At 45.1% G+C, this 142,584-nt stretch overlaps 2 protein-coding genes across 7 annotated transcripts; both read left to right on the plus strand.

The window, feature by feature from the left end:
- Window positions 1-3,499: 3,499 nt before the first annotated feature.
- Window positions 3,500-71,630, plus strand: ACAP2 (ArfGAP with coiled-coil, ankyrin repeat and PH domains 2). Of its 6 annotated transcripts, XM_062603379.1 has the most exons (26): window positions 3,500-3,825; window positions 6,018-6,104; window positions 21,884-21,941; window positions 24,612-24,731; window positions 25,921-25,974; window positions 29,581-29,639; window positions 30,138-30,321; window positions 32,595-32,639; window positions 33,395-33,490; window positions 38,494-38,568; window positions 45,217-45,329; window positions 48,711-48,731; window positions 51,926-51,977; window positions 53,295-53,395; window positions 54,321-54,426; window positions 54,825-55,033; window positions 55,250-55,319; window positions 56,296-56,390; window positions 57,770-57,954; window positions 58,287-58,391; window positions 58,768-58,860; window positions 60,148-60,335; window positions 60,618-60,727; window positions 61,727-61,837; window positions 62,077-62,138; window positions 66,987-71,630. In XM_062603379.1, exons 2-26 carry the CDS (start codon window positions 6,097-6,099, stop codon window positions 67,088-67,090), a joined length of 2,424 nt encoding a protein of 807 aa, XP_062459363.1. In that variant the 5' UTR covers window positions 3,500-3,825; window positions 6,018-6,096; the 3' UTR covers window positions 67,091-71,630. The 6 variants fall into 6 exon arrangements, with proteins under 6 accessions (XP_062459363.1, XP_062459361.1, XP_062459362.1 ...); XM_062603377.1 differs by lacking the exon at window positions 6,018-6,104; XM_062603382.1 differs by lacking the exons at window positions 3,500-3,825; window positions 6,018-6,104 and adding an exon at window positions 8,611-8,682.
- An 85-nt stretch (window positions 71,631-71,715) lies between these two features.
- XXYLT1 (xyloside xylosyltransferase 1) lies at window positions 71,716-107,136 on the plus strand. The gene is made up of 4 exons (XM_062603389.1): window positions 71,716-72,131; window positions 79,452-79,599; window positions 92,342-92,474; window positions 106,005-107,136. Exons 1-4 carry the CDS (start codon window positions 71,721-71,723, stop codon window positions 106,399-106,401), a joined length of 1,089 nt encoding a protein of 362 aa, XP_062459373.1. The 5' UTR covers window positions 71,716-71,720; the 3' UTR covers window positions 106,402-107,136.
- Window positions 107,137-142,584: the final 35,448 nt, after the last annotated feature.

Below are 142,584 nucleotides of genomic sequence, written 5' to 3' on the forward strand. Positions count from 1 at the left end.
AAGAAAGATTTGAACACTGTTTGGTCTAGTGTAGTGATGCCAGTTTGTCAATATAGAGAATTTGACCAATGTGTATGGGTAATGCAGATGTCTTCTGCAAGGCTGTAAAACAGATGACTTGTACTTTGTGGTAAGTACAATTGGGTACTTTGCACCCGCAATTAAAGCTGAACCCATCAGAAGCAGCTTTTATATAAGTTTATGTCTTGCCCTCCTGTCACCCACATGCTGGTCTTTCAAGACCTCATTTTCATTCTGGTGCTCAGCTTTCTAGGCTACAATGCCGACAAAGCATTTTGTTTAATAAACAAAAAAGGCTCTGCTAATTTCCAGTGAAAACTTTCTTGTAATGGCTTCCAAAATCCTGGCTGAAATGGTTATGTAGCATTGAGGGAGGTACAGTATACATAAATGCAGCAAGATGGTTTTGAATGAACCTAAGAACATCCCTTCATCAGTCAGCTATTTTGTGCTATCTGGGTGATCTCCCTTTTTTGGTGCTTCCAATTTAAATGCCATTTTGGAACTTGTGCTGGTTTAAGTTATGGGTGTTATTAAAGGCTTTGTACTCTTCATTCTCTTCAGCAAAAATTGTGCTCCTTGTCTTGCTCACCTAGAGTCCAACCCAATGCACCTGACACCACTTTTAACTGAAAGCCTGGTTTACTTGATTTCATTCAGGTTTATACCTTCATGCATTTTAAAAGCTAAAATAGGCAAGCTTACTTTGCAGTAACTACATATACTCGATATAGCTTCTTTTACAAAGGGATATCTGATTTCCTTCTATTCTGGAAATACAAAGTGTAGTCCCCTGGTAAATGGGGACAAGAAAGGAAATGCCTTTTATATTTTTACATTAGATGGGGACTCAGGTTGCATGCATATCTTCATCTGGGGAAACCTATGGTAAAATCTCATTCATACAGTAAAGAGGAAGGACAACACATGCATGCCTTACTAATATGGAGACTGAGTTCCACAGCATCGTAATTGTAAAGCTTCATGCACAGGGGTAAGTCCCCACGCTGCACCCTGTTTGGAGGAAGTAATTTCAATATGCTTCCAGTAGCAAGACAACTTGCAATAAGAGCTTTAACTCTGCCTTTTAAAGTTTTTCTTCCCTGTCCTTAAAGTTTCTTTCACACACTTGTGTGAAAAGTTGCAGTTCATAGAAACTGCAAATACTTTTTTCCACAGCTTGCTCTCATGTTAAACCTGTGTATCTTACTAGAATTTTCTTTCTGTAACATGCTTTTTGTGGCGTTTATCATGATACCACCTCACCAATGTAATTGTCCTGTTTGAAACCAGTGTTAAATGTCACAGTGTAAATAAAACCATTGTTTTCATTGCTGCTTTATGGCACTAACACTAGGTGTATTGGTTTGACTTCTTGGAGCTTTTCAGAAGAAACTGGCAGCCTCTGTGAGGTCTTCAGGTGTGTTCATGGGCAAATACTTAAACCAATATTGCGGTTTCCTCATCACTACAAAGAAGGAAGTATTCTTTAGTGTAACTGATGTGCATCAGTTTGTACATGCTTGGCTACAGCGTGTAGTGTAGATCTGGGGCCTGAATCATGAATTTAAGGCAGCAGCACCACAGAATAGGTTGCATTTTCCAAGGTAGTTTTCTTTGTGTGTTGTAGGATTTAAAGCAAGACTGATCTGTCTTCATGGTCAGCATTGAGTAATCGCTTGCTGGCATTGAGTAATGGAAAATGACTAACACCAACTACTCCTCAGGAAGTAAAACTGTTCCTAAAAGGAAAAGAAGAGCTGGGCTCTCTTTCCAATGTCATACTTTATTTGAAAAGTGGATTTCACAACACTTGCAGCCCAAGTGATAAAAGCATTTCTTAACTTGCTGCTTTTCCTCTGTGGGTATGATAGAGGTACTCAACTCCTAACCTAAAGGAGTGGTAGTTTGGTTAGTTTCGGTGAGGGGCAGCTCACAATAATATACAATCATTACACCTGTGTAACTCAGTTTACATCTGATGTTTCATCAGTCTTGGGGGGGGGGAACACAGCAACAAAACCCAACACCCTAAACCACAACTGACTGAACTGAAACATTTCCCTTTGCTTCTCTGAAAGGACACTGTAACTGAGGGAAGGACAGTAAGGGTGTAGCAGGCATTCAACCTCGAGGAGAGAGGAGTCTTAAATTTCCCTCCATCCTTCCATGTTCATTCTTTCTCTTGTGCTACCAAAAGGACATCAGGGGAGCCAGAAAGGGTGGGATGAGAAAAAAGGTTGAGAAAAAAGGTTGAAAAAAAGGTTAAAAAAAAAACAGGCGAAGCCTGGTGCAGATGACGGGGCACTGGAGGGATGGAGCCTGAACACCGCAGGGAGTGAGCAGGCTCTATGAGAGCAGGTACAGAGGCTCCAGGTTCCTGAAGGAGCTGAGAATGACTGCCATCAGCTCGTATCTGCTTCCCAGCACCACATCCTGCTGGATGGAGCCCGTGACTTGGTGTGACATTGCTTCATTTTTTCTAAGTTGTACAGTAAGTTGTCCTCCTCGGTCACTGTCTTTGAGGATGAGTGTGGATGGCTGATGTGCCTTTGTCATTTTTACAGCTGGGAACACTAAGCCGTGCCAGAGCCGATCTTTCTCCTTTTTTTTCTTAAGGGATCAGTGATCTACAATGTTCTGCTGTCCTTCCGTATGAAGAAGGAGAGGACCAACACGATCCTTTCCACTCTATGATACAGCCCCTTTGCTGCCCGAAAATCCTTCAGTAAGTATTCCCAGGCAAACGTTCCGTGCAAAACCCATGTACGCACACGTGGCATTCCTAGTACAGAAAGCCCTGCTGTTCGCCTCCCTCCTACAGAGCAACACAGATCTCCGGCCACCGCCAGGATCGGGACCTGCAACACCCCGGAGAACATCCGAACTGCCGCTTCTCCTCCGTGGCTCACCACTTGCTGCTGCACCCCCGGCAGCGACACGGGCTCCCCGCCGGAGCGAGGGGGAGCTCCCAGCGCAGGGCCTGCCCGCCCGCGCCGCGGCCCTTGCGGGACCAGCTGCTCCCTACAACCGGCCCGGCTTCCACAGGCGGGCGGCCGAATGCCAGGGGTTCACCTTCTCACGGTTAACCCGGAGGAGCCGAACGGCCCGGCCCGCACCACCGGCACCAACCACCGCGCCGCAACCCCCCTTGGGCAACGAGTGACAAGGGGCAGCCTGTCGCAGCGGTGGGATTGGCCTTCAGGACAGCCGTAGCAGTGGGACTTGCCAATTGGTGGGAGGCCAAAGGCTGTTTTCCCGTCGGCTCACCAGGCTGTTACTCCCAGGGACGCCCTGTGCGGGAGTGATCTCTGCGGCCCCCGGCTGCCTCCTCTGGGTGGCGCTCAAGAGGAGGGCTGTCGTCCTGTTATGCCCGCCCCTCTCGCTTTGTAGTTGGCCATAGCGCTTCCCTGCTGTTGCGACTGGGTGGGCAGGCTGCCCTTCCGAGGCCCCACGGTGATTTGGAGGAAGCCCCGCCTGCGCCGGCGTCTCGTTGGCTGTTTCTGCTGCTTGCTGCCGCCCATTGGCTGCCCGGGCCGTCAGTCGAGGTTGGACGTGCGCGGCGGGCAGAGGGGTGCTCGGCGGGGCGTTCCCGCCGCGGCCGTCCCGCTGCCGTCCCTCACCGCCTCTCCATGAGCGCCGCCTCCGCCTAGTCCCGCCCCGCCCGGCGGCCGGCCTCGGCTCGGGCTCTCCCTGCCACCACCACAGCCGCCACCAGCGGAGGCAGCGGCGCGCCCCGCGGCAGGAGAGGATGAAGGTGACCGTGGACTTCGAGGAGTGCCTGAAGGACTCGCCGCGCTTCAGGTGCCGCCGGGAAGCGGCCGGGCCGGGGGGACAGGTCGCGGAGGAGCGGCGGGGGCCGTGCAGGGAGGGCAGGAAGCGGGGCGGGTGTGTCAGGGTGACAAGGCCGCGCAGCGGGGCGGGGAGGGGGCTGCGGGGCGGGCCGGGAGTTTGGGGACCCTGGGGGTGACAGGTGGCGGCGAGCTGTGGGCGCCCGGCTCCTTGGAGAGTGGCAGGATGAGGCCGGGGCTGTGTTGGGCGGTATTATCTGGGACCGGTGAGGGGCAGGGTTTGGGGAGCGTAGAGTGGAAGGACAGGGGCAGCGGGTGTGGAGGGGTGGCTGCGAGGAGCGATGTGAGGCGGTCAGGAGGGATCTGTTGTGGGACTCTGTAGGTCGAGGTCGTTGCTGGAGTGTGAGGGCGCTCTGAGGAGGGTGATGCGGGAGCTGGGAAGTTCAAGGAGAGAGGCAGCATCTGTAGTACGTGGGACTGGGGTTGGTGCGGCGGTGGCACAGTCTACAGTGAGCGCTGCTGGGGTCACCCGCCTTTGAGCAGATGGAGGGTGGTAGGCAGCTGGTGCGGGAAATGATCAGTAGCTGAAGCAATGCCTGATCCAGCTCAAGAGCGTGAACTCCTGTTGGTCCGTCTCTAGTTCTTCATGGTTGTGCTTACACTTCAGCTCCCAGTGCCTCCTGCCTGCGTCCACTACATCTGACCATGCTCAGTCTGCCCACTATTGAGGTGCCAGTACTAAACAAGCTCGGTATAATCTTACTTCCTGTTGTCAGACCAAGGCATGTGCTCTTTTGTTTTTCCCCACTCAAGTGACTGTCGGTCCTGTAGGTTTACTTCTGCTTGTGTTAGGCAACTTTCCCTTTTACCTGTCCCTGTGCTTTTAGCCGTTCTCTCTCTGTGTTTTGCGCCATTGTGTCTACTCAATGTAATTCTGTTGAATGTGTGGCTGCTCTGTATGCACAGACCCACTGTCCGTGCCTGGTATCACCTTTCTAGCTGATGGAGAGGCAAACAGCTCCTTGACTTGATGAGATCTGTCACTGCTATGCCCTGCTGTCCCATACTGAGCCCATGTTTGGAGTGGCTGTGGCTCTGTGGTTTGCACAGGCTGGGTGAGCTCTGGTTGTTGAAGGAAATAGTTTTGTGCTTCCTCTGGTGTCTGTGTGTTCACGCCTCCTCTTTGTGTCAGCTTTAGCAATCGTGTGGTTCTAGGATGTGGAGGAAGTTGAAGAAGGTTTGAATGGCTTACCCCTGGCAGAAGGTGGACTTCCTGTTCTTCCCTCTTTTTCTTCTCTGTGCCAGCTTGTCCCTTGCTGCTTCTGCCACATGGTTCTCTGGTGACTTGTATTGTTGGACCTTTCTGTGAGCTTGCCGCCCTGGCAGAAGAGACTGGATGGTTATCTGCTAGGCTAGTGAGTTGAGTCAGCATTGTGAAGGGTGTGAGACCTACTAAAGCTTACTGGGAGGAGGAGGAGGAAACTTCACTGCCAGAAGCAAGACTAGTGAAGGCAGTGGGGAGTGAGACCTCCCCTGAGGCAGCAGGCAGCTTTTATATTGGTTTAGTGGATCCACAAAATTTTGCCCTGAGCTGGACATGCTCACTAGTTTATGTACTTTCTGTCATGAGTATGTTTAATTTGGGTCCATTGTGGTGACCATGCAATCTTAGGTTGGCTTAGCTTAACCATAGAGCTGTACCATTAAGTATAATTTCTTTAAATTATCAATACCTGCTGAAGTGTAGAATACATGTTTGAAAGCAAGAAATAGTGACTAAAACTTGTGAGCAGAAGCATGCTGCTGTCTTTTCAAGTTAAGACATACTAGTTACTTTGAATTCACTTTGTATCATTCTCCTTTTGCCCCTCTTGATTCTTTTACTGCAAGGACAGAAGCTAAGGAAAACCTTTTGTTGGGGTTGTATAGTGCATTATGGTCTTTCTGACAGTCTCTGAAACTATTGCCTTTGAATAAATTGCAGAAAACATTGTGGTGTAATTAATTGATGCCACCAAAATATCCTTCCAACCTTTAACTAACAGGAAGTGGCTAAAACTGTGAAGTAAACATCCTGTAGTGTTTTTCATGTACCTAAACCAAGTACTAGAAACCTTCCAAATGAATTTTACTGCAGTGTTTTTGTTAAGGGATGATAGAGACACTAATGTAGAACAAGGTCATTATGTCCTGGCGTTCTTACAGGGAGTAGTGTGGACATAAAGCACCTTCCTGTGCTGTGTTCCTCATAACAAAGCAGAGCTGCAGCTTCCTCCTGATCTTGATGAGTAGGTGGGTGTAGTCTTCATCCTTCCCATCAGCATACCTGTTGGAGCAGTTAAATAAACCTGTTGGGAGGCATAGAGTGTATAGAAATGTCATGGTCTAGTTTCTTATGGTTGTGGAGACAACTGGGAGGACATGGGTGAGTTGGAGTTCATGAGTCACCAAATCCCTATTTTCACAGGGAATGATTGAAATCTTTTAAAACATACCACTGTGTACACCTTCAGACACATGGCCTACTTGCTTATCTGCTTCCTGTGAAGTTCATGTTGGTGTGTTTTGGCTTTGAGATGTAATTGGGAATATCATAGTTACTTGAATCAAAGAAATAAAGGTTCGTTTGCTTGCTTGAAGTGCATATAGAGGGAGCATGGGTTGTTGCTGTTGAGTTGCTGATATGTGATTAGATAATAATGGCTGTAAAGATTCATGTCAGAAGTATGGAGGGCTATTTAATAGTAAGGCATGCTCCCCTCCCCCAGTAGATAAAGAAATCTCTGAATTATAAAACCTGAAGCAATGATGGCCTATTGCATCACTAGGTTTATACCAGATCAGTTTGGGATTGGAAACTTGATATTTAGAAATTGCTTTTGAAAAGGGTATGAATTCAGGCACACTGTTGCAAGTTTGCAATCATGGTTTTTTTAAACCCACTTTGAAATATAATCTCATTGAAATCACATGCTTTTCCCTCATGACTCCCTTCTTAAAGTACGGACAGACCAAAGATCTAGTAAGGAAATGTGCTTGCAGTTCTAATACAGTGTGTCCATAACTTCCCATCAAATGAAGAAGTTGCCTGGCAGGGGCCTTAGAGCAGTCTTTGAGTACTAAGAACTGAGCTGTGCTGGCAGGTTCTATGTATATAACTAGGAATTCCTGGAGTGTTTGTTGTTTGTTTTTTTTGTTTGTTTTTTTTTTTTTGTTATACAAATAGCATTGTGAAAGTATACTTTCTCCTTATCTTTAAACCATGAGAATTTAAGCTTCAGTGCTTAATGGAGCAGGATTTTGTATTGGTGTTTCATTTTCATTTTTAATTCTTGTACCAAAAGAACGTGTTTTCTCCTAATGAGGTATGCGCTGTAGCAGCCACATGAATCACTCTGAACCTAAATTTTTGGAAAGGAGAAGCAAGTTTAAGTGCTGTGGAAATACATCAGCTTCCGGGCAACAGTGAACAATCTTGATAAACAGCAAACAATAGAAAAGCGAAATTCTGTTGCTTGAGATGTGTGCAATTGTAAGAACTCTACAGAAGAACCTTCAGTCTGTTCCAGCCTTTAAATAAGCATCAGTAAAAAGCTGTGCATTTTTGAGATCATTTCTTTGTCCTTATCTGTTACTGTTGCTGAAGTTTAAGTTATTTTCATTTGATTTTGTGTTCGCTTCCTGAAACCCCAGCTGCAGAGCAGATGATGGAGGAACGAGGTAGGTGAAAGAATGTAACATGAAATTGGTGCAAATTGCCATTCTTAGTAAAAGTATATTATGGATTGCTTATGTGTGGAACTTGTGGTTCTAGTGTATTCCTTCAGGGGGACTTGTCTGAGGAGTCTTCCGTTTATATTGAACTGAAGTACTGATTTCTGTAGGCAGGCCTCCACTGGCTTGTTACTGAAGTTCCCTGGTGTGTGTGTTGGTTTTCTGTGGCTTTGATTCTGGCCTACCTAAATGGGGCCAGCTGAGATGTACCTCAGGGTTATGTAGGGGATGCAGGCTGAATAGCTCACTCATGCTACTTTATAGCTTTCTAGATTTATGATTTTTTTTCTTTTTTTTTTTTTCCTCTCCAGTACTGTGTAACCAAAGTGTAGTCATTAAGCATCTGTTTCCCAGGTAACAGGAAGTGTTTTTCACTTTAAAACCTGAATAATATAAAAAAGTGATTTATTTAGCCTATTTGGAATAGAGCTTGTCCAGTAGTCAGAGAACTTATCATATGTGCATAACCCATATACTTTGGTCTGCTTATTTCTTTCTGAAGAAAACATAGGAATTGGAATATCGGTAATCTTGTCCCTTCTGCAATGACTTCCAGTGGGTCCAGTGCTGCAGTGCAGGCTGCCTCTGAGCCTGCTTCATTGCAGTACTGCAAGTAGCAAATAAACCCCTCTTATTCAGCATGGGTTACAACACCCATAATCTGTGTGTGGTGATGGTGCTGCTGAAATCACTGAGGCTGCTCACATGGGTAAACTCAGCATTTAAGGTGTTAAGAGGTATGTGACCAAGAACTGTGTCTGCATGCAAAATCTGTTTTCCTGAGGCTTACCTAGCTGTTTTAGGAGGACTTTTCAAAGAAATGATTGGTCTGGGCTTTCTGCCCTTGGTGTTTGGGACTGAAAAGCAAGTTTGTAACTTACTTGGCAAAGCAGGGTGGAAAGTATTGCTGAAGAAGAGGAAAAGAAAGATACAGTAAGTTCAAAGGGAAAGCTGCCAAGCATTTGCTTGTAAGTTTGCATTTACCATTTTTCATACTTAATGTGGTTATGTTTATAATTCTCAGTAGGTGATTGTAGAGCAGAACTTTTCATAGCTGAAGTGTAGTGACATGGAGGACTATTTTGGCAGGATGCTGGTGAGTTACACGTGTACCATGTCAGTCCACACTGCTAGGAGTCTGATGAAGTTAGTTAAACAGAGTGCTTCTAGAATTCCAATTTTTCACTTCTGTGGAGATTGCAGTGAATGTGCTGTTCTACTCTTATTTTAAATCTGTGACTACCTCTTTCATAAGTTCATTAAGAAAATAATTGATCTAGGAAAGGGGGGTGTATTGGAAGGTAAACCCCAATGTTAGAATGTTTTCTTTTACACCAATTGTACTAAAGAAGTTTCATCATAATCTATCATACTGAAACCTTTTAAAGACTTTTCACATTAACATGAAGTTGTTACAGTCCTTTCAAATGGAAGTTGGATAAATGTGTCCTGAAATCAGGTCGTCTTGAGCACCTACATTTTTTATTTAATTATAACAAAGTTAGCTGTTATAAATTACAAAGATTGGGGTTTTTAATGGCGAATCTGATTCTATTTCTTTGTTGTTTGATATGAGTTACCTAAAGTAGCAGCAAACTAAAAAAATCTTAACTATATCTCAGATTGCTAATAGGAACTTAAAATGTTCATTTCCTTGGGTTTGGTCTTTTTAAGTTTTTCTCTAGGCATGTTTGAAAAAAAAACCACAGTGAGAAGGGTACTTACAGTGGAAGCAGTAACAAAATCTGCCAGCTTTCATAATGTTGCTGTAGCACAGGATCAGTAGCTGAAGAGCTGATATTAATTAAGCATATGCAACTGATCTTTAATGAGCACTTGCAGTATTAGAAGGACAGCTTATTTGTATGTGTACAATATAACTGTAATTATACAAGCTCCTACAGTCATACAGGTTTTAAATATAGTTTTTTAAGAGGTTTGGTTCTTTAGCCTGGGGTGTCTCATTTATGTCAGCTAAGCTCATCCCATGTAATTACATTATGAACTAAAGTTATGGAGATGACAGTCTTATGTTTTGGGGGGGAATATCAATATTAAAATATCTGGAAAGCAGGGTTACTGAATAGAGTATTGATTAAGGAGGAGGCAACTATAAAATAGTCTATCTTCGCCTAGATGGGGCTGGGGTAGCTTTGTTTTTTTCCTGAACATATCTGTGGAATCATTGGCCACTGAATAGCAAATGTGCTGGTTTGGCTCTGTTAGCAGTATCCTGTGATCTTCTTTCAGACTTAGCTTCTTGACAACCTTGTACTCAGAACTGGTTTATGTGGAGTCAGCATTTTTTCCTGTTCTTACTTCATGCAGTGAACAATATGACTCAAGTTATTGGTAATTTTTTACTATAGAAAATTATTCTGAAAAGTCTCCAAAGTGAAATCTATCCTGATCTGGGAGAAAATCAAACCTACTTTGGGACAAAAAAGAAAGGAAAATATCTAATTTTCATTGACTACAGAAATGTTCCCACTGAAGTTACAGCTTAGAGAGCCAAGAACCCTTTACCTGGGTCTTCATGTGGGCCTTTCTGACTAAATCAGTTAGTTTAGTATTTCAAGGAGATGCAAATGCGGAAGTGTCATGAGGGAGTGCAAAAAAAACCCACCAAAACCCTCACCTGGTTACTTAATGTTATGTCTTGCATCGCCTTAGGTTTACGTGGGTAGGAAATAAAGGAATAAATTCTGACTGATTTAGTTACTTGGGTTTTTTTCTGTCTCTCACTTGTAATGCAGAATTCAGTTTAAAAACATGTATAGAAGCTTAAACTGTGTAAGTGCATGTGACCTTTTTGAGCAGAAACTGTGCTGTTTGTTTGAGGTTTAGGTGATGAATGACGTGGTTTGCTTTTTGATAGTGGCAGATTTGTAACAAAAACAACAGCTAAAATAGCTGTATGCAATGGAAGACCATTATGAGGAAATACAGATGAGCATATGGACTGTGACGATTTTTAGTATATGCAGGAGTTTTTGCTACTTATCTGTGTGACAAGTAGAGTCCTGGTTTTGTTGCCACTCTTTTATATGACTAAAAGATTAGATCAAGAACATGAGAAACAGTAGACGCTATCATTATGATCATAAACTAAACAATTTTAAGCAGTCCAGTAAAATAGATTAAAACATCACTTTTTCCATCCTGCTCATCCCTTCAAGAGGAGTCATTGCATGTGTGGCAGAATAGTTACTTTATGGATAATATTTGCTTTGTGAATATTAAAAGTAGCCAGGCCTCAGACCTAGGGTAAATCCTAGAATAGTTAGGGTTAGAAAAGACCTTAAGATCATCTAGTTCCAACCCCCCTGCCATGGGCAGGGACACCTCACACTAAACCATGTCGCCCAAGGCTTTGTCCAACCTGGCCTTGGACACCGCCAGGGATGGAGCATTCACAACTTCCCTGGGCAACCCATTCCAGTGCCTCACCACCCTAACAGGAAAGAATTTCTTCCTTATGTCCAATCTAAACTTCCCCTGTTTAAGTTTTAACCCATTACCCCTTGTCCTATCACTACAGTCCCTAATGAAGAGTCCCTCTACAGCATCCTTATAGGCCCCCTTCAGATACTGGAAAGCTGCTATGAGGTCTCCGTGCAGCCTTCTCTTCTACAGGCTTTCTCAGCCTGTCTTCATACGGGAGGTGCTCCAGTCCCCTGACCATCCTCGTGGCCCTCCTCTGGACTTGTTCCAACAGTTCCATGTCCTTTTTATGTTGAGGACACCAGAACTGCACACAATACTCCAGGTGAGGTCTCACAAGCACAGAGTAGAGGGGCAGGATCACCTCCTTCAACCTGCTGGTCATGCTCCTTTTGATGCAGCCCAGGATACAGTTGGCTTTCTGGGCTGCAAGCGCACACTGCTGGCTCATGTTCATTTTCTCATCGACCAACACCCCCAAGTCCTTCTCCGCAGGGCTGCTCTGAATCTCTTCTTTGCCCAGCCTGTAGGTGTGCCTGGGATTGCTCTGACCCAGGTGTAGGACCTTGCACTTGTCATGGTTAAACTTCATAAGGTTGGCATCAGCCCACCTTACAAGTGTGTCAAGGTCCCTCTGGATGGCATTCCTTCCCTCCAGCATATCAGCTGAACCACACAGCAAACTGTTGTTTTGATGCACTGTAAATAACGGCAAACAGTTGTTTTGATCCACTGTAAATAACTAATTTATGGGATGAAGTCCTGTATACATTTTGAAACTGACAAGATGCAAGAATAGACTAAAAAAAAGGTCGTTGGCAGACTGATGTGTGCAGCAAGAATCTTTCTGTGAATCACGCTTTCTGTTTGATACTTGTAAGTTTTATGTTTGAAATTCTAAGACTCTACAATATGCAGACATGATGCTCTTCACTAATTTTTAGAGTTCCTATGTCAGTATTAATGGAGATGTAAATAGTCATATTGTGGCTTTGCACAAGCAGCAGTCAGTACACATGCACAAACTACCTTTACTCTTTTCACGAATTTTTGATATAACTTCCATAACAGTCATTCAGGGAAGACCGCTGTTGGCAATTTTGCATGAATAAACATAAAGCAGAGCTAGTGATTAGTTTGCACATTGTGATTTTTAAGTTTCTAAACTTCCAAAATGTTTTTTATTTTATTTTAAGCTTGATAAAGAGGAAATTGGATAAGCCATATGTAGTGAAATATATTCTGTCAAAATTGGGGAGGGAGGGGTTTTGTGCAAGAGTTTCAGATTTCTATCTTTCTGGGTGCCAGATGTTAATTTAAGTAGGAAAACAGGTATCGAACACACTCAGTGTTTCTATGCATTTAAAATAACCTAGTCTTCAGTTGTTAGTGATCTTGTAATTATTTTTAAAAAGATGCATAACTTAAGTAATGCTGTATATCATGTAGCAGATTTTTGTGTACTGATGTTTAAAATGACATTTTGTGGATTGATGTTTGAATTGAATTCACTCCTTTAGTACAAAGGGAAGGCCTGTTGCATTCAGAATCTGACTTTTGGCCATGAATGTCATCCCTTCTGCCTGGCAAATCAGAGGTGTAGAATTTAAGCTGTGAGATATGCATCTGTGTATGCACCTAATAGCTAAACAAAAAAATCATATCCAGAATTTGTCTATTGCAACAAAGCCTGCAACTTCCCCTCTGACTGTCAAATAGAGCATTCTGATTTTGTGAAAGTGTATTACCAAAATACTCAGCTTCTGAAATGGACAAAAAAGGTTAATACTTGCTGAGGACTGTCTTCATAGCAAATCTGAAACTCTCCTCTGGTTTTGGTAGAGAAGACCCACCTGATGTAATTGTAGAGAGCTATTGAACTTTAGGTCTTCTGAAACATGGTGATCAGTATTAAAGGCTTTGCTGTCTTACGGTGGTTTGGGCACAACAGTACTTTTCTAACTGTAGTAGGTATAAATTATGACATGGTTTAGTGTGAGATGTCCCTGCCCATGTTAGGGGGTTGGAACTAGATGATCTTGAGGTCCTTTCCAACCCTAACTATTCTATGAAATGACAAAAGGAAAGGGACAGATATTGCCTTATTTTTCTGAAATCAAACACAGGGCTCATTTTAAGATTATATGATACCTGTAAAGTATGCTCTTAGATAATTAGAGGGTACTCTGATCTTCAGTTTCCTCTGCTTTATAGGAGTTTTTCTCTACAGGTGGTTAAGTCTTGCTGTATCAGTTCTGAACATACTGATACTGAGAACCATGTACTGGGGGAATCACTCTCCGAGTTTCCAGGTACTGCTACCCTGTCTTTTATATTGCTTGCATTTGAGATAAATAAGAGGTATCTTTCCCTATCAGGGATTAATTTTGTCATTCTTCCACAGATTTTGTCTCTCGTAGCTTTTAAAAGAAGGGTTGCCTCCTTAGCATCTTATTAGTTAACTCCAGTTGTTGAGGCCAATAGTTAGGGTGTAGCATTTAGATGGAAGGATGTCCTACCTTGTATCTTTTGCAATTGGGTTGTTTGATGGTTATATTTGTGGTTCCACTTCCTGACCTTACTACGTATTTGAGTTTTCAAATATTGAAATCCTTCATTCCTTCTGCTGCTTCTGTGTTCAAGCTCCTGGGTGGTTGCTGAGCTTTAAGATTAAAGGAGCCCTGTGATGTTCACAAGTTTTCAGCAACAAGAAGTTTCTGCACAGCACTATTAGTTTCTTCAGCTTGTTTCTGCTGCTCTTTTTTTATTGCAGCATCTTGATACTGTAGTCCTACTTCCTTATCTGATAGTAAGGCCTCCTTTTGACTCATTCTTGAGATGTTGGAATTACTATTCAAAGTTGTTCAGGACAGGCATTGTGATGTGTTGCATTCTTATCTGAGTTTACATTTAGCAATTTTAATCAACCTTTTGTCTTTGAAGCTTTCATGGTCAGCATTGTGTCCTCATCTTGTTAGCAACTGTCCCACCATGAGCAAAACGTTTAAGTTGAAAGATGAAGAAAATCCTGCTTATCGGAATCTTTGTGGAAGGCTTGCTGGTTTCCTAGATAGGTTTACTGTCAGGCTCTCATAAGGTAAAGAAGTTTAGTGGAAAAATATTAGGCAAAACTAGTAGGGGGAAAAAAATACTGTTGGGCATTTCTGGTAATTTACTGCAAAAGAGTAATGAGGAAAAAAAAGCTTGACAATTCAGAGCTAGCAGGTAGCACAGATGTCCTGGCAGGCTGTGTATGATCATAAAATTCTGCTGCAAGTTTAGTGGTAATCACTTTGACTTTCAGCCATGTATATTAAATGCAATAGAACTTCTTCCTTTTCGAAGACTGATTTGTTTATAATGTTCATTATCTTTTGAGCCATGTGTAGTCTTGCAGTAAAGAATGAATCAAGTGAAGCATGCATCTTAAAGGGATTTGTCCTATTTCTTGGTTTGTTACAGCAGAGACTGTGATTTAGGATCAGTTAAATTTTGTAGGTGAAGAAGCCCTTAAGGACTGGTATCTACAAGCAGACTTTTGCTTTAATGATTAGGTGAATTCAATAAATACCCTTGTCTTATTTAATTTGATTATTTTATAAAAGAAGCCTGACTTGGGAGGAGTGAAGAATGGCTCTGAGGTCTTGATTCTTATTTCTTTTCTCTTGGGAAATTTGAAATGTGGTTAGTGCTTGCTACAGGCCCAGGAACACTTGTCTTATTCATCAGCATGATAATCTTCGGTTCAGGAAATGCATTTCTGTACTTCAGTCCACCAAGCTCATAGAAAGTGTCTAGGATTTCATAGTAAGGATGAAGCAAATGTCACATATTTGATTGGAAGTCCTACTCTTCATGTTATGAGTTTTTTTCAAGCTATTGATGAAATGCTTTGTGGCAATGACTGAAGAATTAATAATGTAAGGAGTACTAACATGAATGAGGAAGTTTATCTCGGCATGTCAGGGAGCATTCATCATCTTCTCCTCAGTGTTGAGGGGCTCTGTGCCAGCAGGGAAAAATCTTTGTGGTGCCAAACCAGGGCTTCAATGAGTTCTGTGACAGGCTGCAATAGTGTATGTTCTTCAGACCATATGACACATCTCATGAGTTATAAAGCTCTCCTTGTATGTGCTGTTATCCAAGGTTACTACGTCTTATTTATCAGTGTGTGACTTTTCTGTCCTTCAATAGTCATGTGACTTTTTTGTCCTTCAATATGTCATGTTTCTTTTTTGATCTGTGGTTGTCTGATGCTATTATACATGTACCAAATGTAATCCTTGTCAGCATGTTGGTTAAGATGCCTCTAGATACCTTTTTATATCTGACTATAGATGAAGAAAATCAAATAAAGCACACAGTGACTGGAGGGAGCATTTGATATGCTGGAGGGTGGGTCTGTCATTCATAAGGACCTCAGCAGGGTAGAAGAAAGTAAAAGTAGAAAGCTCCTGAAGTTTAACCAAGGCAAATGTGAAGACTTCCTCTGAAAAGGAAAGAACCCATGCAGCTGTGCTGGCAGATAGGGACCTTTACATCCTGCTGAACAGCAAATGGACCATCTGTCATCAGCATGTCTGTGCAGCTGTGAAAACTGGCAGTATATTGGGCTGCATTAGCAAGGGCATAGCTGGCAAGTTGGGGGAAGAGATGATTACACAGTATTTAGCTGTCACAAGGCTAAGTCTGGAGTGTTGTGACCAATCTGGGGCCCTGCTAGTAAAAGAAAGATATTACCAAAATGAAGGAAAGCGCTCACAACTTATTTTGGGTTTAATAATGTAATCAAAGTATACCACAAAAAAGTGCTTTTGTCATAGCAGCATTATGTTACAATCTCTTGTAGGTGAAGTGTGTGTTATTCCTTGGGTGTTTTAATAGAGGGCACATGAGGTAGAGAGGCTTGAAACATGTCTCAAGTAAAGCTGTTTACTTGTTTGGTATGGTATTGCTATTTTATCTTTTCCATGACATTCACAATAGATTTCTGTTTAGAGGACTTTGCTATCAGTGTTGTCTTTCTCTGTACAGTGGCATTAGTCATTGTATGTGTTTTGCCCTGGCCCTTTACTCACAGCAGTTAGCCTGTGGCTGTTTCTAAACAAATCTGTAACTAGTTGCTTAGCATCTGAAGTGTGATACCAAGGTACAGCTGCTATGTAAGTGTGGAGAAAGAGTGAGCAAGTGAGCAGAACAGTAGGTGAGCCAGTGCAATACCTCGTGTGGTATACCCGCATGTTAATTTGCCTTTGCATCATACTTACACCTTGTAGTCCTCCTCTGATTAATGTCTACTAGCCTTTTAGCTGTCTGTTCCCTGATAGGCTCTGGCATAGAGGAGACATTGCTATATATCATCAGGTGCATATTTTTATCTTGCATTTCTGTATTTTATCTTATATCCAGTTTTTCACATTCAGTAGTACTCCGCCCCCCCCCCCCCTTCCCAAGCTGTCTTTAAGGTGTTCTGAAGTTAGCTTGCTTTGAAGTCTCTTGTATCACTAAGAAACTTAGTGACTGATTTACTCCTATTGCCCTCTGTTACTGAGAATGCTGACTACAGTCACTGTCAGGAGTGGTTTGTAAGCAACTCCATTGCTGATTTCATTTCACTCTGATAATTGGGATCAAGAGGATTAGAAGTCACTATCTTGCTGTCCTTTTTGTCTGAATTTGGGCAGCACAGGTTGAAACCTAAGTCTGATATCACATAAAGCTGTAGCATGAGTGCTTGGTAATTTTGATCGTTTGGTTTTCCTTTTTTTTTTTTCATCTTAATCTGTGATACCACTGTGGGACGCACAGATAGCTTGCAGCTAATCTCTACTAGTGTCTGTATGGGGTTTGTGTTTAACATGAGAGTTAGAATGATCAATTGCTTTTCCTTCAGCTAGTTACATACCAGCTTTATCCAGCTATGACCTTTGCAATTCGGAAGTTGTACATATCTTTGTAACTGCTTTTCAGTTTTCCTACTGTCCCTAAAGTTTAAAATTAAATGCAATTGAAGAGAACAAAGGGAAGTTAATCACAGTACCATTTGCTTCTTGGTTCGTGCTTAGTGTTCTCTGCCCCTCCAAGGCTGGATTGTTCTCCACTGGCATGGTAATGCTTCTTTATGCACTCTTCTGATACACAGCTGGTCTCGTGAAAAGATATGGCAGTAAATGAGAGAAAAAGTGAATGTAGTCATACTTGAATATGACTACTCAGATACTTTGATTTAGCTTTTGATAGTGTATGGCTAGTCTTGAATGTGAGCTTCATGCTGTTGAACTGCAGTAGATGATAACTGAAGGGATGTGTCACCTGCAGTGTAATCCAAGTCGTGCATCAAGGGGCTATTCTGCATAGAATACATGCAAATAGGGGAGCTTTGTCTTTCCAAGTTGAAGTCAAGACTTTAACGTTATTAAAACTGTGATGGTGAGAATCTGTTACTCCCATTTTATGAGTCCAATGCATGAATGTATTCAGAAGTCCCAGTTTGAAAGCATTTGATTTTGTGTACTTTTTCCTGTTCTTCTGAAAGTATATTCAAGAGGTGGATTGAAGATTTAGGCTTGAAAAGTTCCTCAATTAAAATAAAAAATAAAAATATTAAAGTAATGACAACAATAAAAAACACAACAAAAAAAACTGTGGGAAAATACTTCATTAATGGACTTCTTTTAGTTTGAATATGTTTTTTAATAGAGAGATGTGTTAATTCGAGAATTAACAATAACTAATTGATAATTATCCATATCAACTTTGACTTCTCCAATTGGTTGCTTGTCAGCATCTAATTTATAATGACTACTGATTCCAGGAACACATTCTAAACATGATGAATGAGTGAAAGACTAAAGCCAGGAGGTGGCTTCAATGGCAGTTAGGTAACAGTTGAAGAACAGCTGACTTTAAAAGCATTCACCGTTGCCCCCTTTTATGCAGACACTGGCCAGTGGCCACAGTATGCTTGGCATTATGGTCAGCAGTATATAGCGGCTTAGTCCAGACTAAGTTATTTCCTTAGCACGTGTCCACAACTTGTGGCCTAAGAGGGACCAATTCTCTTTCTAGATGAGAGTTTAGCTGTCACCTTTCCCTTTGGTTCCTGGGATACTTAAAGCCCCCGCGCACCTTAAGCTGGAGGAAGGACTTTCACTGGGCAGTTGAGGGGAGTGATGTGATGGACACTAGAGTTCAGCTTTCCTTCGTCATTATGCTGGACTAGCTAACTGTCCAGCTGATATTATCCTCCTTTAAAAAGACTGTTGAATCTTGAGTTTTCTTGCATCATATTCTGTATTCCTACTGTGCTGCAGCTGTGGTTCTGCAGGAAGCTGTATCTAGCAAACTTAACTGTGTTTTAGGAGGGAACATGCAGGAGAGGAGGAGCAGCAGAGGGGAGAAACACATTCCTGAGAGTCCACATTAAGGAGTGTGAAGAGTACGGGAGCCTGGTCATTTATAAAAGTTGTCCGCCACCTTTAAGCAGCTGTTCTGATTCTGTGAGTTTCCATGCAGTGTTTGAAAATCTTGGGAAGCCACAGACGTTTGATTCACGTACTGAGGCAGATTTTATTTTGTACCCAGTGCCAGAGCCTTCTGGCTAAGATTACTCTGATGCAAGCCCTGCTCCCAGCTCTCACTTCACTAAGGAGCAACATTTTTGGTACATGTCAGGTCTGGACTTAGTCCTCAACTGTTTTATGACCACTTCCTGTGTTTGTAGCTGGACATTGGGTCTTGGCCGTGAAAGTGAGATTTACTTGGGATTATGACAATTTTCTGTGAGCTTTAAGTAATTCCCGACACAGATGTTTTGGAGAAAGAAATGCACTTTTGTATTCTGTGGCTTCAAAACGTACTAGGAAAAAAAAGGGTAATGTTAACGTAGCCCAGCTCAAATCAGCTGTTCCTAATGTGTTCCCTAACCCACTATGAAAACAATCTTTGTGACTAGTTGGTGTTAATAAATTATTAGCTATAGGTATCTAACTGTATTCCGATAGTCTGAGGGCAATCTCTCCATTGTTCATATGCTTGTAATCCAGTATTGGTCTAACACTGTGTATATGTTTGCATGAGAATAACTTTTCTTCTAGTTTATAATGGAAATAGTGAAAGTAGAGAGTTCTGTGAAAAGGAACAATGAGCTTAAACAGGATTTGGCTGGAACCTAACAGCCGTTTGATCCATATCCAGCTGTAAGGGCCAGCCAGATGTGTCTTCCTTCCATGTGACAGCGGTGGGAAATAACTTGGAGAGCCAGCCTGGTGCTTCAGGGGCCTGTGGTAGTTCAGACACGATCTGCAATGAATCTGGTGGTGGAGGGGCTGTGTGTCTCCCTTCTCGCATGATATCTCTTTCTGCTTTGCTTTATCCTTCTTTCTTGGCCTGCCCCATATCTTTTCAGTCTTTTGATGTTCTGTTGTTACTTCTGTTTTGGTTGAGCTTATTCTCTCTTAAAATTTTCCCCTTGTAACAGAGCTTTAATTACTGAGCAGATGTGTCATTCTGCCTTCTCTAACTGCCTCTCTCTCATCTTCATCATGAATCTGACTTTTTAGCTCATTAATTCCTGTGGAGCTGGAACTCTTTGCTAGTTAAAGACACTAAAAAAACAATTCTTATCAGATCTTGCTGCAGTTCTGTAAACAAACTACTTAATCATGCTTTTATGTTAACACTAAAGAAACAAACAAAACCTTGTTGCACTGTGATCAAAAACAAATAAATAAAAACTGCAGTCTGAATATTGAGATACTTTTCCTTCCTTTGTGTGTGTTGGATTGTTTTTTTTTTATTCTCTGTAATGCTCTCTGGAAAAATAGGATTTAACTTTAGAGACTTAGAATCATAGAATAGTTAGGGTTAGAAAGGACCTTAAGATCATCTAGTTCCAACCCCCCTGCCATGGGCAGGGATACCTCACCCTAAACCATGTCACCCAAGGCTCTGTCCAACCTGGCCTTGAACACTGCCAGGGATGGAGCGTTCACAACTTCCCTGGGCAATCCATTCCAGTGCCTCACCACCCTTACAGTAAAGAACTTCTTCCTTATGTCCAATCTAAACTTCCCCTGTTTAAGTTTTAACCCATTACCCCTTGTCCTATCACTACAGTCCCTAATGAAGAGTCCCTCTTCAGCATCCCTACAGGCCCCCTTCAGATACTGGAAAGCTGCTATGAGGTCTCCATGCAGCCTTCTCTTCTACGGGCTTTCTCAGCCTGTCTTCATACGGGAGGTGCTCCAGTCCCCTGACCATCCTCGTGGCCTTCCTCTGGACTTGTTCCAACAGTTCCATGTCCTTTTTATGTTGAGGACACCAGAACTGTACACAATACTCCAATTTAATTAAATGGAAATTAATCGAATATGGAAGAAAACAAAGTAAATAAAAGAGAAATTGATGTCGCCTGAATTCCTTCATACTTCATGGTCTGAAGCTAGAGAAGAGGCAGAAGCCAAAATGCAACTGCACAGGAATGTGCTTAGATACAAAACCTAGGATGTAACTGTGGGAATGCCTTTAGATACAAAAGCTGGAATGCAACTATGTGTAATGAAGTCTGCAAAAGCTGGGAATGTCATGCCTGTCATTTGAGAACTGCGGGCAATTGGCAGTGTTTTTCAGAACTATTCTTGTAAAAACTGCTTTTCCTGAGTCTGGGGCCTGATCCAGTCTTTTTTTTTTTTTTTTTTTTTATTTTTTGTTCTTGGCTTGAACTCATGTGAGCTAGAAAAGAATTAGCAAGAGACAGTCGGTAAAGCTGTGGTCTGTGTACTCTCTCCTCAGCAGTAAAGCTGGCTTAAGAAATTCCTGGTCCAAATCGTACTTCCCTGCTTGTCTCACTTTTTCCAGGAAGAGTTTTTTGTAGGACTGAAATGCATCTGATCCAATTTTCCAGAAAGCATAACAGAAAACCTCCTGTTAGTTTTTTTTACAAGGTGGACCGACTACTGGTGAACAGTGTGGCTCCATGAACAGTTATGCTGGAATGACTGAAAGAACGAGGTACCCTCTGATAGGAGCAAGGGCATTCGTTGCCAGAAATTAGTACATTCAAGCTCTTAAGGCAGCGGCCTGATGGAACAACAGTGTTCATAAATTCCCTGAACAAAGTGTCATCCTTTCTTAGTCTTTCCCTATTTTTTTCAGATAGCCAAAAGCAAGGAAGGAGGTGTCAAAGGAAACATCAACTCTCAAGCAAAGTTATGTTTTAGAAATGCTTCAGGAAAGCAACTTTTATAGTGGCAAGTAAAATGTGGCCTAAAAGTTGCAACCAATCTAGACTAGAGGCAAATGATATAATCAAGTGTGGCATCTGAAGTTACTGCTAAGTAACTGAAGTTACTACAGTTGACTCATGGCAAATGCTATGTTTTTTCATAATCTAATGACAAGGTCATTTTTCAAATACCTGTAGGCTTTTAGGTTTGCAGTTTTGAGCCAGGAGAGTCACCAAAGTAATTATTTAAGAAAATTCACTCAGACTTTTAATTTCTTTCCTTTTTTTTATTACCTTCAAACATACAGACTGTCAGCTATGCAAGAACAAAGTAAAACTATTTCAGTGTGACAAACACTAGGATTAATAAAATTTCATCTGAAAGCTTTATTACTAAGCTATTTGTTTTATCAGTGATGTAGTTTTTCCTTCTTTTTACCATCAAATTTTCTGCAGTTCTTGTGGTTCTCTAAAATCTGTGCTGTCTTATAGCTGAAATTTAAGTGAAACTATGATGGCACTATATGTGTTAAATTAATTAAATTAATGCTCCTTCTGTCCAGTCCCAGACTATTTTTGTGTAAAGTTTTAAGGGAAAATTTTAACGAAAAATTTTTCATCCATGCAGGGCAGCTTTAGAAGAAGTAGAAGGAGATGTGACAGAACTGGAACTGAAACTTGACAAGGTAAGAGTAATTCAACAATGTCTGTTCTGAAAAATATACAAAGATGTGTTTAGGTTTTGTTTTAAAGTTCACAGCTGGGAAGTGGCAGCAGCCAACCAAACATTCAGATCTTGGAGAGGAAATAGATCTGGGTCCAGTGCACAGCTGGGCCTCAGAGGGTCAAGCTTTCCTAAGAGCAGCAAGATCCAGTGTGAATTCCCTTTCTCCACCAGCTGAGGATTGGGATTGTGCAATACCCTTCTGAATTCGTGGCCCCTTTGCAGTCATGCGATTCAGTCTCACAGTGGGAGCTGTATGCAGACTAATTCAGTTTTCATGTGAGTTAAAAGCCAAGGGTTGGCCATCTCTGCAGTGAGAGCTTATATTGTATGATGACAGCAGCATACTGCAAGCACATCTGGATACTCTGTGTTTTAGAGATTTAAAGTCAGTGCTTTCTGTCTTTGGTAGTTTGCAGCGCAGTTACAGCCGGATAGGGGTGTGTATATATATATACACACATGCTTTTGTCTGGAGGACTGACCTCCTGTAAAATTCATCAAACTTTGTGTCATGCTTTGTACATGTATATAAAAGGTTTTTTGTAGCATCTTTTTAATGCATTACAATCCATTTACTGGTTCCTGAACCAGTAGTGTTTGGAGGCTTTAGTTCTTTCTTTGCTAGTATCTTGAAGGTGGCATTTTTTTGTTTTACATCTGTAGAAAGTGTCCTTTCCTTAGCATTTTATGCTAAATGTTTAAAATTATTTTTGCTTGTGTGTTAATGTGGGAGGCAGATGTCATTTGTTTACCTTCTTAGCTACTTTTTGAATACAAGCTTTTGTTCCTGCAGCTGTGAGTTGGCTGCAGAAAGAGACAAAGTCAGTGTCCAATGAAGCATTAAGTCTGAAGACTTTGTTACTGCTTCTAATAATATTTCTAGCTTTTGTACTTAATAATATAACAATATGCTCTTTAAAAATAAATTTAAGGTTCTTTGATTTGGTGTGAATTTTGGTGAAACTGATGGGTTTAAGACACATTTTTACAGTAAGTGTGATGAATGTGTTTGGTAGATTAAACCATGGAAGTATTTAAAGGATCTGAAAAGTCTGTCTTGGAAGTTTGTGTTTTCCACCAGTCTAAAAGGGTTATTCTGGGGGAAAAGAATTCTCAGATTCCTTAAGGGGTGTTATTCAGTGCCTTGCCCCCAGCATCTTACAGCAGGCCTATACCAAATATACCATTTTAGCATGTAAAAGCTACAACTGTAGTATTACCCTTTGCCCTGAGAGACTGTCCTAGTACTCCTCAAAAGAAAATCGCCCAAACACATTTGCTCCCTTGACAAGAAAGCAAATGCACAAGGTAAGTATTTAAGTAGTTTAATTGTAATGTGATGTATAAGTGATCTAGTTTAATGCTTAAGTTGAAAGCCAGGCTTTTTGTGTGAGCTGAAGTAACTATGGCCTGAGGGTAATGATTTGTCTAGACTTGGTTGGTACCTTTTTCTGCGCAGTTATTCATACTAAATTCTGTTTTATTATCCCACAATTGTGCCTTGGGGCTATATTATCTGCTTTTTTTTTTTTTTCCACTCTGGAGGAAAGGACACTGGATTCAGGATTGTGAACTGTAAGCAAAAGTGAAGGAAAAAGGGTCACATTGTCAGTGATTTTTCTGTCCATTGTTCAATCATCTTGGCCATTTGTCAGAATGTGGGAAATGTTCAGATTTCGTCTTATGTTGACTCAGATTCTCTTAGGAAAAATTACTGGGTAAATAAGGCACAATGGTCACTTGGGTGGTTTCTTTGTCCCAACGTAGGATCAAGCACTTCGGTGTTGTTATTCATGAAAGTTTGTCTACATCCTTGAAAAATCCTTCAGAGAGAGTGGTTCAATCTTCTGATTTTATTCTCAGTTTGGTTTAGGGTTGGGGAGCTTGATAATAATATGCCCTCTCTTAAGAAAGCATGTAAGTGTTTGCACTAATCATTCTTTCATTAATGGCCCAGTGCAGAAGTGGTTCAAAAAGTGGGAAAACATCCATTACAAAAGACTGATGGCTAAAGTCTGATGTGCCAAGGTACTGACCGAAGCAATGAGTGGTAATGATAGAAACCCATCACAGAAAGTCTAGTCTGTTGTATGAGTGAAAACATGATTATTTCACCCTCTGAGATGTAACCGTATCTCTTCAGCTGTGCTTTGTGCACAGTGTTTCGCTTTCCTGTGCCTGTGTTCTGAATGAAACAAGTGGTATGGGCTTATTTTGTTTGGTTTTTTGGTTTATTTTTTTTTTTTTTGTTCAGAAGCCACGAACGACTTGTAATTTGCTTGGGTTCTAACCAACTATGTTTTAGTTGCTGTGCTCTTTGCCCTCATGGAGTACTGTCTTGAAATATGTGCTATATGTTAACAATAAAACAAATAAAACGTAATGAAAAAATATAAAAAGTAGTAACCTCCTCAGTGGCATAGCAGTTGACCTGGAATAGTATTTTATAGCTATCTTTGTACAGTATAAAGCTTTTCATAAATGTGGGGCTCTGTAATTCTAGAATTTAACTTTTGAAATCTTTGTTTCTTAGAGTTAACTAAGCTCAATGTATCTCATGTTTGTATGGTGGTGTATAAAACAAAACTAACAAACTTCCACTTTGTCTTTTTTTTTTTCCTCTTTTTAGCTGGTGAAGCTGTGTATTGCAATGATTGATACCGGGAAAGCATTCTGTACAGCCAACAAGCAGTTCATGAATGGAATTCGAGACCTTGCACAATATTCCTGTAAAGATGCATTGGTTGAGGTAAGTTCTTTAAGAGGTGAAAATGGAAGGAGAAAAATGTAACTTAAAAGGTATGAAATATAGTAGTTAGCAAGAGAAGCATTTGAAGTTTATACTGTTACTTGCCTTTTTATTCCTTTTTTCTTTGCAATGTCTTTTGATTGTGGTGCACTGCAAGTGTCTTATTTATTGATATTAAAGTTTAATTTCAGCTTTGACCTGTGATGGCAGGGGTTCTCCAAATTCCAGAAAATGTGGTTTAGGTTAGGATTAGTCATCCTGGGAAGAGTGGAGAAAGGCTGAAGCTATGAACTCCTGCCCCTATTTTGCTAAAGTTCTAGTCATGGTTCTCTGCAATAAAATTTCCTGAGTTGATCTCTTGGGTCCTGGCACTTTCTAATAAATTGAAATCAAATTTTTAAATGTACAGAGCCCACTTTGATTGTGTAACCTCAGACTGATGTTGTTAGGCTAATTTGGAACACCTAGTATTATGTCTATTACTTTAAATGAAAAATGAAATTGTGTAATATGCAGGTGCAATTATGTGCAAGCTTCGGTGTATATAATCTAATGCATGTTCTGCAATAGAACATCAATTACATGTATGCATCTTCACATGTTAGTTGGAAGAGATGTGGTGCAAACTTCAATATAGTCTGTGTGCAACTGAAACTGTTTTTGTCTGGAAATTTACTTGCTAGGAATGCAGCTTAATCAGTTTTCTGGACATATTAGGGATCATTGTTTTCTAATGGTGTTTAAGACATTGATTCTACAGATTGATGTTGCTAAGCACATCAGCTGTGGGGCAGTAGTTCCTACAGTAAATATGTGTGTACTGATGATTACAACATGTTAACCAGGTTTTTGGAGTTAGAGTATTAAACATTAATGAATAATAAGTACTGTAATATTGAATATTTTAAATTAATATGTTAAATTATGTGAATTTCCTGTAGTTTAGTCAACTTAATGTGAATTTTTCCTGTTGTGCTTCTCCTTAGCCCTTTATTTAAGGTAGGTTAAAGCTTATAGCTTTAACGGATTTACTTGATATTACCCCCATGTTCTCCTTCTAGCACAATGGTTTTAGTTTACAATCATGCTAAGGAAAATCATTTCCCAGGTTTTTTTCATTAAATCTGTTGCTCTTGTGCTGTGTGTTTGGTAGGGTTTAACTTTAACCACTTTGGTTTTCTCTTTACAGACCAGCTTGACAAAGTTCTCTGATACCTTACAGGAAATGATCAATTATCACAATGTAAGTATTTCTAGTTGAAATATGACACTGACTTCCAGTTATATTTGATAAGAGAATAATGCCAAAATCAATGTTGATAGTTTTTACAACTTACACTTATGGTTTAAGTGGTTTTGAGTATCTCTCATTTTATACTTGTAAATATTTTATTTATATTTTTATTACGAAGTATTTATAAATATCTCCTTTTCTGCAGGTTTTTTTTTTTTTTGCTTGGAGTTTATAAGCTTTGCTAAAACCCAGTGCTGTAAGGCAGGGTAAATACTGGGTTGGTTTATCAGTTTTAATCAAACTGATGGGCAGCAGTGACAAACTATGAGCATATTTTTTTGCTGGACTGAAATAATGATTATCTTTTCCATGATTTCTACTTTTATCTCATCCTTTATGATGCACAAAATGAAGCACCTCTGATCTATGTGTAGTTTTCTCTTTGGAAATGTGACAGATTTAGACAAGTGTAGAGAAAAAGGAGAAAATGATGAGGTTTAAAACTAATATTGGTTTCCAGCATGTCAGACATCATCAGAAAGCTCAGTTTTGCCTGGATGGAAAATAACTTTTATTTTTATTTTTTTGGATTTATTTCCTGCTCTGAAGACTTCAGTCTTGTATCCTGAGAGCCAAAGGGATGTGTTTGTCATTCTATTTTATTCCTTTTCTTTTTGCCCCTACTGCTTTTCTTCTATTTTCCAGCAAATTGCTAGAAACCAACTGAAATGTCTTCAAAGTGCTGAGAATATGCAGGGCACTTAACTTTGTTGTTTGTTTGTTTAATATATTGCTAGGAGTTCAAAATGTAATGAGATTCAGAGAATGCAGTTCAAGCAGTTCTTGCTGATGATTATCCTCTTAACCATGTCTTTGCTATATGGTGTTCTCTTTGACACATCTGACCAAGGTTCTGCATTCTTGCTGCTGCCGTTGTCCTATGTGATTGTGGCTTGCAGTAAAATCTGGCACAGCACAGCTCTCCCTCTAGGGCAGTTTGAAGGCAGAAAGCAAAGAATAAACCATATTAAAAGAAGATTTCTTTGCAGATCTACGTAGGATCATTTGTGGGGTTTTTTGTTTGCTTGGGAGGCTTTTTGGTTTATTTTCTTCCCTGTACTTCCTTGCTCTGTGCATAGCAAGTAGAACAGTGGCCTTTACGAAAAAGCACAATTCTGAGAAGTGAGGCATGCTACAGTATTCTGATGTAGAGCTTTGCCAGACACATTGCGGTCCTGTGTTGCTTTTGTGAGTCTGTTTAGTTCAGCAGGACTTTACTAGCTCAGAATGTCAGCTCTGTTGTTGATCAAGTTGGCAGGAGAGCCATCATGAGAAAAAATTAGAGGAAAAAAGAGGAGTAATAGGTTTCCTCCAGAGAAAGGTGGGAAGAGGGAGGAGATGGTCCCCCTGAGGTTTGGATGACTGTCAGCTTTCTCATAGAAGGCTTTGCTGTAAATAAAAGAAGGTAGATTTACATTAGGTAGTAGGAAAAAAAATCTTCACTGTGAGGGTGGTGAGGCAGTGGCACAGGTTGCTCAGAGGTTGTGGCTGCCCCATCCCTGGAAGTGTCCAAGGCCAGATTGGACAGGGCTTTGAGCAACGTGGTGGAAATTGTCCCTGCTCATGGCAGAGGGCTTGGAACTATATGATCCCTTCCAACCCAAACCATTCTGTGATTCTATGAAATAAGGCTAGAAACCAGACTAATGCAGCATCTTCACTGATTCAGCAGTGGGGGAGTAGCTTTGACAACTTATGTCAAATAGCAACTTTCTTAGACTAGGTTTGGAGTACATGAAAGGTGATGTGTTGGAAAGGCTGTAAATCTAGTCAGATCGTGGTCTGGGTACTTTTTTCTGTTCTCTTGGGAAAACTCTGTATGTATTTTTCTGCCTAGCACTTCTTTCTTCATCATTACTGTAAGCAGAATTGCAAGGCTTGTATTTCTGGGAGTCCACTAATCATCTGCCATCTGGTTGTACACTTTCGGTATTGATCTTGATTGGTGTACTCCTCAGGCACTGGTAAGCTTAAATGTCAGCAGTGGGAGTAGTCCCGGCATGACGTCCAGCTTGTCAAGAAGTTCTTTACCTATCCTAGTTGTCTGTTTTTCTGTTTTCCCAAAGTGGGAATACAAATAGGGTCTTCCATGTGTTTCTATTAGATATGGGATGTCTCAGGTTGGAATGGAACTGTCTGCCTATATCAGGGTCACCTCTGAGGCTGGAGCAGATTGCTTAGAGTTTTATTCCGTTTCGTCTTGAAAACCTCTGAAAATGGAGACTGGATGGAGGTTACAGTACCACTATTAATGACTGACTTAAGCTCATCATGTTTTCCTTCATTTAGTATTTCTAGAAAAGAGAAACAAGCTGGTAAGGGCTTTGCTGTCAGTGCTTGGCATTGAATGGCTTGTCATTCCCAATTATTTTATTAAAAAAACCCAGACTGAATGTTTAAATAAACCATTGACCTGAAACTTTAGGTTCTTGACTTGCTCTTCGAATAAAATTATTTAACACTTAAATATCATCTTTACCTTTTGGAAGAGCTTCTGGAGAGTTGGGCCAACTGCTACTTACATATATTCTTTCACCTCTTCATATGTTCTTTGTGATCATGCCTTGCATATTTCAACAATGCAGAATGGGAGGTGTAGAGGAGCTGGAAATTAAGGCGTTATTTGTAGTCTGCACAATGGGAAGTGCAAAGGATTTGTCTCATGGTCCTTGACCTTTTCCATTCTATCCTGTAACTCAGAGGACAGACATGAAGCTGAAGGAATGTGCATTTTCATTCCTCTATTAGAATTTCTGGGGTCATAAGAGAAAATAGAAGTTGTCTAACATTCAGGTGTGCTTTGGCCTTGGAAGTGTAACAAATTTCTCATGCTTTATGATTTGAGTTAGTAGATTATATTCTGTGCTGCCTCCCACCCCCAGGCCTCACCAAATCATAAGAAATTTGACAAGCATGGTTTAGAACACTTAATCTTAGCAAAAGACGCATCCATTCTTCTTAGCTCAACAGTGGGTGGTTTGGGGTTTTTTTACAAACGTATTATGTAAAGGAGCTAGTACTAATTACTCATGTATGTTACATTTTCAGGATTAATTTTGGTCTGGACTTTTTTTGCCGAGACTTAAAGGCATATTCTTTCTGTGGTTTCATTTGTCTTTTAGTAGTTGGTTAAACTGTGGAAGCCTGTAAGAATAAGAAAAGTGGTTACTTAACATTCAAAGTTGTTGCTTCAAGGCTGTTAGTACAGCAATATTCTTGACTGTTTAATAATAATAATAAACATGTTCTATGAGAATGGGCATGTCCTGCATTGTCAGGATTAAAGAATAAGATGCCAGAAGCTATTTTCTCTCCTTATAACCACAGTCTTTTAAAAGAGACCAGAAAAACTTGCTGGGTTTGTGTTATTTTCCCTATTTTATTCGTTATTTATTTATTTAAAACTACATTGAAGGGCTTTATCTTTTAATATAAGACATACATTGGTTTAATTCTAATTCCTATCTAATATTGCATAGTAACTGTATATATCTAAAGTTGAAAGTTATGAATACCCCAAAGTTATTGACCTACATGGTAATGCTTTTCTTTCAGATCCTGTTTGACCAAACCCAAAGGTCAATTAAAGCACAGCTTCAGACTTTCGTTAAAGAGTAAGTTAATTTGCACTTATAGTGGGAAAATTATAGGTAAAATAGAATTTTAAAACATCTGATTTGTGGGAATTGGTGAAACATCATTCCTGAGAATGGCTAGCCATAAATTGAAAAGTGCATATTAAGGCTTGTCAAAAACCATCCCAAATCAGTGAGGCTTTAGTTCCAGCTACAGAGATGTTGAAATAGTATGAATTACTGATCTTAATTACACGTTGTCGTTGTCTAAGCTTAGCAAAAAAGTGCTTACCTGAGCTTTTCCACAGTACGCATGAGATGCATTTATTTAAATTTTAATTTTGTCCTTTACTCAGAAGAGAAAGACGGCAAAACTTCCATCATACTTTGTGTGATTTCCATTTGATCCAAGCCTTTGTTGAAGGGTATGAAAACAAAAGAAATAGCTATAACAGTCATGAGCATGGTTTATCTAGTTCATCTTTAAACACTTTTTTCATGCTTTGGAATTAATTTGTTATACGTCTTTCTCTTTAGAGATATTAGGAAATTTAAAGATGCTAAGAAACAGTTTGAAAAAGTTAGTGAAGAAAAAGAGAATGCTCTAGTGAAAAATGCACAAGTTCAAAGGAATAAGCAACATGAAGTAGAGGAAGCAACCAATATTTTGACTGCAACACGGAAATGTTTTCGACACATAGCTCTGGATTATGTTCTTCAGGTAAGTGCAGCAATAAAAGTTATATTCTTCAAAACTATCTGTTGCATATAGTTAAAAGATCTGTCATTTAGAAGTTCTTGCTGTAAGCTTCTTGGAAGCTGTGGGGATTTAAGTGAAAAAGGAGTAACTTTGCAAGTAATTTCTCTTTTGAATAAAATCTAAGCAAAATTAATTTACATGATGCATTCTTATTCTTTAGTGCTTTGTTATTCATTGCTGTAATGACAATTTATTTTTCAACTTGAACATTATTTGTGAAAAAGCAGGTTTTGCTTGATACTTACCTAAAGTATTTATGATTGGCTATGCTGTAGTTCCTTATATCTTTGAATTTAAAAATATAACCTAGCCTAGGAAATATGAATTACCTGAATAATTCTGATTTAGGGTGTTGGCTACTACTACATTTTCAGCTGCTTGCATTGGGTTTTATTTAACAAATCCTACTTTCTAGAAGCCTCGGGGTCTGACACTGTGCCATAGGTGAAATCAAGAATGTAGCTACTCCTTTGCTTTTTAGTGCACATCTCCTAGGGTGTTGAAGGTGTTCTTTGTCCTACTACTTTGAATCCTGTGAAATACTAACATATTTTCTGTTGATAGTTATCATTCATCTCTTTCACAGTTTCCCACAACTACAGCAAAACAGGGTTATTGCAACTCGGATGGTATGAGGAGTTGGGGGCTCCTGAAAGGGTCTTGGCTTCTCCTATGATCAAGCACAGAACAACCCTTTAAAATTATGTTGGTTTTATATTGGACTTTATCATCTTGATTTGTGACAGTCAGTTACTTAACGCTTAGTTAACTGTTCTTTAAATTACATGTATTACATGTAAAGTGAAGCAGAATTGATTGGATCAGCCCAGGCAAGTGCACAGATATGGTGGTCAGTGGTCAACACTGCACTCCTGCCTTTTGTGCACTAAGGACAAAGTTCATTCTGATGTTTAAAAAGTCATGGGAATTATGTACCACTTAATTATTTGTGCTAACATCAAATAGTAGGGGGGGGAAAGCTGTTAGTCATTACTTTGGGACAGTTCCTTGTGTATGCATTGGACTGCAAATTGTTTGCCTCCTAGAATTCGTATATTAAAGTATGAGCAGTTCCTGTGATAAAGATGCATTTAAAATAACAAGGAAAAGTTTCATCATCTCTTAATTAATGCAGGCTAAAATGAATTCAGCTTTAGGAATTCTTTCTGCTTGGGTGACTCTTCTCAAACAGTGGTTTCACAGCTCTGGTTTCTTTGTAGTTATATTGGCTTTAAACTGTATTTCAGAACCTTTGCATTAACTTTATTTCAACGTTTTTTTTGCCTTGCAAGTTGAAGGCTTGTTCTATGCAAACAGATCTTAATTATTTTTGCTGCAGAGGGTTTTCCAAAATTACTGACCATTTTGAAATACAATCTGGTTTTGATTAGAGCTTCAGCAAGTTTACTTCTTTCGCTGGAATTTTAAATTGATACAGAGGTGTTAAATTACAACACCATGCATGTTTCTGCTAAATGGGGCTTTAAAGTGAAATCTGTAGTTCTGGATGGCAGCCTTAAAGATTAGGGACCAAAAAGGATAGAGGGACTAGCTGAATGTAAAATATCACTATATCACTTTTTTTCTATAGAATGTGAAATTCTTCAAGTTCTAAGGCAAAACTATTGATCAGTGACTTCAGTTAGCTTAAAAGTGCAAGTATATATGAAAAGTTATTTATTGAAGCTAGCATGTTCTTGCTTGTTTCAGAGGTTGGGGTTATATCCCAGTTCTGGGACACTTTAGACAATGTCAGCATAGGGAAAAATAAACATGGCCCTGTCCTTTTTTCTCCCTTGTCAGGAGACTGCAGTGTGTGGAGTGCAGCTTCTTTAAGAAGTTGGGGGCTGGGTTAGCTCATACTGTCAGAAAGGATATTTCAAACATGTTGAATTCAATCTCTTGAAAGGTGTGTTATATTACTTCTAGCTAGCATGTGGTGTCTTTTATTTTCCCTTCTAATATATGAAAGTTGTGACTACTGCTGTGAAATTCTAGCTTTGCAAGTTTTTTCTGATTGCATCAATTTAATATCATGACAAAACTAGCATGCATCTTCTAAACATGTTTTGTGAAGTCTGATGTGGAGGTATGCTCTTTCAGTGTTCTAAGCTTTGATATGATTATTTGGAAGTAATTTGAAGTTTACTTTCTATGGGGAAAGTAGAATGAAGTAAGTTGCTTGTTTGCTTTTTTTTCTTTTTGAAATTTTGTTTTGTTGTTTTTTTTCCCAGATCAATGTTCTTCAGTCTAAAAGGAGAGCAGAAATCTTGAAATCGGTAAGATAAAGTTTATTTTCTGTATAGAAAATATTTAAATACATCTGAAACGAAAAATGTGGTTTAAAGCAGTATATTAAAAAGCTAGTTCTTTGACCTGTCAAAACATCAATACGTTTGGCCCTTTGGTGACTATCAGTTTAGCCTTTACTGTAAGTGGGCATTCATGCTTAATTGTTCTTAGCAATCCTTTTGGTTCAAATTTGAACACTTTAAGGTTTTCACTGCTGTGGACTCTTTGGTATGTGTTCCATGGTTAAAATCAAACTTTGCCAAGAATTCTGCAGTTTAGGTCTGCTATATTCATTTATAAACAGTAAGTAATACTTAGAATCTATTTGAATATGGATTCAGCCCTTTCTACAAGAAGGGTATTTCTTTATGTTCATAAGGGCTTTGGCTTTGGATCATTAGTAAATACATTCTGTAGCCCTTCTCTAGTTAAACAGGAGATGATTACAGTTTCAGGGGACCCAAATTAGAAGTAATTTTCTGCCCTTAAGTAGATTTGTTTTGATAATGGGGTTAATCCTGTTAACTAACTTTTGAGATTTTTGGCTTGGTTCCTTGCATGTTTATTTACATCATTAGAAGCTCTGTGAGATGTTGATATAAAATTGCCAGGATAGAAGAAAGCAGAAATTAAGCTTGGAACTGTATTTTAAGTTTGTTCATGTGGACTAGTTAAGCGATATATTTATGTGATAGTTTATAAACATTTATCCTTTTAAAAAACATACCTTTTTTCTTTCTAGATGTTATCATTTATGTATGCCCATCTGGCTTTTTTCCATCAAGGCTACGATCTTTTTAGTGAACTTGAGCCTTACATGAAAGATCTTGGTGCACAGGTAACAAACTACTTTAAAATCCATAATTGTAAGCTGGACTGGATGAAAATTTGATATATTAGTATATATCAGGTACATTGTAGATCTGTTCAACAAAAAGGGGCCTGTGGTGTAATAAAGGCAAAGCATTAAAAATACATTGTGGTTTAAATGAATGTAGTTATAAACTGAAAGTTGTTTCCTAAAATACTGTGTTTAGGTAGTACATATTTAACATAGCCATGTAGTGCGATTTTGAGGAACTCTATTCAGGACATTGGATTATTTTATTTTAAAAAGTTTTGTATATGACATGTTGTAAATATATTTAATGATAAGAAGCAGATTAGGTTTTTTCCTTCTAACTGTATACATTATTTACTGTATAAATTAGGCAATATGACAAAAAAAAATTGATGTTAGCAGCTTAGACCATAAAGCAGAAATCTGATTTTAATAACTAGTGCAGAGTCCTTCTTGCCCAGTTTTGTTGTTTTAAGAACACACAGTTTCAGCTTTTGGGTGTTCAGTGACAGACTCATAAAAAGGTTGGACCACAGCCAACTGCACACGGGAGACATGGAAAATGGTTATGCAAAATAGAATAAGAGCTTGCAGTATTCAACTGAAGATCTGTCTGTGGTGTAGGAAGAAGACTTAGTGGTGTCTTGACTTGTTTTCACTGCAAGTTGAATAGACCTGGAAATACTGTGCAACATCCCCCCCCCCCCCCCCTTTTGCCTCTGTCCAAGGGCTTGCAACAGCTGCACTGATGCAAAGCCCTCTTTTTGCCTCTTCTGAACCTGATGCACAAAACAAAGCCAACCCAAATTCTGTCTCCAGAAACAAAAGGAAATAAATGACAGCAACTGTTTATTTGCATTCATCTAAAGTAGATGTGTCGTTGAATGTCTAAGAAATGACATTGTTCTGAGCTGGTTATTCCTGCCACAGTGCTGTTGTCATCTGTGCCCCTCAATCTTCTACTGTGTCTGTGCAGTGAAGCAGATCGGGAATTGTAGGAAATAACTCCAACAATCAAATGTTTAAATAGTTATTTTTCTGCTAGACTAGTCCCCAGTCAAGTTACTGTGGGTCTTAATTAGTTGTACAAATACATGTCAGGGAGGTGTGTGCTTGTGTGTGTGTATGCATGTGGCAAGTGTTTGAGTTGAGAAGAGAGATAGGCTGCTTGAGCTGGCACTGCCATCAAGAAGGGAAGTGACTGTACAGCTACAGACCTCTGTGTTTGGTGTAATAGTGGCACTAGAAAGGTTCAGGTGCTCACGACTGTCCTTAGTTATGCCTTTTGTTCATTCACATCCTTCCCTTTTGGGTTGTAATTCTTGAACTGTAGTGTTTTGATGGTAGAGAACGTGTGTCCTGTACCTCTGCAGAGGAGGGGATGGGGAAAGCAGACAAAACCTATGGAGCTGGTAGTGGTTTATGCTACCAGCTACACTTTAATGTTTTCATTTAATTGAAATTATTTAAGCAAGGAACAAAAGGTTATTTTCAAGTGGCTGGGCATCCTTTTCCTTGATCTGGTAAGGAGCATTCTGTAACACATCTTGGTGCTGGTATCATAGCAACTGAAGGAGTTGAATTTAGAAAATCCAGAACTGAGAATGTTTAAAATATATTACAATTGGAACAAAGGTAGACTGAAGACCCTGGAGTTGTACACCTTGCTGAAGTACTCTTTTGTGGCAGACCTTGACATTTAAGGATTGGATTTTTTTCATGACAGAAACAGACTTGTAAATAGCTTATGGAAGTTTAACAGTTAATGAATGGCTTTGCAGTTTGCACTGGTTGAAACTTCTGTCTTTTAACTGGTCAGAGAGAAGGTATGTTGTGATATAAAACAGGGATTTGCTAGATTTTTCTGAAAATTCGGTTATATTGTTTCTTCTGGTGAGTTTTCATTCACAGGTAAATTTTGTGGGTGATCTTAATTACAAGGTTTAACAGCACCCAAGACATTAAAATTGAAGTGATTTTAAAGAGGATAGTTATTTTGTAGCTCTTCTGGTTTGCATTTTCAAAGTAACTGGTTTATATGATGAAATAGGATTGAGCAATTTCTGCTTTCTGGGTATTTTAGGTCAGGGTAGGATTACTTGTGAATCAGATCATTGTAGGGGAATGTTCAATGGTGCACAAATGTAATACAAGCTTTTGCATGGAAACTACAGTATTTGGTATTTTTCATGTGAAATGTGTTAGTTTAAAAAGAAAACTTACTTGAATCTTCATTCCAAGATGTCTATTCAAAAAGCTAAACATTTGCTAAACAGACAAACTATGTGTGATTTAGTTCTTTACAGAATACCACTTACAGCACTATATGTTTATAAAAGATATTACATTTACAAGAGCATGTAGTGATAGGACAAGGAGAAATGGCTTTAAACTGAGAGATGGAAGATTTAGATTAGACATTAGGAAGAAATTCCTTACCGTGAGAGTGTTGAGGCACTGGCACAGGTTGCCCAGAGAAGTTGTGGCTGCCCCATCCCTGGCAGTGTTCAAGGCCAGGTTGGATGGGGCTTGGTGCAGCCTGATCTAGTGTAAGGTGTCCCTGCCTGTGGAAGGGTCTAGAACTGGATGAACCCAAACCATTCCATGAATCTATGATATATCAGTAAATGCAGTATTGTGAAAAAAAAACCCTGGTTTTTGGAGACGATTAAGTAGTGGTATAATGACAGGGATTTTGACTGCTCAGTTATCTGATTGGCCAAAGCTCTTGACAGCTGCATGCTGTTGTTCATTTTTGTTTAAGGCAGTTGATGTGCTGGTCACTTCAGAAGAGGAAATTCTGGTCTGAGCTTGAAAACTGGGATGATACAATGTTGTCTTGATAGCAAAAGTAAATGATGAAGTGAACTGCTGTTAAGAACATTATTTTGGCACTTATGCTGTGGTATATGTACCCTCAAATGCTTTTGTTTAAGATAACTTAGAAGTCATTACCCTAATCTGAACTTGGCAGTCTTGTTTGATCTAGCAAGGTAGGGGAAAGAATTTCTTGGAGGCCATGTGCAGATTCCTGACTCTGAGGTTTTAGTAAGAAACTTGATTCCTATAAAGTCTTGAGCAGTCCTCAGGCTAGTTCTCACCTTTATCACAAAAGAGTGGGTTTCCCAGGGTTCTTGGTGCAAAACTGTCTTTGATTACAGTGGTAGCACAGCCTGTTTTAGAGGCTCATCTATAATTTTGGAGTCATGTAGCTGCATAAATATGATGCCTGGACACTTCAGTCTTTAACATGTCTGTGTTCACAAATATTTGTAAGGTGTAAAAGTGCTGGTAATGGCCATTTTAGTGGAGAAGAAATCAGAGAGAGAAGAGTTAAGAAAAATGACAGAATATGGAATTAGATCCAGTTATCCTGGCTGTCTGATGGCTCCATAATTGTTAGAGACTGTCTAGCACAAGGGTGTAAGAGTCAGTCATTGTCCCTTTTTAGTCTCATAGATATCATTGCCCATTAGAGTTCATGGAGTGTATTTACAATGCTCTTAGTCACATGGTTTAGTTTTAGGTAGTCCTGTGAGGAGCAGGGATTTGGACTCGATGATTCATATGGGTCCCTTCCAACTCAAGATATTCTGTGCTTCTGTTCTATGATTTCAAGCAGGAGAAGTTCAACACAGGAAAATGACCAGAGTTGGCAGGGGTTCTCACTTGTGGTTATGAGAGTGGGTGGAGGCGGTGCTATTTGTGTGCGTGAATTAGAGGTTCTGTTAGTCATACTGTGCCCTCTGCCACGTGACTCACTTCAGCTGGAAAGCTGCTGTTGTGCTGTTCCTCGTTTACTTGTCCTAGGCCTGGAGTGGGGCAAGGTCTGTCCCACAGGTGTAAAGCTTCAGGCGGTACTGCTGTGTTAAGGATTGCATCTACATTGTTAATTCAGTAAGATGCAGTGACTGGAGTTAATGGCAGTCTTGTATTACAGGCTGGATAAGGAGGAGTTAATCTGATGTCGCAGCATGTCACATAAGTACAAGGATTGCTGGTCATTTGAGCAGCATCTGCTCCTTCACTTCACCATATTTCTGATTTAAACATCAAAGTCTGAAAAAAAACCCAAAACCCAACCAACCAGAAACAATAATACCTACAAAATCAACCAAACAAAAAACATCCCCTCCCCCCAAAAAACCAAACCAAAATACAAACCACACCAAAATGAAACAAACCAACCCTAAACAGAACAACCACAAAAAAATCCAAATGCAACTTTCTTATGGGATATCTTAAATTTCCTGCTGGGTTTTTGTTTTTCCCTTCTGGTATTAAAAGGAAAAAGTTTATATGGTAGTGCTATAGACAAGCTCACAGCAAGTTTTTGGTAGTGGGATGGGGTTTTCCTCAGTCATCACAGACTTTGTAAGGATGCTAACTGAAACCCTCTTTGTGGTGACAGTCTCCTGTGCAAAATCATATTACAGTTTCTTCTGAAATTAGAAACAGTTTGAATGGCTGTACCTAAGTTTTCAAGGAGACTTACTCAAGTGCTGCTGGTGACCTGATCAAAACTATTAGTACAAAAGGCTGGTTGGGGCCGTCCCTCCACTTTGTGGAGGAGAAAAATCACTAGCATTTGCTCCCTCTAGTTTTTGCTGCTAATGCCAGCGCTGCTGCATAGGCCAGCCAGCCAGAGCAGCTAAAGCATGAGTCATTCTCCTCAGAGTCTGAGCACCAATGCGGTATAGAGTCGCATATGCTTGGCACCATGCTGTTCTTTGAAACATTTCTTCTAAGGCTTACAAGAAATGTATACCTTTCATAGAGTTTAATTCAGGATGGTAGTACAGTGCGTTGTTAAACAAGGCTTCAGTGGTTATTCAAGGTAAACACTTTCTGACCAGAGAAGTAATTATACTATGCAAATAAAATAAAAGTCATGCAGTGTCTAGACATAATGTGTTCTTTTTTTTTGTCAGTGTTATGAAATCTACTGAGCCAAATTTCTCTTCATATCTAAAGATACAATTTTCTGTTTCTCTTTACAGCTGGATCAGTTGGCTGTAGATGCTGCAAAGGAGAAGAGAGATATGGAGCAAAAGCACTCCACTATTCAACAAAAGGTACTTGAGAGAATGTAAAAGGCAGACTGCACACACATTTTTGTCTCTAGCATTTCTTCCCAGCAGTGCATCTTTGCATCAGTACTCTGAGGGATGGTATCTTTAGTGCAGAGAAAGAGACTTATGCATCATTAAGCTTAGGATTGGATTGCAGATACTAATTTTGTATTACAGAAGATTGTTTAGTTATGAAGCATATATACAACAGTGTATTTGAATGCTGGGACTCTAACATTTCAATAGAACTCTTTATTCAATCTAAGCTGTAATAGGAATTTAGTTATAAAAGTTGCTGGTTTTCCCTCCAGTGTGTCTGTAGAAGAGATGTTTATACTGCACAGTCCTTCAGTCATGTATTGCTTTCTGGACTGTGCCAAATAAGAATGCAGCACTTTGAGGTAGTGTGGCAGCTGTTGTTGCATAGAAAGAGCAAAAGTAAACTTTCATAAAGGCTGTCTAATGTACGGTGTTCAATTGTGTACAAAAAAGTGATAACAATAAATTGCTGTTTTGAGAAGATTTGTATGTGCAATATTTTTGCTTGTTGAGAACAATTTAGGTAATCCATACTGGGATGCGGGGGAATGATTTCTGTTGTTTGGATGTTTCAGAAGCTCTAGGTTAGTATTGGTTTTGCAGGTATAATGCTAGAAGTTAAAAATATTTCCACTGAACTCTCTGGTAGTGAGATAATACTGCAGGTAGTTTTGAAAGGGATTAGATACCAGTTTAAAGGTAATGCAACACTTCTTACTGTCAATCAAATACATTCTGTATCCATTCAGGTGGCATAAAAAAAAAAGCCTAATGTAAATTAAATCTGATGAGTAAATTCAGGAATGAGAACCTGTTAAGACTATAATTTAGGTAGCTTTAGTAAGAATCAATATTAATACTGATGGGAAAAGGTAATGCTTTTGGTTGCTAAAAATGGGTTTGTTGCTTCATCCCATCATGCCTCCTGGAGTTGGTGGGAAGCATTAGGATTGCTGTGAAATTGAGCAGCCATGATGATGGATTTTAGGGCAGTGCTGATGTGCTCTGTTTGGGGGCAGACAGAAAGTAACTACAGGTGAGGAATGGGAAGAAAGAAGGAAAATAGGAAAGAGATGGAACTGGAGAATTAACACTGATGTTCAAATTTTAATTTGTTTGGGTTGAATAGGCCGTGTTTCAGGGGTGGGCAGTAGTTGAGGATTTTACTGTTAACAGAACAACAGTGCTTGGTGAAGGGTGTAAGTTATGCTCAATTTTCTTTCAATTGCCCATAGAAATAATGACATATTACTGTGAATTATGGTAATTGCTGTTGCCAGTGCTGTTTACAGTCTTTGTTTTTTCTTCAAATGCTGCTTAAGGCTGCTTTACAGGTAAAATATTCCTAATAGTATCAATGGTTATTGAAACTTTTAAGCTTCATGAAACTAATTAAATTCTATCTTTTGCATAGTACAAATATTCTTGCTTTCTAGTACAAGTTGTAGTCACAGAGGTTATTTCTATTTTGTTCCTTATTTTAAGTGAATGACAATTTTACACTCTCTAAAATATAATCAGGGCAGTCAAATTGTATTATATGTTGTCCTCTAAAGTTCTGTGTTTCAAGTTATATATGTTGTCTCCTGTCCTTATCAGTGAAGTCACTGATGCGTTTTTGTGATGACAGTGCCTAGATGAATGTATCTGGGCTTTGGAGGGCATGGTTTACTGCAGGTTCCTCTTACATCTTGTCAAATAATTTTCTTTGTTTCTTATTCAGATCATGTTGTCTGTTTTTTTGTCTCTTCCTACCTGCTTTTCCCAACCTTACCACCAAGTTTGCTTCCAGCTCATCAGGATTTCAGAATCTTGAACTGCTTTAGACCTTGGATCTTGTTCTCTATTTGTCATCTGGTCAACCTGACCAGGATAGCAACCTTGTTCTCATGGCTTGTCATGTTGCTTTCCACTGGGCTGCCTCTTAGGCATATATTCCCAAATCTCCCAGTGCCAAATCCTTTTATGTTTTATAACTACTGAAACTTCTGCTTCTTGTCTTAAATATTCCGTGAGGTATATATGCATTTAATATACTGAAGTTTTAATCTAATGCTTCAGAATGATGCCTTTTCTTCATTGTGTGGATAAAGAACAGTTCCTTTTCTGAAATGTTTAGGTAAGTGCACATGTGCACACACCTACCCACACACTACCTGTGTTTGCATATATGTGCATATGCATGCAGAATAGTTGCACTAATTAACTCATCTCACTTTTCTTTATAATCATCATCCTGTTTAATTAGGTTGTTGTCTGAGAAGCTAATGCAAAAGCCGTGGAAGGGCTTGGTCACCACTATAGTCTGATTTCAATTTTCAGAGAATTGATGTCTCATTTTTTTGTTTAACTTTTGTGGTCTTATTTACTCAGAAAATATGCAGGAGACTTTTTATTGTAAGAAATTATATTTTTCTGTATTAATCTGGAGCAACACATACTATGAATTAATCTAGAAATGTCATGATCATTCCGGGAATGTTTTGCCATATATTTTCATAGGGAAAGATTTGTATCTAGATTGGTGTCACAGTGGTCAGAGTGTCAATATCACTTAAGACTTTTGTTTTCTGAGCAGTTTGCACCCCATTGCTGTAGTAACATGTTGAATTAAGAAATAATTTAAAAATCAGTTGGACGTGTAAACAGCATTATGGCTTTTGGTTTGGGGACAAAGCTGATCTTTCTAAAATGAGGGAAATGAAACAGGAAAAATGTTTGCATTGAACTTGAAATAGTTTTTGTTGTATTCAAATCCCTTTGTCATTAAAAGAAAAATATTCTACTTCCAAAGAGCTGCTCAGGAAACAGCTGGAGTGAGAGTGATGTGAAAATTTTTAACATCTTGAATAAGCAAGGTGATAGGAAACCAGATGCTACTGCAGTCAGCAAGCAGGCATAAATCAGAGCTGCTGTTGAGAAGTAATGCAAACTAAATCCTGTCTCAAAAAGCAAGGATGTGCCAGTATTTCAAGTGGCATGTATACTCCGTCACTATCTCGCTTTCTTTCACTTCATCTTGGAATGTAAGTGTTGTTACTTGTGTGTGTTGTTGTTTTAAGCCCTTTCTCAAGGGACTTTTGACTTAAGCATGACATTCTTTTGCTGATGGGAAGGGAATGGAAGCAACTTTCTAAATGAGAGAATCACACAGTGTCTTCTATTTAGTATGTGCTGGAGTAACTTTTCAGAGTAGTGGTTTATATGGTACTTATGCACCCCCATTTACTACCTTTTAAAAACTTAAAACAATCTGTTTCTCTAAAATAAAACCCATATTGAATATATTTTCAATATTAAAATGCTGATACAGTCCCTAAGATTTACTGGAAAAATGGCTTGAATAGCTTTCATGACTTTCTAGCAACCCTCATATTGAAAGTAAATTGAAAACTGCTGCTGCTGAAAAAGTACTAGGGCTTATGTTTTGGTAACAAGAAAATTATATGTAGAGAAGCAGAAAACGTGCAAGCTATGAAATTAATCCAATATATGTGATAAATTGATAAGTTTCTGTGAAAATGCATTCACTAAAAGACCATCAAGACTCGTAAGTATTCTGTGACCCATCAGATTAGTATTAACTGTGGAAGTGAAAGTTGTTTTTCCATTGCCAGCTAGTTTGCTATGCCTCATGGACATTCAAAGAAGAAAACACCAGGCATGAAAGCATGCTGTCTGCTTCGCTTACATAGCCCACTTCTACATGTTTCTTTTCCAGTAGCTGGGCAACCAACTGTCAGAACAGAAGCCATAGATATTCCTTCCTTCAGATCTGAATGAAATGTGCAGTATAGCATTTCAGTGTAACTTTAATAATACTGGCTTAATTTTCTTAGTTCTGATTAGGTGAAATGTACTTTACTCCTAACTGACATCTAATTAGTAAATAAATGTTTAAAATTCGGTCTTTATCATGAGTTTTTGCTTAAGGAATATGAATTTCTGAATCACATAAAGTGACTGGGTTTATTAACATGTGATTCTCTTATGCAGGATACTGGAAAGATATGGATGTATTTTCTCCACCCCCTGATTATTTTTCACGATTCACTAAACTATTCCATGTGCCGAGATAAAAATAAACTATAATATGACTGGTTTTCTCCTACTCTTTAATTATAAAATAGCAGAGACTGCTTATCTAGTTCCTTTTTCTAGTTTTATCCTTTTAACTGAAATTAAGTGTGGGGTTGTTTGTTTCTTTTTTTAGTTTGTCTTTTTCCTGACCACCACTTTATCAATATATGGAGGTTTTATCACCCCCACCCCCATTTGGCAGTCTGCTGTGTATAGTTAGGAAAATATTAAACATCTGTCTGTATACTCTTGTGTCTTTATCTGCTGTATAAAGGTGGAAGTCAATTAGGGGAGCCATTAAAAATGACACTGAGTGTACTTCATGAGAAAGACTCAGTATTTTAGACAATTTGGACTGAGAGCGTAGTGTGATAAATGATCCAAAGGAGTTTTTCTGTCATCATTGTGTATGTCTTCAACGTGTGAATCTGGATACACTGGAAAAACACAGGTTTTCTGCAGCAGTTCTCCAAACCAGAAGGAAAATGTGATTACATGGTAGTTTGGGCAGAAAAGGCTGAGGGAATGTAAGGTGTCTTCACTAGACAAGGAGTTGCAGGCATCACTGAGGCAGGAAGATGCAAATCTTTAGCAGGTTTCATTATGTTTGGGAGCTGGTAAGTTAGAGTAATTTACCAGGTTTTGGGGGAGGGAGGGAATGTGACATCGGCATGTCCAAGTCTGTGCTTATAGGGGTTCCCCCCTTCTTTTTTTGAGAGGGGAAGAAAAAAACCAGGACTTTTAACACTTTCATGTTTGTGAAATACTTAAGTTAAAATTGCACTGTAATATATGGCTGTTTGTGCTTACATGAAGTCTTTAATGTTCAGCATGTTCTGATCTAGAAAACAGGCAGAAAATCAAAGTTATTAAATACTGAATAGTAAATCCACAAATCTGTGTTTTTTGAGAAGCTTTTATTTGCAGCCTGTATGTTCATTCAGATCACTACATGGCAGTGATACTGTAGTATGTTTTGTTTTGGAACTCTTACTTTTGCATTGATCTTCAGCCTCTGAATTAATAAAAATCTAGGTTTAACATTTCAAGTTTAGTTAGTCTGTTCAGATATTGGTAATGGCTGAAAACGCTGTAGATTCCTGGAGTTTGGTGCGGTGCTGGCCTGGGAGTGTAAAAGGCTGTTTTGATATTTGTAACCACTTCGCTGTCTTGTTTAATTAACCTTGGACAGGACCAAGCTGTCTGCATGTATAAGAGTATATGCCATGTGTAGAAGAAAAGTTGGGGGGGGGGGTGTTGGACTATTACATAGGGTTAATGGCATTGGTTTTGAAACTTTTATTTTTTTTAGTATAGCTTTTTTTCCTCTACTGTAGACAAATTTCTAAAAAGCAAGGTACAAAACACAGATTTACTTTTCATGCAAAGCTAATATTTCAATTTACAAAAAAACACCTGAGTGTGACACAGTAACATTGTGAAGTGTCCTGTATTTAACCTGGTGGGGTTTGGGGTTGGTGGTTGTTTTGTTTTGTCTTTTTTGGTTTTTTTGTTCTGAAACTTAATTTTCAGTGATTTGTCTATTCTGCCCTAATTAATGGGAAGAAGCCACATATTGTTAGTTTGCCTTAAGGGTATATTTTACTAGCAGTGAAATTAAATAATAACATATTTATTATAATACTATATAATATAATTATGTAATATAAAATAAAATATTTGTTATAATATTATTTTGATCTCTGGACATAGCTTATGATAAATGATATCCATGTGGATTTTGCATGCACCCCTAGTAGGTGTTAGCCTCCCTCTCGCTGAATACCTGAGCTCTGTAGCAACCCAGGAAGAGTCCATGCTGTTTCAGACAATAGGAAAGCAAATAATCACCACATACATTATTAACTGTTATTAGATGTTATTGTTACTAGATTGATGGATGCGTGTATTCCCTTGCCTTACTTCTAGGTTCATATTTTTATCAAAGATCATTAAAAAAAAATTACTGCTAAGTTCTTGTTGTCATTGTCAACACCCTGACCACTTTAATTTAGAGATAACTGATAGCATCGTCTTTATTTGATTACTTATCTTCTAAGTTCCAATCTGGCTCACTTCTCAAGATCACAGAACTGAAGAAAATGCTAAAGCATGACTGGTTCTATACAGTTGTCTGCAATTGCTTTTCAGTTTTGACTCCTAACTCCCATTGCTTGCTTTCCTCTACCTTACTTTTCCCTTTCTTTGGAATATATGTGAGACCATTTGAGCAGACAGTTGAAGCATCAGGGGCTCTGTCAGTAATATTTGCCCTCTACTTGGCTATAGAGGTCACCATACCTGAGCAAGAAATTCCCCTTGTGTGCAGGTAAAGTAAAAATCTTCACCATTCTGATCTCCTAAAAATGCTTTAAAAACAAATGCTGGGGCTTAGAACCATAGCTTGACTAATGAGTGTTGCAAGCAAAACATTGTTCCTAGGTGTTTACTGTTTTTGACACTAATACTGTCCATAGTTGGAATTTTCATTTGAAACTGCAATGTCTTTCTTGTCTTGTTCCTTTGTACTAGGATTATTCCAGTGATGATACTAAACTAGAATACAATGTAGATGCAGCCAATGGTATTGTTATGGAAGGCTATCTATTTAAGCGAGCCAGCAATGCCTTCAAGACTTGGAACAGGTAATTATTCAGAACCTCTATTTACTAGTTTGTTAAGATACTGCTTGTTAAGTTAAGTTCTGGTCTGACTATGACCTATGCCACTCACTGATTTCGCAGTTTTGACAGAACACTTGGATGACTCTGTTAATTAATGTAGAGATTATACTTCAAAAATGTTTTTCCCTTCTTCTATGTCCTAGTTGTTTGCAAGCATTTTTAAGTGTTATCTTTAATCTGGAGAAGTCCTATGTGTAGAAACCATGTCGTCTTGTGTACAGTCCGGCTCTGTAATTGCATTTTGGCCTTACTTTGAGATTAAAACAGAGCAATCCTTATGATTGTATGCAAATTTCTGTGCTTGGAAAATAAGCATTAGAGGACAAAGTAAAATGGAAGTTAGATAGCCATTGGAAGCAGGGAAACCTGGTGAAAGACTCAAATTATTTCTCCTGAAAGATAAGCACATAATTGTTATCCTTTACAATTCCTGTCCTGTGAGGTGAATTCTGCTTAGTAGTTTTGAATCTCCAGTTGGCAATTCAAAATACATTGCTAGTCATGTCCCTTTAACAATGTATATTTTATGATTATTTACATCTTTTTCTCCCTGAACAGGATTTCATTTGTACTTCCAAGGGTATAAGCTTTTTTTCAAGGAAATATATATATGCTGAAGCATTTACAGTATAGTTGGATACAGTTCTTGCATTTCAGAGTTAATTTATTGTGATAATAGAGGTCTTTTTACTATCTTATTCTCTCTAATTTTTAGAGCAGTGCTTCTGTTAAACTACTTGCTGTGTTTCAAAGGCCAGAATATGCATTTGGGTATGTGGTCCCTTCCAATCTTAATTATTCTATAATTCATTGAGCATCTCAGAACACCACAAGTCTATGACAGACTGGGATTGCTTCAGTTAAACCCGTAGACTGATACAAGGGCCACTGGTGTCAATAAGACTGTATCTGTATTACCAAGTCATGTGCAACTAGTATAAGGGATTTTGCTTTGGACTACTTCTAGTCTGGTCCTGTGGTCTGATTATCCATCTGTAATGTACTTTCTAGGTTAGTTTCATCCAAGCAGAATTCAGAGTTCCCAAAAACAAATCTGCCAGGCATTAAGGGACAGTGAAAGGAAAAAAACTGGGAGATATGCTTCCTAGGTTCCTGGTGTGAATGGACACAAAATGAATATGGGAAAGTCATAATTAAGATATGCAGTGGCATTCTTTCAGGTTAAGTTATGGGTTTGAACATATATAAAAACAGTATTTAAGAGAGCCAAGATAAACAGCTCGGTAATGAGTCAAGGTTACCTACTTTTACTATATAATTTTTATTTGCTTATAGTTTTTTCTTCTGCTTGTTGCAGGAGTATTCAGTCGAGCTAAACCTTTAATTTTTTTTAAATGTAAAATCTTGATAATTTATCTAACTGCAGTAGGCTAGTGGGATGCTTCAGAATTAGGCAGAGAATAGCTATCTATCACACAGTTTAGAAACTGAATTAGTCATTTTAATTTTGTATTTCACATTCACAAACCATTTCCAATTCTTATGACATTACTATTATAATACATAAAATACATGTTTGAGATCTTCTTAATGAAGACAACTTATATTAGTTTCTGAATCTAGCCCCATTTTACTAAAAATAAAGATGTGGTTTTATCTTAGTTGTATTTCTGGATACATTTGTAGTTGCTTGCTACATGGTAGGCACTGAAGTGGTCATTGCCACATTCCACTGCCTCTTTCCACTGATGGAATGCTTTGCTTAGGTACAATTGCAGTTTCAGCTGCTGGGAGATAATACCGATTAAAGTTTACCATCTATTAGAGGTGAGTGTTTTTCCCATCACAAGGCAGAGCAGAAGAAAGGACAGTGTCATTGCATTAAACTGTTTTGTGCTTAAAAATTTATAATGACATACCAAAGGAGGAAACATTTAGAGAATTACATACTTTATGTGAGAGAATTCAGAGCTGAAGTGAAAAGCCCCAAGCCAGACAAGATATTTTCAGTGTTCTTATTGGATAGGTAGTTTGCTGCTTCATTTTATGCCCTGTCTTTTTGGGAAGTGGGTGGAAAATCAACCACCTGAAACAAAACCGGCCTAGAAAGAAATACTGGAATTTCCTGATGTTCTGGACCAAAGATGATGGCACTGATCTTCCTTGCTAACTGCTTATTGCACTGTCAGTAGTAACCTGTGTTGGAAATGATAGCTTGTCTTTTTCCTCTGTTGGTATCAGTTGGTATTTTGATGGTTCTAGGCCTTTTCAGGTACTCTTAAGACAGAATTAAGGATACCAAAATTCATTGCAAGTACCACTATTAGTATATAATTGCCAGCATTAAAAACATAAGATAAAAGGAAATGTTACAATGACTTTTGTCTGGGTTTGACGCACATCAGTACGGTTCTAGCTAACAAATTAGAAAATTGTGATGCTTTCCAGCCCTAACCATTCTATGATTCTTGGTCCATGTCTTGGTCAATGAATCTATGGACACCATAGTGGATTATTTTGGGAGAAGTCTGGTTGCTGGGGGAGAAATTAAAAACAAAAACATGTAATGCAGCCCATTGAAGTGGGGCAAATCTGTTCTAATAAATGAAGACCTGGTTTGTTTTCAATCCAAGCTAATTTCTTTCTAGGATGATGTAGTTTCTTCCTGGATCAGCTGGCATCTTGGGTTTCATTGTCTCAAGACTTGATACTTATTTGGGCTATTGCATCAAATTTCGTGTTCTTGGAATAGTTCTGCATGACACTGGCTCGAGAAACAAATAGTGTTTGAACAGGTTACAAAGTAAACCACAAGCTGTTTGCATTTCAATGTTGTTGTGTTTTGAAAGAGCTGAAGATTTTGCAGCCTCATTTTGTTGTGACTAAATGGATAGCATATAATGTTTGTGAGTATTTCAGATAATACACTTTAGTGGAATCAAAATCATATCTTTATACTGGAAGGCCTTACAGCAACAGGAATGGAGACCTGGTTTTTGGAAGTATGTCTGTTTGTAAATAGTATCTCTTATTGTATACCATTTTTCTTAAGGCATCAGGAGATGAAATCAGGTGCATTTATTATTGTGGAGCAGCAGGTGGAAAGCTGTTTTAGTTCCTAGAAATTAAAATGAAGAACGAGTCTGTATCATGAACAAAGATATATACATAAATAAATGTGTGTAGGGAGAAACACATTTATTATGCACTGCTATAATCTGCATAGGTTTTAGGTTGGATGTTTTAAATGTTTTCCTTTTTAATTCTGCTGTATTTTCAGATCATGCTAATTCTTTGCTTATTTTGCTCATTTTGCATTTTTCATTTCCTTCTCCTTCTTTCCCTTATGTTTTAATCCTACCCCATTTTTTCACATGACAGGAAAAAGCCAGATCACATCAGGTACCAACCAGCTTCTTTTTTACCTTCCCAATGTTTCTTTGGCACGCAAACAGCTCTTCATTAACCCTGCATTTAATTTTGATTACTTGCAATGGATGTATAAACGGCTTAGCCTAAGAAAATAACAGAAGGATTCTGCCTGGGATGCCCCAGTATACCTGCTGCTCAACAACTTTAAAAGAATAAGAAAGATAGAGCTAGATATAGCTGAGAAGGAATTAAAGCTTCTGCACTCAAACTTGTGAGCGTTATATGATCGGTGTTTTGACTTTTTCCAGTTGAAATTGGTGAGATTTTTTCTTATCAACTGCATTGGAAATAAAGATGTGACTTTTAAATGTTGTGCATTCTTAAATCACTCTGGTTTATTTGCATGCTGATAGCAACTAGTGAAGAAAAAGATTTCCTTTTGAGAATCAATAAGCATGATTCATTTTTTTAATTGTAAAAATTTAAGGTTTTGGATTTTTTTTTAATTACTCAGTTCTCAAAAATTTGCAATGTTTTTCAATGAATTTTGTATTGTTTCTGATTTACTTTAGATTTTTAATTGTGTGGGTATAAATGTTGGAAAACATTCAGTTTCTAAACCCAAACAGCTATATCTAAGCACCACTGAGGCAGTGCAAATTACTCAAAGATTCCCCAAGTATGTTTTCTCCTTCACCATGCTCCGCTCCTGTTACTGACAGAATGACGCATTTAAAGAAACTTTGACAATGGTCAGTACTTAATACACACATGTTGCCTAAAGGTTTATGAACAATAAATCTTACAACAGGATAGAGGTTGCATACCATATAATAGCACCTTCTGTACATTTATTGTACCTGAAAGCCTCTTGGCTGTTACTGCTGTAGACCCCCAGCAGTTTCTCTCTTTACAGTAATTAATGGAATTTATTGATGGTACATAGTTAATATGAAATAACTCAAATATTTTGGCCTGAATAAAACTGCTGTGGTGCTCATGTGTTGGAGGGCAGTCTGACACTTCTGTTTTTTCAAGCATACAATAAAATGTATTAACTTTTTTTTTCTTTTGACATCTACTTCAGAAGTGTGATCTTCAAGTTATACTACATTCTAAATTGTTGATCTTGCTCAATATATTTCCTTAAAACAAATAAATACCAACTCCCTCCCCCTTTTTTGGTTGGACTTGAAAGTTCTCTTAAACAGATTTAATTTCTCTACTAGGAAAAAAAGGGTCTGAAATACTTTGAAAATTTTTAGACTAGGGTTTAAAGATGACACAAATTTGTTTTACAGTTTGTGTGCTCACCTATATCCAGTGAATCAGATTGGAACTTTCTTACTTTAGTAACTCACTAAATATTTAGCTGTAGAATAAATGAAGCATTACATTCATGAAGTTAATTACACCACCTAAGGCTATTGTTAAGGGTTTGCTCTGTTGCATGTTATCTTGGGGCAAGGCTTAATTTTTATTTTTTTTTTCCTTATCACTTAAGCACTGCTTTCCGTGCTTTTCTATTTGCTGTTCTGTTTGACAAAAGCACATAAAAAAGCTGGAATTTATTTTCTAGTCTACTTTTTAAGTTACCTATTTAAATATTAGCAATAACCTAACTTATGCTCATATTTGAGGCTTAGTTACTGCATCTGTAGGGTTTGGGGTTTTTTTTTTTAATAGATGGTAAAGGTGATACCTTTTAAATAGCAGTGACCAAAACTACTACTGTTAATAAATTGAAGAAGTAATTAACTTTTTCATTATTCTGTTTAGTTAACTTCAGGCAGAAAGATGTCTGTTATTATGTTTGAAACCCAGTATTAAAAGAAGATCCTGTTGTTCCTTTTAAAATTACTTTTAAAATTAAATATATCTGCACAACATTTGAAAATATTCTTAAAAGGTAGAATCTCATCTGTCTATGAAATACTAACTTTTCTAACAGATATTAGAATTTCTGATTTGAATCTAACTTTATCTTAATTTTTCATAATCTTCGCTTCTTTTCATGAATGGCTTGTGGTGGTTGAAAAACTACATGGACCCTTCTTGTTACTAATTGTAGTAACCTGTAGCTACAAGTTCAACAGCCTGTGGAGAATAACAAGATATGTTGCATTCAGTATTTTATATCGTGTTGCCATTCAAACTATTTGCAGTGCAGGGGGAAGTGAAATGTGGTATAAGTGGAGTATTTGAGGCACTGGGGAATTATGCTGTGATAAACACAGGTTCACATTATAAACCTGAACAAAACCAAGAAGTGTACATTTCTCTGCAGGGCTCAGTTATGTTTTACATTCCCTTCATTTTTTGTCAGTTCAAAACCAGTGATGATTGGTTAGCTTTTATTTTGTTCATCCCCAGAAGAGCTAGACATGTATGGTTATATTTGCCGCTTTTTTATATTTAGCGGTCTGATAAAATGCCTTGTTAGAGATCTGAAGGACTTACAATTTTTTCCAAAACATGAATGATATTTCCGTTCTCTGTGAACAGTATCCTATCTGCACAGTGAGTTTGACAAGGAAGGATAGAGTTCAGAGGAGTTTGTAAGTGTTACATTATCTTTTGGATTTTATAGGCTGCCTTCATTAAATCTTTTGTTTGATATTTTTCTACAAAGCTGAGGCTTAAGTTGGGATCTTACTTAAAAGGTTTTCTTGGTTTTGCTTTGGTTTTGTATGCAATCTTTTTATTTCAGCATCTAAAATTTTAAGAAATACTAACTATAGATAGATGTAAAACCTGCATGGAGAGAGCAACGGTAGGAATTTTAGTGCCTTAGTAAGCTATTTATTAGTTATACTCAAAAATAGTTCAGGAGTGAGTAGCTCACATAGTTCAAGGATTTTTGTTATTCAAACTGTCTGAATTTGTCTTATCAAAAAATCACTTTAAAATGTAATTTACTGCTGAAATACAGAAGTACATGTTCTTTGAAATGAAAATGTTTTGTGTGGTATCTTAACTAATGTCATAACATGAATGTATTCGTTTATGACTCAAATTATCTGAACCTTGCTCTCTTTTCTGTTTTGTCTCTGCTTTACCTTTTTTTCATTGTTCTCTCAAAATACTTGGCAAAACTGACTACGGCATTAATTTTGTGAATTCTTTTAGGCAGTCTCTCTGTAGACTGTGTATTAGCACATTTCAGTCAAATAAGCACTGTAAAATTAGTTATGTATTCTCTGGATGTCTCTTCATTTGAATAGGCGCTGGTTCTCAATACAAAATAACCAACTTGTGTACCAGAAGAAATTTAAGGTAGGTATCAAAAGCTGGGATAGTCTGGGGCCTGGGTGATGGTTTTCCTGATTGATTGGGGGAGGAGAAACAGTGCTGATGCTGGCATCCTGTGTGGTCTTCAACAACCTACTGCTGTTTCTAAATTAGTTTCTCCTTTGTAAAATTAGATTAATAGCTGTGCTTACAGATTTTGGGATTCCTGTGTAGTGACTTGTAAGCACATAATTATTGGCTTGGGGTTTGTTACCTTGTTGCAGAAAAGGTTTCTGAAGAGCTTTAAAAGTTGTTGGTCCCAAAAGGCTTGTACTCACTTGCTGACTGGGAAATGCTCCATCCTGTTCTTCGAGCAGTTGTGTTTAACTGTTTCAGGACCTGTTCCCTCCTGTTGCTTACTGGGTTCACATACCCAATTTAGCAGCTGGAGAGAGAGCAGAGGATTAAAAATGGCATGAAATCATTTCTCAGGAAACAGTCAGGAATACCATATACGTGTATTTAATACTGAAAATGTAGGGTGGTTCAGCAGTATCTCTTTTTCTGCTGGTGAGAAAGTACAGTTGTATATTACAGCAGCAAGCATAGCACTGCCTCAAGCTGTAAAGCCAGCCTTTTCAAGCAACATTTGGGCCTATGCTCCTTTGTTCACTGTTCTAGAATCTGCTTTTGTGCCACATAGCTGTAGCTGTTTTCCATTCTGGAAAAAAGCAGAGAACTGTATGGGTGGGGTGGGGGTGTGGGGTGTAGAGAAGGAAGAGTTTATGAGTTCATTTCTCTTCAGTCTTAACAGACCAGGTTCAGAGCATGTCCCTTGTTACCTGGTGGTAACAAATCAAAGATCTTAATTTTTGTAGTGGGAAAAGAAACAGTTGAGTTTGTATGAACACATTTGAGTTGGGCGTTCTGCATTTGTGAATTCCAATTACTTTTTCAATACAGCTTTGAAGAGCTGTTAGCTTAGAACAGGATTTGTATGAATTGAATCAAATTTTCAAAATGAAAATTTTCAAAATTTCAAAATAATATTTGTTATTTATTTGTGAGTTAATTGTATTTCTTAGAAAGTATCTTTGAACTCTTTTTAATACTGTTGTTTTGAATAAGGTGTTGATTATTTAGTGAAGTGGATTGTAGGCAAAAACGAATTTACAACGTTTGTGATAAATATTCATTAAATATAACTAAGCATTAAAATGCATCTAAATATTTCCTGCAAAGTACCTCTGATTCCACCTAATAAATATGTAAACAAGCAAATAGAATTAAATTCTAGATAATATGGAACTCTTGGCAACTTTAGCTTTCCTCTGACTTTTTTTGTTAATTTTTGTCTCTTAGGATAATCCCACAGTAGTTGTTGAAGACTTGAGGCTTTGCACAGTTAAGCACTGTGAAGACATAGAAAGACGTTTCTGTTTTGAGGTGGTTTCTCCAACAAAGTAAGAAGAGATGGAGCATGTTTATTTAAAAATATAAAAAGTAGTTACATTCAGTTGTCTTCACATGGGAGATTAACATTTCTCTTGGGACAGATCTAAACAGGAAAGGTATCTGAACAATTCTGTTCCCTGAAATTTTGGCTAACAGTAAGTGATGCTGTGAGAAGTGTTCCTAGTGTTTAGTTCACTTTTGGCATTAAAATAAACATGCATTCTTGTGAGGAGCTGTTGTAACTTAGTAGTTACTGATACTAGTGAGCTACTCAGTAATGTAAAAACAGATCTCGGTTTCTCCAGATTTGATTGGTGTATTGAAAGAGAAGCATATTAATAAGTTGTTGTCTCAATAGTGTTAAATTACATTTCATAATGCAATAAATGAAACCACCAAATAAAAATATCTTTCAGCTTTAGCAGGGCAGTTTATCAGTTGTATTTGGAGAAGTATGGCAGTCCTGCTGCATACAGCAAGGGCAGGATGTGGATTTCTCATTAATGATTTTGAGATGTGACCATATTTACATTAATTAAATTGTAAATTAATTAGGTTTACATTAATTAAACTGTATATGTAAGACTGATACCTCTGTCTTGTGTAATTAGTCACAGAGGTAAAATGCATGTGAGCATATAAAAATGGCAAAATTGGAAGAAGAAAGGGAATAGGAAGCTAACTTATTCTCTGGGTTATTTGAAGAGTTGTATCTGTGTTTTAGCACTACCTGCAAATAGTTTTGAAAAGTTTGTCATTTATAAAAGGTTAGCTGTTTTGTTCTCTCAAAATAAATGGGTATATTAGATGATGCCTGCTAAACAATATACTTGTGATAAAAGAGACTTTCTCTATTTTATTGAACAATTTGTTGTTTGATGTTAGCTGCTTGGTCAGTCTCTGAATCTTGAGTACACATGTAATTTGTCACAGAAGCTGCATGCTTCAGGCGGACTCAGAAAAGCTGCGGCAGGCATGGATTAAAGCTGTTCAGACCAGTATTGCTACAGCATATAGAGAGAAAGGGGATGAATCTGAGGTAAGTTTAAAAATCAACCAAACAATAACCACCCCTTTAGATCCTGGAAATTAAAAATAGAGAAAACATCTTTTTGCAAGTGGAGAGGAACAAAAAGAATCCACTGTCTTCCAGTGGAAATGCAGTGAAACTTTGAAGGCTGTGTTTACTAATCTTAATAATGTTACTTTGGCCTGTATGTTTTGATGAGATTTTTCTGTAGTGTGATTAAAATTCATAAGCTACCCCTATATTTGGTTCTATATTTCTTCTAAAATAGCTTTTTCAGTCCTCCGGCCCTCCTTGGCCTTAAATGCAGAAGTTACTTTTCTAAGATCCTAGTGCCCAGTCAGTATCCATAGGACTTTTATTTCTTTAATTTGGTGTGTGTTTCTGGTTTTGTTTGTTTCCTTTTTTAGAAACAGGAAAAGAAATCATCCCCTTCTGCTGGAAGCCTAGAATCTGGGAGTGAGACAAAAGAGAAGTTGTTAAAGGGGGAAAGTGCTCTGCAGCGAGTTCAGTGTATTCCTGGTAATGCTGCCTGCTGTGATTGTGGTTTGGCAGATCCTCGCTGGGCCAGTATCAACTTAGGAATCACGCTGTGCATTGAGTGCTCCGGGATACACAGGTTGGGGAACATTTCAGAACTGTATTTGATGTATGCATTGACTTGATTAGGAAGGGTGGTGTTTGCCTCTTCAAATGTATATTGAAGCATGATTGGAGACCCCTGTTTGTAAACAGAATTAAGGTAACTGCTTTATTTGCATAAATTAATGGTAAAGCTGTGTGAGGTAAGAGATAGCATGTAGTTACAGATTAGTATTTTTTTCATGCTGTTTAGGAGCTTGGGAGTCCACTTTTCAAAAGTAAGATCTTTAACACTGGATTCATGGGAACCTGAACTTCTAAAGGTATGATAGTTTTGAAATGAGTTTCTATTTGGTACTTAAATTGTTGTTCTAAAGCCTCTGCATCACAAAGTTCAATGGGGGAAGCACATTTTTTCCTAGTGCATGTTTCTGCCTTTGAGTAGAAAATGTTCGTAGTTGGGTTTTTTTGTTCATACTTTCTTATAATACATGCGGTAGCAGTAGTCATTCCTGGTACAGATTTGCAAGTCAGAGGAACTTGTGACACCTTCAGGTTTGCAAATGCACTTTGAGTAGTAAGTTTCATCTGGTACTTCAATATATAAAAAGGGAAATCTGTTTACAGACCAATAATGTAGTGGGCTTAAAAATTTTGGAAGTGTTACATCAGCCTAAAGCATGGTCATAGTTGAAAATTCAAATACCAGCTCTTACAGTGAAATCTTGATTCCGTACTGTCCTGGCTTGTAGGGGGACACCTGTGCAACTGCTCGTGTGCCAAAATTCTAGCTTGAAATACATGGTTATGCAAATTGGGTAACTTTGAAATACCGAAATAGGAACTCATGCATGGGATGCTTGTGTGCAATTGGCTAACTAATGCAAAGCATTTGTTTCTAGCTGTGACGTTCTGGTAGTTAGGTATTGCTTCTCCCTTCTGAATAATCAAAAGACACAATATAAGTAGGGGTGTTTGTCCTGTGGTTTAACCTTAAATAATTTTAGTATCAATGTGTTCATGCTGAGGACACAACAACAACAACAACAAAAAACAAAACAAAACAACACCCCTTGTCCTGTTCATGTAAATACCAGAGCAGAATGTTCTACCTGGTATTGGAAACTGGTCGTTTCATTATCATGATATAAATGTTTCATGATACCATGTTTAGTTTTGCAAGTGTACTTTTACCAATAAAAATACTAAGTTGTAAAAATAGGCTGAGTGAGGTTAAAAACAACTAAGTAGATGAAGCCTTTTGTAGCTGTATTTGAATTTACTTATTTTGCTTCATAGCTTATGTGTGAATTGGGAAATGATGTTATAAATAGAATTTATGAAGCCAAGTTGGAAAAAGTGGGAGTAAAGAAGCCACAACATGGAAGCCAAAGGTAGGAGTTTACTAGCAGTGCCTCTTCCTTTTCATGTTGCTTCATTCAGCCTCCAGCTTTAAAAGACACTGTCAGTTAACTGTGTTTAACTGTTAACTGTGATTTACTCTGTTTCCCCCTATCATCAGTATGTTTTGTGTTCCCCTTTATCTCACTTTCTGTCTTTACTGGGAATTCCTTCTGTTGGTCCCTTTGTGCTTCATGTTCTGTTTACGTTTCTGTTCATGTGGATTGGTTGGTTGTTTATTTTTTCTGATCTTGCTCTCTCCTTTTGATGACAACTCTATAGTATCCTGTTCTGTCTCACCAGTGTGGGCATGTTGCTTTTGTTTCCCGTCTGCTTTGTACCATCTCAGCCAGCTTTACTTGGTCTGTGAGCACTCCTGGAAGGAACCTGTAGCTGTGCCTTGTGTTTACAGTGACTTTGAGTTCAACTTTTGTTCCCTGATCCCGAGAATGCTCTCTTTGTTTACATTGTACATGAGTGCTGCTGCTTTACGGCAACCTTCTTATGATTGTGCTGTTGTCTTCCCTTTCTCTCTGGCACTAATTTGTGTTTGAAGGTGGTTTCCTAATGTTTTGTTCTGCTGCATAAGATTTCTTTTTAAAGTTTGTTTTTTTTACCAGCTTTCCCGTTTTGTACTTCTTTCTATCAGGCAGTTTTGTGGTAAAGAAAACAGCAGTTTATAAAGTGTTGGCAATTAGGAGACAACGATAACATAAATAGTGTAGGAGATCTGCTACATTTTCCTTCTAGGGATTCTAGGGATAACTACTTATCAGGAGTTTCTATAGTAATACTTGTATAGGCCATTTCATCAGTTTGTCACAAGTAGAGTGTGTGTTTTAAGGTGATAACCTCAGGTTACAAGAAAAACTATTTCCGTATAGGTTAAGGAACTGGTGGCTGTGCCTACCTGAGGCTAATTATTGTTATTGTTTTCTTGTGCAATCTTGATGTTCTTTAACAAATGTTGCAGTTTATATTTTCCTAAGAAACTAAATGTATGCTGTGTTAATTGGTTATTAACAATGTAAAACATGTATAAAGGATTAATGCTGAGAAGTAACATACAGTAATTAATGCTTATTTCTTCCACATACTACTTTATGAGTCCTCTGCCTGAAAAAAAAAAACATAAGAAAACCAACATATACGAACGTAACAAGATTACCTTCTTTTGAGCTTTATGCAAAATTTAATCAAGAATCCAGAAGGAGTTATACAACGTGCTTTTTGTATTTCTGAAAATGTACTGAAAATATGTCTTATATGCAACGCCAAACTACAGTTTTGGATACTGGCTTTAGTATGAAGTGGACATTGTTTTAATACTAAAATATTAGCTTATGAACTATAGTGTTTTTCTATATGACAGGCAGGAGAAGGAGGCATACATCAGAGCAAAATATGTGGAAAGAAAGTTTGTAGAGAAGCAGCCTGCATCAGTATCTCTGCCTCAATCTGGAACAAAAGGTTTGCCTCAAAGTAAGGAAGAGAAAAGGCACAGTGGCCCTGAAAAATCCCTTTTGGCAGGGGAACAGGGTGTGGCAGCCCATAAAGGTATTTACACACTTCTCTCCTTAGCTATGTTACCCACATTCTTTTTTAAGTAACATATTTTTTGTATTAATTGATTTCCTGCCTCCTGCAGAGAAACCAAAATCTGATTTTTAAATAGGTCATAGCCTAGTTCAAAAGTATGGGGGAGAAAAGGCTTATTCAGACGTGCATTTTTAGGTGGGGAAGAGTTTGGAGTGGGGATGCTTATTCAGAAACATATTAACCACCTTCTTTCCTCCATATTTTCATTCTTATTTTTTCCAATAACGTTCTTTCCTGCCCTATCCCCTCCTTACTGCCTGCTTTGTGCTTTGCTAACTTGCATGTCCCAGCGGTTGCTGTAAGTAGCGACGAGGCGAGGCGGGAGTCTCTGTTCTGTCCCGATGAACTAGATTCACTCTTCTCCTACTTTGATACCTCTTCAAAACTACGTAGTAGTAAGTACTACAGCTATGGCGTGTTCAGTATTTGCACTAGTGATCCATTGTGTGTTGTGGCCATCTCCCTGCCTTGAATCTGTTTCCTCCAGGCTACTGCATTGCTTAGTGTTTTCTTGAAATAATTTAAGCTTTTTTACTTATCCTGATCTTTTCCTTTCTAATAATCTTTGACATTTATTATTATTACAGATGTTATGGTTGCAATATGTGACTTCATATTTTTCTGTGGATGCACTATCGAATAATTGCTAGTCATTAAAAAAAACCCTATGTGTTTGGGACCAAGTATAAGAGTTTGCTTTATTATCATGGTATCTGTGAAGAGCAGGTAACTTGAAGTCTGCATAATAATCACAGTTTCTCTCCAAAACAGTGCAAAGCAGTGACAGTGGGATCCAGCAGAGTGTTAATGACAGCAGAGAACACCTTGCCTCTACTATATCAGCCAACAGCTTGTATGAACCAGGTGTGTTCAGCTTTCTATTGTAAAATGAAAATTTAATCACTTCTTGGTAGCATGTTCTTGTAAAAGAGATACGATTCATGTCTTTTCTACCTGGTGGGCTGAAACATTTTTAACAATAGTGGTAATTGCTTGAGTGACCTTTCTGTCCTCTGGGCTTGGTAGCAACAATGACTTTGAATCCTTCTAAATGAGTTCAAAGAGTAATTTTTTTTTTTCCAGTCAGATGATACTAAGCCAGAACTGCATTTTTTCACAGACAGAACAATGCTTCATTTTTATAGACAAGCCTCCACAGAAATGCATAATCCTTTTATAAATAGTTAAATCTTTGGTGATGGAATTGCTATTAAGTCACAGATAACAGGCTTTTACATGTTGTTTGAGTATTCTTGCTTAATTATTCTGTTTTCTGCTTATGTGGAATCGACCATGTCTTTAAGTATTACTCCCTCTTTACTGAATGTTTTATAAACTTATTGATGAAATTATTTGCTATTTAATATTAGCATTCTTGTCTGACAGAGGTATTGAGTATGGTCTGTCAAAATATTCAGAACATTATTTGTAAAGCAAACTTACTCTTCTACATCAAAGCACTCTTCTGAGGTATGTTTTAAATCCAGTAGTTCACAGCTGTGGTTTGTAGGCAAGCAGTATGAGGCTTCGATGCTTTTTTTGACTGCGTTGTCGAAACACTTAGGATGCTGTAGCTCATGAAAGCTTATATATGACAAAGTCTTTATCTCTCAGACTTCATTCCGTATAACTTATCAAGATGATAAGAGAGATTATGCTTTAGTCCAAAAGATTATAGCAGCACAAGTAATCAGTAAATAACAATGCTATCTTTTAACGAAAATCAGGTCAGAACAGTATTAGTCTCATATTCAAGTCTATCCAGCTGTTGCAGATGAAGGTATATTTGTATGACTATATGCAGGAAATTAGTGCTATTCATATCTTGCTGTATAGGGTAAACCACACTGCTAACCTGAAATAATTTCTTAAAAATTATATGGAATTTGTAAGTTGAAGGCTATGCACACATGCCAGTACTGGGGGAGATAATGTTTTCTAGGCAATAATAATTCTGTGAAGTGGGCATGCCTGAATGCTGGAACAAGCTAAAAGCATCTGTGACTTGTCCTGGCAGAATGAGACAACAATGCATAGTGTTCTGCAAAACTGGAGCTACCTTACACCAGAGAAATTACATTTTTGCTCAGAATTCCAGGAGGTACCTAATAAAAAGAGGTTGGATAAGCTTTTTTTTTTTTTTCCCTCCAGAAGGAGACAAGCACGAGTCTTCTGTGTTCTGCAACTCTAAGCAGCATAGTCCAGGATTGCAGCTGTATCAAGCTGCCTTTGAGAAGAATCTTCCTGATATGGCGGAAGCATTGGCTCATGGAGCTGAAGTAAACTGGGTCAACCTAGAAGAAAACAAAGCAACACCACTCATTCAGGCAGTGCGAGGGGTATGTGATGTACAGCACTAACTGATGTGGGAGGAAGGGAAGTGGAATAACAGGGATATTTCTGTGTCACTGTTTTTTTTTTTAACAACAAAGTTGTTTCTGAACTATTTTTTTCCTGTTAATGCTTTGTTTGGAATTGTATAACGTAGCAGTGTTTAAATTTGATATGGAAGCAAATTCTTTTTGTTCCCTTTGCCACATGACTCAGTGAGAAGGCAGAGCAGGTTTGGCTCTTATTCTAGAGATCTGGTGCTGAATTGTTTCTTTGCTTTTATTCCATAGGGTTCATTGGTTACTTGTGAGTTTTTGCTGCAGAATGGGGCCAATGTGAACATCAGGGACATGAAGGGAAGGGGACCTCTGCACCACGCCACAGTTCTAGGACACACTGGGTAACTCACTGCTCCAGGATGTGTACATGACCATCCTTTACTATAGTTGTTAATGTGAAGCTTCTTCATTTCACCAAATATTCTGGCATTTTAGTACGTTTCATGATCTAGGTTTTTCTTAACTTTTGTGAAGAGAAAGGAAACAACACTTTGAATTAGCAGTCCCATCACTAGCAAAGCACACCTTTAAACACACTCTAGTCTAATTTTTAACATGTATTTAATAATGCTTTGAAATAGTGTGAACTTCTGGTGAAGACTCATGAGATTTTTCTTAGTTTCTCAGAAAATATGATACAAATAGGAGAAATGGTGTGCGACAGCCAAGGCTTTTGCTCACTCATGCCTCTTGTGTGTTGCACTGGGAGTATATCTCATTTCAAAATGTACTGCATTACATCTTGAGTTTTGGAATCATGGCTTTTAACTGAAACCCTGTAACAGTTCAGCTCAGATGAGGACACAACAATCTGATTGTAGTGCTCAAACTGCATTCATAAATTCTAAGTACAGTACAACAGCTTGGGAGAGTTCAAGGTGTAATCTTGGTCAGTTTGCCCATTTATAAAGATGGAAAATTGTAATAGCAGAATAAAAATCAAATCAGTTCCTATTGGGTAAATCAGGCATGTGTGAGCTGTATTCTTTCCTGTATTGATTTATCCTGCTCAGTGCTTCTTGTCTGTCGTGGTGAAAGGGATGAGATTTTTGGTTCTACAACCTGAGGGTAATACAGGAGGGTAGAGGCTTGCTTCTGAAGGGTTCAACTTCTTGCTGCGCTAGCGTGATTTGAGTTAGGCTCTTTGTAATGTGGATTAAATAAGTAAGGTTTTGCTTACTAGTGTGTTAACATCTTAGTTGTTCTAGATGAGCAGTGCTGTTTTGATCTGTTCAAGAGACTTGGGTGATTTAAGCCAAATACATTGCATCCAGTTTGAATTTATTTGCCTTCTTCCTTTATTGTTGTAGAAATGATTTTTAAATGCTTTTTCTAAACAGACAAGTGTGTTTATTCCTAAAACGAGGAGCAAACCAGCATGCCACTGATGAAGATGGGAAGGATCCATTGAGTATAGCAGTAGAAGCTGCAAATGCAGATATTGTAACATTGTAAGTTGTACCTCCTGTTTTTGCCCGGGTAACTAAAGTTTTCTGTTTCAACTTTAAAAATAAAAGAAATGTCAGAATTCCTTTACATAAAAACAGGCAGAGCAAAAGAAAAATCAAAGAGGGTGCAGTATCCATAGATGCCCCCTCTGGTGTGAGGTTCAGAAGTGCATTGTAGGTCTTGAATTGCAGTCTCTTAGTGCTTCAAATATGACACTGTTCTCTCGTCTTCTAAATCACAGGTTGCGTTTAGCAAGGATGAATGAAGAAATGCGTGAATCAGAAGGACTCTATGGACAGCCAGGTCAATACTCTACTAATAACCATACTGAAATGCAGTATAAGAAATGTATTCAGGAATTTATCAGTTTACAATTAGATTCTTAGGATCTGAGGGAAATTTAAAATAGCTTCATAGAGTAATGTTTTTTATCAACAACTGACACATGTTAAAGCTTCATTGAAATTTGCTGGTGTGACTTTGTCAGAGTATTTAGGGGACCTAAAAGGAGAGTGTTTAAAGTACATTATTATAGTTGTGTAGGTTACTACAGCCATTACCAACCTCTTTGCTGCTAGTTGTCTATACAGTTTTCTCCTATTGATGTTCCATTGAAACTCATGTCACGTTAGGATTTACCTGACATTATTCAATAGCAGCCTTCTGACCCAGGTTGCTCAGAGGCAGTTGAGTTCATCTTATGACAGGATATCATTTTCCTTCCTGTGGAATGCTCCTGTTTTTTCTTTATTTTAAGAAAAAAAATGTTTGCACACCAATATAAGAATGTACATCAAACATTTCAAAATTACTTCAAACAGAAATAGGAAAGTATTTTTTCCTCAGATTTTTATTTTTAAATACTTTTTGTTAAGATACAAATAAGAAACAAAACAGTCATTCTTATGTATTTTTGTACGCATAGTATTTTACCATTTGATTAAAATAATAAAAATTGGCAGACATTCGAGCCAACAGTTACAAGAAAGTAACAAACTATTTAATTAAACAAACTGTAGTCTCAGGCACTCAGTCCCAATTTACACTATGTTCTGATGCGATATTTATGCAAACCATTTCTTCTGTTATGGTATGCTTCCATAGGAATGTAATTTCATCTCCTACAAATGTCAGTAATGAAAGCACACTTTTTGTTAAGTTAGACAGCTAAAAACACGCTGCTGTACCTGGCAGTAGCGAAAGGAAAGCCTTATTTTTAAGGTTGAATGCTCAGTACTCTTGGCTCACCCCTATAAAGCCCTTATATATTTCCCATCGATTCACAAGGACTGTGTGTGCTTATGCCTGTTATCAGATTGGGGCTGGAATATACTCAAGGGGCAACGCTGAGTGTCATGTTGATATTCCAGATTAACTCTGTTAAATAAACCAAATTTATTTAGTTTCTCCTTAAGAATAGATGTTTATCAAATTTAAACAGATCTTCTAGGAAATTCAGGTTAAAACAGTAAAAGTTCTATAGACAGACATCCAAATGCTTTCTTTGACAAAGCAACAGATAACTTAAAAGTATACCCTTGATTATGAGCCTAAATGAGTAAAAATTCCACACTCAAAAAATGCAGCAGGCTACGTATATGAAAGAGGCTTTTGCCAGTTTGGCCATTTTCAATGTAGAGCTATTTTCTGATACAATGCATACTACTTCACTGACAGGCTGAACATAACAAATACTGAAGTATTTTAGAGTCTCCTCATTTTTATTTTAAGAGGTAGAACTAGTAACTATCAGTTTCAAATAGTAAGATGCCACTGTTTTAAGGGAGATAGGTATTTTGGTTCAAAAGCTCTGTGCTAAATTATAAATTAAAATTTTAGATCACTTAATTGACCTGTTACAAATCCAAAATTATTATAAACCAGAAAATGTGTTACTGTAGTCTGTACAAAAAGCCTTAGTTGGTCATTAAACATTACAAATATTTAGTAAAATGTTTCATTCATAACAAATATAGGCAGTACTTACATGGAAATATGAACGTGTTTAAACTGGAGGTGGTGGAGACTATTTTCCCTGACATCTTGATTAAATTGTTTTTTTAGACAAATTCTTCAATTAGGTAGGGGAAATAGAAACCTGGGTAAGTCTGTCACTCAAAACGTTGTGACTTTTGCATCAGTTTGTATTACAGTAGAACCTAGAGACTGCAGCTGATACAATCTTATCCAGGTATTTTACAGTTGGTATCTGATCCTTGTAAACAGGCGAGATTGACGAAGGCTAGTAGAGCTGCCACAATGGGTGAAGCTTGCCCAAAATGTTGGGAAGGGTAGCATTAGAATTATTGTTAAATTCAGGCCACAGGCTGTAGCACAGTGTCCCAGCAGGAGATCTTGCTGTATCTTTGAACAGCATAGCTCTTCCTCTGCTTGATTCTTTACTTGCTGCTGAAGTCTCTTCTGAAAGTTGAAGCAAATATTTGAGCATCCTAAATGTTAATGCCTGCTAGCCTGCTGTTGAACGGTTGTGTCAGCGTGTAAGTGTACACACAAAACCTGTCTCTGCTCTTGTGAGGTATGATACCTTTATGTAGTCATAGAGGAGGCTGGTCTGTTTCACTGCAGATGCTTGTTAAGTTATCTGCACCACCCTTATTTTAGAACCCCTCTTTTCCAAAATTATGATTCTAAATGAAAATAATGAATTTTCAAGACAATTGTATGTTTGCTGGAAGCTACATGAGGGTAAATATCAATGTGTGAGTTTGCCTATTTCTCCAGTTTAAATATCAATGTGTGAGTTTGCCTATTTCTCCAGTTTAGTAATGCAGTTGAGGAACAATTACTAATGTAGGTAATGGCATCAACATATCTAATTTAAATATACCCATCTGGTAGGAGCTACTGAGAGAATGTTTATATATTGCTTTGCAAGGTACAGTTGGTCTTCCAAAATATTCCTAGAATGGGAGCTAGCTGAAACTAGCTTGTTCCACAAAAAAGCTCATTTTTGGTGGTAGAAGCCATATGCACCATTGTACTGTTTCTTGTATAATACTGGAGTGCTCATCTTCTGGTGCTACAGTATGTCTGCTAACTATCTGATACTAGTAATGCTACTTTTTCTTCCTATCTTTTCTTGAATGTATGATGTGTGCCTTTTGAGTTACTCTGGTGTTACACAGTAAAGTGGTGTTATAGTGTATTTGTACATAAAATCTGCACTTTAGAAAAAACATTGCTTAGAAAGGGAATTTCCAGATTTCAATTTTAAAGTAGGATTTTAAAATAATTATAATAAGGTTTACAGTATTAAGTATTTTAATGCAGCATACAAACTAAAGGGGCACTTTATTTTAGTCTATTTTTGTATGTAATATTTTTGTTATGTAATAGAGCTAAAACCAGAGCCTCAGTGTATCTTGCAGAAATAGCTTTTGTTTTTTCTTTCAACTTAATTTTAAAGAACCAAATATGGCAACCTGACCTACAGTACTAGTTCACCAGTGGAACCCACTGCTGTATTAAAAGCATTATTGGTTTTATCATACAAGCTTAACTATGATTTGTGCTCATCATAGCTGTTCTCTTGGTGAATGTTACAACTCCATTCTGCGTTTATCTCCCAGTGCAAGTATTAACCAGAAACCGTTACGGTAAAACGTGTCCTGTGCCTGCTTCATCTCTAGAACATACGTGAAACTAAATCTGAAAACCAAAAGGGAATGTCACTAGAACTGACTTATCCTAGTAAAGCAGAATGGAATGAATTTTATCTATACAAGTCTGGGAAGAATTGTATCATTACAGTTTGATATAAACCCGCATGCCATGCACATTAAATATATCTGAAAGGCCAGTTATCATTTCTGAAAGTGTTTTCAGATGAATGAATCTCATCTCTGAAAGAATAATAGTTCTGTTGTTGGAAATGTGCATTAAAAGATGGACAAATCCAGACAATACAGATTTTCACTGTAGTGCAAACTTTTAAACACAAAAATATCATTTTTAAAATGGCCATTTGGGGAAAATAGTTCTGGAATAATACTTCTGCAGTCATGGGGGGGGGCGCAGATACAATCTTCATGTTCAAATACATGGTGAGAAAGATTTTTGGGTTGATTTCTTTGTTATGCTATTAATCAAGCTGTCAGCAAGAAACCATAGTGCTGGGATCTTGTGTCCTCTGTGGTTATCTGCATTGGGAAGACAGTAAAATTTGGATAGCTGCATAGTTCCTGACCAGACTAAATGTTTTATGCATTTAATTTCCTTTGAAGGGCAATAGGGTATGGTTAATGTTTTAAAATGAAACCTGAACTCAAGGCCCAGAATGCTGCAGCAGATGAATGTAAAAACGTCCATTTTAAAGTGGCAAAAGAATGAGTTGGCAAGGGGTCAAGAAGTAATCATTCCTGAACGTGTTTTCCTGTGTAGACAGGAAGGGGGAGGGAGACAGGCCTGGTGGAAATTGCTGCTATCCCTCATTTTGGGATACGCCCTGGTAGTCGAGTTGTGTTTAAGCACAAAGGGTAAAGATGTTTAAGGAAAATATCATCACTCTTTTAGATAAAACTAAAAGATGTAATGGATGTTGAGTAATACATGTAAAAATATATATCCGCTGAAGTAATAGACCAAAGGGAGATATGAACAATAATTTCTATGCTTAGGATTGCTTTTTTTTATATACTGTTGCTTGCTGATTTGTTTCTTTCATAGAAAGTTCTGTCTGTAAGATTTCTGACCTATGTTTCCAAGTAAACCTTATTTACATTACAAATTATGCTATAATTCAACTTTTCTGAAGAGAATCTTGGTTAGCACCTCCTTGCAAAAGCAAGGATTTTATTCTTTAATAGCTAATAAACATTTTTCTTTTTACATTGCTTTAAAATGCTTTCATTTTTTTCCTTTCTAACTCTGAACTTTCCTCTGTGTGGCTGCCTGTGAGGTACACACTTTCAGGTATAGTTTGGCTTTGTTTAATTTGCTTCTACAGAACATGCATGCAAGTAAACAGTCCCAAAGAGTTCACATCAGCATCATTCCATCTTTAAGCAATCTTTAGACATGAATAAGTGTTATACAGTAATTGGTAGCACAATAGGGCATTTGTGTAATGGTGGGTGATGTTAACTAACACAAATGTATTTAAAACTCTTTTCCTTTTCTTTTTCTACCTAGGAGATGAAATTTATCAGGACATTTTCCGTGACTTTTCTCAAATGGCATCAAATAATCCAGAGAAGCTAAACCGTTTCCAGCAGTCAGATTCCCAGAAGTCTTAAGTGTCAAGAAGAAAAATAACCTGATCCTTGTAGTGCAAGTCATTTTTTACTTTAACAGAATGAATTATACATGTTTTGTTAGATAGTTTGGGTAAAATGACCATTCCAGTGTAGCTTTAGATTGTGGTAGCTGGGGGAAAGTATGAGTTGTTTTATGTTCTACAGTATGTATACCTCAGCAGCTGAAGAAAATGTTTATAAAAAGGAATACCTGCTAGCTCAGTATAAAAACAGTACCTGTTAGCAAAGTGCAAACCTTGTCTGTGGTTCGTACCATAAGGTAGCAGAGCAAAGCTGCGTGCATTGCAGACTCTGGATGGCAGGATGATCAGACCAGCTTTGCTATTTAGTGTCTGCCTACTGTCATCTGTCTCCCTGTTGCTGTAAAGAATGTGCCTCTGACAAGAAGGTCTGGATTGCATTTTCTGGGACTGTTTGGAAGGGAAATCAGGTAACGACTGACTTGGTTGTCCTTCTGTTTGTGGGTCTGTAACTTAGCAGATTCTCTTGTTCCTATGCTGACCCTGGTTAGAGGTAGGCTATTAATAACAAGATGTGGTAATTCCTGTTCTTTTGCAAGCTCTTTCACAGTGGAAGCTTTTACACCAGGCTGGCCTTTATGCTAGTGGCTGCGGGTCAGTCACAATAGGTATATATCCTGGAGGACCAAACTTTTAAGAGCAGTCTATTTACCTTTTGTCTCTTAAATGAAGCTTCCTGTGCAGCAAGTATACTTTTAAGTAAGTATGTGGAACCTTTAATGAAAAATAAACTTAATCCTCTGGACATGATATGAGATTTGTAGTATTTTGACATCAAGACTTGAAATTTGAGACATGAAAGTAAATATTGAGCTAATGGAGTTTGTGTAGAACAAACCTAGAAAGGCTATGTGTTACTTTTTGATGTCTTCACTACTAGCCCTAGGCTGAATATATAAAATCTCTCATGTAATGCAGCCACCCTATATTTAGGGCAATGAGTCATTTATGTTGGGAAGCAGTATCCTTTATATAATCTGCAAAGATGTGTATGTATATCTGTCTAAACTAAAATATGCACAAGATGACCTAGGAGTTTCACTGCACGTTTCGTAAAGTAATGATGAACATAGTCTCCAGCTGTGTTCCGAGGACAGCGACACAACTTGCTTGATTCAGGAGTGAGCTCCACTCTGAAAATGTGCATGCATAAATGGTGTCTCTAGATACATGCTTGTGTCAGGTTATTTAATACCTGGATAGCAATCACCTGAAGCCCAAAACTAGCAAATGCAATTCTTTATGCTCTGTCTACCTTGTGGACAACTCAAAGAGAATTTTTAGGCAGCATAGCATCAATGTGAGGTTTTAATAATCCTAACAGCCATGGCATTATGCTAACCTGCTATTTAAATATAGTCTGGAAATGATTTTTTTTTTTTTTCCTCCAAGCTGGCTAAGATCAGCAAAATTGGGTACAAAAATTCTGTAACCTATGGTAAAATTAAACTTTCTGACATGTTAAATTTTAACAAGACACTTCAAATATTTATAATTTTGCATCAAACATATAATAACGCATCACATCTGGATTATTATTGCTGCAAAGTTAATAGCATTTTAGAATTGTCCAATAGATTCTTTCTCCAAGCAGAAGAATATTACAAGCCATTTGTTACTTCATGTGTGGTCTTATTGTGCTAGGAAAAGCAGAATCTGCCCATTTAAAGAGTCCATATAGTCTGAATAATAAGAAATTTAGGAATATCACCTGTAAGTAGTAATTTCAAGTAAGTTAAATAGCTATCTGAAATGATGATATACTTCCTAATCTGCAGTATTTAGCAGCAGTGGATGTTTTAGTAGACCTTAGAGAAAGTAAAATTCCCAGTGTACAGATGGGACAATGTAACTATGTATAGTATACACTTTAGACATAGTTTTTTCTACAGATTTGTCTTTTGAAGCCTACATGACAGGCATGCCATATGTAGTGCGATTGGCTGTAATGTAAAGCTACATAAAACTTAATGGCATAATCACTGTCTCAATCGATACTGCTGGAAAATGTTTGAGACACTTCCACTAGTATTTTCCTTCTCAGCTGCAAAAATCTGTGACAAATTTTGCAGGATGACTTCCTGTAGACAAAGAAGTTTCTTTCCTGTAGCTCTGCAGATCAGTGTGCTTCATTCCCAAATCCCATCTGTCTGAGAAGCAGTTTCAGTCTATTTATGCCAAAGGACTACTAACATACCTGACCCACAGGTTGTATTACTTCTTGTCAGGAGCTCCGGAGTTTTAATGGTTCAGGGAGTATGTGTGTCACTTCTGATCCTGCAGCCTTGTTCCCCAATCCTTACAGGAACGCTAGGATGTCCTACTTACATTTAGTTAAAGCTTTTTATTTTTTTTTTCCCAGATCAGGTTCAATACATGTTAGTATGTTGCTCATCAGCGAAAATGCTATTAAGTTACATGAAATGTATTGAGGGCTTAGTCCTACGAGACATGGGACAGCTCAGTGCTCTGAAGCCTCTCTAACTCACAGGACTTAACCCCCAATAATAGTACAAAGTGTGATTATCACCAGGGCGCTGAAGATCTGGATTCCATATCAGGTTCTCAAGTGTTAATCTTTTACTCAGTAACATTAGGAAACTTCCATTTTTATTACAATATAAATCTGAGTATAACTAGAATAGTAGACAGGCTCTTTTGTGGGTTATCATCTGCTCTGTACCTGATATTAAAAAGCTTCAATTCCAGTTCATTTTTCTATGTAGGTATGAAATACAGTAGGTTATAATTGGTGAGATACAGAGCAGTTTAAAATCAGCTTTCACATGGATTTTTAGTGATTTACTAGATAGTCCATTGAAAGATGATTTATTTTTCTTTATATATTTTTTCCAGCCAGTGTTATATTATGTGTCCCAAAAGTCTCCTGGAAAGACAGAAGTCCATGAGCTCAACATACATTCTAATGCCCCTTGATTTCAGAGGTGTAATTTACTTTTGTTGCATGTTGATGTCTGTGGCATCTCCTTAGTGGTCTGCATTCTTTTCATTGTTCATAAGGTTTCATATTTTATGTTAATGCCGGTACAGTACACTTATTGTACTGAATTACGCCACTGAAGTATATTAGACATGGAATTTGTTCCTATAAAGTTGGGTGAAGGTGTTAAATTGTAGAAGTCTGTCTTTGCTTCCACAAGCTACAGCTATCGCAGTCCGAACACCTGTTTTGGTTGTTCATTAGCACATTGTGGACTTCCATCTCCTTAGCAATTGGGACCTAATCCAAGAAGTCACTGAAATCAGTGGCAGTCTTCCCCCTGGTTTCAGCAGCATTGTACCTTCTGTGGCTTTTACTGTCGGTGCATTAAAGGACCTGTATGAATACTGCATTTTTCACTTTGGGGTTTTATGTTTTACCTGTTTTTATACTGAGCTGAAACAGTCCCAGAAAATGCATCCAGACCTTTCAATCACTGTCAGCAAACCCCCATACAAGAGGAAGTTTCTCCTGTTTTGCAGTATGCTGTCAGTACGCAAATGTTGTCCAAATTATGAGAGTTCTCCTGGATGGAGCAAAAACTTTGTAGCACTGAAGAAAAAAGGAGGAGAACTAGACTTAAGGGTAGGGTTGGCTATGATGTTTCCCACGACTTTGGTGCTTTTCTGCAGCCATCTGTTTTGAAGCGTGGATGTTAACTCTGCTGCTTCATCATGAAAATCTCAAGTGACACAATATCTGCAAAAGGACCATTTGAAAGTTACAAATGATGTGCAAGTTCTAAGGATGTCATATTTTTACACTGTCAAAAGGACTGAGTGCATTATTCTGATTACTTAATACACTGAAAGTACTTTGAGAGTCAGTTCTGCAAACTGCCCTCTGCCCATTCACAGGTGGATGCCTTTTCCCAAATTAGAGTTCATGCCACTTGTTTGTGCAGCCTGAGACCCGTTAAGGTCTTGCTCACACAGAAACACATTTTTAAAACAGGGACAGCTCCAGCAAGGCAATACTGGGGAAAAGGATGAATAAACCACTGCGTGTTAGCCCCTTTCCTGTGCTTGCTTTACCTTTCTGCATACAGTATTTTCTTGTTTCTCTTCCCATGGAAGGAGATGACAGAGGAGGAAAAAAAAAAACCCCACTCCCTTTTCTGTTACAATGTCAGATTTTCCATGTTTTGATAGAAATCATTGAGAAATCGTTTCCTTTAGTGGAGAGGTTGCTCTGTGTGAAAGAATGATTTTTATTTTTTTCCCTTTTATCCACGTGTCCCTCTGTACTTGGTTTTTAAGCATTCCAGCAGGAAAATGCTTGTGGTCTCCTATGCACTCCTCCCCTTTAAGGCGCAGCTGTAAAGAACTTACAACCATTCAGTCAGGCTGTAGACTTTGTATTTAAAACTTGAATGTAGTTTTCTGTAGCCGGTCGTTGTAAATGAGAGCAGACGCATTTATTACCTTTGTAGCCACTCGACTGTACATCCCGTAACGACTGTAAATACCGGACTTGATTAAACCTTTGTATGCTGTGACCGGCCTCTGACCGGGGTGGCGGTGTCGGACCAGAGGGGCGGGATCGGACCGGGAGGGGCCGTGTCCCGCCGCCGCGGCCCCGCCCCGTGATGGCGGCGCTGTCCGGCGCTGCGCGCGGCTGGGCCCGCTGGCAGCCGTGCGCGCTGGCGGCTGCGGCCGCTCTGGCCGTCTGCGCCTTCTACTACCTGGGCGGCGGCGGCGAGACCTTCTCCAGCGCCACCCGCCGCCTGCGCGCCACGCCGCCCGCACCGGCGCACCGGCACCCGCAGCGCAGCGGCGAGGCTGCGGCCCGCGAGCTGCACCTCCTCATGATGTTCACCAAGGCGGAGCGGAGCCCCGCGCTGCGCGCCAAGGGGCAGGCGGCGCTGCGGTCGCTGCTGCGGCACGGCCGGCTGGGCGGCGGGGACGCGCTGCACATTCACCTCGTCACCGACGGCCCCAGCCGCGACATCGGCCTCGGGCTGCTGCGGGACCTGCGCGGCGCCGCCTTCCGGCACCAGGTGCGGGGCGAAGGCGGACGGGGGGGGCGCGGTCGCGGACCGCTGGGATGCCTCAATGTGGAGCGTCCTCTGGGCTTTGGCTGAGCCGCCTTTCCGCTAGAAGTCATCGTGAGGGGGCTCCCAGCAGCGCTGGTGCTCCTGTTAGGCGAAGGGAGCAGCACTCTAGCAGCTCTCCACAGAGAAACTTTCTCACTGACAGTGCTTGCTCCAGCTCCCACAGCGGGTGTTTGCTTCCCGTCTGTACTGGGGACGGCTGCGGCTCTCCCCAGTGCCCTCCCCAGGGAAGCCTTTGGAGGGCTTGTTGTTCTGTGTGAGCGGAGACCTTGCACTCGCTGCCGCTCCTCGCACAGAGGTGTCCTGGTGCGGGGATTCTCCCCTGTCCGGGGTTCTCTTACCCAGGACCGGCTAGCTGCACGACCTGGGAGCATCTCTAGTAAGCTACTTGTGCTGAAGGACAGCAGTGGCTATGAGGAACGCAGTTTCTCTTTCAGAGACCCTGTCTTCAGCCCCTCGGGAGAAACACCACATAGGCTTGTGTGTATGGCTTCCCAAGTGGTTCTGTGGGACTGTGTTCAGAAAAGGCCTCGCCCCGCTCCTAGAGGCTCTCAATAAAAGGAATGGAGAGCCTGCAAAGGCTGGAGGATTTCCATCCTGCTACCTGCCAGAGATACGGTTCTACCTCCCAAAAATGTAGTCGGTGCAGTCCATGCAGAGTGAAGTTTTCTTTCACATTAAACAAGTGTCTGAAAGCTGGAGAAGCATTAAGTTCAGAGACTCGGGTAACTTGACTCGTGTCCTGAGGTGCTGCTGTGGAGTATTGCTTGGAAGTGCCCTCTACTTCTGCTGTAACTTTTAATTTCTCATCTCTCAGGTATTTAATATTAGCCGAACTCTCCTGAGATGTAACTGGAGATGTAAACTGTGTTGTTCATATTAGATTGTTTGTCGTTGGTAAACAATCCCACCTCTGCTTTTACTTGAAACAGTACTTTAGCAGTGCTGGTGCCTGGTCAGGTCCCATATTGTAGTCGGTGACCTGCACGGTGCCGGCTGTGCTCAGTGGTCTGCAAGGGAGGGGATGTGCACAGTGGCGAGTATTAGAGAGGATCAGATCCTGGTGCAGAACGTGCTGAACACCCACCTGCATGAAGTGCAGAGAGGAGTCTGCTCTGCTGTGATCTGGCCTTGTAGCTGAGTTGGTGAGGTTTGTATAGTGGGAGAAGCAAAAAGAGGCAGAGGCAGAAGTACACAGAGTGGGGAAGGGAGTATATGCAATAGATAGCACGTGATTAATCCTCATTATGGGAGGAGAGCTGGAAACAGGCTCTGCAGTGCATACATGTGGCTGTTGTACAAAAACGGGACAATATTGATTTAAACACTGTTGAACATGAGGGGAGGGCCATGAGGGGCAAAGGGCAGTCATGAGAGGAGGTCATGAGGGGAGATGAGGGGTGGCCATCAGGGGTGAGGGGAGATCATGAGTGGGGAGAAGGAGGGCAGTCATGACGGGAGATTATGAAGGGAAAGGAGGGCTGGCCATGAGGGGAGATCGTGAGGGGAAAGGAGGGGCAGCCATGAGGAAAGGTGGTGAGGGAGAGAAGGGGCAGTCATGAGGAGAGATCATGAGGGGAAACAAGGAGTGGCCATGAGAGATGAGGGGTCGTGTGAGGGGAAGTAGTGCGGGGAGAGGAAGGGCAGCCAGGAGGGAAGAACGTGAGGGGTGAGGAAGGGAAGTTTTGAGGGGAGATTGTGAGGGAAGAGGAGGGATGGCCATCAGGGGAGATTGTGAGGGGAAATGAGGGGTAGCCATGAGAAGTGAAGGGCAGTTGTGAGGGGAGATCATGAGAGGAAGAGGGAGGGCAGCCGTAACAGAAGATCGTGAAGGGAAAGGAGGGCTGGCCATGAGGGGAAAGGAGGGGTGGCTTTGAGGGAAGAGCATAAGGGGGAGAGGAAGGGAATTTGTGAGGGGAGAGGAGGGATGGCCGTTAGGGGAGAGTGTGAGGAAAGATGAGGGTTGGCCATGAAGAGTGAGGGTTTGTCGTGGGGGTTGATCATGTGGGGAGAGGAAGGGTGGCGATGAGGGAAGATGGTGAGGGGAGAGGAGGGGCAGTCATGATGGGAAATACTGAGGGGAGATGAGGGATGGCCATGAGGAGTGAAGGGCAGTCGTGGGGGAGATCATGAAGGGAAAGGAAGGGCGGCCATAAGGAAAGATCATGAGGAAGAGAAAGGGCAGTCATGAGGGGAGATCATGAAGGGAGAGCAAGGGCAGCCATGGGATGTGAGGGGTGGCCATGAGGGGTGAGCGACAGTCAGGAGATCGTGAGGGAAGGTTATAGGGGGGAGCAAGGGCAGCTGTGGGGTGTGAGGGATGGCCATGGTGGGGGTAGTGGCAGCAGCTATGCAGTGTGGGCCACTATGGGGGGCAGATGAGGGGTGGCTATGAGTGGAGATCATGCGGGGCAGCCATAAGGGTTGATCTTGAGGGGAGATCAGTTTGCCCTTAGTGACATGGTTTAGTGGTGGGTTTGGCAGTGCTGGGGTAACGGTTGGACTTGGTGGTCTTGAAGGTCTTTTCCAACCAGGCTGATTCTGTGATTCTGTGTGCCTGTCACAGCGGGGTGGACTCATGCTGCCTCATGGCAGTGCAGTGCAAATGCGGGATGTGGCACCCTCTCTCACGGTTGTGATACTGTATCCCCATGGAGTAGGACATGGTGTGCAGATCCCTCCCAGACATGGTGCACGTGGTGCACTGCTGTCTGCTCTTCTCAGAAACCTAATTACTCCCCTGCAGGCAGTCTTGCCAGCATGTCTCCAGGGGGACACAGGCCTCTGAGCTGAATATGCATGGGGTGGGGCTTGCAGCAGTGTGCCTGTTCCAGGGTGGGCATCTTTGGTGCTGTGGTCTCAAAGCAAAGCCTAGCTGACAGCTTGGTGATTAGGTCTTGGGCCAGAGCTGGGTGTAAGCAAGCAGTATGGTCTGCAGGGCTCAGGTGAGATCTCATGGGGATGTACTCGTGGGACACCTTCTTTCCTCTCTCTGCCCTGGTTTCATTACCTAGCCTGTGACTGGCAGGCAGTTCATTCACTTAACCTGTTTGTGGGTAGAGTTCCTAGTGCAGAGCAGACACTGTTCCCTGATGCTCAAGCGTACAGCCTTGCCCCTAGCTCTGCATAGTTTCTGGTGGGCAAGTGGGTGACAGTGGTCTTTATTTTTGGTGTAGCCTACCCCATTACTCCTCTTTATCAGCAGGAAACATCACCCTAGCTTGGACCTTTGGTGCCACTAAAATGTTGAATGCTCAGGTAGAATCATAGCTCCAGTAGCAACCCATTTCCATCCTAAGACTTCTTTCCTGGTTCACCTGGTGTCCCTAGGACGCTTTACTAGTTCTTATGTTGTTTTCTTACAGCAGGCCCAGAGACAAAGCTTGATAAAACACAGGACTGATAAAATCCCTCAACTTTTTCCTCATGAGGTTGTGATTTGGGTTTTCCCTTTGGAGCTGTCCTTGTCCCACCTCTCAACAGAGCTGGGATTAATTGGGTCCTCTGTTGGAGTGAAGCCCAGGAATCAGACCTGAATCCCAACCCTTGGATAAGGTCACGAGCCAGCTCTTCTCTTTCCCTAAGGTAGTTCAGGAACCTTCAAAATCACCTGGAGATGGAAGGAGCCGGCTGCCGCCTGCCAGGAAGAGAGCAGAGGGGCTTTGGGGTGCACGGCAGTAGGGTGTGTGAAGCAGCTTGGGCCCTAGGACAGGGCAGAGCTGGGGCAATCATGACGTGGCGTTACCGGTCCCACAGTGTCTGTACAGTTGTGTCCCAGATGCGGAGCGGAGAGCGCAGCGTGACAGCGGTGAGCGGCAGATGGAGCTCCTGCTCTGCAATGTGGTGCTCGCGCCGCTGCTCGGTGTGGAGTGGAGAGCGGTGCGGCCTGAGGAAGTTGGCCGGAAAGCACTGCGAGCAGCGGTGCCTGAAGAAGGATTTGCCGCACGCCGGAGCCCAGCGCGGACCTGGCCTTCCTGCCCGTGCCTTGTCCTCAGACAGCCTGGACTTTTACCAGAGCTTCTCCACTGGCAGTTGCAGAGGGCATGTCCTGTCCCGTGGGTTGCGGGTGATCCTGCAGCCTTTCCTGCTTCCCAGCGAGTGGGAAACGCCCGGAGCTAGCGTGGACATGTCCCAGTGACCGATACTGTGCTTACAAAGAGCCCCGACTCGCCCCGTTTCCTGCAGCTCTGGGCTGCGTGCTCCTGACTCCTTGTGCTGATTCATATCGCTTATTTATTCCGTTCCCATGCGAGAATAAAATTAACTGCTCTGCTCACTTCTCTTGCTATTGGCCTATGTAGATCAGCCCTGTGCAGGATGCTGCCAAATGCTGACTCCTCTGTGAGTCTGGTGCTGTGAGAAGAGATGCTAAGGTGAATGTAACTGAGCTTGCTGTGGTTCTCCTCTTACAAGAGAGCTGAAGAGATACCTGGTGTGAGAAGGAGAGAAAGTTGAAGAGAAACAAAATGTGGATTGTTTTTTCCTAGTGAATGAATTGAAAAGGTCTTTTCTCTGTGTGGGACGTGTGTTTATAAAACTGCTTGCAGAGGAAACCCCTAGAACTTACTTTCGTTAATGCCCTCAGCAAACGTGGTCAGATTTAGCCACAGGGATTTACTGAAAGCTGCTACACAAATAAATAACAAAGTACAAAATTAGCAGCAGATCAACAAGCTGTGCTAAAGTCAGCAGCAGGGAGAGGAGAAGCCCTCACAGTCTTGGAGAGGCTGGCCTGTGGCTGCGGAAAGAAAATTCAGCTGCTCAGGAGTTTGCTTTGCAGAAGTGCCTAACCAAAGGGTGGGCAAAAGGCACAAATTTTCCTGTTTTCATTGGCAGGGGATGGGAGGCAGATTGATGCTGTGTCTGGAGTTTCAGGAGTATTTTTCCCATGATTTTTATCCGCTGGTGCTTGGCACTGCTTATTTCAGAGATGACTAGTATTAGTTTGACTTTGTTTTCCCCCTGCTCAGCTGTTTCCTGTGTGCTGTGCAGACCTCAGGTTGCCTTTCCTGAGTGCAGGAGGGTGGTTGCGGGTCTGTGTTTCTCCTCCATGCTTCTCTTCAGTCTGGCCAGGCCCCGAAGCTGTCTCTGCTGATCTGGGCTGGGAGCAGAGCATTGTGCATCCCAGTGGTGGAGGTGCTGGCGGTGCTCAGCTCCGTGCATAGGCAAGTGCCTCTGCCCCTGGGCAGTGGTGGTGTTTTGCTGTATTTGGTCACCTGGGATCGCTGCTGGCAGCAGTGCTTGATGCTGCTGAGCTGCTCTGCCGCCTGTTCCTGCAGTGCTGCTGGTGCTAACTGTAATGGTGATGCTGGCGCACAGCTTGTCACGGCTGCTGTAATGTTACTGGTAACAGTGTTTCTTCTCCTGTGGTGTCTTGGGGAATATACTGTGCTGTCCAAAGCCAGGTGTGGCTGCTGACGAGCTCTCCGATGCATTTTCCTGGTACATGGTGTTCTGTGTTTTTCCTCCTGCAGGCGCTTGGCCCCAGGCCCAGCAGCCAGGATGCCGGCAGCATGGCCATCCCACTGAGGGACGCCCTGGCCACGGAGCCTGCGCAAGTGCCCAGGTGGTGATGGGTGTTTGGGGTGCTCTCCCCAGGGCAGGGGCCATGAGGGCTGTATGTACCCCACCATGAACTTTGTCATTGTGCAGATGGTCAGGACGGGTCCACCACCTTGCCATGTTCGACATACTGCGGGTCCCATGAGCGGCTTCCTGCCTCCAGTGAGTGAGCTCTGCTCTAATGTGAAAGTGCTTTTGTCTGGGTAACATTTTCCGCAAGAAGGGCAGGGGGGCAAGAAGGTAGAGACTTTTCGCTGCCTCCATCTCTGTGCAAGCCTTGCTGAACATCACAGCAGCCCCTGGTGCATCCCATAAAGAGGATGGTCATTGCCTCAGCTCAGAACTATCTTTTCCTCTGAAGCACTTGATTTGGTTCAATTGTTGGTTTGATTGGTTTTTTTAAGGCAAATGCCTTACATGCATTACAGACCTGCGTGTTTAAGTGTATAATGCAGGGCTCCTTTCTCTTGAGGAGTTAAAGTTTTAGTAGGGAAAAGGAGTGAAACCATAGAATCATTGAATAGTTTAGTTTGGAAGTGACCTATGGAGATCATGGCCCCTGAAGGCAGGGCCAGCTTGGGGCAGTGCCTCGATATCCCTCAGACAGGAGGTATAGGCTCCCCTTTCTGAAATTCAAGTACTGCTTCAAAGTTGCGTCCTTGCTGGCCTTCAGTTCCTGCAGGACTCTTCCTGCTTTCCCTGGCCTGGAGAAGGCAGCGCAACCTCCGTATTTGAGTTCCTGCACTCCCCCTTATCCGCCCTGGGGTCGTGTCCCTCTTAATTACCCTGACAATCCCTCTGGTTGTCTTATGTGATTCAGTGACCTGTGTCCTTCTGTGTGCATAACGAGCATCAGCCTGCATCAGAGTTCCTGTTCATTGGACTTTGACCAAAATTAATTCTAAGCTTGTAACATTTCAGTAGCTGACAAGGGTACATTTGCAATTGCTCCTGTTTGTGGCCCATATCCACAGCCTGCACAGGCATGCCAGGGCTGGTGCTGGTCCATGGGCTCCAGCAGGGCTGAGCAAAAGCCCCAGCACAAGTGGGCTGAGATCCAATTAGAGAAGTTTCTCAGCTCTGCTGTAACTCCTGGTGCTTGGATTTTTCTTGGCGTGCTGTGTCCCATCCTTCCTTTCCCCCTCCAGCTGCAGCGGGACGTGCTGCAAAGCTTGCCTCCATGCTGGGGTGAGGCTCAGGAAATCCGGGCTACATCCCTGTCACAGCCTGCCTCTGGAGCAGGGAGCAAGTCTTGGTCCTCAGGGTAAGTGACATGGTCTGGCTTGCTTCAGAACAGCAGGATGCCAGAGCCTGGAGCAAACTGCCGCCTCTTCTGATAGACTCCATATGGAAGACCAGATATGTGGCTGCAGTAGGCAGTGGGAACAGACCAGAAAAAACCACAAGACATTGAACACGCTTAATTGTGTCAGTGGATTCAAGCCTCTACCCACCTCACAGTTATGAAATGGCTGTAAAAATCCTTCCCTCTTTCCCCTCTTGCACTTGGCTGGCTGTCGTGGTAGGGGAACATGCAGGGACGGGGGCAGTCAGACCCCTTTGTGCAGCTGCAGTGCCACCAGCTGTATTTGTGCTTTAACAGCCTGCCCCCTTGCCCGTGCTGGTGCAGGCTGAGCAAAGGCTGCAGAGCTGGGCCCATCCCTAGAAGCAGCAGCTCAGTGGTGTTTCTGGTGTCTTTCCCAGGTAATTGTCCATGATGTGAATGAACTGACAGAAAAGCTGTTTCCAATCGTTGAAGCCATGCAGAAACACTTCAGCGCTGGATCAGGGACCTACTACAGTGACTCCATCTTCTTCTTGTCGGTGGCAATGCATCGCATCATGCCCAAAGGTAAGGCACTTCTGAGATGCAGCAGCAGCTGCTTCTGGAAACAAGCCTCTCCTTTTGTTCTGCATGGAGATGTTATCCAGTGCTATTTGAAATGCAAGGAAAGTTAATAAACTTTGGGGATGGGCTCCTGGGGTTCTGCTCCTTTCTTGCAGAGTAACAGGCCCTTCAGTCCAAGACTGCCCACATCCAGGACTCCATTGGTGTGAGTAGCAGGAGGTTATCTGTGCCACACGGCAGCTAGCCCTGGTGTTGCAGCCTGAGATGGTAGGGGAGGTGAGACAGGAGCAAGCATGCTTGCTCTTGTGTGTTTACAGCCCCATTTCCCCTTGGGGTGTCAGCAGAAAGAGGTGCCACATGCCTGTTGTGTGACATCAGCAGAGAGTGGTTGTTGAGCCTTTCCCCTTGGCTTTGGTGAGCTCTTGGAAAGCTTTGCTGATTAGCAGCCTCTGATCGCTTAAGTTTCCTTATTGTGCCTGTTTTTGAGTGTGGAAACTACAATAAATCACAGGAAAACAAGGCAGCTGGCAGCAGAGGCTTGGCTCAGTTGATGCCATATTTTTCTTTCCCAGCTGTACCGCTGGTGCTTCTTCTGGGACCAGCATAGTCTCTAGCCTTGTACCAGTCACACAAAGAGGGTGTTTCATTCCTGGACTTCACACCATTCCCTGAGCTCCCCCAGACCTGCCTGTTGCTTCCTGGCACTGGTCCCTGTTTTCTCGCAGCTGGCTGCCTTGCTGGCCTGACACACCAGTGATGGTAGCATCTCCTCCTAGGCTAGCCAGGTGCCCTTCCTGTGCTGCAGCAGGGCGCAGGTGGCAGTGGCAGCAAGGGAGCCCTGGGGTCCTGCCTGGCCATGCGCCCACCCCAGGAGGTGACCAGCCTCTCAAAGCTGTTTGTGGATGGTACATGGTGGTGGCTCATTTCCACATGTGTGTCGCTGAAATAGGTGTTCCCATGGCTAGCACCACTGGCATCAGCAGCTTCCTCTGCATCTGTAGCCTCTGCCCAGCCATAATATTCCCTGCAGAAGTCCTACCATGGATCTCAGGCACAGTCTTGCTTTTGCTGAGATACGAGTGGAGTGTGTGACTCCCTTGTGCCCCTGCTGAGCTGTGTCTGTCTCAGTTTGGCTCTGCCCAGTAGCTCCTGCCTCTGCACTGGTTTGTGAGGCTTCCTCTGGACTTACCCTTGTCCTCCTGGTACAACCATCCCATGCTAGCTTATGAAACCATGGGGCAGTGGTGTTTAAGTTGTGCAGGCAGGCATTAAGGAAGAGCAGGCAGGGAGGTAGCCTGTGCAGCGAGGTGGCCCTGAGAGTCCAGTCCAGCCCCTACTGATGATAGCTCAGTGGGCTCCAGCAAATGTGCTGTACTTTACTCTCCGTTAGACTTGGGTAGGTTATTTTGTGTCTGATGATGTCTGCATTTTGGGTGCCTTGAAGTAGGCTGAATATAAATGATGGCATTAATGCCGACTAATTCACTCCTCACTGTTCCCTGCCCTGTCTTTACTATGTGCTAAAGATATCCGTGTCGTGCTGCCTGCCAGCAAGAACCAGCTCAGTCTGAAGTGCTTTTTCTCGGTTTGTCAATCTGCAAGTTGCCTCATCTTTTGGAAAGCCTGTTGCTCTCCCTTGGCCTGATGGGGCTTTCAATGGCCTGTTCGGGGCACACAATGTTTAAAGAGGCATTTTTATAGTCAAAGGAGCTTAGGTTTTGTTTCAGAAGCTGCTAGTAAAGCTGATTTATATTTCCTTTGCAAGGGCAGTCAGGTTTGCTGCACTGGGTGCCTGGTGATTTATGGAGCTGGTGGGGCTCCCTGGCCTCTTCCCTGCGTAGCCAGCCCCAGATGGGAGGCAGCAGGACAAGCTGCAGCTCTGCTGCCCGCTTGCAGGCTGCAGGCAGCGTGGGAAGGGCACTGAGCTCCTGCCACTCTCCTGGCCCTGAACAGCCTCTGCTGGCATAAAGAAGCCACTTTGCTGAGTTGGAAGAGAAAGAACCAAACCCTCCTTTTCAGGCAGTTTCCTGGTACGTTTCTGTGCCATTTCTCCTGCCCTGAATGCTGCATCTTCTTGTGCACTTCTGCAGGTATATCTGGCTCCATGCTGTTAGCACCATTCCTTTGTGGGAGCCAGATTTGATTGGAAGCTTAATCATCCTCCATCAGAAATGAAGGCTCTGATTTGAATATTAAACTGTCTTGTGTGTTTGTTTGCATTTGTATTAATCAGTCTATAGCTGGCAACCTTTGCATTAAAGTTGCCTGGCTTTAGTGTCCCAGATTTATCATTTTTTAAAGAGAGCCATTTCCGTGGTATCATGACTTAGGGATTTGTGCGGAGCCTTGGGGTTGTGACAGGCACTGACTTTGCAGACCAGAAACGGAACACCAGGGTTAGTTTTCTTTTTTTTTTCTAAGGACTTTTGTGGAACACGTGCTGGCTGCGAGCATATTGCACTGAGGATAAATGGGTTTTGCCACTCAGCTGCTGTCTTTCACTGTTGTTTGGGATCCTCGCCCGAAAAATTTCAGATCTAAAACCTGCAGCTGCCAAACTATAATGTAACAGCTTCTTGGCTGGTGTAAATCATGGAATGCTCTTGCCTTAAATGTCTTACATTAGTGGAGTTAATCTGATTTAAACCAGCTGGGGACTTGGTATGCAGCGTGCAGAAATGCAGACTGCATAACTCTTGTCTGCTTGAGGCTCATAAATCCTGTTTTAATGTGGTGTGGCCAGGCCTGAGGAGCTGGAGGAGAAGGCTTCATGCATCACAATGGTTCTGCAAGGGAGAAGTGATGGGAAATTTACACAGGGAGAGGGACGAGCAGGGTTCAAGCTTTGGAGGAGCTGCCAGGATGAGGATGATGCCAGCATGAAATGGTCTGGGGACTTTCAGAGCCGTGCTAGGAGAAGGAAGGAGGACAAGAACTCAAACCTTTTCACTTTCCTTTCCAGTATGCCCATCCAGAAGTGAACTCTCACTTCCAAACTGGCTTCGATCCCTCTAATTACTTGTCTTTTTAGTCATGTAACTTTAGAGGACCTGGCAAGCTTTTTATCACCCTCCTTATGGACATGTCAAGGAGAGAGAGTGCCAGCAGGAGTGACCCCCTGCTTGGGCTAATGTGGCTCAGCCTAATGCCTTCACATGGGCAGTGGAGGGAAGAGTGCAGAGCAGGAGGGATGTGACTGCAATGTTTAATTCTGCTAATGGGATCTCTTACAAGCATATGTATAAAGTTAGTTCTGGAGATCTCCAGGAAAGGAGCTCAACAGGATGATTCCACCTCGTGCCCAGCCTCTCTTGTGCTTTGATGTCTATTTCATCCCAGAGATGACTTGTGTGCTTGAAGGGTCTGAGAGCACATGGTGAGAGCCATCAGAAGGTGTCTAGCTAACATCCAGGGAGAGAGGCAAATGCTGTTTCACACTCAGCCTGTTTTAAATACTTTGAAAGCATGGGACCGAGATGGGGAAGAGAGACAATTCCTCATCTGGTTTATTCTGTTGTTAGGAATCTGGGTGAGAAAGCGGATGTATTGAAAAATATTTGGGAGAAAACATTTGGTGAGGAAATACTGGACTAATTATCACTATTGACATTGGTGAGGTGACATATGACTAAATTATTAGGACCACTGGTTGCAGTGCTCATGAGAGGTGATGGATAAGAGCAGTAGGAGCTGGGTGGAAGAAGTGGCTATGTTTCCGTTTGACTAAATGAAGATGAGGAGCGACTGATAATTATGTGTTGCTGAAATTTATGGCTGCCAGCAGGGAGCTGTGCCTTTGGCTTCACAGTGGGTGTCCAGACTTACCATCTGTGACACAGCAGGATCAAATGGGATGTCCAGCGGTCTCCCTGGGCTCAGGCTCTGAATGGGGCAATTCCTGCAGCTCATTATCAATGTCTGCACTGATTATGAAGCATAGACCAGATTATAAGGATGTTTGTCACAGCTGCCTGTTAATGACCAAGCCTCAGGCTGCTTGGGGTTTGGTGCTGCTTGCAGCAGACTCCAGCTGCTGGCTCTGGCTTGATCTCTCACAAAACTGCTATCAGCCTTTGCCTACTCTGGAGTCCTGGCCTGGAGACAGCGGCCTCTGTGAGCATCAGTTTACGCCTTTCTCACGGAGCGGAGCTGGAGGAAGGGCAAAGGCCAGGGAAGGGACATGTTAGAGCAAGTGCTGAGCTGAGCTCTGCCTTCTCAGGGGCTGGGCACCTGGAGCACTTCTGCTGCTGGCCATAGAGGTGGAGAGCCTGGGAGCTAGGGGAATGGGTTAAACAGAAAGGTGTCCGGAAAATAGTCTGTTTGCTGGTACAATGCCTTGGCAAATAACCGTCTTCTGCTAGTACCCTCTGTGAAAGCAGGCATGCAGCATCCTGAAAACATTGCTGCATTTGTAAGTGCTTGCCTGTGAGGGTTTGCTATTGCAGCTGAAACATTTGGATCTGTAATATAGGATTGCCTATGCTGGGCTCTGTTTGCCCACAGGGTACCAGGTGACTACATGTGATGTTTCCCCTCAACAGCACCTGTGTGCAGTGGGTTATGGTGCACTAATCCTGTGTCACACAGTGAACAAGGAAATGTGCATCAGAGGTCTGTAAAGTGGAGCCTGGCAGAGGGAGATGGGGAAGCATCACCTCTTTTTCTTCCTCCTGTCCACTGTAGAGCAATTACTGGTGCATGGTGTAGCTACCCACAAAACTCAGTGACTTACACTATAATAAATGAGCGTTTTGAGTGCATCACTCCTAATCCTTTCCTGCTGGCTGAACATTGCTGTCACTGCTGAGCCCCACCATGTTGGGGGTATGCGGAAATGCAGCAGGTTGGAAGAGTGCTAGGAGGAGAGTGCCTGTGTCCCAGGTGCTCCAGGCCTGATCATACATCATCAAAGTGGAGATGTTGTGAAGAGACACAGAAAATGGGAGTCTGTGGTAGAGCCATGGGAGTTGGCACCAGAGCCACATCCTTGCAAGCCGCAGTTCCCACAGGATGCTGCAGTAGCTGAAGGGCTTATTTTCTGGCAAAAATGTTCCCATCGTTATGGAGATGGAGGAGGTGTTAATGGTTTCTGCTGTGCTCTCATAACCTCCCTGCCTGCTTCGCACCGCAGCCAGAGCTGCCAGATTCCTTCCCCAGTGTGTCTCTGGGCTGCTCGCACTCACGTCAGATCCTGTGATGAGAAGAGGCTGGAGTGATGGATTTGCGAGCAACAGGGAGGGTGGTGCCAGCCATTGTTCCTTGCTGGGGCAAGCCTGTTGTGCCAGGGGAGTTATTTTCGTGGTTCTTTTGGGAGCAGGCAACAGCAAACCTCTAAATAAGTTCACCCCAGGTAAAGGCCCCGGAGGCTGTTGCCTTGTATGGGGGTTCTCACCTGCCAAACTGAGACGATAACCCCATTCAGCTGCCCTCAGGACAGGTCTCTCCTGGCAGGAGAGCCCCTCAGGAAGGGCTGCAGATGCTGCTCGGCAGGTGCCTGGCAGCCCCCTGGGTGCTTCACCATGGCAGAAGCCCCTTCCCTGCAGCACTGTTGCTGCTAGGGGCCAGTGCAACCCGCAGCCCGTGGGGGTGGTGTCACTTCTCATCGTTCCACCCCTCGCTGCAGTGTCACCATCGGTTACTTTTTGGATGCCCTAGATCTGTCAGATGGGGGCAGGCGCGTGTGGCTGCTCCCCCCTCCATGTGGAGAGTCAGGGTCTTGGGACCTGGTGCTTCGGTGGGTACTGTGCCCCTCCCTCCTCAGCCAGCCCCACTCCCCTAGCACTAAAGGGTGAAGCTGCTGGGGGTCACCCAGCATTGATTCTTGGGGCCGCGCTCCCCATGGCCTTGCTCCCTGCTGCCGTAGCTCATTAATGCTTAGCAGGAAAAGGCAAGGAAAAATCTGCCTGCAGCCCCTTCCACCACCACGTGCAGTTAATCGGGATGTGAGCTCATCTACCTTAATACATTTATTTTGCTGTATCTCTTTTTGGTTTCCCTTTCAGTCTCATCCATCCGATACTTCACAGCTTTCCATCCACATTGCCTTGTAATTTATGGCAATCTGGAATTAAACTTTATTTTTTCTGATTAGAAGGTTTCCTGCTGCTCTTCCTGCAGCTCCAAAAAGTGTCTTCACACTCTCCCCCCAGCAGCAGTGTATATTAAATACATATCAAGCAACACCTTCAGCTCCATCCCGAAAGCTGTCCCATGCTCAGTGGTGTCGCTGCCTTGGAGTCTGGTTAAGAACTGAGGTGTTGAGCACTGTTAAATATTAGTCCCTCAAACCTTGATGGATTGCAAGGAGACACTAGGATGCACAGGAAAAATTAATTTTCTGGAACAAAGTACATCCATCTCCTGCCGATTCTTTCCCGTCCCTCTGGAGACGGCTACGGGGTGTGGAGCAAGGCAAGCAGGGCGATGCTGCTGTTGGTACCCAGGACCATTGCTGCTGCACCAGACCCCGAGTTCAGCTGGGTGCTGCCCATTGTGGGTGGCAGTGATGATTTGTCATCTGTCTCTGGCAGGCAGCCTAAATTTGTAATTAGCGAATAGGCTGGGATTGCTGTGCAGCAGCACTTCTCTGCTCTGCTGGGTGCCTCATCACTGCTGCAGAAACCTGGTTAGTGACTGGGGTGCTTGGGCACATCCCCCCTCACTGCATGCCCTCCCCTGGTGCCCTGCTTGCAGGGAAGGGAGGTTGCCAGGCTGCCCCAACGAACAGAGGGGACCCTTGGCCACCCAGCAGAGGCAAGGACCTGTGTTTAAGCTGGCACCTGGAAGGCAAGCTGTCTGCCCTGCCAGTGCAGGGCTCTGTAGGATCATCTTCTCTTGGGAGGGTGGGCTCTGGAGCAGCACCAGGCCCTGGGATGGGGACTGCAGTCCCCCCACCCCCAGTCACCAGCATGCTGGAAGCAAGCTCTGTGGAGCGTGAATTGTGCTTGCAGACATGTGCATGCGCCTACCTTGGCTGCCTTCCTCTGGGTGAGACTCTCTGGTGCTGTCAGGGCAGCAGTGATTAATCTTGGAAGTAGAGAGGGAGACTGTGGAGAAAATAAGACCTTGCAGGGGGAGCACATGGCCAGAGAGGAAGCTGCTCACAGCCCTGCTGACAGCAGGAGGGAGAACGGCCAGGGGCAGCTGGCATCGCTGGGGTTGGTGAGGCAAGCACAGGGAGCCTCTAAGGAAGGGCAGTATGGAGAACCCAGCCTGTTTGTGTAAATAAGATGTGTGTATCCACAGTAGGCTGCTTGGGGTGCAGGCATATCCGCCCAGGACTGCATCTCCACTCATGCTCCGCTCCCCGCTACACCAGGGGCTTTTCAGGGTGGCTGGCTGCTGCTGCTGCTGAGCAGCACCACCTTGGTTGCACAGGGACCCTCCAGACCCTGTCACCCACCCCCACCCCCCGCACCCATGCCCAGTCCTGGTGCTGGCCGTGGGAGCGGTGTTTTTCTTGGCCACGCGTCTCTCTTGCGGGCAGAGGATCCTGGTTTCGCAGCCAGCTTTTTAGTGCCCTGAGTTGCTGCTGGTCTGTACGCTGCCCGCTGGAGCAGGGGCTGCTGCCACCCTGATCCGAGAGCTTTATCGCCCAAGGCAGTGATCCAAAAGTGGCTACTAGGCCTTCACACCTCCTGCTTTCCTTGGAATCTAGCCCTGTTGTGATGGGGACAGCTACAAAACCTGGCCAAAGTCAGGTAGTCAGGGATAAACACAAAGCAATGGAGGGGAAGCTGTGCAGGTATGCCCAGCATTTGCAGACCACTGGACCTGAGCTCACCAATCCTGCTGACCCCAGCTTGGAGAGCCTGGGCCACCCAGCCGTCTTCCTTCCAACAGTTCAAATCAAGTGGCAAAATGCACAGCCACCCCCTGGCCCCTCCAAGACCCCTGCAGCAGCCCCACGACACCCAGAGCTGCAGCCAGCAGGGGACACTCCTGTCCCTTCACTGTGCCGTGTCACGCAGCCGTCTCACCTACTGCTGTCCCTGCAGAAGAGTCTCTGAGCCCCTCCACATCGGCAGCTGTCTGTACCTACCCATCGAGGTCATTGCCCCTTGTGCCATCTCCAGAAGGGTGGAGGGGCTCCTGCCTCCTTGTGCTGCAGAGCTCACTGCTGTGGTTCTGCAGGGGGAGGTCCACAGTACGCGAGGCTGGCAGTCCCAGCGGTGTCCCCCTTGATCTCACCTCTTCTGCTCTTATGGGCACAGGGTGCCAGGCTCTGGCCCCAGATGTCGCTGCTGTGATGCAGGGAAAGCACAAGATACATGCCAAGTGCCAGGTTAACGTTTTGACTCGATCTTAAAGGTCTTTTTCAACCTAAATAATTCTATGTTCACGGAGTGTGTCCTCATTACCATGGTGTATCAGGGTGCTTAGGTCCTCAAAACCAGGTTTGTTGAAATAGATGGAGACACTGGTGAAGAGGATGGTGGAAGCAGGGCAAAATCACTACCAGCACTGGTGACAAGCAGTTGCCTCAGGAGTGTGTGTGAGATTTGGGGCACAGAACAGGCTGGCAGGGTGGTGGCCTGTCCCCTCCTGCCATTCCACTGTCACCTGCAGTGTGTCTGCTGCCAGACCAGCTGCTGGCAGATTTTGTACTCTGAGGAGGGAACAGAACTTGTCAATGGGCTGGAGGGCTACACCACCTCTAGGAGATTCCAATTCTTGCTGCTTCTACTCTGAAGCTGTTAAACCACTGCTCAATCAACAGTGATTAAGACCACACCATTTGCTGGACAGCTTCTGCCCTTTGTGTTGTGATGGCAGCTCTCAAATGTTCTATTTGTTCCCTGACACAAGTTATTTTCACTCCTTTCCCTTTTCCACAGCGCAATGGTGGCTGCCAGTGGTGGCATGCCTCTGCCCCAGATCTGGCATGGTTTGTATGGAAGAAGCTGAGGCCAGCACTTTCCCAGCCTTGAGAAGAACAATTTGTTCCTAAGGGTCACAGCACATGTTGGTGGGGTGGGCCTGCCCCCGTACTGCCTTGTCCCCACTGTGCCTCCTGGGAAGGGCCATCAGACTTGCTGCAGAAGCTGTCCCCTGCAGAGGGGCTCCTGAGTTCCACTCAGAGCATCCATACAACCTGATGGGCCTCTCAGCACGCAGCTGGGGAGCCTGCTCACTCTGCTGGGTCCTGGCACAGGATGCTGGGCAGCAGGCACAGGGAAGTGACCTCTGCCTGCCTGTGCCCCTTGCTGGGCTGAGGCTCCTGCAGGAAGGAGGGAGCACCTACACAAATGGGGTCTGCAACTGGCAGCTGTCTCTTTGGGATAACCTTGGTTCTCTCTCTCTTTGGCAGCAGTGCCCAGGGTGGCTTAGGCACTGGTGGTGCCTTTCTCTCCTGGTTTTCAGCACCGCAGACACTGCTGCAGGATTGCACATCCCTGAAGCTGGTCTTTCTCCTGTGGACATGGCTGGAGGGAGGGTTTGAGGCAAGCCTGGAGAGCAGCCCTGCTGTGGCTACTGGTATGAGGCTGCAGTAAAACATTATGAGCTTTAAATGGGGCCAGCCTGTGCCATAAAGCTGTCACTGCTAATGGAGATCATCTCCGCTTTGAGTGGCATAACTCCACTTTATGCACTATGGCTGAAAGAGCCGGAGTTGAAAGGAGTAGAGGAGCAAAGGGTAATATGCAGCATGGCAAAGTCAGAAAAATCCTTTGCCGAGAAGAACACTCTCAGCCTTTCCCACATTTCCAGCTGGACTCCTCCAAGCAGTTTGTGCCTAAGAGAGCACACGATTCCTCCATCCCCACATGGCAGCCAGGACAAAGTGTTTGGTGGAAGGGCAAAAAAGAATGATGCATCATAAATATTAGTGCCTGGCCTCTTGCCAGTCCCAGGCAGAGAAATAATCTTTGCCATTAATCTATCCGTGCAAGCTGCATCTCGCAAAGTGGTGCTTAATGTCACCCATGCTTGTTTTTTGTCTCAGTGTTGCAGTTCGTGCTTGAAGGAAAAAGTACTTTGTGTTATGTGGGTCTAATTTGTCATGAGTTTTTCCTGGGGGGCTCTGCCAGCACAGCAGGGGCCAGCTCACAGGGAGCGTGAGCCAAGCACAGGGAGCCTCTAATGAAGGGCAGGATGGAGAACCCAGCATCTTTGTTTTAAAAGCCATGTTTATCCACACTGGACTTGCTGTGGTGCTGACATCTCTGCCCAGCACTGCAGCTGCACCCATGCTCTGCTCCCCGCTGCACCCAAGGCTCTCAGCAGCTGCACTGGGACTCTCCGGAGCCTTTTGCCCACTGGGGCGCTGAGGCAGGGGTGGGGCAGCGTCCCCCAAGCTCAGCTTTCATTCTCCACTGTGATTAATTGCAGTTTGCACTCATCTGTAATGTTAGAGAACAATCGGATGACGTGTCGTGGGTGATTTAATTCAAACCCGATGAGGCATCAGGGGGCTGCTGTGCACTGGGGTGAGCATGCTGGGAACCTCCTGGGAGCTCCATCCCCTCTCCCCATCCTTGGCAGCACCTCAGAAGATTCAGGTTCCCCACAGTCCTACTTCTCTTGAGCTGAGCTTGTGCTGCAGATCTGGGGTATCTTCACCCTAGAGTTTTGTGACAGATCTGGATGTTGTCAAGTGCATTAAGGTTTTGGGATTTTGCACCACTGTTGTGTGGACCACTGGGGATGTTTGAGGTATTTGCAATACATGTCTTTTTCTCCGTTGCATAAAGCCTTCACTCTGCCTGTTCATCTGCTTGAGTTGTGCTAGCAATTTCTAAGGCATCTAGGAAGGCTGAGGGAAATTGCTTTCAGGTCAAGACCTGCTTTAGCCTCTAGTGAATTACTATGCCTAGGTTTTAAATCTTTGCAAACAGAGGATTATGGTGGTGGTAAATACTAGGTAGGCCTGGGGATTGCTGTACTGCTGGCTGTGAAAGAAGTGTGGCCTTTCCCTTAGCAGATAGGGAGTGATGGATGTTAAAAAAAAATAAATTGAGATACAGCCTGGGTTGAAGCTCAGATACTCTTTCTCCTTGATTTATATTTCTGCTTGGATGCTTCGCAGAGTAAGCAGTATATTTTTTGCTTAACCTCACAGAGCTTTTTCCTTCTAAATGAGGACAGTGTGGTAGATACAACCAATTGCCAAGAGCCCCAGATTAGTGCAGGATCTGCAAAAAAATTCAGAGCTGCTGTACAGCCCAGCAGCTGCTTGACGCACAAACACTGAGTGATGAACACATTTGAAATGGCAAAGCTACATTCCTGTGCTGGAGGACAGCGGCCCGTGCCTGCCTGCTCTCAGTGCTTCTGTGTCGCTGGTCTCGACAGTGGCTTTGGAGGCTGAAAACTGAGTGATTGCAGACCTGTGGTGGCCAGCAGCCTGTCCCAAGCACACTGGTGGTGTCAAGGCTGGAGGGTGAGACCAGCCTGATGAGAAGACCTGCCCATAGCCACGGAGGATGCAGGCAGCAGAGCATGAGGGCAGGCTGGTTTGGAGGGCAGGAGGAAGGATGAGGGCCTGGTTTGCTTGGAAGGCAGAGGTGACGTGCATGCAGCCTGCTGGAAGCTGTAACGGCAGCTGTGCATGATGAGTGGGGCCAGAACAGGTTGATGGTCCTTATAATCCAGTTAGTGCCGAGGGCTAAGAAACCTGGCCATCTTGCTCTTGGATGTTACAATGCACCTAAATAGTGCGGCATTAGTAATGCTGTGGGAGATGGCTCTTTTCTGCTCACGGTCCCCAGGGAGGGCTGAGCATGGCTGGACAGGAGGTGACCATGGCTTTGCCTGGGGAACCCAGCTGATGGTCTGATCTCTCATAGTGTTTCTGTTTTCTGTATCCCGCTTGGCCTGCTGCAATCTGTACAGCATTCCCAGATCCGCCTGGGACAAACAGTCTTGACGAGACACATCTGCACCCTCTCCCAAGCAACATCTCCATCAGTCGGTCTCATGTGCTGCAGAGGAGACTGACAAATGCAGGCAGGAGCCTGACCTGTTAATGAGATCAGGCCTGGCCTTCATAATGATGCCCTCGAGCCTCCCCTTGCTCTTGACTTTCCCCCTGCAAGTGGAAAATGCTTCCGTGTGTGCCTGACCCTCCTTGTCTCCGACAGTAGTGCTGGCAGTAATAACGTTTTCAAGGCTGCTGCAGACTGTCAGCAGTTCTGTGTAGGCGGGGGGGGGGGGATATCTCTGCCCTCAGGGAAGCCCGTGTCAGACTGCTGGCAGCTAATGAGCTTGTGCAGGTGTTACCAAGGGCCCTATGTGACTGACTGAATTACTGATGTTGTCTGTGAGGGGAATCAGTCTGGTACTTCAAGCCAGGGGTGGATGCTGTGTAGGCTGGAGATGGGAAACACTCATAGAGTTGGTAGCTTTTCCCAGAAGTATGTAGCAGAATGTGAGCATGAGGTTTTGTGTGGCTGCTCCTGCAGAAGCACTTTCAGACAGGGAGAGGAAGCAGGGTTGAAGCTACCTCCTGCTTTTGTCAGTCATATGGAAAACCAGTCTTCTGGAAGAAGGAGGGAGTGAATAGAAGCAGGAGGTCACCAAAAATGGTTTCTGAAGTGAATAATTCCTAAAATATGCAGTGGTAAATGCTGTCATGATGGTTAAAGGTTGGTAGCTTCATGTAGAGGTTGAAGCTGGATTGTATTTGTCTGTGGGGCTCATGGCACCAAATCCTCATTGGGTGTAATTCATCAAGTAGCCATTGGTAATCACTGCTTATAATTTTGGCTTATATAGCTGTTTTTCTCCTCTTTTTTGCTTTCAGAAATAACACAGGTCATTCAGGTAGACTTGGACCTGAAGTACAAGACCAACATCCGAGACCTGTTCGATGAATTTGACAACTTCCCAGAGGGAGCAGTCATTGGGATTGCCAGGGAAATGCAGCCAGTGTACAGGTACAGCCCCCTCCCCGTGGGAAGCAGTGGGAGGGCAGTGTCTCCAATTCACATTGGTCTTTGGAAGAAAATCTGTGGGGAAGCAGTCTCCCTGCTTTAATCCCTGCAGGGGGACTTAATCTAAGAATTGTAGGTACGAACAAAATTGTACAGCATCCCTGTGATTTCCTTGGTCTCATGCACCATCACAGCGCTTCCAGAGCCAAGATCCTGGTCATTAGTGCCAGAATCCATACCTAGATTATAGTATATCTGCTAGAGGAGTGTCTGCCCAGCCATGCCTGCTGAGGTGCTGTGACTGCATTCTGGAGCATCAGTTTGTGTGTCAGGGCTCAGATGTTTTGGCTGTGAATATTGTAGAGAGTAGGGGTTGAGTCTGGGCAAGAGAGAGGTTCTGTGTCCCTGGAGTGTCAGTGCACCTTCTGCTGAAGAACTATTCCCCCAGCCAAGACTGAGTGAGCAGCTCTGTTGGTGACCTGGGCTTGCAAACATGAGAATAGCCCCATGGTCTCTTGCTCTTCAGACCCTTTGTCCATCAGCCTGTGTGAACTGTAGTCGGAACCACAAGGGGTGGGCCCAGCTCTTCCCATTCAGGAACCACTGGTGTTCTTCAGGGACATAGTTCCAGGTTGATGCTTTAAAAAGTTTATTTAATTTAACCTGCATTGTTCCAAGAATGGGCCTCAGGTTTTGTTTTAATCCAGGGTGAATCATATAATCAACACAGGGTACATTAATGGTTTCTCAGCTGAGCAGAGTCTGAGCATCTGAGATGGCTCGGCTAGATTCACTAATCCTAATGTAAATGTTCTTGGAGAAAGATAAAAAGGCTTAAGAGCTCTGTATGTCTTTTCCTTCCATACTGGAAACCGTAATAGTAAGATCAATAACTGAACATCCTAAGACATGTCCACCAGCACTTTTAGGCAAAAGCTGAGCTGCAAAGATCTGGAGCAGCCATTCCTGCTGCAAGTGCATCCACAAGGGATGAGGGTAAGGACAGAGAGAAGTTCAGCAGGGAATTGGTGGTCATTAATCACCACCAATTGCTTCCTAGAATCCCAAGCCAACTGAGAGCATGCTCATGAGAGCATTTCTGGTTGCTCAGACTGCAGAAGTCACCACTGTTCCCAGGCTGCGAAAAGACATCTCTGTGCCTGTGGCAGAAGTGTCACCTCCCTTCCTGGCTTGCGCTTGTGGCAGAGAGAGATGGGTCCAGAGGAACATGGATGCTGAGGTCTCATCTCCATAGGCCCTATACAGTCTGCAGTCCCTGGAGGACTCCTGTATCTGCCTTGGGTATCCTGGCAGGATTTTGGTGCGCAGAATGGTAAATCCAGCCCTAGTTTATCATATCCAATTGTTAAAGCTTAAAGCAGTGTGGAAACAGCAGCTGAGTGTGGCCACTGGGCTGTGTTGGACTCTCAGCATCAGTCAGTGCTGCCCAGCAGGGCATATCCCACTCATTAGCAGTGCAGCCTGTAACAGCACAAATGGAGCATTTGTTTGTCTTCAGTTGGTCCATGTTGGAATCACTGTGTTTCTGTCTCTGCGGGGATTGGTTTTGCATTATTTCCACACATAGCTATGGTGCAGGGATGGTGTTCTGCTGCCTGGATGTGATTTGTGGGACTGGGCGTGCCTGGAGGGGGCCAAGTTAAACTTTGGGGTGCTCAGCTGGAGGGAGAGCTCTCCAGCACGGCAGGGGACAAGGCACGGGACTGCAGGGCTGAGCACGGAATATCTGACCCAAGCTGAAGCTGTGTTCTCCCCCCTCCTGCCACCTGTGGTGGGGACAAACAAGGCAAGCAGTAACGGCCCTCACAGGCTGCATTTTTGGGCTGAACTTTCTGTTGTTGCAGTTTTGACACTCTGGGTCACTTTGGGCTATGTTGTGCTTCTCTTCTTGTGCTGTTTTGATCTTCGTGTGAAAACAAGTTCCTGATACTTCTTGCTGCCAAATTACCCGCCGCGGGGCGCGCTGTGCATACGCCAGCCTGCCCTCCTGCCAAGCCTGCACCCTGCAGGGCTCACACCTTGCAACTAAAAGAGTTTCCAGACGAAAACACAAGCTGACAAAGCATGAGCATCTTTGAAAAAAAAAATATATATATATATTTTCACTATTTTTATAATTTCAGCAACATAAAAATGTGTTGTAGGTGTGAATATGATGTGCCAGCTCGAGATGTGTGATCTGACACATGCGCACGCTTGGAGCATCACTTGGAAAAGTGGCAGTGGGGGTAGAGGAGGGTTATGGAGCAGTGGTGGTTTCTCCCCATTGGCACTCAGATTGTCCTGCCCTCTCTGAAGTACCAACTTTGCCCCAGAGGCTTGGGGTGAGCCAGCAGAGCTTTCTTGAGGTTGCTCACAGAGCTGTGGACTGGCACCCTCAGGGCAGGGTAAGCTGGTGGCTGGGAAACACCTGGGTCTCCTCTCTGTAGCAGTGGAGAAGATGCATGGAGGTCAGTCCTCTTGGCTGTGCTGGATCTCTGCTACCTACTTGGCACATCAGAGAAGGTAAATAAGTGCAGAACAGCAAATTTTGTAGACAGTGCACTGTTTTCTGGGAAGCAGTGCTGTCCTCAGCAGAAGCTCGCTGGCTATCTGGCTTTAGGCTGCATTTTCCCAGCACAGGCTGGGGACTGCACAAGGCCCATGCTGCTGCACTGGTGCACACTGAGCAGTACTGAGCACAGATGCTTACAGGAAATGGAGGAGTAAGGGAACAGCAAATGGGAAACATCCCGGAGCCTGCTTGCACATCCTGAAGGTAGGGAGAAACCTCCAAACAGCAAAACAGGATGGCAAGGGAGCATTTCCACTCATTTGACTCATGCTGAAACAATGCCTGGCCACTGTTTGTCTTGGACAAATGCATTTCTCTGAGCAACAGGATCTCCTGGCCCTCCTGCAAGGCAAACTCTGGGGTTTAACTGTTGCACAGCCTGTGGGGTTGCTCAGGGTGGGTTGGAGCAGCCTGTGAAGGGCAGTAGCTCCTGCTGAAGCTGTATGTGGATGGCCCTGCGAATCAACCTCCTGGCCATGTCCCACAGGCTGATGTCTGGCAAGGGTCCTGGGTGTGGAGGGGAAGGTTGCAGGAGCCCATGTCAGGTGCAGGAGTTGCTCTGAGGCCCAAGACCATTGGCATCGGGTTTGCTTCTCTTCAGCTGCAGCGGAGGAAGCGGCACTCTGTCCGTGGGTCAGGCGTGTTGTCCTTCCTGCGGCTTCTGGATGCGATGTGTTACACCAGTTATGGTCAACACCTCTGTGAATGGAGTCACAGGCAGAGCTTTATCCCACAGGAGGCTGCCCCACTGCCAGGATTGTTGGAGTCACTGGTACTATGCACTAGGGTCATAGACACCTGTGGGCTTTCCATGGCAGCACTGGATGCCTCCTGCCAGGTTGATGTTTGTTTGCTGACCTGCAGGCAGAGCCTCTTCCCAGCACTGACATATGCTTGCTCATGTGTCTGCCTGAACAGGATCCACACACAGCCAAGACTGGAAGCTCCTGCTTCAGTGAGAATGATTTTGATGGAAAGATTAAAATCTTCATCTAAGTTTGCTTGGTCCAAAAGGCTTTCTGTGCTATGAAGTGCTTCTGCAGAGTCGTAACCTTAATTAAAAATGCTGTTGTCCCCTGCAGCATTTCAGCTACTCAGGAGTGCTGGCAGTGTCCTGTTCACCAGGCTACAGAGGGTGCGTGATGATGCTCTGTGTAAATATGTATGTTGCATTGAGCCTTCCATGCCAGATCCTGCCAAATGGAGACGTCCAGGTCCTCCTGTGCAATTAGCCCTGCTAAGAAACATGCACTGCAGATGCAGCCTGCCAGCCTATTACCAGGCAAGCAGGAAGGTCACTGTCCTCTATGTGCATGCAGGGTATGTATCTGGCCTGGAGAGTGGCTTGGCCATGGTCACCCCTGCAGTGGAGCTGGGTGATGGCCAAGTGAAGCAGGGCATGCTGCAGGTCAGCCGCCTGACCAGGCATGAGCAGCAGGGGCTGCACCTGGGGCACAGCAGAGGTCTCCATTGGGCATCCTCATGCAGATGCTGCTGCAACCCAGACCTCCCTGCCAGCCTCCTTGCCAGCCTCCTTGCCAGCCTGGCTCGGCTCAGCACTTGTCAGGTGCTCAGCACTGCCAGGTGTTAAAGGGAGAAGCGTGCCCATTTCAAAGCAGTCCCACGGTTGAGATGAACACAGAGGGGAAATACTGCGGCACTCCCAGAAATGTCCTGGAAACTCTCCGATTACAGAAGACAGAGCTTAACCCCTATTCTTATTGAGTTTCTCACCAAGTTTCCAGGTTATAGATCCTTCCGGTCACATTGGTGGTGTGTGAGAGGAAGCAGAACAGTGATTGCACAGCTGCTCTTGGCAACCTCGGGCTGACCCTGGACCAGTGTGCCCTGCCATGCTCTCCGTCCCGTACCGAGCGCCATCCTGGCCTCTTCACTTCCTATGTGATGCCGGTGGTGTTACTGGCATTGCCGTGTGCTGGTGAACTCTGGGTGCCTGCTAGTTCTGGTACCACCCAGGGCCCTCAGTGCTGCCCTTACATTGCTCCCCTTGAGTTCTCGCTGGAGAGGAATGGTCTGCTGGCAACAGAAAGCACCTCACCCATAGGAGGTCCTCAGGTGGTTGCTTTTACCCCCTTGCTCCAGGTTGGAGCAAGGTACTGCTGTGATGGTGGACCTCAGGAGAGGTCTCAGACCTTCTCAGGTCCAAGGATGAACATAGCTGGCACTGGAAGGGTGGCTGCAGCCTCCATTCCTGATGTTGGGTGAGATCTTCACTGCTGCCTGTGTGACAAGAAGCTAATAAAAGCTAGAATTATCTTGGGAATGCACACTGCTGGGACTGATACAAGTTTGTCCTGCAGGAAAGGATATCTACATCAAAGAGACAGCTACAGACTACAAAGGAGAAACACTTTGGTCCTTGTATGGCTGCAAGGCCATTTGCGTTTGCTTCTGCCTCAAACGTGGGGAGAGCTTGCATGAGACATTATCTTGTGAAAGGAAAAACTTTGTTTCTGCTTGTGATCATGTGAGAGCTCCTGTAGGTGTGCTGTGTGCTCTGTCGCATGGGTTTTGTTTGTTTGAAAGCTGGTAAAATAACCCAGAGAAGTCCATTAATGACTGGAAGCAAGCCTGTGCAACCTGCAGACCCAGAGGCACGGTACTTTCAGTGCTCAGTGTTTGCTGGGAGCTCAGCGGCAGCGGTGCTAAGCCAGTTTGTCAGATGTTTGGAAGACGAATGGAATTATCCTGGGCTGCAAGAAGGCTAATGCTGAATCCACGGCAAGGCTGGGCTGTCGGCATGTCTGGGCTGAGGCAGTACGTCCTGTACCTTCTCTTGGGATCTAAATAAAACCCAAAGTGCTGCAGACAGCTGCAGGCAAGGGGAGCAGCTGGATTCCCGGAGTACCAGCTGAGGCAGGGGTGGTGTTTGTATGATACAGCAGTGCAGGTGGGTTGTTGCCTGGGATGGAGCTTTCCAGGGTTGCAGATAACCATCTCCAGCAGGCAGATCTTGCTGCCTGAGTTCTCCTGGTTTCACAGCACCTCATGCAGGCACGTTGCCCTTATGTGGAGACTGCTGTTTTCCCAAATGCTTTTCCCTTGGGGACCAGGGAGTTGCCTGTCATGACAGGCTGTTTCCCAAGCCCCTCAGTCAGCGAAGGCAGGGGAATTTGCCTTGCCTGTGCCCCACCAGGCATGGTGATGCCAGTGCTGCCTGCCCACAGCCCTGCAAGCCAGACCCTGGACACTTTGGATTTGAAACCATTTCAAGGCTTTGACTTCATTTGTAGCACATGCTGCTGATTGATGCACAGGGAACAGTTCTAGGAATTCTTTGGCAATGGCTACCAAGAAGCAGCCAAAATTACGGAACAAGCAGAACCTGTAAAGAACTGGCAGCAGAACTGATTTCAGGAATGCAGCATTACTTTCTGATTAAAAAAATAAAAAAAAAAGGTGAGGGGTTTTGTTGTTTTACATCTCTGCACATCAGTGATATATAGGACCTGTTGCACTTACTCCCATTACCAAGCAAACTTGAAATGTCATTTTAAACTAATTAATAAATAGGACAAGGTCTGACAACCACAACTGTGCATCAATTATCATGAATACTTCTGATAATACTATTAACTGTCCCTTTGGACATATTGGACATTACAGCCACGATTTTTTTCCAGTAACCAAGACACCTGTGTGTGTTTGGCTGAGGCAGTCAGGTCTCTTCAAGAATGGGTTCAAGCTTGCTTTCCACGGACTTTGCAGTACTGCAGAGAGCACACGTGGATGGCGGTCTTCATGTGCAAGGGCTGCCTGAGAAGTTTGCTGTGACTTTGCTATATTGTTTTGGTTTGAGGTTTTTTGTTGGCCATAGCACACGAGTTCAGGATGCATCAGGTGAGCATGCATCAGTTACCGTACCTGCACTTGTCTTCAACTCCTGAACTTCTCAGTTACAGTTCCTGAACATCTCAGTTTCAGTGTCTAGAGGTAGGTGTCACACTGATGGCATCTTGGGGTTGCTGGAATACCTGGCTGCACTGGTAGCTCACCAGCCTCTGCATGCTGAGCAATGTGAGCTGGTGGTTAGATCCAGCTGGGTATTTGCACAACTGCTGTCATCTTCAGTAGTTACGTTTTGACATGGGAAACCATGTGCTGAAAAAAGAGCAGGTCCATGCTGGGCAATGATGCTTGTGAAGGAGGTCACAACCTGTTTTGGGGCTGCTAAGAAAAATGCTATTCATGGGCAGTGGCCTCTGCGGTGCAGGCGTTCTTATCTCCTTGCACCTGAGAAGGTTTTGCGGCATGGTGGAGAGGGGAGTCTGGGCTGTAGATGGTAGCAGAGGTCTCAAACAAGCCCAGCTTAGCTCTTGAGTCTACTCTGGAAAGTGACTGCTGGGGCTGAGCATCCGGAGGTGGGCCAGGGAGTAGCGGATGGGGCCCCTCAGCCAAGGGCTTCCTCACCAGCACTTAGTAGAGAAGGAGCTTCCAAGAGCTGAAGCCCTTTGATGGAGGAACAAACAAACAGCAGGAAGTGGAGAGGTTTGGGTGCATAGCTGGAATACTTAGTGGAGTGATACGGTGCTGGTGCTACACAAGGAAGCTCACAACAATCCTCTGGGGGGGTTCCCACAATGTCCTCTTACTCTCTGAAGCTCAGTGGCGATTCCCTCCAGAACTCAGTGCCAGAACCCCCCTGTGGCAGCAAAACGTTCCGTGGCTGAGACTCCTGTACAGGCATGGAGGCCTTTTATTTCTCCTCCCCACAGCACCAGGTGAGCATCTGTGAAGGGAGAACATCTTCTCTGTTCCTGAGAGACCCATTGGTAGGGAAGGGTGGCCCGGGACACCTCAGCCCTCTGAGGCAGGCAGGAGAGCACTGCCAGAGCAGAGTCCATTCACAGTTAATAGAAATCTGCTGTTCTGGCACTAATTAGGCTCACAGTGTTTTAAAGTGCCTCACGAACAGGCTGACCCCATCCTTCCCCAGTGCTGAAGGAGCAGATGGTCTGATGCACACAGCCAATCATTCTCCCCTGCCACTAGTGCCATGCTTGATAAAGGGAAGGAAACCAATCTACAACCCAGACAAGGATTTATGGTCGCACCTCTGTTCAGAGGGTGATTTCAGCACCAGTCTGGGGTGCAAAAATCTGGGGGGAAGTTGTAAATCTATGTCCCAAGGAAGGGTTTTGCGTGCAAGCTGTGTCACAAGTTGCTACTGATCACATACTTAAGATCAGTCCACTTAAGTGTGCCTGGTTTTGGACTGTTAAGTTCACGCAGAAATGTAATCATCAAGAATCAATTTGCTGCTCCAAATACAGGCCTTTTAAAAGCTTGGCATGCAGATGCTGCTGTAGTAGGGATCAGTGCTGCAGAGACATAATTTGTGCATTACGTGAGAAATCTATTAAGGAATTACTGATGTCTTCATTGAAGAACGCAATTTGTCAGCATTTTCCAAGGGAGGGCTGGAGTCCTTTGTGAGCTGGGCCCTCGCTATGAACTCATCAGAGGAGGGTAAGGTGGTCCTGGTGTGCACACCAACAAACACATCCTGCATGCTGTCCTGGGCTGGGAATGGGGGTTGGTTTGCACCATGGTGATGTTTTTCACTGCAGAACAAGGGGTATTCACTGTGTTGGGGATGCCATTGCTCCCAAGAAGCACAGAGCTGAGATTTCCTGCGTTACACAAGCTGCTCAGCCTCAGCTAAGGCTCTCTGTGCCAGCCTGGTACTGAACCTGCCACCCCAGCTCCTTAAGGGGTTTAGTGTTTGCACGTGTACAATAAGCAATTAGCAACAAGGGCCACTTTGTTGCAAAGCCTGTGTATGCAGCAGGGCTGAGCTCACCCCAGCCAGAGTCCGTCAGTGCTGGGGTGGGAAGGGGGAGTGTAGATCAGATGCTACTCTGAATGCAGCCCTGGGGGAGCTGCTTACCTCCAGCTGTGGCAGAAAGTCAGAAGGGCCCATCTTCACTGCAGCAGTGCCTTTGGAGGCGAACTGGAGGAAGGGACAACAGCCTTTTCCAGAGAGTTAATCTAGGTTGAGCAGAGTGGTGGCAAGGGGCAGGCAGCTGCCTGCCACAGCAAGGTTTAGCCAAGATGAGAAAGGTACCGGGAGATTTCTTGGCTGTGCTCTTACTTCTTGCTGACAATTAGGGGCAAAAGCCACCATCATCCCCCGGATGAAGACACCATCATCCAGGTTGCAGGGGACAAGGTTGCTTTTAAGCATGTGTCTGTTACCCCAGAAGCCTTTACAGTTATTTACCCCTTCTGTTTGCTCTCCCCTCCTCCATTTCAGCCATGTCCTCCATACCATTCAGAACACTGCATACTTCCCATACTCTCCACTGCCTCAGCCGGCTCGCTGGGCACCAGCAGGTGGGCAGCTTGGCTGGGGATTGCACGGCAGAACTGCAGCTACATGCCTCATCATCCTGCCCTCCCAGGGGAGCGCTAGTAGTGGCATGGAGTGAGGAGCACAGCACGCTCACGCCTCGATGCTTGTTGCACAGGAACAGCAGCATTTGCCAGCAGCTGCAGCTGGGGATAATGCCGCCAGACATTTGTTTTCTGGCTCAGGAACCAAAAAGCGTATTTAGAAGTAGCGAGAGCGTGCGCTTGTTGTTTTAGTTGGTGTTTGGGCTGGCAGGGCTGCTGCTGGAGTGACGCAGAGAGGGACAGCCAACAGCCCATGCTTCCCTTCTGTGCCAGGAGCCCTGCGCCTGGCTGGATGGGGCTCCGGGTCTCCCAGCCTTGATCCCCATGAAAGGGACTTGGTAACAAAGCATGTCTTCAAAGTGCTGGCCCACTGCTGCTGCCCATCTTGCATGGGGAGGATCCACATCTCATCAGCAAGGCCAGTGGCAGCCATGCAGCTGATGTGGCAAGGTTGCAGCTTCTTGAACATCTCAGATGGGTACAGGCACAAAAGCCCAGTCTGCTGCCTGTGGGGTCAGTGCTTGAGGCTTGCTGTTGGTCACCCAGCTGGCACCTTACCTTTCCTTCCAGCGAGAGCACCCTGCTGCTTTACCAGCAGTTTCCAAGTCATCCAACGAAGTTGTCCCAGAACCCAGAGCTGAAATAAACAAGTCCATGGATTTGGACAAAGTCTTCCACCCACCCAGTGTTTTCCTCTTGCTGTGCATGAAAGCAAGGGAAGGACAGGCAAAATACAGCTGACAGCTGGAGCAGTCCTGTCTGCCTCTGGCAGCTATCCTCTGTTTTAAAGGGTGCGATGGCAGCTCTGCCTGAGCTGAGGCTCATGATCACTGGGCTGCGAGGCAGGGGAGGTGCCGGGAGCACCCTGCGCCAGGCAGCAAGGGAAGTCACGGTGGAAGAAGGGGTTTTTATCTGGGCTGCCTGGGCCCGGCATTTGAATGCTTGGAAATGCTCTTCTCCAGATGTTTCCTAGCACACGCCGGCTCTGTTTATAAACAGCTTCTCAAAGCAAAGCCCGTTGGGGCTGCAAGCGGGTGCTTGCGGCAGCAGCCCCACACGGCTCCCCCACACCATGCTACAGGGGCTGGAGCCCAGGGTCACCTCTTTCCCCTCCAGTCTAGAGGTTAACAAAAGCCTGAAATGCCTCCTCTTCCTTTCTCCTCCCCTCATCCCGGCCAGCAGCTTCCTGCCCCATTACATCCTGGCCCTGTTGCATCCCGGCATCTCCAGGCTGCCTTCCTGCCGTGATTTTCACTGCTGGGGGGCAGGGAGGAGGGCACCCCAGAGCCAAGGCTGGTCACAGGCTGCCCTGCCTGAACTGCCTGTCCCAAGGGAGATCCACCTGCTCCAGGGGCTTGGGGCAGGGAGACATCTCCATTGTATCCAACTGAGGCTCAGTTCCTAAATGGTTGTCTCTAGGGCTAGCCTAGACACCCCCTCCCTGCATCCTGGCAGCGTGCTCATCAAACCCTGAGATTTTCCCCCATGTTGTGCCAAAGTTTGAGGTGGGTGCCAAGGGCTGATGTTGGGCAGGACAGAGCAGTGAAGGGCACAGGCTGGGTTAGTTGTTTGGCTGGTTGCTGTGCTTCCCCAGCTCCATCTCCTCCAAAGAAAACAGTGCTCTTGTACCCGCTGCTCTTTCCACTTCCAAATGGGTGGAGGTGCTTTTTGACGCTCTTCTTTGTCCTGGCCCCAGCAGAAGGACAGCACCAAAACTCTCGATTAGAAGGATAAAAGCCAAGTGAAATCCACATGCTGCCAGTGGCCATACCAGAATACCTTTCCCTTGGTTGGCCTGAGCCCAGTACTGGCAAGGCTGCGGTGTGCTTCGGCCGGGCTCCCAAGCCATCTGTGCTGCAGAGCCACCCACAGCTCATCGCATCCTGAATCTCTCCCCGGCATCACTCCCTGGAGACATCCCCGTCCTCCCCACCCAGCCCTGCTTCCCCATGGTCCCCATGCGCAGCCAGAGGAGGATGGCCCCGTCACGCCAGTGCCGGGAGGAAGGGCTGAACAATTGCTATTTCTCAGTCTGAAGAAAAGGGCACATTACTCCCTCCTTGTTATCAGCCATCACTGAGTAATCCACTGGGGAATGGCGCTGCTGAAAAATTGAGTCATTTGATACAGATCTGCTTCACCCCACTATGGCCTAGAGATACTGAGGGCTTGGGCTCTTGTGTTTTTCCTGTCTTAGCTGCAAGGGGCTGTAATCCCATGCCTTAGCTTGGGCAGCGTGTTTTAAAGGTAAGAATGTGGAAGGAGTCAGCTCTGCTGCGGTGGAGGTATAAAGGTGCCTTCTTCCACAGCACTGCTCCCACTTTCCCTCCTGCCAGATTCCAGCATCAATTTTTGGACATAGCAATGGCTTTCCTGGCACTGACAGGGAGAAGCAGAAAGAGCAGAGTGTGCAGAGGTGGGCTTGAGCCAGTCTCTGCTCAGTCCCCTGGACCTGAGCACTTTGGGAGGCTGATCAGCCCCTGGCCGTGTCTTGTCTTTGCAGGTTGAGCTTCCCTCTCATGCAGTGCGGAGAGCATTTCACCTTCCTTTTTGCATGAGCATCCATGAGTTGTCTTCGCAGTGACCTGGTGCCTCTCCTCAAGACATAGCTGCTCTTTGCAGAGGCAGAGCCCTTTTATCCCTTCCCTGCCCTTTAGATCAAAGGAGTGCTGGTGCCTGTGGGCTCTGGTGAGGCAGCCATCCTCCGCTCCCCTTCCCTGGGAGGCCTGGAAATGACTGCTCAAAGTCTGAGCCCTCCTTCCATGGAGGACTGGCTCTTGGAAAAACCCCTTCTGTCCTGAAACGGGTGAAAGGGAGCAGTGTAAAGACCCTTCCTGAAATGAGAAATATCAGAGGTTTGATTCTAAAGCATCTAAATAGACAGTTGTAAGGAAGCAATGCTGCATGATGGTTGTGGTGCTCCAGATCAGGGAATAGAAAAGGTGCTCGTAGTTGGCATCATTAATAGACCCACATTTTCTGCTGGGACAATTCTGCTGGTGGCTGTTGAATCCTGGCTCTCACCTTGGCCAGTCTTGCAGTGCTGTGCTGGAGATCCGGAGGACAGGCCAGAAGGATGGATTTAATATCTGATCTCTGTACAAACTGTAGGATTTCCTGAGCAAGTGCCTGTTGGACCTGAACACAGCTTCTTACAAGAAAGATTTCAATTTAAATGTGGGGGACTGCCTACTGTGGCTCTGGAGGTGTCCCAGCAGCTAATGTCCCTGCATCTTCTTACATCTGAATTAGCACAGCTTCAGCTTTCAAGCATGGGAACACTTTAAACCTTTGGGTGCTAAATTCACGCCATGTACCAAAAATTTCTTGTTCCTGGGAGATGCATGGAGACTCTGGTCAGTGTCTGACAGATTTGGAGAGGAACCAGTGACAGGCTTGGCTTATTCTTTATAACAGTATTTCTCCCTGACGTCTTCACAGCAAGGTGCAAAATGCCAAAACCCAAAACTGCTGTAGCTTTACCTGAAGTGTTAGGGCTGGAAAAAAACCTCGGTGCTGGCAGGTCTGGGCTATCAAATGGTGGGATAGGACCACAGGTCCCTCCTGCCCTCTGAACCACAGGCTCAGCCAGCTCTCAGCTGCCCAGCTTTGCAGCAAAGGGTGCTGATTGGGGCAGAAGGCTTTCAGTCTGAATGGGAGTGGTCTTTTGGGGCTGATTCAACCCCAGCCACTTGGTTAATAGCATGGGATGAATTCAATTCCTGCAAGTGGGAGCAGCCAGTGTGTGTATGGTGGGGTGTGCTCACTGCCCCAGGGCTGAGGAAGGAGCCAAAGACATTTTTGGGCTGCTTGCTCAGGTAGTCTAAATTTTTCCCGTTTGAATCACCCTCTGGAGTTAGTTTTGTGCATTGCTATACTTGCACTGCTCTTTTCTCCCTGGCAGCTGGAAATTAGCCAATGAAGATTGCATCTGCTAGAGCTACTACAGCAGTGCTCGCTTAGCTAATGACCTGTTGCCACTGGATTTCTTCTATTTTTAAGAACTGTTTCTGCTACTCAGATTTACTTCAAGCCTTTTTGCACAGCCTCAAGCTGGGGCTGATCTTTGATCTGGAGCTTCCCTGTAATCAAATAATAATGATGCTGTGAGCTCTGCTGCTGAGATCCCATTAACTGCAGGACATTTTCCTGGCATGTATCAGCTAGGGGGCTCTTCTGCTGGTTCCCCCTAGGCACTGGGGATGTGGTTTTGTCTACCCGCACAGCCGTGTGAGCTGTCACACGATCCTGTGTCCAGTTGGCTCACCAGAGTGATGCTGTTAGAAACAAAAGGGGCTTTAGGAGAGACCAAGAGTAGTGGTTTGAGGTCTGGGCAGCATCCTGTGCAGGGGGTTGGAGAGTGACACAGCCTGTGAAGCAGCAGGCTGCTCTGGGTGCCTTCAGCCAGCAAAAGACAAACACTGCGAGATCCCTTGAGTGGTAGATCCTGTGCTGTGATCCAGACCTGCCCAGGCTTGACATGGCTGTTCTTTGAGCTGCACTCCCTGACTCCCCTGTTCCTGTTTTTCCTCTCTTTGCAGGCACACGTTCTGGCAGTACCGCCGCGAGAACCCCCAAACCAAAGTGGGGGAGCCCCCTCCTGATGGGCTGCCTGGCTTCAACAGCGGTGTCCTGCTCCTGAACCTGGAAGCCATGAGGCAGTCCAAGCTCTACAACCAGCTGCTGGAGCCCTCCATGCTGCAAAATCTGACAGGGAAGTACCACTTCAAGGGCCACCTTGGGGACCAGGATTTCTTCACCATGGTGGGGATGGAGCACCCAGAGCTTTTCCATGTGCTTGACTGTACGTGGAATCGGCAGCTTTGCACATGGTGGAAGGACCATGGATACAGTGACGTGTTCGACCAGTACTTCCAGTGCAAGGGTGAGGTCAAAATTTATCATGGGAACTGCAACACTCCAATCCCTGAAGACTAGGGCACCACCACCCCTGGAGCAGCTCGGGCTGCAGCCAGCCTTGCAGAGCTGTAGTGGCTGCACCAGCAATCCCTTGGGAAGGGTGGCCAGCCCCCATCCATTGCATCCCAGGGGATCCCTTAGGATCCCAAGAATGTTTAGTATCTCACTGCCTATGGCCTCACCCCTCCAGGAGGAAGTGCAGTCCAGTAGCTGGAGCAGGACATTTCACACTCACCATGCCTGGAGCTCAGCTCCTGGCTCTTCTTGGGGCAAGTACGTGGTGCCCATCTGTGCCACAGGCACTCAGGCATGGGGACAGCCAAGGTGACTGCTGCTTTTTCATGTGGCAGGGTGCTGTGCAGCCTTGCCTTGTCTAATGAGCAGCAGGAGCCCACAGCCAGGCAGTTGGGTTTCATTTGGCATTCCTTGTTGGTCCATTTCTGCACCTCATGCAGAGCATCTGTCTCATCCCTCTGGAGAGAAGACACCATCCTCAGGTTATCTTCCTTTTGAAGCATTCCAGAAAGGTGAGAGGGTTTTAAAGACTGAAAAGCTGCTTTAAATTTGGCTACTTACAAATAAAAACTGAATGCTAGATGTGCTTTAAAGCCTTCCGTTGGTTCTTTGTGGCAATACAAGTTTTACCTCCCTATCTTGCCTTAGAAGCATTCAGTGAGTATGTACCAGTAGGTTCATTTTTCTAGCTTTGCCTTTAACCTTTCATACGAGAATAAAGCTGCAGATCTGAAACACGCTTGGCTGGTTTTCTGTGGCACAACTGTCCTGGCGATGGGAGGTGTCATGCTCTTCTTGTCATGATTAAAAAGTAGCTGATGTATATCTTTTGGACAGTTGAATGTGGTGCCCCACATAACTTATCCTACATCTGTCCCCAGTGAGTGATGCAACTAAACAGGCCAGCACAGAAACTGGATTTTGAACCAAGATCATCAGGGGTTTGTTTGGAAGGCACTGGGAGGTGCCTCTGCTGTGAGTTGAGCGGGCTTCAGATGAGAACACTCTGCTCCCTCAATAAATCCTGTCTCGGCTGGCCTGGCTGCTGGGTGCGGACTCCTGTACAGGTCTCTGTCAGCAGAGCTGCACAAGCACATTACCTCACTTTCAGCCCTGCTTGTTTTCACACCGAGCCAGGTGTGTCTGTGTGTGCACCTGTGTGATGTGCACATGCAAGAGAGAGGGACGGGGACCCAATTACGGCTTAGCCTAATAACAGCACTCACAGTGTGTGGTAGAAGTTTCCTGGGCTCTTTCCTGTGCCTATGAACATTTATCTTTACTGAGGGAGAGGCTTCCCTCTGACTGATGTCAGGGGAGCAGCAGGCTGCAACGCAGGCTGCAGCCCTAATGCCATCTTTCATTTGCTGGGCCTATCCATTTCCAAATAGCACAAAAGCTCAGCTTTAAGTAATTTCAGATCCCCAGGGAAGGAAGAGGTGATAAGAGGGTGAGTGAAAGAAGCAGTAACCTGCTGCATTACATTCACATTTTCACGAAAGCCCAAGGTGATCAGGCTGTGCTGTGAAAGGCAAGGCAGTCAGCCAGGGTGCTGGAGGCTGCAGAAGTGCAGGATTCAGGGTGGGTGATGCATGGTGATGGTGCACCCTGAAGGACAAGGAGGGTTTGCAGTGGCTTGGCCAGCCAGAGCTGCTGCTGTGCCTTGGCACTCCAGAGGCAGGCAGGTTTTGCTCAGCCAGTGCCTCCTCTGGTTTAGGTGTGAGCTGGAAGGGGACATCCCATGCTGTGTGGCTGCTGGGAAAAACAGAGAGGAGGCAGGACTTTCTGGTTCAGTGTCACGGTATCATGATTGGCATCGGTGCTTTGTCACCACCCTGATGTATCCTGAGGCCCCTGTGACTGTCCCAAGTGGCTCCTGGGGCTGCCCCACATGCACAGACCCTGCTGTGCCCAGCAATGCTGCTGTGGGGATTCAGCCCTGTGATTGCCAGTCAGGGCGCACTGGTGGCACCAGCGACACATGGGATGTCACCTGCCAGGGCAGGACCTCGCCATCAGTTTGGAAATAGCTGTGCTAGAAATACAGGCCAGACAGCTTGTGTCACTGGTCCTGGGGAGCAGTGGGGCGATTAGCAAATGTGGCTTCTTCCTGGAGTTGAGCAGCTATAGGGTAGTTCTGGGTATCGGGGCTGGCCTGAAAGCACCTTGATGGGTTTGGAATGGCATTGCCACAGGGTGACACCAAGGCTGCTAGCCCCAGGAGCCTGGGCAGGTAATCCCCTGTCCCACAGCCACCCCTGGAGGTGGGCCAGGCTCTCGGCGCTCTTTGTTTGTGGCTGGGGAATGTTCTCCATAGGCTTGGGAGCACCTTTCCCTTTCTGTGGGGGCTGTGAGGGGTACACCTTCATATGGCCACTGTAGCCTCAGGTTTTAAAACAAGAAAACAAAAAAGCACCAAAACCCATTCCCTTTTTCCTTTTGTTCAAAATGGCATTCCACTGGGAAACTCGCAGCGCTTTTTCAGCTGGGAAGGATGTAGTGAGGGAAGCATTTAATTCAGCTCGGGGTGGTTTTCCCCAGGCACCACACACGGCCCAGCACAGCAGCTCCCCATGCAGCAGTGCCTGCCCCATCCTGACCCACACAGTCCCCAGGGCCATGACTAAGCACCGCAGGCAGTGTAGATCTGCACAGAGTTATATATAGACCCTGCACGCAGCCCGGGCTGTGCTGCCTGTGTAATTACCTCCCCTTCATGCCCTGCTGATTGCAGGCACTAATGAGCTCAGCTGCAGAAGCCACTGTGGCAGCCTGGGGCTGGCTGCTATGGGGCTGCCAGCTCAGCCTTTTTGAATGGCGCTGCCTCCAGGAGCACCCTTCTCAGAGCTTGCTGGCATTCCTGTGCTGGGTGCCCAGCCAGCTGGGGACTGCTGAGCCATCCCATGCCCTTCCTTCAGTGGGAATTCCTGGAAGAATGGGGACTTCCCATCCCCATCTCTCCTCACACTCCGAAGCCAGGCACACTAAGTCAAACCTGAGGATCCCCTCCTGGAACCATTGCAACCAGCACTAGCTACTACTATCACAAGCACAGTAAAAGATGCTCAGAAGACAGACTAAGAAAGTTGGGGTTGTTCAGCCTGGAGAAGTCTGTGTGGAGAACTCATAGCTTTCCAATATGTGAAGGGGGCCTACAAGGAGGCTGGGGAGGGACTCTTCATTAGGGACTGTAGTGATAGGACAAGGGGTAATGGGTTTAAACTTAAAAAGGAGAAGTTCAGGTTAGATATAAAGGAGAAGTTCAGGTTAGATATAAGGAAGAAGTTCTTTACTGTGAGGATGGTGAAGCACTGGAAGAGGTTGCCCAAAGAAGTGGTAAATGCTCCATCCCTAGGCAGTGTTCAAGGCCAGGTAGGACAGAGCCTTGGGCAACATGGTCTAGTGTGAGGCATCCCTGCCCATGCAAGGGGGGTTGGAACTAGGTGATCTTAAGGTCTTTTTCAACCCAACCATTCTGTGATTCAGCAGTACCGGTGTGCCACTGAGTTTGCTGCAGTGACTCTGTGGCAGCAGCTCAGGGGTGGACAGGCAGATCCTAGTCCTTGGGGCTGGCACCGTGTCCTTGGGTCAGTGCTGGTCCCCTGCCTAGCAGAGGGATGTGCAGACTCCAGAGGTCAGACCTGGGTTGTTTGGAGCCCTTTTGGAAATGCAGCAGGAGAAAGGGGAGCTGAAGATGGGACACAGTGCTGTGATACAGGGGGACATGGCTGGCAGGAGCAGGGCCCTGCCAGCACAGGCTGGCTGCAGGGATGGGGCTGTTCCTCACTGGCATTGCACCCATGGGAGAGCTGCAGTGGCCCAGCCAGGGCCCATGAACGGGGACAGTGGGTTTTACACTGAGGTTACTCAGCCCAGAGCTGCTCCATCACGCCTATTGCCTTCCTGCTCCTTGTCTTCTCACCACGTGCTCACAGCTTGCCATGTTTTTCCAGAATGGAGAAGGAGATGGGACTCTCCTTGAACTCTTTGAGGAAGATCAGGCTGTGGAAAGTAGCTCCTGTAGCTTGAGCTTAAGTAGAAAATTCAATTTCTTCCCTTGTATCACTCAGCATTCACAAGAAATTGCACATAGAGCAAACAGTATCCCCTATTTTCTGTCCAGCTTTGCTTTCAGCCCCACGCTTGAACTGCATGGGATTTTTGCTCTCCTCTTCTGTGTTTCATAACACTGTCAGTGTTTATTCTCTTACTCGTTTGTACTTCTTTGCCATTTGAAACAATCAATTGTTGGTATAAACTCACCTAGGGAGCAATTACTGTAAGCCTAACCCAAACAGGCGCTGGGGGTGCTCCATTAAGCAATAGAACCACCCTCCCCTTTCTGCTGCTCCCAGAGGATGCAATATTTACTTTTCAGCTCTCTGCTATTCATACGGAGCGCGCTTCGGCCAGCATGCCAAGAATAACACAAACCATAACAACGGTCTTAAGAGCTGAGATGGCGTTCCCAACTTTGCAGAACAACAGAAAAAGCCAACCTGTGATTTTGCCTTTGCTAAGCAATGCCTGGCTGCAGCGGGGCAGGCAGGCAGCAGCACCACCCAGAAATCTGCCCCCAGAGAATAAAAAGAGGCATGAAAGGAGCAGTGAGCTCGGGACATGGGTTGGTGACTGATGGGTTTCCCTTTTAATGAAGGTTTTTATTAGGCAGCTGTATTGTTTGGTGAGCTTTTCCTTACAAGCTTTGCAGAGCCACAGAGGACACATTCCATAGAACTGTGAGTGTTTCAGCCAGGTTTTCAGGAGCTCTGCCTCTGACCATCATGAACCTCCATGGCTTTAATCACTAATTGCAAACAAATTGCTGCCCGGTCCTGTTAGTCCTTTCAGCATCATCAGGGCTCGGTTTGTGCAGTTCTCCTCTGGAAACTGTTTATTGGCTAACCAGCTGCTAATGGGGAGCAAATTACCTTGTTGAGATATTTCACAGGAATATTGTAGCTGTATTGTAACTCAGTGTTAATTCTCAATGTTAATTCAGGCAATTTGCCTGTCAGAAGAAAAAGTGGAAGCAAAGCAGTCTGGAGCTGCCAGAATGGGCCTTAGGCCTGGCCCTGGCAGGAGGCTTTAGTGTTGTCCTCCTGGAGAAGGAGATGCTCAGCGGTTTGAGGGGTGTTCCTGAGAGCCAGTGTTCTTCCTGGGACAGATGTGATCCCACTGCTGTTGTGGGAGGTAGGAAACTGTGCCCCGTGGCTCCAGCTCCCCTCCAAAGAGGTACCTTCAAACTCTTTCTCCCAGCTCACTCCGCATGGATTTTGCCCCCTGCAGCCCTGGCAGGGCACTTGTCCCTGGTGACAGCTGTCACCAGCACAGCCCCAGCACTAGCTTCTCCTTCCACTCCCGCTCAGCCATTGCTTAGCAGCAATTTGTGACCCTGCTGGTGACAATCCTAAGGCCGTGCAAGCCACGGGCTGCACACAGAGCCCTGTTCACGGAAGGCACTGTGTGAAGTATCCACTTACCACCTACAGACCACTTGCTCAAAGTGCATTTTGCGGCTATTGAAAGATTTGGGGCCTTTGTCATAATGTATCCCCTCTTTGGAGCTGGTCAGGATAAACAGATCCTTTGAAGTACTAAGGGCAGTCCCAGTTTAGGGAACAAAATGCTTGCAGATGCCCTGTGGCACATGGGGCTTTCAGAACTGTGTCAGAAAGCAAAGATGTTTGTTTTTTCCTGCATCGTGCTTTTTACTTTCAAACTCATCTCTTTTCTATGCTGGAGGACTGCTCTGGCTACCTGGGGAACACAGCAAAGACGTGCCCTTCCAGCAAGATCTGCCGAGCTCACGAGAGAGACGAGTTTTATATGGAATGCTTAACAACAGCAGCAGCAGTAAGGAAAAAATGATATTGAGTCCCTCGGCCATGGAACAGGGGCATGGAGTGCTGGTCAGGTAAAGGATGCTCAGTGCAATGACAGGCCCTATGGTCCTGCGGCAAAACCAGCCTAAAACCATTATCTGGAAAATGGGGGATAATGGTGATATGGCAGAACCTGCTACTGACGCTGAGCTGTTCAGGAGAGGGAAATGAAGTAGAGCAAATGTGAAGAACTGCAGAAAATGTGGTTGATAAGGAGCAGTAGGTAATAAAGTGGGAAACTGGAGGCCAGCGCAATGTGCCTGTGCTGACACACCAGAGTTTTGCGTTGTCAAAGCAGAAGATGTTGCAAAAATAGGAAATACAAGAAGTCAGCATCATTAAACCAAATGTAATGAAATATTCCACCATGAGCCATATACTTGTAAACTTCAAACACTTTTTAGCAGATGCTACTAGATTTCTTTTGCCAGTCATTGCTCCAATTAAGTTTCTCCAGGAAAGAATGAGGATATCAAATGCACAGAGTTGTTCCATCTTCTCCTTCCCTCAAGAGCTGTGTGTAATAAGATTCATTACTGAGTAATAATAATAGGAGAAGTATTTAAACAATGCTGGGCTGAGGAGGGAGTGCCAAGGCAGTTATATACTTGTCATAAAAACAGAGTACCAGGTTCTTAATGAGTAAATGTGTCAGCTGAATTTGGGCAGCAGCATCAGGCAGGCTGAGTGCGTGCAGTAGCATCCCATCAAGATCCTGACTGAGAAATGGCTCTGTGTTCTTCAGTACCCAGTTACCAGTCTGCAGTTCTGCAGCTCCTCCTGCCCATGGGTTCCTGCAGCCCCTGTTTAGCCAAGCCTCCATCTGAAGGAGCTATATCGTCCTGGTTTTAGAGGGGAAAAAGAAGCAGAGACTGAGAAACCACTGACATGGAACCAGAAGGGAATTGCTGGATTTTCTGCCTGTCCTTTCAGCTGCCAGTCCCAAATGTCCCAGACTAGAGGAGACGAGATGCTGACCTGGGAACCAGGTGTCCTGGGGTGATGTAGCTCCTTTTCTCCGTTTCATTTTCATACCCCTCACAGGGAAGCGATTCCCACCCTGCTGTGGTTGGGATGGGCCAGTTCAGCAGCTACCTAGAGTATCACATTCACACTGGGAAGGACATGGGCCAGGGTGCTGGGGACGTGCCTGTAAAAGCACCAGGTATGGTGGGCACGCAAAGTGGCATGGGAGGGTGGCAGGGAGGACTTTGGGGAGAAAGCAGTAGAAGTCCTCAAGCAGGAACACTTGAAAGCGAAGTCCCCCTGCCCTCAAAGTCACATCTCAGACAGGACATGGAGTTTGAAGTGCCACCGCACCCAGCAGTGCAGGAATGCTGTGGGCAGACATGAATTATATGTAATGGTCTCAGCTACATTTATCCTCCTCAAAATAACTTTTCTTTCTGCAGATCAGTTGTCTGAAAACCATAATTGATACTCTCCAAGCGCTTTATAGCTGCTTGCAGAATAGCAGCCTTGGTAATGCAAGAGCAGGCATGGACTGACCAAAGCTAAATCAGTGCTGAGGCCAGCAGCAGGGACTGAGCTGAAGGAAAGGACATTTGTGGCTGCCCCACACCTGTGAGCTGCAGGGAGAGTTCCGGGATGTTAGCAATGGGCTGGGGGTCATCCTGTGTGAGCTGCTCTGAGCAGGGGTGCAGGGAGCTGCAGTGCTGGGGAGGCAGTGGCAGCTTCTCTGCCTGCTCCCCACCATCTCAGCAGCCCCTTCACACACGAGGAAGTGCCTGACCTGGGAAACATCTCAAGATCATTGCAGATGGCATGGCATAAAGATAACCGTCCTGCTAGGGCTTGCCTCTGCATTTCCATGTTCTCAAAGCTGGAGAAACAAAATCTCCCCTGTAATCCCAAAATTCTTTTGATGATGAGAAAAGGCAATTGAGGAGTTTTGTTGCACAACCTTCAAGATCAAATGATGATTTATTTAGAACTCACTTTGTGGTATTACACGACATACAAGCTCAGCAATTAGCTGGAAGCAAATATTCCTCGTTTTCCATGAGTGTGTCATTAGGGTAGTGTCTCACCAGTTGAACATTTCCACTATCAGCTGCAAATATTGTTGAATTTCAAACCATTTATGTGTAGTTTACTTTTTATATTTCCAAATATTGTTAATTCAGTCTCACTGCTGCCTCGGAAGTAATCAGATGATGGTTTCGTCTCCTTTCAAACTGCCATAACAAACAACTGTTGGAAATACTCTGATACTTCTACAGCTGGAAATATCGATTGCAATGAGAGAAAATGCCCCTTTCAAGCAAATCTCTAATAGTTTATTTTCCAGATGAAAGAAGAACTAAGGTATTGTATCCAATGCACGTAATGTGTGTTTGCTGCTCATCTCCAGTGTCTCCTACAGCAACTCAGAGCCACCAGCAGCCATGCCCAATGCTGCTACAAAACCTGGCTTACTATTGCCTTCCAGACCCTTGATGAACCTCTGCAAAAAAGGCAGGAGGGTATTTAGGAGTGCAGATATATGCTTTTTCTATAGTTATGAATAAATCTAAATCTTTGCCATGCCGTTTCCCTGTCTGGATTGGCAGCGTGAAGAGCAGAGACCTGGGGTAACCCCACTGGGTGAGCCCAATCTTGAGCACAGCATCCCGGCATGGGCTCTCCCTGTGGAGAGTGGCTCAGGGTGCTCTTAGGAAAACACAGAAGGAAAACTGATGCTGGGGTTTGTGTTGGGTTTGTGTGGAAGGGTTTGGGGTTTCCAGCCTGACTCCCACGCCAGGTGCGAGGTCCACTGGTGCTGTTTAGGACTGCTTTCTGGTGGGTCCTCTGCTTGTACCAGTTTCCTCCTTCTTAAAGCAAATTATAGAAAAGGGGTATTTGTAGGAAAGGGTCCTCACCACCACCTGCCCATCTGTTCATGGCAGGCATGGTGCAGGGAAGGCCATGGGGCTGCTTCTCTCTGCAGCATCCCACCACGGGGCAGGAGCATGGGTCACAGCCATTCCTTACCCCTTGTGAACAGGCAGTGTGTGGTTTACTGTTTTAGGAGAAAATCTGATCTCAGCACTTTCAGCTCATGCCCAGCCCTGTGGCACCAGCACCAGGCCTGTGGGACCCCTTCCAAGAACTCCTACTGGCAAAGGGAGCAGATAGGATCCTGGTCACCAGGAGCATGTCTTGGAAAGGTCCACGATGCCCTCCTGGCCCATGGCGTGGATCTCGCTGGGGAGTGCTGCAAACCCAGGCTGAGGGAATGTCAGGGAGATCCTGAGGCCTGAGGACCCTTCTCCTGGAGCTGGGCCCCTCAGGGGTCTGCAGAGGAGGATGGAGACATCACTCCTCACTGTCCCTGTGTCCTCCTCTTGCTTCAGCCTCCCCTGTGGCAGCAGCACATCATGCTCCACAGAGTACATGGACCAGCAGAACTCCTTGTCCACTTGATGTGGAAACTGCAGTTTTCTAGCAACATGAAATTTGTATGCACCAAGGAGCATCACACAATCTGTGTCTGATGGGGAAGAAATGCTTTCAGATAGGGCAGAGATCTTTGGTCACAGGCATTTGATAGAAATAAAGATTGAGGAGAGCTGTATGAACAGTGATAAATGTTTCCAACAGACAGGGCAGAAGGGCAGTTAATCCCTCGGGCCTCAGCTATTTTTCTTCTTTCAGAACAATGCCAGGTGAAAATACCTGCCCACCATGTTGTCTTTAAAGCCGTGAGATCCTGAGAGGAAACTAAAAAGCTGTTGCTGGTCGTATTAAGTCCAGTAAACAATTTCAGCCCTGAAGAAAGACTTCCCATGTGTGTTGCATGGGAGACTTTGCAGCACGAGCCTTGGCTATAAATCAAAAAGCAAAATAAATCAAGATGTGGTGCTTTATTCTGCCTGGTCGGGTGACAGCCCCAAACACTGTCCGTTCCTTGCTCCCAGGCCAGGCTGTAGCAGTGGCTTCTGTTCTCTGCTGTATATTCTGCATAAGGATAACATCAACTAGGCTTTCTGCATGGATTTACATCCACGCCTTGCAAACCTATGCCTCCAGAGAGAAAAACGGTAGCATGAAAGACAATATCTGTTGGCAGCTTTTGCACCTGCCAGAAGGAGGCATGAAGTATCTCCAGTCATTATTGCTCACACTTTACAATGCAGGAGGGACACAGGCTTTTTGCACATTGAATGTTAAAAGGTGGCGTCAGCTTTCACAATAATTTAAGGCTGGCGTTCCTTCCTGCCTTATTATTGCTTCCAAAGTGCACCAAAGGGCATCTTTCATCTTTTTAGGAGGCTTATCGTTATTAGATATCATAGGCAAAAAGCTTGAAACGCTCTTACCGTCTCTCATAGACCAGCTTCGTTCAACACCCAGCCCAAGGCACAGGGTATCCCTTTTATCTGCACTGTGGGACACTTGGCAAAGCGGAGCGAGTGTCTGAGGAGGGTGAGTGCATTCTGATGTCAACCCCTCCAGCCTTTAAAGCACAGGCAGTGGAGGGTGGGACGGTGCTTCTCCTTGCACAGGGGCACATCTGGCTGCGTTGCAGAACAACAGTGGGTGTTTGTATGTGTGTGCAGATGTTTTTCTGTGGAAGCCGAGGCAGGAGCCCTAGGGCAGAGCTGCAGGTGACTGGGGGGGATAGGTAAATAAGTAAGACAGAGAAGGGAGGTGGCAGCCACAGTTATGCACAGGGGCAAGCAGCAGCTCACCACGCAGCTGTAGCCCTGCTGTTTCAATGCGCCTTGGATACTGAGGGCTTTGTTTTCCTCCAGCGTGGGAGGTGCAGATGGGAGGTGAGACGCGGATGGAAATCTTACAGGGTTTGGCTGTGTTTTATCAATCCGTGTTGTTTGGAAGGGAGCTATCCTCCAGCAGCAGGGTTTTTCTAGCCCTGGCACTGGTGGGACCCCTTCCCACCATATAGGGCTCTCCTGCTTAACTGAGCTGGTCCCACACGGAGGCTGCCCTGGCCTCCCTCTTCCCGGAGAGCAGGCATGCAGACCTCAGCGCCAGGCCCTTCCTGGCAATTAGCAACCAGTCAAGCTAATCAACACCTCCCGGCAGGAAAACGGGCTCTGCACTTGATCCGGTGCTGGGAAGCACCATCAGCTCCGGCCAAGTGAGCTCCACTTTGCGAGCAGGCTCTGTGCCTGCTGCAGGATGATGTCCCAAGTCCCCCTGGAGCAGCAGCCATAGGGAGGAAAGCCCTCACGGTTTGCAGCACACATGCTTTTCAGCATGCTACGCCATGGGGCACAGCGAGTGGGGTTGCTATGTATTTCTAAGAGGTGATAAGCAGCCCTGAACAGCTCTTGAATAATGTCACAGTCTGATTTCCGGTGCTGCAGAGCTCCTCCATTGGGAAGAGGAGCCACTGAAACTGGGTCATGGCCTGCGCCCTGTTGCTCATGGAGCAGTCTTCCACCCTTTGAGTTTCAAAATACACACAGCACCCTCCTGTCCTCTTGGGGTCTCCCACATCCTCATCCTGTCAGTGCTGCTCTTGGTTTGTGCTGGAGCAGGGATGAACAGACCTGGGCCGGGTCCCCCTGTTTCTGCTTCACTGTCCCACTGGATTCATAGTGTGGGCAAAGCCCCAGCTGCAGTCACTGTGGGCAGGCAGAAACATCCCTTCCAGCAATTGCGTCCTCCATGCTGCCAGTGGTCAGACCTGCCCCGAGCCTCCTGCAAAGCGCACGCCTCAGCTAATGTTCCCAAGGGGGCAAACAAAATTCTCTTCCCTTGGCCAGGGTGTGGATTCCCCCATGGTGCTGTGCTAGGGGACGGGGCTGCCTCCCTTTCTGTGCACTGGGGACTGCCTGCTGGAAGGGATTAGCTGCAGCTCTGAGTGCAGAGCAGGGATTATGGGCAGGGCAGCCCACGTGCTGATGTGGAGGATTGAGGGGAAAAGAGGAGCATGAATTAAATGATTGCTGGGCAATTAATTTCTGGGCACAACTGCTGCTGCCAAGTGCGCTGGGCTGAGGGATTCCTGCTCCATTCTCACAGGTTGGGCGCAGAGGCCAGCACAGCCCTGCTCAGCTGTGGCCCCAGTGGCATGGAGCTGCCCTGCCTGTGGCCAGCAACTTCAGCATCACACTCTGTACTTCAGAGCTATTTGCAAGGAGCTGCAGCATCACCAGAGAAACAACCTGACCCGATGTTCCACCACGCTCCTAAGGGGGAGCTCTGAGTAATTACTCCAATTGAATGCCAAAATTACAGAGAAGCCAGTGACCTCCACATGAGGACAGATTGCTGGATCCATCTTTAATTGTGGCTCAGGTGTTCAGCTCTGCTGCCTCCACTTTGAAGTATGTGCTCAATTTCCCCTTGTGGGTCTCTAATCATGCTGCTTGTCATGACCATTTTATCCTCTATTTCTAGCACGCATGTCAAGGAAGACAGTCTATTAATCAGCCAAGTTTTCTTTATTGCTTCTTGTCAGCAGTAAAATATCTTCCAAAAAGGAGCAACCAGGTGTTTTCACCTGGTTTTGCCTGGGAGAGGCATCCATAAAAACAGCAAGTGACAAGCTCATAGGGACTGTGATTTTTTGCACCAGGTAAATGATGAAGGATGGGGCTCAGCCAGGCAGGGAGAGGCCAGCCATAAATCCATGACCCTCCCTGAGGCTGTCTTTATGCCAGTATTTGTGCAAGCCCATCAACAGCTTCTCTGCATTCCTGCAGCCCTGGTGCACCCCACCAAGCAGTGCTGGCACGGGGTCAAGCCCCAGGGCAGGGCACTGGTCTGTAAGCACAGATTTTGTCCATAGAGGAGCTGCAGGGCTGTGTCACCCTCCTTGCCCCACCTGAAACATGCTCGTCCCAGTTTAACCTGAGCTCAGCCCCATGACAGCAGTCATGCTGGGCGCCACCGTGGTGCAGGGAAGAGGATTCATGTCTTCTAGAAGCTCATCACTGTGCACGTCTGGTTGCTTCACCTTACCTCGGTGTTGGTGACTGCACCCATGTGAGCCATGGCCCTGCCCTCCGGCCGCATCACCCAGCACACAGATGTAACATATCCCCAAGGAAATAGCTGCATCCCTGGTGCGACAACAGGCCAGAGTTTTCACCCAAGCTGCAGTGCCTGAGCACTGAGTGGGACATCCCTGGGAGCTGGGCCTACTCAGGCACCAAAGGCTGCCCCGGGGTGGGGGGGTGTGGGAAATGGACTCACACCTGATTTCACAGAACCACAGAATCGTGAGGGTTCAAGGGACCTCTGGAGTCCAACCCCCCGTTTCTGATCAGACCTGTCCCATGCACAGAGACGAGCCAGCAGGACAGCCAGGTCAGGGGCACCCAGGCTGAGCCCACCCAAACCTTGATTAAAGCATTGCCAGGGATGGGCAACTCACCACGGGCTTTGACAGAGCATTCCAGGGTCTAGGTACCTTCACACATTGAAATCCATGCTTTATTTCCAACCACAGCCTTCTTTCATCCTTGTCTGCCAAACAGAGGCACTGCCAAAGATTTAATCACATCAGAAAGAGCTTTAATAAGCTGGGATCAAGTTAGCCCTTTAACCTCTTTTTATGGCCCACACGGATGGTGTCCAGGGAACTCCTTTCCATGAAAAGTCTGTCTTCCCATTCCTCCATTGCTCTTTGTCTTCCTCTTTGGACTTTATCCAGCTTCCTGCCTCCTCCTGAAATGCTGACCCACACTGGGCACTGCTCTGCAGGGGGCTGAAAAACCCTCCTGCGGGGCTGCATTCAAGCCCTTCCTTAGGGAGGTATCTTTGTTTTGGGGGGTCCCAGCATCCTGGGTGCAGCCCCCCTTTGCTCAGGTGTCAGGAGCTGTGCTAGGGGTACAGCCTGCCCCTGGGGCTGTATCAGTGCCAGGACCACTTCAACAGAGCCTTGGCATCTTCTGCCTCTGCTGAGAAACCGAGAAGGTGTTAAATAATGGAGGGCTGAGAATTAATCCCTGCCGAAGGCCCCTGAAAACACCCTGGCTAAGCAGCAGTGCCGTGTTCGCAGCAATGCTTGGGAACCGCTGGAGTGTCTGGATTTCCAATGCACCAACTCCTTGCGCTTGCTCCAAGCAGCTGGAAGTGCCAAAAGCCTTACGCAAGCTTCTTACATCAGCACTGTCACAAGCCTGGCTGATAGAGGCAATCTCAAGAACATAGATGTGCCAAGATCTTTTCCATAAAATGGTGTTATTTGACACTAATGATAATTCCCCACTTCAAACCTTTATCGGCTGAACCTGGCCGTGGCCATTTCGACCCCCGGCGCAGGACTGATGTCAGCTGGACTGTCCTGGGACATCCTGTTTACTCCACGGAGGCACGGCAGTGTGCCAGTGCTGGGACCCTGGGGAAGTCCCAGGGACCTGGATGAGCTCATTAGACGGCTCCTTACCCGGCTCCTTTACACTCACCAATGTGTCAGACCTGCTGTTTAAAAATCTAACCTCAGTGGCTATTGTTTAACATCTTCCTGAAGCCCTCATAGGTTGGAAAGTGTTTGATAATGATTGTATTTTATTTTATAACAAGCTGTATTGTTTGGCTTTTGCCTCCCAAATGCTGAACAGAAATATTTATCAAATACCTTTCTTTTCTGGGTTGTTGCCTACATGATTTGTCACCCTCTACTTTTTTATTTGCAGAGATTTCCATGCAGAGATTTCTTCACGTGCTCACTGCTTCTTTCATCAATCTTTTGGGCTCCTGATGTACATGCAGTTTGTCATAAACTCAGTCTTTTTATTCCAGTCTTTATTTCTGCAGCTGCCTTATCACTTGAGAAGCTTGTGCTTCGCAGACCTGCACCATCTCCAGGCCACAGCTTTGGGGAGCTGGCTGACACATGCTGCAGCAGCTCTCAGCCACACTCTGGGGTTTCTATTCGCACACGCTGCTCCTGGCCCATCATTTCCAGGTTTCACCGTGTGCAGTTTTCCAACCCACTGACTGCTCCACCGGGTTGGGCACCGACCTGCTCCCCTTGGGCTGTCCAGCCATTGCACCAAGGCAGCACCCAACAGAGCAGAGATGGAGGTGGGTTGTGGGGCTGGTTCCTGCTGGGTGTCCGTGATGGCTGCCAGTCACCCCCAGGAGAGGCAGATAAGCCTTTCCTGCTTCCTGCACACGTGCTTAAAAGCACAGGGGCCACCACCCAAAACCTGCCTGCATGCAAAGCACTGGGATGGGGAGGGGGAAGGTGAGAACTCTGAGAGGTGATGCTCCAAAGGAGCAATTAATTTCTTCTCTACAAATTATCTAATTGCAAACTTGTTTTTTAATTGTATACTCTTGGAAGGAGGCTGGGACATATTTCTGCCTGTGGATCATCAAAAAGCTGCGTGGCAGCTGTTCTTGGTGGTTGGGAATGGTGATCTCCTCTGCCAGGCTGAACAGCAGTACCCCTGGCCTGCCACCCTGCTCCAGCCCCTTGCTCCTGCCTTGGCCACCTTCACACCAGCAAATGCATGGGTTGCTCGGCATCCCAGATGCCTCTTTCCACCACCCCAAGCAGAGCTTCATGCAGAAGCAGAGCACGGGCTGCCCATCCACAGAGTGGGGACCAAAGTGCTTGGCAGCCCCCAGGCTGTGAGTCCAGCATCACTTGTTTCCCAGCTTGTTCCCTTGTGCCCCAAAAAGGCTTGTCACCCATCCCAGCCCTGAGGCCCTTCCTGCAGGGCTGCAGGCCCTGTGCAGGAGCTCATGTGCCTGGTTCACTGTCATTGAGCCTGGCTTGCACAGGGACTGACTCAGTCAGTCACAAGTAGGGGGAAATAAATAAGAAGATGCCCATGGGAAGGGCAGCATCCCAGAGCACAGGGTGCTGCTCCCCAGCTGCTGCCCCGCTCACCCACACCCTGGGAAACCACAGTGACAGATGCCGGTAAGTATGAGCATGACAAGAGGTATGATGACCTCACTGGTACAGGGGCTTCTCACAGCTGCATGTCAGCAGCTACCTTGGGAGGGCTCTGACAGCTAAGATGAACAGCTCTCCTGACACCAAATGCAGTCCCACAGCACGAAACACCTGTGCATCACCCTCACTTGCTTTATTATTGGCCATCTACTGGCTTTGTGCACCCCAGCTTGTCCCCGTCAGGCTATTTAGGCAATGCAGGCAGACACTGGCACTCCTGTGTTTGTGGAGGAGGGCTTGTTCTTTGTCATGCTCAAGGCCTGCAGTGGCAGTCGGTCTTCCAGTTCTTGGTAAGCTGGGTGGTGTTTGACCTGTCTCACTGTAGAAAAATTGCTCATGATTTTGAGGTGGCTTTTGTTGAGTGTCATGTTACGACATGGGCCATAGCCCTGAGATGGTGGTGTAGCCCCAGCAGCGATGGAGGGCTCAGTTATCCTTCCTGGTCTGTGTCCACCAGCTGTGCCTGCAATGTCTTGTCCTTTGTACCATTTGCTTTGAAGGTTTGCTCTGCTGGTCAAGCAGCTTTCCCCTACTTCTTGTGCCAGGAGGCTGGTGTGGGGTTGGACTGGGTCACTACAGAAGTGGCTGGGGGGGGGGTGGGTGGGGGGTGTCTCTGTTCTTGGAAGTCTCTAAAACTCAAAAGTCTTCATGTAGCATTTCCAATGGTCCTGCTGGGAGCAGCATGTTGGACCAGAGACCTCCAGAGGTCCTTTCTGACCTGTGTTCTATTTTTCTCTGGGTGCTGTGTCCAGCACAGGACAGTGATTTATCAGTGGTCCCACCACTGCAGGGCAGCCTGGTTGCTTTCATCAGCTGTGGCCTCCAGGTCATGCTCTCAGCAATTGTTTCCCTGTACTGAATCCCTCATCTTTTATATTACCTGTGCCCTCAGGTCCAAGCCTGACCTAGTGCTCATGGTTTCAAGGTGTATTTGGGGCTGTGGCTGTTCCCTGAGTGATTCAGATCACTGGCACTAGCAGCATGAGCTGCTTGTTGTTTATGGCACCACCAGCCTGTGTCACCTGCTTGTCTTACCAGGAAAGATTTTTTTAGCCATTTAGTCAATTGGTTTAAGTATTAAATTATGCAACTCAACTAGCTGATCCCCTAGGAGCTGCTGGTAACAGCGAAATGGCATCTCTAATTCTCTCCTGCAATTCAGACTTGGTCAGAGCATCTGTTTGCACATGATGTTTTTGTTCAGAATGTCAGGTGGCATTAAAAACCCTCAAGGAAACTGGATTGCAAGGCAGCATCCCAGCTTGTCAGACAGGGCTGTAGTCTTCACCCCCCAAAAAAGGGGGCAACAGCTTTGAACCTCTCTCTCACGAGCCATGCTGGTGGAGAGGATAAGTTGCATAACTATGTTGGATACCATCCCATACCTTAGCCATTTGGTTGTGGGTGGGAGCTGGTGGCACTGGAGTGTTTCTTGCCCTGTCCATCTCTGAGCTGAGGCCCCAGGTTCTGTCTGGTGCTGGGTGTGCAGCTGCATTAGCTCCTCCGCTGTATAGGCTTCCACGCAGCAAAAATCAGTGGCAGTCAGTTAAAAATATTAATGGGAGAAGCAAGTTTCCCCTGGGGACAGCAAGGGCTGTTTGTAGTCTGCCATTGGTCCCTGGTGGTTCCTTGCTGAGCATCCCTGTCTCATGAGGAGGTCTGGGGGTAAGGTGGTGGTTACAAGGCTGTGTCAGGGCTCACTACTGCTGTGGCCTTGGAAGAAATGGCACGAGCAATGACTGCCAGCAGCACCTTGCCCTGCCCTCCCAGATGGGTAGGTCCTGCAGCTGGACATGGTTTGCCTGGGGGAAGGTTGGACGCTGGAGGGCTGGGGCAGCGTCATCATTGCTGGGGCTGACAGACTCATTTCCAGGTTCAGCGCTGAGTGGGTTGAAGCGGGAAGTCCTGCTGTGCCTGCGAAGCTCATCACCCCAGCGGGCTGGGGGAGAGGTGAGGCGCCAGCTGCCCCGCACGGGGGGGAGAGATGCAGGCTGGAGCGGACCATCCTTCTGCCAGTGGGGTGAGAGCGGCAGCTCCCAGGCTGAGTGAGGTTACCGAGTCCCTTGCGAATCCCCTTGTGCCAAGGACAGGGAGCTGCAGCCGGGACTGCGCTGCCTGCCCTGGGAGAGCACGGCAGGGCTCCGGAGCTGAGCCAGCAGCAGGCAGCGTGTATCCTGGGACAGGCTGAGCCCTGTCCTCTGGCCGGTGGAGGCGGCAGGACACGGAGCACGTGCAGCGTGTCCCGTGGGAGGTGCTGGTACCCGGAGCCCCCTCTTGTGCTGGCACCTTCTGGGAGATGAGCCCTTGCCCGTAATTCCTGCTGCTCCACACGCATGTGCTCTGGCCGGTTGAGCCCGGCTGTGGCTGCGAGGGTGTAATCCTCCTCTGCGAGCATGCTGGGCCAGCAAATGCTGGCTTGCTTGGCTCTGCAGGCACCCCAGGTGGGGAGGGTTTTACCCGTTAGTGTTTGTGCCTTTCTTGTGTTCTTGGTCAGCACAGAAGGGAGCACTGAAAAAGCAGTGTGCTGTTTGGAAGTCTCTGCTGATGTACTGGAGCCCTTTCTTGCACCCCATGGTTAGAGCAGCATGCCAGGGAGCTGTGCGAGGCCTGATGTGTGTGGTGCACATAGGGAATGCACCCTTGTGCCAGGCCAAGGTCTGCTCTGAACCTGGGACTCTGTGCAACTCATCTTGCTTGCGTGCCATGCGATAGGGTCTCTTGGACTGTTCTGATCTCTAAAAGCCTTTTCTAAAGAAGCGGCTGTTTCCAGAGCTGCAGCATGGGGCCTCCCAAAATCAATCCTCCAGTGGAGAAAACCGCTTGCAAGCCCTTCTTACCTCTCCTCCCTGGCAGCCGGCACTCCCAGCGGAATCAGCCGCACAAGGACGGCCCCAGTCTGGATGTAACAAGATAAATCACGTAACGCAGTGTCACAACTGTGTATTCTGAAGGAGAAGTAGGGCAGGGAGCTGCCAGGGACGGCTCCGCTCTCCAGTGAGCACCACCCGTGGGCTGCTGCTGAATGAGCCGCGACCTGGTGGGGTCACCTCCGTCCACATCCCTGATCCTGCAGTTCACTGCAGTTGGTGGGAGCTTTCAAGAACCCCTTCTTTTTTCTCTCCTGTAGGGTTGGAGGGACACCCAAACAAAGGGAATAAGCAGGTAATTTCTGCAGCCAGCAGCAGGCTGCCCTGCATGATGCTTGCATGGCCCCTTGGGAAGTTATTTAACCGGGCCCCTGTGGTAGGTCAGATCTGAGCCCTTCTTCCAACCACGGAATTTGCAGAGCCTCTCTGTGGTTTCTGTAACAATACACTGAGCACTCATATTTCATCTTCCTCAGTGCACCAGGAGAAGAGTAAATACATTGTGATCTTAGAGCTTGTCAGAAGTGGACAAAGAAAGGCAGAGCCTGAACTGAGTCGACTGGTTTGGGCGATTTGGAGCCTGCAGGAAGAGTCAGCAGCCTGTGTTTCATCTCCGCTTCCTCTGCTCCAAACACAGATGGGAAAAACAGGAGGGGGAGGGAGGAGAGGCGAGGAGAAAGTGAGAGACAGGAGGAGTGAGATCTGGTACAACACTAACTCTGCTGTTGGAGCAAGCTAAATATTTTAGAGCAAAACAGTGCTTTGGAGTAATGCAGAATTAGGGAAACATTTGCTGTTCTGACTTGTTCTGATCTGAGGGACTGGAGTCGATTGCAAAGTAAATAATTCAAATACTTCTTTTTCTTCCTCTAAGAGTAAGGAATGAGCTCTCTGGCTGGTTCTGGCTGTGGGCTGTGCCCCTGTGGGTGAGTGCTTGGGTGTGCATGGCTGTAGAGGTGCGGTGTGAAGGTAGAAGCAAGAGGAGCCCAGGGGCCACTGCAGCTGCCTGGTGTCCCTGCAGGCAGTAATGCCCACTGTGATGTGCTTCAGGATACATGCCTGGCTAATGGACCACAGAAAGTGCATTGCACGAAAGTGAGGTGTCCAAGATGATGAAGAAACCAGTACCTGCTCTGGGAGCAATTGGGAAACTGGATTTCCACTCATTCCCAAGAGCAGAGACAAACTCTCTCAGCAGCTTTGTCCTGTGCTTTTCATTTGGGCTCACACAGGCCATTCACATCCATGCCACTGTCCCTGGGAGCTGCAGTCTGGGTCATGCATATGTGCATGGGGCAGGAGGAGCACCATCACATACCTCCCCAGTGCCCTTCTGCGTGACTGGAGAGGAGGAAATCCTGCCAGAGCTCACTGGGAATGACTCAGACCCGCAGCAGGTATGGCCTGACCCCATCCCACAGAGATGCACAGAACTGCTCTGTGCATATGAGCACCTGTGTGATGCCAGCAAAAAAAGGCATTCATGTGTGTGGGTATGTCGGATCAAGTCCCGAGAGGATTTGTGCAGGGTGGAAGAGCCTGAGCCATGCTGCTGCTTTTCTGACTCTTCCAAAGGCTGTTGAAGTCCTCCAGGTAAAGCAGGGCAGTCAGGACATGACAGCTCTAATGTAAAACTGCAGCAAGAGGAGATAGCTGCTTTCGAAAACAACCTTTGCAAGGTCATCTCTGAGCAAGGCAAAAGCAGCAGCAGTGGGCTTGAGCACTTTCCTGCAATTCAGCTCAAAAAGACTGCATCTTGCCCTTTCTTTATGGGAAGGAAAGTGTGTGATGACAGGTCCCCAGAGCTTCTGTTTTGAAGCCAAATGCTTAGAGTGCATGAAGGCAGCAAAAGCATTTTCCTTCAGGCAATACAAATCAAATAAATGGAGACAGCTCACTGCAGTTCAGTGCAACAATCAAATCTCAGTGTTGCAAAGGCATTGATGACAGGAGGTGCCTGAGACTGGTGGCTTCAGCAGCCCTTCTGCCCCACATATTTCCTACCCACTTGGGTCTGCACCTCTGCCCTGGTGTAACTTTGTGTGGGAGTCTTTGCAGTGGAGTTTTCCTGCCTCCTTGTTAAAGTTGGGGGTGTGAAGCTGTTGGTAGTGTTTAATTATGCTATACAGAATAAGCTCCAGGAGAGGCTGTCTGTCTAGTTTAACCGATTCTCTATTCAGCGTGCAAAGCTGAGTGCTGTTCCTATGGGAATAGATGTCATTTTTTATTGTCTTTGTGGGAGAAGGACTAGGATTAGGATCGGGCACTGCCTCGCTCTCCCCACCCCCAGTGCTGTCATCCCATAGTCCAGGCTGCTGCCCCATACAAGAGAGGAGCTGCAAAGAAGGGATGTCCCCTCGCATGGGCTGGGTATCCAAAGTGCTCTGAGCACTGTGGAGGTGGTGGAGTAAAGCCCAAAAGATGATGGTGGGACTCTGTAGAACTGCCCCAGGCACCAATGAGCACTGTGTGGAGGTGGGCTGCAGGGGGACAGCTGCCTGGTGTGACACAGGTTTCCTGAGGGATCAGCAAACAATGGCTGGGACCACAAGCACCACTGCTTGCGGTGGGGAGAGGCTCTGTGTTGGCCCTGTCTAGCTGGAGGGTCACAGCTGCACCCTTTGGGTCATGCAGATGGGCTTTTGGGAGTGAAGGAGTGCTGGATGCAGTTATCTCACCTTCGCTATACTAACATCTGCTAAACAAACGTTCCTGAGTGCAAATTGAATTGTAAGCAACAGTAAAAGCAACAAATGAGCCAGTGGATTTTGTAACAGCTCTAGAGCTCTTATCCTCTCATTAATGGGGTTTTACAGCTGTCATGAGTGAGCCATCTCCCTGGAAATAAAATATTTTCTTTCTAAACAGCCCTTTAAGTGTTGCAGGCTATTTAATAGATGGGGTTTATTTCTAATTAAAAGAATCGTTCCCTCTGCCTGTGTGGTTTGTGGCTGGACTACCTGCCTCAGCTGCAAGCTGGAGCAGTCCTGTGGAGGCCCCTGGGTCTTTTGCAAGTCCTGCTGGGTAAGGGGGACCACAGCTCCCCTCCCGTGCCTGCATGGAGTAGCTTATCCTGATCAATTCCCCATTTCACAGAAGGTGGTGCGCAGCACAGGTGCTCAGTGCTGCCTTCCCCATCCTTCCAGTCAGGAGTTGGTGCTCTGTTCACCCCCATCACAAACAGTGCAGGGGAGAAGGCTTTATTTAAAGCCCCTGGAAATGAGAGTGAGATGAACCAAAGCTCTATGGCATTGGCATAATACCAATGAGAAATCCATTTAATCCCACCATGATGAGTTTACTACATGTCCCCACTTGATTTATAGGGCCAGTGCAGTGTAGACTTTGAAACAGCCAGCAGCTCTGCTCTCCATCCTGGCCAGCTCCTGTTACAGCTCCTGGAGCTTCTGCCAAAGGCTGTAAACCAGCTTCCTGCATCTCCTGGCCCAGCTGGCTTTGCTGAAAGGGTCTGTCTCCTGAAGGCCTCTGCCCTCGTGCAGGGTGATGATGTGGCTGTCCCACGAGTGGGAGCCCATCTTAGCACCTTGGAAAGAGAGCCACAGGTTGGTTTGTGAAACGCTTGCTTCCGTGATGCATCTCTCTTTTGCAGTGATTTGGACTGCATCCAGCCAATGCTTATCTTCCTTCCTACTGGAAGCCACACAGGTTCATGCAGGCGGCTGTCTGAGGAACTGCTCTCCATTTCAAAAGAAATCAAGCCAGCTATTTTCCAAGCCTCTATTAATCATCTTTTCCAGCTTTTTGTGTCTTCCAGCAGCAGCCTCTGCTTGGCTGTTTGAGCTGGAGGATACAGGACCTTTGGCTGGGGTTAACCTTAGTCTAGACCTGCTCTTTAAGCTCCCTCCTCCTGACCCTGGTCCTCTGCATAGAACCCTATGAGGCAGGATATGTGCCACTGGTCTGGGCAATTTGCTGGTGGTAGCATTGGGCACTGGCCACTTGCTCTCCTTGGAATGTGCTTCAAGGTCAGAAGGCTTCCCATGTATGTGAGCTTGCCAAATGAATGAACATCACAGAAGGACCTTGGGTCTCCAAATCATTCCCAATGTGAGTTTAAAGGCTACAGTCAACCCCAATTCTGTACCCTGCTATCTGCCAGAGCTGCTGTGCCCTGCCATGGGTGTGATCTGATCCCATGTGGGGACGGGGAAAGGCTTTTAAAAAGCAGAAGCTACCATTGTTAAGTAGGCATGGCCTCCACAGCTGCTCACAGCTCATGCGGCACCTCTGCTCACTGCATCTTTGCCAGGGATGCTCTAGACTCACTTGCCCCTTCCATCCTGGCTGATGCACCAGAGAGGATGATGTAGCTGTAAGAAGCTGATGTTAATTACTGAAGACTTGTAGCTCAGCTGCTCCTCGGGGAGGTAAGATCTGTTAGACCCCACGAGCTTGTTGGCTGCAGAATGCCGTGTCCCGTCCTGTAGCAACACCTGCAGTACTTGTTTCTTTGAGAAATAGCCTTGCCCTCTGCACAGCCTTGTGGCTTCACTCATGCTGACAGATGTCCTGTCCTGCTACAGCCTGCAATAGCAGTGCTGTTGGTCTCACTGCCATGTGTCCTGGCACTGTCTGCAGGACCCTGCATGCCATTAGCATCCGTGTGTTGCTCTGTGCATCAGCTGCCACCATGCAGTAGAGCATATACCTGCATAAAACCACTGTGTGCCCACATCCTGAGTGCTGTGAGCAGTCCCAGGGGTGATGAACTGGAGTCAGGGAGGATCCAGCAAAGTATAACTGATTAGAGCTTCTCCTAGAAGTTGTGGTCTTGGCACAGTTTGTGCTGTGGAGCTGAGAGGGCAGGGTCCTTCATGGCCCTGGATATGAAGAGTTAAATCATGGTTGACATCCAGTCCTGCTGTGATTTGTCAGCCTGGGCACATGTAATCTATGGAGAAAAACAGGCAGGGTAATTTCCTGATTCAAATGAATTTCAGAGACCACCACAGGAAGGAACTTGGGATGTGTCCAAAGGGTAACCAGGCCATGGAAAAATACCAGGTAGGGGAAGGGGCCGGGGGAGTCAGGACTTGAATTTTCCACTTTGTCACTACAGAGATGATAGCCACCATTGCATTCTCCAGTTATGAGTCTAGTTTAAGGAATTTAGGACACCTTAGATGTCTAACTGTTGAAGAATTGGCTCGTCCTAAGGGGAAAATTCCCTGAGAGCTTGAGCCCTTTCCACTGGCATTTCATTTTATTTACCAAATCGGTTATTGTACCTGTGTCCTGAATATAAACCAGAAAGGCTCTTTGTTGCTGCTTGCCTTGTCCATAGACAAGACACAGTATTTAGGCAAAGCTTTGTTTGAGTCACATCTGCATTCCCACAGCAGTGCCAGGGACCAGTCTACCCTGTTCCTCCTCTCCATGGTATACCACAGATAGAGGTCAGTGGCTTCCTGCTGCTCCTCACTTATTATCTCCTGTGGCCCTGGTCTTTCAAGTCGTTCCTGCTAAGGCAATTTTCAGACCCTGCAGGGTCCTCCTGCTACATCTCCCCTTGCATCCCTTTTGGGAGAGAATGTCCCTGCTTGGGAAAGATGAGCTGAAAATGGAACTTGTGCTTTTTTCCAAACCAGATCATTTCCCAAATCAGTACATGAGGTTGGAGAAGCACCCTGGGAACACTGGGAGCAGATGTGCTGCTGTGGCCTGTGCTGCGGGAAAGGAACTGGTGTGCTGATGTCCATGCTGTGCTTGGCTCCCATCCAGAGCTTATCTGAAATCGTCTCTCTTCCTTCCTCAGCCTCTCCGTGCCTCTCCATGGTGTTGCTTGCTTACATGGGGATTGCATTCCTGGAGGAGCTGTGCCATTTACAAAAGGACATTGGTTGGTGTCCCTTACTGGGGCTGAATGCCAGACAGGCAGTTGACACTGCTGGCCACTGGAGGCTATAAAGACAAGATATCACATTGGTTCAAAGAAGTCCCAGGGCTGCAAGCTCTTGGTACTGGTTCCACATCCTGAGACATATCATTAAACTTGTTCTCTTCTTGCACCCTTCCTTGAATGTGCTGTGTGCCACAGTTGGAGCCGGGATGCTGGGAGGGATAGAGTCCTGAGAAAGGCAGCCCCTTTCTGCAACCCAGAGCAACTGCTCCTCTTCTGAGTATTTCTTATTTTGTTGTAGCTCTCAACAGTGAGTCATTCTCTCTCTTTTTCACAGTAGCTTCAAAGGGTACCATGCGGAAGAGGTTCTCGGGATGCTGGCGGTTGTGCAATGAAGCAAGGCCTCATGGTGCCTACTCTCAGTGGCTTCACTTGTCAGCATGTGTCCTTGTTACCCCTGCAGTGATGCTGGTACAAACTTGGTGACAAGCCAGGTGTAAGATATAAATGACAGCTCAGGGGATAAAGATATTCCTGAAAAATGTGAGGGGGTCTGACCCTAGAGAAGAGAAATGAAGCTGAACCAGCTCACAGAGACCAGAGGGCTGAACCCAAGACAGGGGCTAACAATGTGCTGGGCACTTGGGTGATATTTCTGTACAAGAAAAACTGGCAAAGCACAAAGCAGTGAGACATAAAAGCATGTCCCATGTACTTTCATCCTAGGGACCAGAACATCCCCAGCAGCAAAGCTCCTCAGTCATTACAAGGCAGTTGAATAGAAAGACTTTTTGCAAGTGCTCTTGGCACCAGCACAGGCTGGACTGCGGAGATGGTATCTGCAGAAAATACCAGCTGTAAGAAAAAGTGCTAATTGACCACTACTGAGTGAATTTATCATCCTGCTTGAGATGCAGGAGTTAATAGAATGAAAGCCTCATAGATGGTATGGAGGTTGTTATTGCAGGCTATCATCAACCTTACTTCAAAAATCTCATTCCAAGGATGCCCGAGTGAACACTTGTGCTACATTAAAAGTTGAGTAAGCCTGGCTTTTTTTATAAGTTCTCTTTGTATTTTCCTGTCCCTCATGATGTAATTGCATAGTTATAGCATCATAATTAGTTGCTTTTTTTTAGGTTCAGAAATGTGTGTGAAATTTAGCACTATGGTAAAGGATTCAATTTGCTGGCCTGGGCTTGGATTTTATTTAAAGAGACTGTGAAAGTCATGTGAGAATTCCTTCAGCACAAAAGGTACTTCAGCCTTAGGGAACTCTTACCTCCCAGTAGTTGCTGTGCTGGGGTCGCTGGGTCTCCCAGACTGAGACTATGAATTAGGGAGTGGGGTCTCATACAGGGGAAGAGGATGAATAGGGGGTGTTGTAAGCAGAATGCTGCAGGTCCCTAGTTCCTATTCCAGCAGCAGAAGTCATGAGAAGCAGTACTTCTTGCGGTGAGAACTGCAGGTGTATCCACATCCACAGGGTCTGAGTCTTGTGGCGGCAGCACAGGAGCATCCTGAGCATGCTGCTGCAGGTCTTTGCTGGAAGGGCCTGGAGCCTCTCTGGCAGTGCAGTACCGAGCTGGGGCATGCAAGCATTTGTCCTGCATGCAAAATAGATCTGCATTAGCAAAGTGTGGAAAGGGTTTTTACAGGCTCTTCTACCAAGTCTATATTCATGAGTGTGCTTTTCATGTTAGCATCATGCTGCAGTCTTCCTATTTCTTCTCAAGTGGATTCCTTCTTTCATATGGAAATCCACTCCTCCATCCAAATATATTTTCACCCCTGCCAGGTTCCTGGGGCTGGAGTGAGGTTTTCTCAGAGGTCTGGAAAAAGCAAAAGTCCTCTGGTAACCTGGGGAGTCTGAGTTGGCTGCCTGAATGCTGGGAACTCTGTGCAAATCCACATCAAAGTGCTTGGCTGTCTTTTCTAATTTCTATATGGCCCTGCATGGAGATAAAACCTATGAAAGATCCAACAGTAGATTCCCATGCCTGTCAGATCTGAAAGCAGTGATCCATCACATGCCAGCCATTGCTCTCTCCCACAGCACAGTGCTAGGGACCTGGCTGCTGGGGTGCTTTCCAGGCTGAACTTCATAGGAAGCAGTGTGTTTACAGGAAGCACTGGTCACAGCTGATAGTAGTATCATCTTCTTGCAAAAGCTGGGGAGGTCAGAAGGGGTCTTTGATGAGGTCATTTTAGACTGTGAGCAAGCTGGCTGCAGGAGTGGCAGAAGTGCTGTGCACTGGATGGGATGCTACGGTGGGAAGATGGCTTGGGCTGGAGACGATGCTGGAAAGGATGTGTGCAGGTGTCTGATCACTTGGCTGTATGTGATGCTCCTTGTGTCAAAATAAAATATTAATTTACTTTGCTTTGGTTTTACAATGCCCCTGTACTTCAGGTGGTGTGTGTCCCAGCAAAGTTAAATAGCAAACTGAAGGTTAATGCTGTAGGAGTAAGTATCCCTAAAGGTAAAGAGGGAGTCTGAAAGCAAGCCCTGCTGCAGGGCAGGCAGCTCTGGGAAGGGACATGGAATTCTTGCTCTGTGAGTACAGTTGGAAACACTATGCTGGTGGCACTCACTGAGTTAACGGAGTCTGGGGAGAGAAATGTCTGTGAGTGCAGGGCTAAAGCTCAGCTGATGAGCACCCTGCAACCAGGGACCTCTCTAGGGCAGATGCATGGATTGAACTGAAGAACCTGATTTGTTCCCACACAGAAAATAAACATGTAGGAACACAAGACCTGGGAGGGAGGCAGGCAGCAAGGCTTTTCTCATGGTACCTCAGTGGAAAGAAGAACAGATACCTGCAATAACTTGCATTATTAAGCTTAAGGGCAGCTTCAGCATCTTGGAAGCAAGTGAAGTAATTTGCGGTATCCCATTACTTCAAATATGGTTCTCTGCAACCAGAAGGAATGAGTCATTAGTGACACTGAGAAATCACTTGAGGAAAATCTGTGTGGATTGATCTGCTGTTGTGGACAATATATATTCTGCTGTCTCTTAGCAAGAGGACATGTTTGTGACAGACTCCAATTCAGTGTGTATTAAAGATCCCACTGAAACCTCCGGATTTATTTATTGTAACACTCCTGGGGCACTGACTGTGCTCTGTGCAATTTCATTCAGGCTTTTCAGTGGGTAGAACTTGAATTAAGTGTGTAACTGCCCACAAAAAACATTTGCTTTATTGCTCTCCTGATGAGAGGGAACAGAGAAGCCATGGCTAGGGTTTAGGGAGCTGCATATCAAATCCACTAGTGTCTAGACAGAAAATAAGTATGTTGCTGTGAGAGACATGGTGGCCCAACCCTTTGCTGTGTGGATGTGGTCTGGGGAGATGGTGAGGACAGGGATGGGAGAAACACAGCTGAGGATGTAGGGGCATCTGCTGAGGCAGAGAGCAACCATGCAGGGATGGCTTTATACTGGGGACTTCCCTCTGAGCTGGCTACAACACTGAGAGCTTAGAGCAGTTTAAACATTTACCTACCTTAAGCTTTTAAGATCTCTTTGATGGCCCCAAGTATTCATTTGCATGAAAAGCTTAGGGTGTCCTAAGCAGCCTTATCTCCCTCAGGAGGCTCAGGGCTTGGAGCTGCTGCTCAGTGCCATGGAGTATTTAATGGGATTTGTGCTCAGTGGCTTGGCTCTGCTGCTGCCCTGCCCAGCCGGGAGGGGAGGCTGGAGCAGGTTCCTCCAGGACACCCCTGGCACAGCCACATGATGATGGATAGAGAGCAAAGGGATGGATGCTGCTGCATATCAGCTTACCTTTGGGGTAATGTCCCATGGGAGAGTTGGGTACCCCCAGGAGCAAGAGCCAAGAATGCTCCTAAAGGCTTGCATTGGCCTTATGCAGCCAATCCAGCTGCAGTGCAGCAGGGACCCAGCCCAGAGATTGCATAGCCCTCAGTGTCCATGACTCTGTCTTTGCTAGCCACAGCTTTGGCAGTGCCCTCTAATGCTGCCAGGGAAATGGTTAAGTAGCTGATATGAAACAGCCAAAGCCAGGCTGAGCTCACTGCTCAAAAAGCCTCATGAGCAGCAAGGTTGGTGTGCATTGATCGCTTGAGCTGCGTGCCTGGAAGTGAGCAGGTTTCTCCCATGAGTTTCACAGAAACCACAGCATTTCATGACAAGAGTTTAATAAATTGCCCCCTTTCACCCCCCAGCCCCAACTGCAGCTTCCTCCAGCCCAGCTGATGGTTCCCATCATCATGTGTGTGTGGCATGACCACATGCTGGCAGGACGGAGAAACCTGCTGTCCCTCCAGCCCTTTGCTCATCAGAGGTGTAAAGCTGGCTGGTGGGCAGCACATGCTGTGTTTAGCACTTCCAGTTACCGCCTTGCTGCAGTCACCACCAGCAGCACTGTGGGATGGGTGAATGAGCAGTAAGGCTGTCAGCACAGCCCAGCATTTACTGTTCTGGATGTTTTGGGGAAGAGCTTCCACCCCCCTCCTTGCAGGCAGGGGCTGTGGTTCAGCACAGCCATCCCCAAGGCGTGTTCATAGGGACTGAGCCTGGTTAGTACAAGCCTGCAGAGCATGGCTCCGCTGCCACAGCCATTGCAGGGCTGTTCTCTCCCAGCAATACCAGGTGACTGCCCCTGGCACTGCTCCCCATCAACTCCAGTAAGCCACATCCCTGCTGTCATCTCTTCTGGCAGAAATAGGGCTGCTGTTGTCCTGGTTTCTGAAGCAAACAAGGGTTGTACTATCATGGGTGCCTGCCTGATCATCTCCCCTTACAGGGATGTCTACTGGCACATTTCATTTTGGGGGCCCCAGAGGCAAGCAGGAGCTCAGCACTCACCCACTGTGAACACAGACTGGCTGGGGCACCAGCAGCCTCCTCTCCCATCCTGCAGTTTGTGGGCAGGAGGCAGCTGAGGGTGATGTGAGATGGGGCTTTTGTGGACATTGTAGCAGCAGAGGGTCCATGGAGAAGATGTGTGGTGATTGTGGGGCATTAGGTGTTATGTCATGGAACACATTTTGGGGGAGAACAAGCAAAACCATCCTTGGTTCTGCATGGAGACACTGGTGGTTAGCTGATCTGCTTCATGAGGCTGTAGCAATCCAGGGACCCTGGGGATCTGGGCAGCAAAATAAGAGAAGCAGGGTGCAGCCTGCTCATCCCAGAGGCAGTACTCACACAGCCTACAGAGCCAGGGGTGCTTGCAGCAGAGCTTCATGCATCATGAGGATGACAAGCACAGCAGAAATGTCACAGCCCACTCAGGCAATTTATGGCTGAGAAGAGGTAAGGCTTTGCTCCCAGGATACGTGATCAGTCCATGGCCCCTTCATTCACTGTATGTTTTTATATAGACTTAAAAAAATCCTATGGTCCATGTGATGGTTTTCTGTAGCTCAAGTGCAGTAACAATGGAATGCAGGCAGGACCAGGAAAAATAGGATCATCACCTCCTCTTACTTACCTTGTGTCTCCCTACTCCACCTAGGACAGGGTGGGTGCCACTGGGAAGGGAGCAGGTCTGAGCTTTCCCTTTCCCATCTGCACATGCACTGCACAAGGAAGGAGACCTATGGCATGGTGCATCAACTGAGTTCTCTTCCCTTCCCTGCCACAGCCAGCACAGGTGGCCTTCCCAGCTTGACACTGGTGTGGCCAAGCCCTTGCTGCCCCTTTGCCTGCTGAGTGCACCCAATGCAATGAGCTACCCACTCCTGCCTCATTTCCAGATCTGAGTGGTCTTCCAGACCATGCTGCCCTACAGAGATTGCCTTGGCTTTAATGGCACATCTCTGATGATCAGCACTAATTAAACAACCTGCAGGAAAAAGTCCTCCCTGTAATTAATAGCAGCCACCTGCATCATGTGTTCTTGCTACTCTGCACAGAAGGGAATTGTGGCTAAAGCCAGCTCTTGAGCAACAGGGAGTCCTCGGCTGTGCTGGAGCAGGCTGGCTTGGAAATCCCACTCCGGAGGGTGAAGGCGCCAGTGTATTAATAGATGTGGCTCCATCTTTAGCCTTTAGGCTGAATGCTATTAGCATTTCTTTTTAGCAGTAAGGCTAAACCTAATTTTACACTGTCTGAGTACCTTGGACAAAAGTAGAAAGGCCCCCAAACACTTCTGGATGACAGCAACACACCAGCTGTCATCAGGGCTATTTGGGTGCCTCTGTGCTGGATTCCTGTGTCCCTTCCCAAGGCCAGCACCTTGCCTACTGCCCTCCCTGTGCCAGGGCATCTTCTGGGAGAAATCCCACCTGCAGAGGGGCTGCCTCCTCTTCCTCTCCTCCCCGCAGAGGTCCCGCCTCAGCTCACAGCTTTTCCATCACCAGCACGTGATGCTCAGCACAAGCTCTGGGGATCTGCTGCCTTGCCAGCACTCCAAGAGATCCCGAAGGCACAACCTTTTGCCGTGTTAGCAGCTGCAGGTATGAAGCCAGTCTTGCCTGCCCAGATTACCTGCCTACTTGGCAGGGTAAAATGGCTTCTGGCAAAAGCACAGAACAGAAATCACGTCCCTGTGCTGGAAGTCAAAAACATTAATTAAACCTGTGGTATCATTGTATGCTATCTCAGGGGAGAGGCAGAGGGTGAGAAAAAGCTTGAGGGAAGGAAACCCAGGGGATCATTTGCTGGGAGCCTTCCTAACCTTTAAAAATGGGCTGATTATTTCTGGGTTGTTGGAGTCTTCCTATAAGGGAGTCCTTTGGAGACCCAATCTCATGCAGGGTGTGCAGACCCCTTAGGGCAGGCAGGGGCACATGGCCCAGGACCTTTTCTAGCTAAATACTTCATGCTGCCCAGGTGGGACCCTTGCTGGTGATGACCTGGCTGGTACTCCTGTGGTGGGATCTGGACAGCAGAGACAGTCAGATGCCAGGGAAACCACTCTCTTTATCTGCAGGTAGAAACTGGCCCAGGAGCTCTCTCACTGGGCACTGAGCTCTCTGCTCCTGGTATAATGGGAGTGTGCAAACCCATTTAGGCTGTCTTATCAGGCAAAGCTGCAATTATCCAGAAATATTCATCCAGCTAAACTCCCTCATTATGAGCCATTTGCACCTAGTGACTTTATCTAAGCACAATTGCTTCAGCTGGATTAAGCTGTGCCAGAGGCTTTCCTCTTAGACTGCAAATATTCAGTCTTCAAATGGCACATGAGGTCTGTGGTTTGTGAGCCTCCAGAAGCCTCTCCTTCATGGATCCTGTCCATGTCCCTGCTCACAAAGACGGTAGAAACCTTTCTATCTGCCCATGTTCAGGTCTGCACCCTGCTTTACCAGCTAGAACCAGCTTACCTGCTTTACCAACACCAGCTAACACCCCTGGCCTCGCAGGCTGTCCCCGCGGTGACAGTGCCTCTGGGGAGGGGATGCTGTCCCCAAGCCCCAGCACATTCTTGGGGCACCCAGAGGGGAGCTGGGCACTCCCACACTGGAGAATGATGGCCATGGTCCCCATCCCTTTCCCTGGGGACAGGCAGTGGCTTGGTGCTTGTGGTGGCTGCTTGACATGCATTGTGCTCTCCTGTGCCAGCTCCTTTACTGGTGGTGCTGCTCCTGCTGTCCCTCCTTCCCACTGCTTGCTGTGCTGCCCTGCTGCATGCACAGGCAGTGGAGTAAGCCCCCAGCGCTTCCCCTCTGGGGACCTGTTTTCCAGGAGTACTGTTTTCCAGTACTCCTGCTTATTTGTTTGGTGTGGGATACGGTGAGCTGCTTAGCTGGCTTTGTTCTTCTAATGGCAATAGAGATGCCGGAGCAGGGTGAGGAGATAGGATTGAGCATGAGGCTGCTGTGGGGCAGGATTAGGTGTTGGGCAATGGGCTGGGCGGCTGCTGGGCACAGGGTTGCACAGTGCTCAGGTAATGCCAGCAGCTGCTGAGCTGGACAGGCAGCATGCAGTGTGCTGGCATCTGCTGCAGGAAGTGCTGCAATGGATGGGAATCTGTTCTGGTGGCACCAGGTAGCCAGATGGGTGAAGGGGAAGGAGGGTTATCTGCAGAGCCAGTGTGGAGAAGAGCTCCAGCCCTGTGCCTGCATGAGCATGATCAGCACAGGACCAGCAAAAGCATGGTGGCATTTGTAGACATCAGTTCCTGCCAGCCAGTCCTTTCATCCCAGCTTGTCTGACATGAAATAGTGTGAACAAACCTCTCTGCTTGCTTTGATTGCTTCCCAGGGATACCTCCATTTGCATTATAATGAAGTGATATTTTGCTCTATAAATAAACCTAAAAGTTGACATAGAAAGGACTTAATCAACTCTAAAGATATTTGCATGCTCCTCAGAAGGAGGGAAAGAGCCAAACAGAGATTAAGAAAGGACAAACTTCAAGTGCTGGTGAGGACAGTGAGGATTTACAGCAAGACACTCCTTTATAAGAGAAGTTGTGACTAGGGCTGTCACAGAGCAGCAAGGTGGGGATTGCTGCTGGGGTAAATGGCTTAAATACTGGCCTGAGCCACCCCTTCTAGTAGTGATGCTCCTCTGGCTGGGTCTGCTCTTGTGTGCACCCAAGGATGGGATGAGGCAGTGAGAAACATGGACACTGCCCACACAGCATATGCCATTTATTTTCTCCTGGCGCAATCCCTGTTTCCCACTAAAAACCCAGCTTGCTTTAGGGAGGGAGCACGTGCAAAGCACTGACCACACTGGTGCTGGCTTTTGGTGGGTTCTTTGCCACAGGTCAAGGTGTGTTTCAGATGCTCTGTGTAGGCAGGTGCTGGTGTTTCTGCTTTATTACCTGAGCTCTTTGCTTTCCCCCAACACTAAGGAAAGCAGAGGAGCCAGAAGGGAGAGTCAGGCCAAGCTGTGCTTTGCAGGGTGGGGGTGGTGTGGTGAGCTCCCCTTGTCTTGCAGATGTGTTCACCCTTCCAGTGTCCCTAGTGCAGGTCAGGTAGATGCTCGCTGGATGTGACAGTCATGCCAACCTACTTTGCACACTTTTTGGGACTTGCCCGACTGCTCACTGACACCAGTGGCTGTATATGGTCAGTTTAAGACATAGTGGTACATCAAAAAACACACATACCTGAGTGGTTGGTGCTTGCCTGCACTGAGCCACGTCTGCAAGTGATTTCTGAGCTTCTCTGCAAGGAAAGCAGAGTGCTGGGCATCATCTCTTGCAGGCACACAGCTCTTGGCTCTGGCTGGTGTCTGAAAAACTGCTTCCCTGACCCAGTTACTCTGCAGCCACGTCTTGTCAGAGGCCAGCTCCTGCTGGTGCTGTGTTTAATCCATATGAAAAGTAGAACCCAGGTTTTGCTAAAACACTTGACAGGACCATGGTATCATAAAGCAATCTGCGAGCCAACTGGCAAAGCATGGCAGCACACCAGCTGCAAATTCGGGCACAGTGACAGCTTGCAGGGAGAACACATAAGCACAGCTGCCCTGGCACAGTCGCAGGTCCAACCCGCCTGGCTCCTGCCAGTGCCATGCTGGCTGCTAGGGAGGGCTCAATGCTCTTTCCCTTCATGCTGTCACAGTTTTGCAGACAAGCACAAGGGGAAAATGTCCCTGTGCAGTGCAGGGTGCAGTGGGGAGTGAGGGTCTCTTCTCCTGGGCAGCTGCTGATGCTGCTCCTGGCTGGCTTTGGGCTCTCTGGCTCAGGACGGGAACTGGAGAGCATCCAGAGGAGACCTGGCATACTGGTCAGGGCTGGAGGAGCTGCAGAGGGAGCTGGGCTGCTCCAGGGAAGGGCAGGCTGGGGGGATGCAGGCAGGTGGTAGAGGATGGAGCCAGCCGCCCCTGGCAGTTGGGCAGCAAGGGATATCAGCCCCAGGCTGGGATCCATAAAGGCAGTGGCTGTGACACCCCTCCTCTACCTTGGGGACTGTTGCTGCCTGACCCCCTGTTGAGCTGTGTCTGGGTGACCCACATCCCTGCAGCAGTCCCACCATCCCTGGGAGAGCCAGCTTGCACTGGGTGCCACCGTTACACAACCCTGCACAGCCTGCTGTCTGAACACTACAATAGACACTATTTTTATTCCCTTTCTGATTGACACAGGCAACACAAATGTCCTTGGGGTGGAAGCTCTCCTGCCTTGTGCTGTTATGTAGGACATTTCAGCTATTTGTCCTTATGCCCTGCCTGTGCCTGCCCTTGCCAGCCCAGCGCACTGGGACCAACAAGGACAGGAGATGGGATCAGTGTCCTGCAGGGAGCAAAGCCCAAGGCTTGGGCACTGCTCAGAGGCTGCCCTGCCTGCTCAATCTGCAAACCCCAGTCCAAAGAGGCATGTATTTTGAGGAGACGGTGCTTTTGCCCTCACCCTACCCCTGCGATGGCATCACTTCCCAGAGAGCAGGGAGCAGGAGAGCACCCAGATGCTGTACCTGCCCAGCCATGAGATGAGCACTGCTGGTCCAGACCTACAGGTGGGCTTCCCACCTTGACCTCAATCATGGGGTTGCCTGGGGTTGGGGCTGTCCCCAGTGTCCTGCTCTGGGGCGGTGGGACCGGCCCATTGTGAAGTCCTGCTCTGCTGCCCTGGGGAGTAAAGCCCCTGGCCCCTTCAGCACCCTCACACTGCCTGATGTTCCCAGGAAACTGCTGGCAGGGGTGGGTCTGGCCAGTGGTGACAATCAGTTACTCGAAGCAGAAATTCCTCATGGGCATGATATGGATGGAGCAATTTTATGCACAATTACTCGTTTATTCAGGGTGATAAACCAGTAATAAAGAATGAGATGAGGCACAGGAGTGATGTATCTTCCTTCTGAACTTACTTCTTGCCATATAATACAGCCTGAACATGTCTTAATGGGGCTTGAAGAAGTGGGGACCTGCAGCAAACTAGCTCAAACTAGAAATACAATTCCTGCGCTTCCTACATTAAATGTACTGTGGTTTCAGACTGCTTGGGCTGAACAAAATTCTTTGTGTGTTTCATGCAAGTACCAGGTGGTGGGAAAGCAAAAGGTGCTGCAGAGCAAACAGCTTTGCGAAGGAGGAGAGGGAAAATGAACCTCTTCTGGCAGATGACAGTGATGCGACGCAGCAAGGGGGAGAAGGAGGTGAAGGCACAGTGTGATTGGGGCTGGCAGTGCATACCTAGCATGAGCAAGGAGGCAGTGTGGCCCCTGGCGCTGTCGATGTGGTGCCCTCCTGTCCCAAAACCTTCTCCCAGCAATAGAGATTCTGGCCAAGGAAGAGCTGACAAGGCTCTAATTCCAGCTGGCTGACATGGCATCAAAGTGCTTCCCCCATCGCCTGCCGTGTTTTGCATGGTGCGATCCTGCACCACCATGTGTTCTGGGCAGGTTCTGGGGCACTTTGTGCATCCCCTGGTGTACTGACAGGTGTGTGTGTCACCTCGGCTGTGCAGCTTCCAAAACCTTGGGATAGTCTTGCTCCCCCCAGGGCCTCCCTGCTTCCTGTGGATGGGGAGGATGAGGAGGGCTGCTGAAGTCAGACCCCAGTGGCTTGGTGTCTTGTGGCTGCAGGAGCACAGGACAAGCTCTTGGAGACGCAGTGCCAGCCTCCTTCCTGGCTTTCTCCCACCCTAGCTGCTTCGCTCTGCTTCCTGGAACTTCTTACCTGGCTTTTTCTCCTTGAGCTTGGATCTGCCCTGCAGCCCCTAGGAGCCGCTTGGACCTTCCCCTCCCTGAGGCATTGGCTCCTTGCGCCTTGCCCTTCCTGGGGGCATGTTGCAGTCTCTCATGGCACGGAGCCTT

This window comes from Pezoporus occidentalis, unplaced genomic scaffold (genome assembly GCF_034315485.1).
Source record: "Pezoporus occidentalis ecotype Australia unplaced genomic scaffold, CSIRO_AGI_Poc_V1 ctg8, whole genome shotgun sequence".
Lineage (NCBI taxonomy): Eukaryota > Metazoa > Chordata > Aves > Psittaciformes > Psittacidae > Pezoporus > Pezoporus occidentalis.

Bases quoted from the DNA above. Each gene is read 5' to 3' on its own strand.
- ACAP2 (XM_062603377.1), top strand. From the start codon at position 3,773: ATGAAGGTGACCGTGGACTTCGAGGAGTGCCTGAAGGACTCGCCGCGC. The intron at 3,826-21,883 runs GTGCCGCCGGGA...TCATCCATGCAG, and splicing joins AAGGACTCGCCGCGCTTCAG to GGCAGCTTTAGAAGAAGTAG. The intron at 25,975-29,580 runs GTAAGTATTTCT...CTTTTCTTTCAG, and splicing joins AAATGATCAATTATCACAAT to ATCCTGTTTGACCAAACCCA.
- XXYLT1 (XM_062603389.1), top strand. From the start codon at position 71,721: ATGGCGGCGCTGTCCGGCGCTGCGCGCGGCTGGGCCCGCTGGCAGCCG. The intron at 79,600-92,341 runs GTAAGGCACTTC...TTTTGCTTTCAG, and splicing joins GCATCGCATCATGCCCAAAG to AAATAACACAGGTCATTCAG. The intron at 92,475-106,004 runs GTACAGCCCCCT...CTCTCTTTGCAG, and splicing joins GAAATGCAGCCAGTGTACAG to GCACACGTTCTGGCAGTACC.